Consider the following 144,179-nt stretch of genomic DNA (forward strand, 5'->3'; position numbering starts at 1 on the left):
TCTTAAGCCTTCATTCATGTCTATCGTTCCTGAACCAATTCCATGTCAACATCATTTTGTGTCAAATCTTAATACCTGTTTTGTGTCGTTGATGGGGGATACATCAAAGCCCTCCTGCAATGGGTCACTTTCTGTCGACATTAGCTTATTATCCATGAAGTTGACTTAGAAACCCATTTTGGAACCTTGGGGCTTGCATACATCAATGGCAAGTTTCCTCGCTCTCGGCGAGAGGTTTTCATCATTGCGCTTTGACCGGAAGATTTTGTGTGGGTGTTCGACTTCAACTAATTCATTCACACCATACAGGTTGTACTATGGTTCCTTGAGAGCCATTAACATCATCGGTGGTTTCTCTCACATTTGTTAACTGCTAAAATCATTGGTCGGTAATCACATGTTTTATGTCATGTTCGACCCCAACTCATTTATTCGCATGGTTAGACTCGTACCTCAAGCGATCGAGTGAACAAGATAGAAGACCCCACATCTAGTTCCATCCATCCGGGCTAATATTTCAGGATTACTACAAGATTACAAAGTATGATGGCTATGATCATTCAAATAGTTATCCAAGCATACGTCCACACTTTGTCATCAGTGGATAAGAATTTTTTATCATTGTACATGTAATATTGACTTATATGCTAAGTATGGATATGCCTCCATCAATAATCATATTATGATGATAATATGTCTTGTAACAGATGATGATCTCGACTAGTTCTTGATACAAACTTGCCACAAGGTAAAGCACTTCAGTCATTAGCTGTCGCTTCTGACTTTGTACTTTAGGGGGCAATCTGTTACAGTCCATTTTGTCACATCTGGTCAATAGGCCTGAAAACCGAATCAATCAATATCCATGAACACTTTGTCATCATCCCTTCACAAAGCCCTAAGCATGACCTCTCCAAAAAGTCGGAGTTTTTAAGACAAATTGCTCAAAAACATTGTTTTTAGCCCCAACGCACCTTGCTTCCTTAGTCACTTGCGTTCAGTGCATGTTGCATGTGTATCCACCTATGTTAGTCAACACATGTTGCCCCTTCTATAGGTGCGCTAATTCTAAAAACTCGAGAAAAATAAAAAATATTTATGAAGCTTCCTCTTTCATAATCTTCCAAAGTAGTTTTAACCATTTACCATGGATAGAGAGCTCGAATCCTATCTTGGAAACCTTATCTCTTATCCCTTGTCTTCATCTTCCCCTCTTAAGTGAATCTCAAACCTAGATTGGTAATTGGATAAGAATTCTTAAACTACCATACTCCTATAAATTTATTGCCTCCCATAAGGTCTGGATTGGCTTTTGGAGATTGATAACACTCTTATGTTGTTGTTTTAAGCCTAAAGGAGTCACCATATTCATGTATTAAGGTTGATGTTAAGGTGTGTTTTGTGACAAGGAAGGACAAGTCAACTTGGGGGGACATCCTTAAAGTTAGCTATTATTTATGGTTGTAAACTATCTCCTATATTTGTCAATACAAAAAGTATTTTTTTTTCCTATTATCAAAGTCAGCGATTATTTATGGTTGTAAATTATCTCCTATATTTTTCAATACAAAAGTATTTTGTTTTCCTATTATATCCTATATTTGTCAATACAAAAAGTATTTTGTTTTCCTATATTTATTGTGTTATGTTTGCACTCATGTATTTCAATGTCATGTTGATTAATTGAATAGAGACTTTAGATTATGCTACGTGGATGTTGTGAATCATTTGCTTGTTTTAGTAGTGAGTGTAGGTTCTAATTATAGCATTTGGAGTTACAATTGGAGCGTACAAGCGAGGAGGAAAGGAAAGGTTACTAAAGATTTCAGGGAGGCTTCTTTCCCATACTCTATGTTGGAAATAATACTGAGAGGGGGGGTGAATCAGTGTTATCAACTCAGATACTTTTCAATTTCATACTCAGAACCATATACGCGGCTTCAGTTCAGTATATCAGCGTATATACGCGACTGTGTTAAATGCAACTAGCGTACATGCAGTAATCTTATGAATCAGTTAGCTTATCTTCAGTAAATTCATCATAACATTATTAACCATAATAACAGTAATCAGGTGCAGTAAAACAGAACAGATCATCACACATAAGAAGCACACATGAACACAAGATATAAGGTGGAAACCCAATGTGGGTGAAAACCACTTGCTGCAATTCGTCTCTTTCTTCCTTTAATAAGAAACTTCTTCTACAATGTACTGGTGCAGTCCTTTACCAGCACGCAGGCTTCAACCTGCAGAGGGTTACAACCCTCTCTCATTTTCCAGCTACTTCTGGAAGGGAGCTACAACCCCCTCAGCTAGCTAATATACTAGTACGTAGGTGCTGACCTATAGAAGGCTACAACCTTCTTTTCTTCAGGGACCACGTTTCATTAATTTTCAGACTGGATCCATGAGTAGAAAACAATCACTGCTGCAATACAATCATCAACTTATACTTGCATCATAAATCTCTAAATCACCCAATACTAAATCACTGAAACCCTGTCATCAAAAACACAGAACACAAACCAGAGCCCAGAACTCTGCAACAACCACTAGAATCAACAACAACCTGAAACACCAAATCTCATAATGCATACGCTACTTGACTATATCAAAATCGCGTGTGTACGCGCTTTCACCAGAGACAACCCGCGTACAGATCTAAAGATAATTACTTATACCTTCGCTGTCAGATCCAACCTTAGCCAAGCGTCACACACAGATAACCAGCAATACTAGATCTTCCCACTTCGTAAGACATCCATTCCTTGCCTCTCATTCTTTGCCTAATGATCTTCTCCTCCTTTTATAGTCTTAGGCATTTCTCAATACCACGGTCCAAAACCATAATAAATCAATACCAAGAGCCCAATACTTGGGTTCAACACACTTGTCGAGATACCATGGTCCAAAACCATAGGTTCAAATACCGAGGACTAACTACAACGGACCAAGACATAAGTTTTCCCACCTGTACGCGCTTTTCCTTGCGTGAAAGTGACTGTATACGCATACGCGTCTTCGACACATCCAACCCGCGTGTATACGTTGATTTGTCACAATGAACCTGCGTATATCTCTTTCTTGACCTGCTGTACTAAGATCTGTCCTCTGATTAAGTTGTCATCACCTGTATCAACCTCTGAGTGAGTTGCCATCAAGGACAACACTTGTATCATAATGCCAACAATCTCCCCCTTTGGACTTGATGGCAACCACCACACCAAGTCACTCTCCCCCTTTGACATCAAGGGCAAAGGGCGGACCAAGATATTCTCTTCCTTGGTATACCTTTTGTTGTCCATACTCCCCCTGAGTACATGCTGAAGTTTCTGATTGAGCTCCCCTTTGTATATGCCCAGTTGTATCAATCCATTCATGCTCCCCCTGAGCAGATGCAAGTTCTAAGACCAGTAATTCATTCAAAACCATGACTATCATTCATCATATGATCTGCACCATAAGCATCAGCATCCAAACCTGCAATACCATTCCTTTGATCAAATAGCAAATTGTATCATTTAGCTTTATCAACAACTTCTAACCATAATGCCAACAATGCATTATTTGAAGTATATGCTCCCCCTGAGCCAGAGCCAACCATGACCGAACCATTTCCTGAGTCTGTTCTGCTGCCCTTTCTTCTAATATCAATATATGCGACTCTGCAGCCTGTAACTCGCGTATATACGCGACTTATATTCATTATATAAGCGTATGCAAGATGGAAAACTGAACTTCTTCACTTTCAGATTCCCCTATGTCTATTATGTCAGCTAACTGAGTTATGTCACACCTTTCTGTCTCTAATTTTGTCTTCTTCAATTCCTGGAACTATGATGATGTATGGTCCTCTTGTTTTGAATTTTGAAATTTGCTCCTGCATTCCCTTGCTTTATGTCCAAGTTTGTGGCATGTATAACATCTTACATATTTCATGTTCCTTCTATTGCAATCAATTTCTTTGTGTCCATATGCATTGCAGGCAAAGCAATATCCTCTGAAATACCTGGGATGCGATGATCCTTTGTGATGGTCTTGAACCATTCTACTTTTACATCTGGCTGCAACATGTCCAAGATTATGACATACATAACATTCAACATTATTCAGTGGAGGAAACAATCGTCTATCACTTCCATAGTTAGGAGTAAAGGATTTTCCTTGAGGAATTTCTTTCCTTGGTTGTTCCTTGTTGAGCATTTCAGATTTCTCATTAGAGTTTCTTGCCTCACCTTGTGAGCTAGATTCACCTTCAACGGATTCATAAAAACCAAGACCAGTTTTGATAATAGGGGATCTTTGACTACCAAGAATGTCATCCAAAATCTTAGTACTATCTTGAAATCGCAACAATTTATCCTTTTCTTCTAATTTACCTTTTAAGATATTTACCTCAACCTGATGTTGTTCTTCCTTTTCCAGATACTGATTCCTTAGGTCTTCTTCAGCTTTTCTTCCTTCTTCCACTTGTTGCTTTAATTTGATCACTTCATGTTCTTGATCTTCAAGAGCTTCTCTGTTCTGCTCTCGTGATTTTCCAAGATCTTCTTTTAGAGAGAGGATCTCTGATTCAAGTCTCTGAATTGTTATGCTCTGATCATTTACTATATCCTGTAATTTCTCCCTTACCCTGGTTACTGTCTCCAGTTGTTCGTTTAATTTGGTAACTTCCTCAGTTTCTGCATTCTTCTTTTCATATGCCATGAGACTTCTAATGTCTTCACTACCATTGAATGAGTCATTACTTTTAACATGGGTATAATAGCTTCTATTACCTTCTTCAGACATCTTTCCTTTGTTATGAGGGCATCTAGCAGCATAGTGACCAACTCTACCACATGAAAAACATTTGAAAGGTAGCTTACCTTTGAACCGTCCAGTTACCCGTTCAAGATTCTTGACAAAATTTACCTCATCTTCTTCCTCTGACATGTATCCTGACGCTTCGAATGCGGCTTTTGATGGTCCTTCTTTTAGCATTTCAAAAGCAGTTAAGATTCCGTGAAGCTGTGACATGGTGATTTTCTGCAGATTCTCCTTTTCTTCTATGGCAAACACTTTGGAATCAAATTTAACAGACAGAGATCTCAAAACCTTTTCAACTAAGACAACTTCCTTAAATTCTTCACCCAGATCCCTCATACAATTTACAATCTCATCCATACGCAGGAAGTAATTAGCTATGCTTTCATTACTATGCATCTTAAGATTTTCATACCGGATTCTGAGAGTTTGAAGCTTTGCTCTTTTTACCTGATCATCTCCGTCGTAGCTCAAAACGATTTTGTCCCATATTTCCTTAGCTGATTTGAAATGCATGACCTTCATAAATTCTGATTGTGTCAAACTTCCCAATAAGACAGTAACAGCTTTGGCATTGAGCTCATATTGCTTTCTCTCTGCTGCATCTGTAGGAGTTGCCGATGGGAATTTGTATCCTCCTTCTACGATTCCCCAAACTTCTGCTCCAAGTGATTGTAGATATGCAGTGGTTCTTATCTTCCAGTGGGTAAAATTGTTCCCGTCAAAGATTGGTGGCCTGATGTGTGCCTCTCTTTCTGGATTAATCATTGTGATGGATCTTTTCCTTCAAGCGATCAAGCTACCTCTGAAGGACCTGCTCTGATACCAATTGTTGGAAATAATACTGAGAGGGGGGGGGGGTGAATCAGTATTATCAACTCAGATACTTTTCAATTTCATACTCAGAATCATATACGCGGCTTCAGTTCAGTATATCAGCGTATATACGCGACTGTGCTAAATGCAACTAGCGTACATGCAGTGATCTTATGAATCAGTTAGCTTATCTTCAGTAAATTCATCAGAACATTATTAACCATAATAACAGTAATCAGGTGCAGTAAAACAGAACAGATCATCACACATAAGAAGCACACATGAACACAAGATATAAGGTGGAAACCCAATGTGGGTGAAAACCACCTGCTGCAATTTGTCTCTTTCTTCCTTTAATAAGAAACTTCTTTTACAATGTACTGGTGCAGTCCTTTACCAGCATGCAGGCTTCAACCTGCAAAGGGCTACAACCCTCTCTCGTTTTCCAGCTACTTCTGGAAGGGAGCTACAACCCCCTCAGCTAGCTAATATACTAGTACGTAGGTGCTGACCTACAGAAGGCTACAACCTTCTTTTCTTCAGGGACCATGTTTCATTAATTTTCAGACTGAATCCATGAGTAGAAAACAATCACTGCTGCAATACAATCATCAACTTATACTTGCATCATAAATCTCTAAATCACCCAATACTGAATCACTGAAACCCTGTCATCAAAAACACAGAACACAAACCAGAGCCCAGAACTCTGCAACAACCACTAGAATCAACAGCAACTTAAAACACCAAATCTCATAATGCATACGCTACTTGACTACATCAAAATCGCGTGTGTACGCGCTTTCACCAGAGACAACCCGCGTACAGATCTAAAGATAATTACTTATACCTTCGCTGTCAGATCCAACCTTAGCCAAGCGTCACACACAGATAACCAGCAATACTAGATCTTCCCACTTCGTCAGACATCCATTCCTTGCCTCTCATTCTTTGCCTAATAATCTTCTCCTCCTTTTATAGTCTTAGGCCTTGCTCAATACCACGGTCCAAAACCATAATAAATCAATACCAAGAGTCCAATACTTGGGTTCAACACACTTGTAGAGATACCATGGTCCAAAACCATAGGTTCAAATACCGAGGACTAACTACCACGGACCAAGACATAAGTTTTCCCACCTGTACGCGCTTTTCCTTACGTGAAAGTGCGTGTATACGCATACGCATATTTGACATGTCCAACCCGCGTGTATACGCTAATTTGTCACAATGAACCTGCGTATATATCTTTCTTGACCTGCTGTACTAAGATCTGTCCTCTGATTAAGTTGCCATCACCTGTATCAACCTCTGAGTGAGTTGCCATCAAGGACAACACTTGTATCATAATGCCAACAATCTCCCCCTTTGGACTTGATGGCAACCACCACACCAAGTCACTCTCCCCCTTTGACATCAAATGCAAAGGGCGGACCAAGATATTCTCTTCCTTGGTATACCTTTTGCTGTCCATACTCCCCCTGAGTACATGCTGAAGTTTCTGATTGAGCTCCCCTTTGTATATGCCAAGTTGTATCAATCCATCCATGCTCCCCCTGAGCAGATGCAAGTTCTAAGACCAGCAATTCATTCAAGACCATGACTATCATTCATCATATGATCTGCACCATAAGCATCAGCATCCAAACCTGCAATACCATTCCTTTGATCAAACAGCAAATTGTATCATTTAGCTTTATCAACAACTTCTAACCATAATGCCAACAATGCATTATTTGAAGTATATGCTCCCCCTGAGCCTAAGCCAACCATGACCGAACCATTTCCTGAGTCTGTTCTGCTGCCCTTTCTTCTGATCTCCATATACGCGACTCTGCAGCCTGTAACTCGCATATATACGCGACTTATCTTCATTATATCAGCGTATGCAAGATGGAATACTGAATTTCTTCACTTTCAGATTCCCCTGTGTCTGTTATGTCAGCGAACTGAGTTATGTCACACCTTTTTGTCTCTAATTCTGTCTTCTTCAATTCCTGGAACTGTGATGATGTATGGTCCTCTTGTTTTGAATTTTGAAATTTGCTCCTGCATTCCCTTGCTTTATGTCCAAGTTTGTGGCATGTATAACATCTTACATATTTCATGTTCCTTCTATTGCAATCAATTTCTTTGTGTCCATATGCATCGCAGGCAAAGCAATATCCTCTGAAATACCTGGGATGCGATGATCCTTTGTGATGGTCTTGAACCATTCTACTTTTACATCTGGCTGCAACATGTCCAAGATTATGACATACATAACATTCAACATTATTCAGTGGAGGAAATAATCGTCTATCACTTCCATAGTTAGGAGTAAAGGATTTTCCTTGAGGAATTTCTTTCCTTGGTTGTTCCTTGTTGAGCATTTCAGATTTCTCATTAGAGTTTCTTGCCTCACCTTGTGAGCTAGATTCACCTTCAACGGATTCATAAAAACCAAGACCAGTTTTGATAATAGGGGATCTTTGACTACCAAGAATGTCATCCAAAATCTTAGTACTATCTTGAAATCGCAACAATTTATCATTTTCTTCTAATTTACCTTTTAAATATTTACCTCAACCTGATGTTGTTCTTCCTTTTCCAGATACTGATTCCTTAGGTCTTCTTCAGCTTTTCTTCCTTCTTCCACTTGTTGCTTTAATTTGATCACTTCATGTTCTTGATCTTCAAGAGCTTCTCTGTTCTGCTCTCTTGATTTTCCAAGATCTTCTTTTAGAGAGAGGATCTCTGATTCAAGTCTCTGAGTTGTTATGCTCTGATCATTTACTATATCCTGTAATTTCTCCCTTACCCTGGTTACTGTCTCCAGTTGTTCGTTTAATTTGGTAACTTCCTCAGTTTCTGCATTCTTCTTTTCATATGCCATGAGACTTCTAATGTCTTCACTACCATTGAATGAGTCATTACTTTTAATATGGGTATAATCGCTTCTATTACCTTCTTCAGACATCTTTCCTTTGTTATGAGGGCATCTAGCAGCATAGTGACCAACTCTACCACATGAAAAACATTTGAAAGGTAGCTTACCTTTGAACCGTCCAGTTCCTCGTTCAAGATTCTTGACAAAATTTACCTCATCTTCTTCCTCTGACATGTATCCTGACGCTTCGAATGCGGCTTCTGATGGTCCCTCTTTTCGCATTTCAAAAGCAGTTAAGATTCCGTGAAGCTGTGACATGGTGATTTTCTGCAGATTCTCCTTTTCTTCTATGGCAGACACTTTGGAATCAAATTTAGCAGACAGAGATCTCAAAACCTTTTCAACTAAGACAACTTCCTTAAATTCTTCACCCAGATCCCTCATACAATTTACAATCTCATCCATACGCAGGAAGTAATTAGCTATGCTTTCATTACTATGCATCTTAAGATTTTCATACCGGATTCTGAGAGTTTGAAGCTTTGCTCTTTTTACCCGATCATCTCCTTCGTAGCTCAGAATGATTTTGTCCCATATTTCCTTAGCTGATTTGAAATGCATGACCTTCATAAATTTTGATTGTGTCAAACTTCCCAATAAGACAGTAACAGCTTTGGCATTGAGCTCATATTGCTTTCTCTCTACTGCATCTGTAGGAGTTGCTGATGGGAATTTGTATCCTCCTTCTACGATTCCCCAAACTTCTGCTCCAAGTGATTGTAGATATGCAGTGGTTCTTATCTTCCAGTGGGTAAAATTGTTCCCGTCAAAGATTGGTGGCCTGATGTGTGCCTCTCTTTCTGGATTAGTCATTGTGATGGATCTTTTCCTTCAAGCGATCAAGCTACCTCTGAAGGACCTGCTCTGATACCAATTGTTGGAAATAATACTGAGAGGGGGGGGTGAATCAGTATTATCAACTCAGATACTTTTCAATTTCATACTCAGAATCATATACGCGGCTTCAGTTCAGTATATCAGCGTATATACGCGACTGTGTTAAATGCAACTAGCGTACATGCAGTAATCTTATGAATCAGTTAGCTTATCTTCAGTAAATTCATCAGAACATTATTAACCATAATAACAGTAATCAGGTGCAGTAAAACAGAACAGATCATCACACATAAAAAGCACACATGAACACAAGATATAAGGTGGAAACCCAATGTGGGTGAAAACCACCTGCTGCAATTCGTCTCTTTCTTCCTTTAATAAGAAACTTCTTTTACAATGTACTGGTGCAGTCCTTTACCAGCGCGCAGGCTTCAACCTACAGAGGGCTACAACCCTCTCTCGTTTTCCAGCTACTTCTGGAAGGGAGCTACAACCCCCTCAGCTAGCTAATATACTAGTACATAGGTGCTGACCTACAGAAGGCTACAACCTTCTTTTCTTCAGGGACCACGTTTCATTAATTTTCAGACTGGATCCAATGAGTAGAAAACAATCACTGCTGCAATAGAATCATCAACTTATACTTGCATCATAAATCTCTAAATCACCCAATACTAAATCACTGAAACCCTGTCATCAAAAACACAGAACACAAACCAGAGCCCAGAACTCTGCAACAACCACTAGAATCAACAGCAACCTGAAACACCAAATCTCATAATGCATACGCTACTTGACTACATCAAAACCGCGTGTGTACGCGCTTTCACCAGAGACAACCCGCGTACAGATCTAAAGATAATTACTTATACCTTCGCTGTCAGATCCAACCTTAGCCAAGCGTCACACACAGATAACCAGCAATACTAGATCTTCCCACTTCGTCAGACATCCATTCCTTGCCTCTCATTCTTTGCCTAATGATCTTCTCCTCCTTTTATAGTCTTAGGCCTTGCTCAATACCACGGTCCAAAACCATAATAAATCAATACCAAGAGCCCAATACTTGGGTTCAACACACTTGTCGAGATACCATGGTCCAAAACCATAGGTTCAAATACCGAGGACTAACTACCACGGACCAAGACATAAGTTTTCCCACCTGTACGCGCTTTTCCTTGCGTGAAAGTGCGTGTATACGCATACGCGTCTTCGACACATCCAACCCACGTGTATACGCTGATTTGTCACAATGAACCTGCGTATATCTATTTCTTGACCTGCTGTACTAAGATCTGTCCTCTGATTAAGTTGCCATCACCTGTATCAACCTCTGAGTGAGTTTCCATCAAGGTCAACACTTGTATCATAATGCCAACACTCTAATTTCTCTAAATAAAACTTCATGCTTTTTGTTTTTTGTTGTCTAGATCATACCACTAGATCTAGGGAATTCACCTTTCTCCGCAATCGTGAAGATTCCACATAACAATATTTATCCTATCCTTGCATTGTTGTGTTGAATTTTAGACTTGTACATTCCAATGTGTAACCACATTGACAAAGTCATCTAAGTATTTTAGTTTTAATGCACTTTTACAGGGGAGTCAAATAGCATTTTAGCGCCAATGTATCAGAGCATTTTTAGCACCAATGCATCTATTGATGAGGAATCACCAATCATGTTAGCATCAATGTATCCATCAAAAGGAATCACAAAGTACTTTAGCTCTCGTATGCCTCCTCATAGACACATCTTGTTTATGTACTTTCATATCTTTTGATTCTTAAAGGTTGCCTCTGATAAAATTGTCCAAGTGTCTCAATTTGACCAAGTAAATATTATCTCCAATATCCCTCCTAATATGCACCTACATTTACCTGTCTCCAACATCCCTCCTAATATGCACCTACACAAAATGAGATTGAGTCACCACTTGATAGCTTTAAGGAGATTCTACATGGCTTTACAAGACACTTGCATTACAACATCACAACAAAACATTAATGGGTTTGCAATGCCTCTGTGGAACTTAAAAATACCATGTCACAACTTATTTATTTTCTATGAATCATCTCATATATCATGGAAAGAAAATGAGGTAATGAACATCAACATTTACACACACTTAATAGCAAAACATTAATGGGTTTGCAATGCCTCTATGGAACTTAAAAATACCATGTCACAACTTATTTATTTTCTATGAATCATCTCATATATCATGGAAAGAAAATGAGGTAATGAACATCAACATTTACACACACTTAATAGCATTTAATGTTTATTTAAAACAAATGTTGATGTTGCTTCCAATCATCTTTCTAATGTTATTTCATTGTGATCAATTTGGGAAAAAAAATCATTTTCTTCTATTATATTCTCAATTTATCAATTAATCTAAATATAGAAACTAAAAAAACATATTTTACACAATAAACACCACAAACATGAACACAAAAAAGGAACACAATAATAAACAGCACAAGCATGAACACTGAAAAAGTGGTGAACACAACATATTATTTTATAGAGAGAAAATATTCCACAAGCACTGCTAGCTTCTTAGAATTACAATACACTTACCATACATCTATTATATTGCTTTTATTGTTTATTGAAAACAAATGTTGATGTTGCTTCCAATCATCTTTCTAACGTTATTTCATTGTGATCAATTTGGGAAAAAATCATTTTCTTCTATTATATTCTCAATTTATCAGTTAACCTAAATATAGAAACTAAAAAAACATATTTTACACAATAAACACCACAAGCATGAACACAAAAGAAGTGGTGAACACAATAATAAACACCACAAGCATGAACACTGAAAAATCCGTGAACACATTATATTATTTTATAAAGAGAAAATATTCCACAAGCAATGCTAGCTTGTTAGAATTACAATACACTTGCCATACATCTATTATATTGCTTTTACTTCTCCATATAGTCTCATAGAGCACCCAAAAAAAACTTTCTAAAAAGGGAAAGGGTTTAAAAAAGGAACTTTCAAGTATGTGGAACATTTTAATAACCCCTCTTACATTGATTGCTCTCATGTTATAACATTGACCTTATTTACTATGTCATAACATGACCTTATTTACTAGTACATTGATTGCTCTCATGTTATAACATTGACCTTATTTACTATGTCATAACATGACCTTATTTACTAGAATGACCTCTGTACATAACACATAAACATCTAAATATTGTTATAAAATGACCTCTATATATAACAACACATAAATATATGTGAATATTGTTATAAAATGAACTCCATACATCACAACACATAAATATATGTGAATATTGTTATTCCCTTTGGGTACCCACATTACACCTAGAATATCATATCTCTGTGCTTCTCATTTTCAAATGGATATTAACATATATCATATATCTGTGGTTCTCATTCTCAAATGGATATTAACATATATCATATCTCTGTGGTTCTCATTCTCAAATGGATATTAACCTATCAAAACTTTACACCTAGATATCATATATCTCTGCGCTTCTCATTCTCAAATGGATATTAACATATGTCATATCTCTGTGCTTCTCATTCTCAAATGGATATTAACGTATCAAAACATTTGCAAACGATGGGTTTTGTTCTCCGTCCAAGATTCATTTTGACTACTAAAAGAACTACTGACTCTCACGCTAGCCATTATTAGAAAAAAAACGATATTGATGTAATGGGATCTCAGCGTTGCTAGTGATCTTAATGCCATCACTGGTAATACCGTTGCTGTTGTAAAGCGAGCTCATCCTATAACATCCCTGAATACAAGACACAACATTAACATGGCATATAAAAGGGTTCTTTAATGAAATTGTAACTAGAAACCAACTTCAAGAAACAACATTAACCGCTGAATACAAGACACAACATTAACATGGCATACAAAAGAAAATAAAAGGGTTCTTTAATGAAATTGTAACAAGAAACCGACTTCAAGAAACACCATTAACATGGCATATAAAAGGGTTCTTAATGGAATTTTAACCAGAAACCAACCTCTGTTATCGTTGCACATCAGAGCGTAAATGAAAATAATCACTGTGGTGGAAACGGTGACAAGTTTCACCATATGACAATTACGCTTCGTAAGCCATTCATCTCGTGATCATCAATATGAGGGGCAATGGATTAACCGCCTATATCAGTTGCGCAAAAAATGGCTTGCGAAATTCTTTATCTATGAGCCATATTATAGCGTACACTGCAAACTTCCTTAAAACCAAAGGGACGTAAAGGGACGTGTGAACAAAATTAAGAAATCCAATATAATGGGAAATAATCCGATTACATAATTGGATTAGAAAAGGTTGTTCTTTCGGTTATACCCAAGAATATAATAAAACAACATATATTTTAGATATCATTTTGGGATTCAACTGCGTTAAGTAAGTCATTCATGTATGACCATTTCCATGAGAGGTGGTCGTAACTGACTAATTTCTCATGATTTTTGAATAGTTTACTTAGCACTCATTGCATCGGCTGATGCTCACAGGGGTGAAGAAGTGGGATTGAAACTAGTGAAATGAATCACATAGCATCAATCATCACTTCCGGGGCTTGCACCCGGTAACCAGGACTTCCCAGGAGGTCACCCATCCCAGAACTCAGTTCTGGGATGGGTGACCTCCTGGGAAGTCCTGGTTACCGGGTGCAAGCCCCGGAAGTGATGATTGATGCTATGTGATTCATTTCACTAGTTTCAATCCCACTTCTTCACCCCTGTGAGCATCAGCCGATGCAATGAGTGCTAAGTAAACTATTCAAAAATCATGAGAAATTAGTCAGTTACGACCACCTCTCATGGAAATGGTCATACATGAATGACTTACTTAACACAGTTGAATCCCAAAATGATATCTAATATAATGCACTGTGTAAACCCCCATACTTAAAAACATATATTTTTATTATATTAATGATAATAAACCCTAAATCAATATTATACACAAACACATTCATTCAAAGAATTTCACTAAATATATATCAACATATTCATTCACTAAATATATATCAACATATTCATTCAAAGAATATTATTAAATACCATCTTTAGACCACAAACTCATCCCCGATAAGTATAATTCTTGATGTCAAAAAATATCCATAACCATTACCAGATACATGCATACTATCTGTGGAGACTAGATGGCATATAACATCATAAGCATGCTCTATTTCATCCTTCTATTCAAAGAATATTTACCAGATACATGCACATAATCTTTGGAGACTAAATGGTATATCAAATCCCATCATAAGCATGCTCTATTTCATCCTTCTAGTGTATCAAATAGCAATACAGTGGAAGTGCTTTCTATAAAATTGAAGAACCACTAAATGTGAGTACAACACAAACACCCCAATTGGCTCTCAGATCCAAATGATAAGCACTGGATCCAAAGGATATTGAGATGTGCCTATGAGAATTTGACCACTCTTTCATTAAACAGGAATCAAGTGTTCCCCAGATCCAAATCGTCTCGAGAGTCGAGACGTGTCTGTGACAATTTGACCACTCTTTCTTAAATAGCAAGCTCATCTTCTGTTCAGTACAACGCAAACACCACGCTTGGACAACTCTTTCATTAAACGACAGGCTCGTGTTCCCTGTATCCAAAGGATTTTGGGAGTCAAGACGCATCTGTGACCATTTGATCACTCTTTCAAAAAATAACAAGCTAGTGTTCTATTAAAAACCTCCAAACTCAAAAGGTTACACTTCACAATCAATGGGCAAATTTCTCATTTAAAATAATCTTATTATAAGTAAGAAAAATTGAGCCAGAATGAGGACAATATCACACCTATATATTGAAAATTTAAAACTTCAAAGGTAAGCCATTGCACTAACGCCAAACCGCTACTGCATTAATAGCTGATCAATTTCAACTGTGTTGTTTGAATATGTCACTCCCTTTTCTCAGGTAATTTTGCATCACGTCTTGAAAGCATGATGATAAGAACTCTTGCCTTGCATTTCTATTCACCAATTCTGTATAAATTATTCCAAGTTATCATGGCATGTTGATTTGCACTAAGATGCATTAATTCGAAATGAACCATCTGATTGTCATCCAACCCTCAATTTTCCACAAACCGGATTAGAACATAAACGAACAGAAACTAAAGACATTCATTGTAACGATCTGAAGTTGAAACCATTTTTGAAACCATCTGGCATAAATATGATACATTAAGGAGTTCAACGCGATCAGAATTCCCTTTTGGTGGATAACTAGCAGCAACTTGAAAGTTCTCAGAGATGAGTCTGCAATGCAATTTCAATATCGACATACTTTTTGTGTTTTGATGGCGTTTTGGTTAATTGCTTTCCATTTTTATTTGGAACTTCTGCGGCTAAAAAGCAAGAACTTGAGTGCTCGTTTTTATTCAACGCAATACAAAGGTTATAACTCAAAAGCACCCTCGTCTACCTCATTTATGCTTGCATTGCTTGGGCATCATTAAAAATAGATCGCCTCCAATGATAATTTAAGGCTGTTAGATGTCCAAATATTTTGTTGCATAAATCGGTTTGAAGTCTCTGCATTAGAAGCAGTTATATTTCGGACTTACAATATTAACTGACAAATACTCTTTCTACACAGACAAATTTTCGACTAAGATATTTTAGCTACACGATATGAATCTAACTAACTATTTGTGTTCCAAAACGCGACATTGCACAAGGACAAAGATATTACAATGTTTATGAAAGCTCTGTTGCTATAACCAATGATCGAAACTCGCTTAGATGTTTTACGTACTGAGAATATAAAATAAGGCCTATAATTAATAGAGTAGAGAACATATGGAAATGCAATTTTACAAAGCGGAAGACACAATCATGTGCTAGAAAGATATTTTAGAACACTAATTAACTGTAAAACATGTTTCCGCCATTTGATAAACTTGCATGGAAAGTTGTCCAATTTTGACTGTGTAAATAGGAGGCAACTATATGCACAAATTAACCATATTATTCAGTTTTAGCTGAACTGTCACAACTACAAAAACTCTACTGGAGTCACACGTGCCTCTCTGAAATATGAACATGGAAGCAAGCACCTGTTACTTCAATCTAAAATTGAATATACTTAAAGATTTCCTAACTCAAGGTGCATCTTCAGTACAACGCGTAGGCATTGCCCACCATGCATCAGATGGAATGCTTCATTTATTTGGTCTAGAGTCATATTATGTGTAATGTACTCGTCCACTTTAATTTCCTGTAATTTAAACACAAAATTCAATTATTCTGTCACGCCAGTACATTTGATATATTATAACAACAAAAACACCTATTCTACCATAAAAAATTGCTAAAGCAAACAAATATATAAAGAAAATATGGAAGCAGCTCGCAATCATCTCGATCTAACCTTTTTCATATACTTCTCTACAAGCCAAGGTACTTGAGAACGGCTCTTGAAACCACCAAAAGCTGTACCCTTCCACACACGTCCTGTAACAAGCTGAAATGGCCTAGTAGATATCTCTTGTCCAGAAGCTGCAACACCAACAATGACAGATGTCCCCCAACCCTGCAAAAACATTACTCTCATAAGAAAGTTGCAAATTGCGGGACATGAACCTCAGTTTGTCACGTATCCCAATGACCAAATATACCACAGCATAATCGGTACTTTCATCCTTTACTGACAAATGCATTGTTTCACTGTCCAAGCATTTATCTAAACCTTAAAATATACATAAAAAATTCACCTTATGACAGCACTCGAGGGCAGCTCGCATTAAACTGACATTTCCAACACACTCAAAGCTGTAATCAACACCCCCATCGGTCATATCAACGATCACCTTACAAAAAAAACAACATGCTTTAGAAGGCATTTAGCATTGCAAATCATAAGAGGCTGCGCAAACATGCCATCCCAAGGGACCACATCTAAAATACGTACAGACCTGTTGTATAGGCTTCTCAAAATCTTTGGGATTCACAAACTCAGTGACTCCAAAATTCTTTGCTGCGAAGAGGATTAAAAGTCTCAGATGTTCATGTACAACTTACGAAGAAACTTACACCATTGCAAAAGGCCTAAACAATTAATCGACAGATAGGTGATGCAAAGCCATTCTCACATTAATATTTTCAAGAGTCAAATAAGTTCCATCATTACCAATTGCAAATTTATTGGAATCAATGTCAATGCCAATTATACGTGAAGCACCAGCTGTTTTAGCACCCTCTGCAACCTGCAGCATTGAAAATCAATAACTAGAGGCAAAAATCAACCCTTTTACCCATATGCATTGATTAAAGATGCTAAGATCAACTCTTTTTGTCTTGTGGGTTACATCATACGTCTTACCGCAAGACCAACTGTACCAAGACCAAATATTGCAACAATCGATCCAGCTTCCACTTTTGCTGTGTTCCAGACAGCTCCCAGACCTGCATGATTTAAATTCAATAATTGGATTGAAAGTTAACAAGCGAATCAACAAAAAATATTTCCATAGCTGAGGACTTCATTGGCAGCTTTCCAATGTTAGTGCAAGATAAATAAATAGTTACATAATTTTAATCAAAAAGTCAACGCCTCCATAGTAACAATTGATAACATCTACTGCTCGGGCAGTAGACTGAATTACAATAAAAAGAAATGTGCTGTTAAACACAATTTTTGGAGGCTTTCAAGCCACAGGGTAACTAACAGTTTAGTTTTCAGGGTTGATGGGAGAAAACATTTTGGAAGTTCTGCCTCTTTTTTTCTTTGCTCGAAAGAGGCAGCGAATGCAAGCTTTGTTAGTGTCTGCAAGACAAGATGATGTATATTCTCATATCATCTCTGAAACATCGATTATAAAACGTTTTTCATGGAAAAGAGACATTTGATGACATCAAGGTTGACAATTGTGTGATGCCATTGTGACAATCTTGCTGACAGCTCTTCCAGTTTTCAGTTCAAGAAAAGGCATGACAACTGCAGCACATGGCAGAAAACTAAAGAATGGTTGTAGCACCTACCTAGGCACTATTCACCGTATCAAAACCAAACAAAACCCTTCAAACCCAAAAGAAACTCCAGATGCTCCCCCACATTCCAAGGATGGTATCCAAGGTAAACCAGCAGGTGCAGTTTTGGGATGGTATCCAAGGTAAACCAGCAGGTGCAGTTTTGGTGCCTAACCTCACAAGGACATCGAGGTAAGATCCACAATATCAATAATATCACATAGACAGCTAACCCAGGGACCTGACCCCAAGGCCACCTCCATTGAAAATCACAGCACTCAACTATTTGAGCTAAACCACTAAGCTAATTGCATATGTTTTCTAATTAGAGAGAGTTGCACAATCAATCCCGGCACTGCATTCATGTTTGCAGCAGATAACATAATTAGAACAATTGGCTTCACGTGAGCAGAGTCAAGAACAGGCCAACCAAGTTACAACTGAAAGCACGCATATAGGTCTCGAATGCCCTATTTATAACCACAACATCAGATCAGCATATCAGAAAGTACCCAGCCATCTAATTAAACTGACATCAACATTTCTGTATGGAACTGATAGGCAAATAAAACTCGGCAATGGAGAATACACAATGGCCATAATAAATTAACTTTAAACCAATGAGTATGATCAGCCATATAAGCATACGAAACAAATTTTCTATTCATACATTGGATAATAACAGCTGAGATATGAAAATTATAGCTGTAGATATAACCAACACTTCCAAAAAAGGTAATTACATTTCTTTCGTGACTGTACTCTTCTCAAGTACCCGAGAGGCCATTTACAACAAACTGACATGGCTGGAAATTTAATTACATAACAGAGGCAGAATTATGCCCCCTCCATTACAATATATGGCTATAGCCTATAACAGCATAAAATCCACATACCAATATATACCAGATAGCCAAGAATGTCTCATGTGCCCAAGCTAACTTCCAACATTTTAAATTCAGGAGTACAAGTTGTCAAGTACATAATTCACATATACAGCAGCAAAAACAGCAGCTTCAACACATTGTTAAAAAAGTTACAGTACTTATCTGCCTGGAAACTGTTAATCAACTGGCTGCAGAAAAACAATAATCCACCCAACCATATATTGGTGGCTTGAGAATACTGAAAAGGGGGAGGGGGCAGCGGTGAGGCGCCAATGGATCAACTTTTACACCTTTTTGCCCTTTCTTTACAATTCACTGAATCATGCATTCATTAACCAGCCGCTCATCAATCAATTATCAGATCCATATACATAGATACATGAGCAGCGTATAAACATGACAGCAAACCATCAACACATGAACATCATCAACCATCGACAATGAACAGAAATACACATAAACACAGGATATAAGGTGGAAACCCCTCCGGGAGAAAAGCCACCATCTGTTTCATCTGCTTCATCTTCTTTATTATTCAAATCTTCTTTTTACATCAAATCACTGGCCACCACCAGTGTGCAAGCCCCAACTTGGGGTACATGCAAGCAACAACTAGCCTCAGGCCACTACCTGACGGAAACCACCACTTCCTCAAATTTGCAAGCCACCACCAGATGGAAGCCAAGACTCCTTCAACTATGCAGACCTGTAAGCAATGCCACTACCCACTAGATGCCCCAATAGTGGTGGGGTAAGCCCCCCCTCCCAAAGGAAGCCACTACTTGCCAACTAAAGGCCCCAATCTTCAAACTCTTGTGGACCACCTATAATCCATTTTCAAACAAGGATCCATCTGAAACAACTTAAACACTGTAGGCCATGTTTCATCCTATTTTCACACTAGACCCACAAAGACTCTATGCTTGTCAACTAAACCCTAGCAGTCAATCTCCATTACATCCTCTGCTCATCAACCTCAAACAGCCTCATCAACATCACTCTGACTCACACACAACAATCAGCAGCATACTCTCACAATCACTTTTACAGGGTTTATAGACATACATCAAAATATGATCAACTCAGTAATACAGCAGTGACAATGCAAATAAAAGCCACTGCAAAAACACTGGTAGCAACCGTACACCAGCATACTCTTCTCATGACAGTCCCTGCAACCACAACTCTATTAGCTCACAAATCCTCAACAATATGCTCTGTCAAAACTCTGCTACAGGCATCTTTAACTCTGATATCCACGCACGGCAATTCTCTGTTAACGCTTAGCCATCAATCTTCTGTCATGCATTCCAACACGCATGCTCTGTTCCAGCCAACGATCTCCACACAACATCGCACTCTCCAGGTGTCCATTCACTGATCTATGCACACTCCATCAGAACTTGATCACACGCAGCACTTCAATTGACCTCCTCTATACAAATTGACATCACATCCTTACTCAGCAACGCCTGATCCACTTGCTCAACAACAAATTTGCTGAGACAATGCACACAGGTATCTCAGCCAATCTCCCGATTGATTTACACCATTATTCTTGCTCTGTCACAGCTAACACACTGGCTCTGCAAATTGCACAAGATCTTACACACATGATCACACACTCAATCTGTCACACCATTGCTCTCCTTTTACAATGTATCCAACCTTTTATCAAACTGTAGCTTTGTCTATTTAAAGAGATTACATTGTTTTACCAGATCAACAACTGCAGCGGAGTAAACAATACATTCCACGACCATGGAGACGAGATCAACCAATCACTTAGACTTTAAAGTGTTTACACTTATGACTTGGTGACCCATTCACACCTCCTCAATCGCATCATTTACCATGGGCAATTCCACCGGTTTAAGCCCGAGGTTTTACTTTTTGCACTCTACAGGCAGTGTCGCGGGTACAGAACAGGAAGCCTGCAGCAGGTGCCGCTGGCAGGACGTGACATGGCTATAGCAGTCGAGCAATGCCGATGGGTGCGAGTGCTAAGACCTGTTGATGTGAGCAACACCAGAAGATCATCTACAATTGCTTGGTGTCTTAGCATGTGGAAGACATTATTTGCCTCTTCTAGTGATTAATGTCTTCTTTCCTAAGTTTAACTTGGGAAATTTAAGTCAATTAGTTATTGTAGACTATTGGGTCAATTAATTATTGTGGACTATTGTGGGCCGATGGATCAACTTTTACACCTTTTTGTCCTTTCTTTACAATTAACTGAATCATGCGTTAACTAACCAGCCACTCAGCAATCAGTTATCAGATCTATATACATAATTACATGAGCAGCATATAAACATGAGAGGAAACCATCAACACATTAACATCATCAACCATGACCAATGAACAGCAATACTCCCACAATCACTTTTACAGGGCTTATAGAAATACATCAACATATGATCAACTCAGTAATACAGCAGTGACAATGCAAATAAAACACCATAGAAGCCCCTGCAAAAACACTGGTAGCAACCCTAAAGCAGCATACTCTTCTCGTGACAGTCCCTGCAACCACAACTCTGTTAGCTCACAAATCCTCGGCAATACGCCCTGTCAAAACTCTGCTACATGCATCTTTAAGTCTGATCTCCACACAGCAATTCTCTGCTAATGCTCAGCCATCAATCTTCTGTCATATGCATTCCAGCACACATGCTTTGTTCCGGCCAACAATCTCTGCACGGCATCACACTCTACAGATGTGCATTCACTGATTTATGCACAATCCTTCACAGCTTGATCACACGCAGCACTTCAATTGACCTCCTCTATACAAATTGCCATCACATCCTTACTCAGCAAGGCTTGATCCACTTGCTCTACAACAAATTTGCTGAGACAATGTGCACAGGTATCTTAGCCAAACTCCAGATCGATTTACACCATTATTCTTGCTCTTTCGCAACTAGCACACTGGGTCTGCAAATTGCACAACATCTCACGCACACGATCACACACTCGATCTGTCACACCATCCCTCTCCTTTTACAATGTATCCAACCTTCTATCAAACTGTAGCTTTGCCTATTTAAAGAAATTAAACTGTTTTACCAGATCAACAACCATAGGCGAGCAATCAATACATTCCATGACCATGGAGACCAAATCAACCAATCACTTGGCCTTTAACGTGTTTACACTTATTATTTGGTGACCCATTCACACCTCCTAGACCAAACCAGATAATGATGTTATAGACCAGGTCAACCCCTTCAATCGCACTGGTTTAAGCCCGAGGTTTTACTTTTCGCACTCTATAGGTAGCATCGTGCGCACAAAACAGGAAGCCTGCAGCAAGTGCCGTTGGCAGGACGTTACAAGGCTACAGCAGTCAAGCAGTGCCGGTGTGTGAGAGTTCTAAGACCTGTTGATGTGAGTAGCACAGAAAGGTCTTCTACAATTGCTTGGTGTTTCAGCATTTGGAAGACATTATTTGCCTCTTCTAGTGATTTATGCATTTCTTCCTAAGTACAATAATTAAAATCGGCTATTTATGTATTTTCCAAGGATAAATAATTTAATTATTTAAGTGACTTAGAAATAATCTCAACCATTGATCTTGGAGATGTTTCTAGAAGAAGATTCAAGATGTTTCTAAAGGGGGGATTGGGATTAGAGATTTGAACCCAATGAAGATTATAAATGGAGGCTAGTGATGGAGGTGAAGACACAACAAAGAGCACAATTGTGTGAGCAAGTCATCACAAGATAGAGCGATTTTCTGTGCACTGCGAGTGGCTCAATCACCAGTGCACAGAGAAGGAAGAAGTGCGAGTGGATTTGAGCGAATCTAGGAGGGTTGAGTTGGTGGAGATTGTTGGGCTGAGTTGTCAGAGGGAGATTGCATTTGTCTAGAAGAGGCTGAGTCACTAGAGTGTTGGGGTTTTCTAGTGCGCATTAGTGGCAGGGATCAGATCGAGTTGCTAGAGGGCACAGATCTGATTGTTGGAGGCTGATTTCTTTAGAGCAATTTCATCTGGAGGCAGATTTCCTTGAAGTCAATTTACCTGAGTCGAATTCATTCCAAGGGATTCGAGTTGTAGTTTCCAGATTGTATTTTTCCTTATATCTCTGTGGGTCGAAAAACCCAAATTTTCCAGATAATGAAATGACAGAATTATTTGTGGGTTAATTAATTTTGCAATGTGTAATTGATCTCTCTGGTTTATTTCTGTTGCGAGGCAATAAATAGGCGAGGCAAAAGAGCGAAGAGTTTTAATCGGATCGGGAAAAAATCGGTGAATTCAATAAATAAAGATATACACATTTATTGAGTTATTACACAAAAACAAAAATAAAAAATAACAAAAAAAAATAGAACAAAAAAAAAAACATTTTCCATTGATATTCAATAAAGCCATGTCCAAACAATGCATATTATCAATAGATGTCCAAAATATCATGAAGGAATAAGTATCTCATATATGTTACGAGTCCAAGCATGATTGAAAGTATTGATTCCTGACACCTAACCAGTGACTACATAGAACCAGAAGCACCCGCTTCTAAAAGTTTATAAAATACTGCATACTAATCAGTAAAAAAGCAGTAACTAAAATCTCTTGATTGCTGCTGAAATGATACGATAATGGTTTGCTACTGAAATCTCTGACAAAGCACACGTTAAAGCTAACGCTAGAGCACACTACACCTCTATTACGCAGAGTAAACTGAAACTGAAACCATGCCTCTATTACCTTCTCAACATATGAGTTGTCGAGCCTGAGCAGTGAGTTATAGGTCGGCGATTAATTTTTAACCTAACTAAACCACGCGACGAGCAATGCGGCAACCCTAAAATTTAAACCTATGCTCGTCGAGTCGAGGGTTGAAAGTCGCCTCAATTGCCTAAATCGCAATTAATTGGTGAGTTGCGAGTCAAAGTCGCATTAGCCTAAGTCAAACTCATTCAACGCGAGTTTGACTCGCCCAAAGTTGAATCGGATCGTTTGAGGGAAGAGAAAAGTTTGACTCATGATTAATCAGAGTTTAACTCGTGATTAATCGTGAGAAAATAAATCTGGTTGGTACTAGAAATTTAACATGGTATCAGAGATCTAGAAGACTCTGAAAGAGAGATCTCCAGGGTTTGCAGCGGAGAGTTTTCTTTTTGCAGTAGCAGAATTATTTCTAAACATTTTGCAGCTAGGTTTTGTGGTCGTGAAGACGGGTTGAATGGGGTATCAAATTTTAGCCCCTAGAAAGAGGGGATTACCTGGATTCTGAAAATGAATGATCTATGGCATTTAGCAAGAAGAGATGTGCAGGTTCCTTCAAATCTTGTACAAGCAGTAAAACATAGAAGCAAGGATATGAAAGCGAGCTGCATAATTCTGGATAGTGTGAGGACTCATATAATTCCTCATATATGAGGGAAAGATATTAGTAGACAGATGTGGATAGCTCTCACTAGTCTTTATCAAAGTACAAACGAGAACAGAAAAAATGGTGTTGTGAGAAAAGTTAAACAGTATTAAATTGGGCAGATTTGAGACCATGAATTCCTATCTCACAAGGGTCCAACAGGCTCGTGATGAGCTTGCAATTGTGTGGGAAACTATGCATGATTCAGAGCTCGTCAAAGTTGCACTAAAGGGGTGTGTGAAGCAGTGGTCCACTTTTGTGGATAGGATTCTTGCTCATCAACAACTTCCTAATTGAAGTCGGCTATGGGACGATTTCACCCAAAAGGAGATCTCAAAAAATTCATTAATCAGAGGACAACGAAAGGGAAGTGGAGAAGGACAAAGTTGCTCTTGTTGCACAAGTGAAAAAGGGCAAAGCGAAGGCCAAGCAAAACCAAAGTGGGCAAGCATCTCCACTAAGCAAGAAGAAAAAGGACAAGAGCAAAGTTAAATGCTTTACTTGTCATAATTTCAGGCATTTTTCCAATCATTGTCCTAACAAAAAGAAGGGCAAGGGTAAGACTACTACGACATCTACTGCACAAATAGAGGAGATGATGAATAAGTACAATAAAAACTTCACTCTAATATCTTGCCTTTATGGAACCATCACAAGAGGTGTCTAGTTTGTGGGCAATGGGGCATCTCGTCATATGACAAGATCACAGGACTCCTTCATTGGCATGACAAGGGAGCTTGTTACCACACAATCTAGTAGGGCCCTAAGAAAGGGAAAACCTAAGGGACAACTACTAGACCAAGTGACAACAATGGGACGATGACCCATTGTCACCTTAGTTAAAGTCCCCTGCGCTTTACAGACTTTTACCAATGGGAGGAGTCCTGGTAAGAGGGGAATCACTAGGAATGAATAGATTAATGATTAGGTGTGAAGTGATTAAACAAAGCCCATTCAAGGAGAGACACAACAATGGCTCAATGCTTCAAAGAGGCTAAAGCACACTCCAAGAAAGGCCTTGAGATAAGAGTTCATGACTTAGGGTTTTGAGATGTGTAATGATAATAGGTATTCCTAAGATCAAGACTCTAGGTGATAAGGTAGGATCCCTCAAGGAAACTTTTTGTGATGCGTTGACACTTCTAAGAGGCTTTTCACTCCCTTTAAGAGATCTAGGAAAGACTTCCGCTAGACCTAGGGTTTTATGAATAATCATCGGCAGAAATACTTCCAAAGCACTCTCAAGGTCAAGGCAAGGAGAAGAAAGGGCTTCTTGAGATTTATTCCACTGAATATTATGAACCCTCAAAGAAGTCTCGTTTTCAAGAAGAAACGAGCTAGGTTTTGCCTTCTAGGGCACACCTAGGGCTCAAGATTTTATGGATGAATAACTGTGAGAAGCCTACCAAACTTGGAGGTCCTCTAGACAAGACCTTAAGGAAGAATCTTGTCCTCACGAAATCCAAAAATTCACTCTAGAAGGAATTCGTTTGATGCCCTAGCCTAGCCGTCCAAGAGAAGAGGGGCCAAAATTTAGAAGACGTTCCATCGCCAAATTCCTTAGACTAGTGCCTAGGCTATAAAGTCCTAGATGATTTTAAAATGGCCAACATCGTCCTTAAGGAGGCTAAAGGTTGATGCCCTAGCTACCAACCTTCAACATTTACCCACTCAAAATTTATGGAGTTTTATGGATGAAAGACAAAACTTCAACCACTAGGAACATTCATCATTTGCCATACAATGAGTAACATATGCAATTGCAAGCCAAATAGCTTTCCAAAATGATATTCAACAAATTAGTGCACAAGAGCATTAGCCTAGTTACAACAATTCCATACATTAGACATTTTTCCAAGAAAATACTCAACAAGAGGCACTTTACAAAATCATGAGATAGCTCCATGGAAAATCGAAAATTTCAACTCTAAATGTCAAAATGCATCTAAGGAACCTCCAATAGCTCCAAAGAAAAAGTGTGATTTCTTTTACAAGAGAAGAATCCAAGTGATGATGATGAGCTCTCACAAAAGAATGAGTTTTATTTATATGAACCTCACTAAGTCGAATTAGCCTAATTAGCCCCCTTAAACATTAAAATAATGGGCAAGAAACTAGCCTTGGTCACAAGCCGTCGAAGTAGCTTTCACAAATTATAAATGAGCCATCTAAATACTAGACGAATTAATGACGTCATGCTGATGGTGAAGTCTTCTTTGTCCCAGAATGCGAGAGAGGGTTCTATAAATCTTGAACAAGGGGATGGCCCCTTGGTCTCCGTGCAAATCATCATGTGGGGCCCCAAATTGGGTTTGGGGCACAATAACTAGTCTCGTGGGTCCCCTGATGATAGAAAATCTCGTGTTGCTCCAATGATGAGGGCTCTCACAATGGTGCTTACCCTCCCATGTCTCAAGGGTGAGACAAACCCCCTCTGGGCCTTGGATCATTTGTCATAGTATGCTAAGCCAGTTGAGGCACACTGGTCCAAGTTCATCATCTCGTGAATAATGTGGGGTAATGAACACACTGCTAAAGGTGCCCATGGCATGAAATGATGCTCCAACAGATGATGGAGTCCCCCATGGTTCTCAACGCTTCCCTTGGGAGTGTTAATATGATCCTCTGGTGGGCTTGGGCCCCAATTAAGCTACCTAGCCCATGATGAAACCACTTGTCAATTAAATATAAGATAGAATGCGCTTCCTAACCATTAGATACAATAATTCATTAGTGCATCTAAGTGAAGCAAGCTTGTTAATCAAAGGCACATTGGGACTTCATAGTGGGCTTCCCTTCCAAATTTAGGGCTTTAAGCTCGTAATAGTGTTACCTCCCTAGGTAGGTGTAGTTAATAAACAACCCTATTAGGTGTTCGGAGCCCCTATGGGGAAAGACAGGTCCCAAATAGATCCTTTAATTGATAGAAGCAATGTTGCACGAAGTGGGGACAAAACAGGTATGTTTTTGGGAAGCGGGGACGTGGAAGCGTCATTTTCCAAAAATCTAGGAAGCAAAGCGTCTGCTATATATATATCTATATATATATATATATATATAGAGATATATATAGATATATAGATATATATTTTATATTTTTTTTGCATTTGTATTCAAAATAAACATCCCAAATACCAAATTAGTTGTAGAAGACATGAAATCATGCATATTTTTGCATAAATCAAGATAGATATGACATCCATGATTCCATTGTAGTTACTAGTATGTACATCAATGATTAATTATTCGAGCATCAACCATCTATATTCTAGCAATTACAAACATACATCAAATTTTTAAGCATATTATAAAACATAGAGCATATTATGATTTATCTAGCAAGTGAGCAACTATTAACATTTTTCATGTCCAAAATTCAAATAATAATGTTTACAAAATAGGTCACTTGGTCACCGCCAAGACAAAAAGGTTCAAATTCACAAGCCTATAAGTCTAATGATTAATCTACGACAAAAGTAGTAAATTGTGAATATATCTACTAAGCTCTCCTCCTTCCACCATGAAGAGAACGTGGCGGCGGGCCTCCATGTGGTGGCAATGAAGAAGATGGTGTCGGTGGAAGTTGTGGCACTGAAACTGATGAAGACGAACCCCCTGTTGTTGGTGTTGAACCATGGAACCTAGGAACCAAGGGACCAGATGGGCGTGTCATCTCAACTCGATCATCATCATCCTGGAATCGCTAATTGCATGCATGCTCCCAAATGGACCAGTGCTAAGCATATAGTTGCTCAATTATCTCCGTATGAAACACGTTTTGGAAAAAACCGAAACGTGGATCGGGCCGAAAGGTTCCGAAATGGTAGGAACCGCATTTTGTTTCGGAGGGCAGATCCCCCACGGATCTGTATGGGTCGCGGATAGGGCTTTTGATCCGTGGGGTGGGGGGGGGGAGACGTTTCCTTCAACACCGGATAGAAGTGATGTGAATAATGGTGAGATGGATAGGGGCATGGGGGTCTCAAAGCCAAATGCCAAGGGTTCAAGGATTGTAATGATGAGGGATGTCTCCATACTTGGGTGTATAGATGTATGAGGGAGCAATTGTGGATACATGAGTTACCCTGGCCTTTGTTTTTCCACCCTTCTTCATTAGCCTTTTTCCTTTTCTTGATTTTTCCTTTCTGTTACTGCTCGGTGCTCTAGTAGATAAGAGCATGTTGTATGTGATATAAGCAGTTATTAACACCTTAAGGTGGCGCAGTTCATCTCCCGCCAGGGGTTGGAACGTGCGTGGGTTCGTTAAAGATGTGGGAGCACTCATGGGCCCTAGGAACCAGGGTGATGGCCATAATGATAAGGGGTAGAGCTCATGCCTAGCTTTTTCCCACATGCTATTTTAATGTCCTAGCCATCATCTTTTGTATTTTATAAAATTATTTTCTTTTCTTTCTTGCTTGTGACCATGATATGTTTTAAAGGTTCTTTTAGCTGCATCAACCTCCGAGGGCACATCTCCAAACTTAACCCAAATATGTTGACAAGGGGAGGGGGTAACCTAGTGCCTTGTGGACCCAGTGGTCATGTGGACCCAGAGAAAAAAAATGATGAAATAGGGCTTGTAATGTGTGGAGGGGAGTGAAAAGTAAGGAATGGGAAAAAGGGATCACACTACCAAGATCGAGGTTTCCTAAGTAGTGCTCTTCCTAATAGCCATAGGCCAATAGGGGTGATCCCACGAGACTAGGATTGAGGATTAACCCCCCATTTAAAATGAGGGAACAAAACTACAGTCAAAACCCTTCCTTCTTCCAAGTCACCCAATAATCCATGCCCAATATGCCCAAGGAAAAGCAAGCATAGGCACCTAATTGCACGATGAAAAACATACCTTTAGGACCGAATTGCCCACCTTTAAACATATGCTCTCAACAGATGATCGAGGGGATATATGACTGATGCAGAGAGCAGAGATCAAATGGCACAATGAATCGACTACATCGATGGTTGTCAAGGGTTGCTAGCTGTCGGCTACAAAGATGTCTAGAAGAAAAATTATCCAATGAGGTCGCCCACTTTTGGTGGGTAACAGGGCCCAAAGATGTAAATGTGGAGCTTGGTGACAAGGCAAATTATGCAGTCAAGGGCACTGGGAGTATCGAGTTCCAAATGGACTCAACTGGCAGCATGGAGGTGAACGAAGTGTTATATGTACCGGGTTTGGAGAAGAATCTCCTTTCAGTTCTAGCCATGGAAGACAGAGGACTAGAGGCCAGCGTTACGGAAGGTGAAGTGGTTATTGGGCCGAATGGGACCAATTTCAGCAAGAGGCAGGTGATCGATAAGATGAAAAGAGATCTCTATATGTTTAGAAGACAGCTAGTGAAGGCTCTCATCCATAAGAGTGACATTCAAAGCAAGATTTGGAATAGGAGGATGGGACACCTACACTACAGAGCTCTTCCAATGGTGCAGATGGTCACTGGTTTTCTAGAGATCTTGGTGGAGGGGAATGGAATATGTAAAGGGTGTGCGCTTGGCAAGTAGACCAAAAATGTGTATCCTCATAGTGAGACCAGGTCTAAGGGTGTGCTAGACTTGGCACATTCTGATATATGTGGTGCTATGTCGATGACGTCAATCACAGGGTCCTTATATTTTGTGGCATTCATAGATGATTATTCCAAGAGGACTTCGATCTACTTCCTGAAGTCCAAGGATGAGATCCTCAAACAGTTTCAGGAGTTCATGGCTCTAGTGGAGAATCGAACAAGAAGGAAGATGAAGGTGTTGAGATCAAATAATGGGAGCGAGTACAACTCCAACAAGTTCCTGGACTTTTGTAGGCAAGTAATTATCCAGAAGGAGCTCATACTACCCTACAACCTTCAGCGTAATGGGTTGTAGAGGAAAAATAGGGCCATCATGGAGGCAACGAGAGCAATGATCAATGATCAGGAGTTGTCTATGTTTTTGTGGGCAAAGGCCTGCAATACAATTGTGTGTGTGCAGAATAGGAGTCCTCATAGAGTGTTGAAGGACATGACTCCTGAGGAACTGTTTACATGAGTGAAGTTAGATGTGAGTCACTTGTGCATATTTGGTAGTGTTGAAATATGTAACTAGGTTCGGACTTCATAATGACATATGTAATCATGATTTTATGTATTTGATGTAATGAGAAAAATAAATTTATTATTGTTGATCTTGAGGCATGGGTTTCATGCTCAAGGAAATTTATTTTTATATAGGTCAAGCTCCCATTGAGAGCTCCTAGGTCATTGTCATGTATGAAAGACCCATTTGGGGCATGTTACATATTGTAAAGAAAAATATTTGAGTCAATGTTAAAGTCATAAGACCCTCCAAGACCTCGTCACAAGTGCTTCAACTAATCAGCGTTCACAAAGGAGCAGTCAACCTATCAAGATGACATGTTCGTCTAGGATGATGACAAGTCGGCGTAATAACATGGAGAAAAGACAATATAAAGGAGGTCTCGGCCTCACTTAAGAAAGGATCATTAGGCATTATCAAGTTCGATCTAAACAAGAGGAAGTGATCTAAAAGGGCCAGCAAAGGAAATAGTAATTTCCAGAAAGAAGAATTTGATGTTGAAGGTTTGTTTTAGGGTCAAAACTCTCACACGTGCGAAGAAGTTTGGGTATCATTTGTTGCAAAAGAAGCCGAGTTAGCACAGTGATCTCAGAAGGCTGAAATCAAGTGAAACTCAAGCCACTTTGCAAGCCGAGTTGCAAAAGAAGTAGCCTTTATCCAAGCGAAGAAGAAATAAGGGAAAAATCATTGTCTTTCTCCCACAAGTGTTGCATCTAGGGTTTCTAAGGTGACCGAAAATTGAAGAGAAGTTGAAATCAGTTTGACCAATGTTAACTTATAAGGAAGAAGAATTGTTCAAGGAAGAATTGTGACTTGGTCTTGGAGAGGTTCTTGGTCAAGGGTCTAGATCTTGGAGTTTCAATTTAATATTTTATAAGAAGAAGAATTCGATGGGTTTTCCTCTCAATATTAGAGAGGCTTCGGCCTGGTTGATTGCTTATATCTTGTGTCCTTTGTCTCATTATTCTATGCGTTTTGATAGTTGTTTGATGAAGTGAACACAATATTAATCAAGCTAAAGAAGAACCTAATTAAGAAAAGTAAAAATTCTTCACAGGCAGTTATCATTTCAAGAGAAATCACTTACACTTGTTGCCCCTAGATTTTTCAACAAGTAGTTCAGTTTATGTCCATGTGCATACAAAGAAGAGGGCTAAGTTGGAGCCCTTATCTGAGAGGGGTGTGTTTGTTGGCTATAATGAAGTCTTGAAGATCTACCGAATCTACATTCCAGGACAAAGAAAGGTGATCTTGAGTGGGGATGTCAAATTTGAGGAGGATAGGACCCTCAAGAGATCTCATGAGGAAGAGAAAGTAGTGGTAGAGGAGGAGCAAGAGGCTCATAAAGCTAAGCAGGGACTAGCAACACAAGAAAGGACACGGCCAACAAATTCGAAAGATGAGTTAGATATTACTTCAAGTTCTACTAGAAGGAGGCCAAGATAGGCCGAACATACATTGAGGGATGTTGAGGTGCATGTGCAACCTCCTAGCAGCACTATCAAGTAGCGTTTGCAAATCTGAGCCATCCACTTTCGAGGAGGCTATAAGCAAGCAGGTCTAAAGGGATGCCAAGATAGAGAAAAATAACTCCATAATGAGCAATGATGTTTGGGATATAGTGTTGAGACTGGAGGGGAAGTTTGTGGTCACTTCTCGATGGATCCACAAGATCAAACATGCAACAAATGGTAGTATCAAGAAGTATAAAGCAAGTTTTGTGGAGAGAGTGCTATCCCAGAAGGAGTGAGTGGATTACAAGGAGACATTCGCACCCATCACCAGATATGCATCTATTAGAGCAATTATGTCCATTGCTTCATAATCACCAAATATGCATCTATTAGAGCAATTATGTTTATTGCTTCATAATCACCAGATATGCATCCATTAGAGCAATTATGTCCATTGCTTCAGAGATAGCGTGGAGGATACATCAAATGGATGTGAAGATTGCTTTCAAAAGAGCAATTGAGGAGGTGTATATTGAGCAGCCTCAGGGTTATAAGGTGCATGAGAGAGATTCCCATGTATTCAGGTTTAAGAAGGCCCTTAATGGGCTGAAGCAGGCTCCGCACGCATGGTATGTCAATATCAATGGATATCTTCTTGGTTTGGGCTTCACCATGAGTGAGGTGGGTCATAACTTGTACTTTGTACTCGTTTAGGGTAAACTGCTCATCTTGGTATTGTATGTGGACAATCTCTTTTTGACAAGATCAGCGAAGCTCATAGGGATCTTGCTTCAGAATTCGACATGAAAGACATTGGCTTGATGCATTACTTTTTGGGATTGGAGGTGCAACAGCAACCAGGAGAGATTTTCCTTGGACAAGGCAAGTATGCAATGGAGACGTTGAGGAGATTCACGATGGAGGATTACACACCTATGATCACTAAACTTAAAGAACCCGAGTGTTTCTGAAGGTGAACTAGTGGATCCCACACTATATAGATAGTTGATAGGTTCCTTGATATATCTAGTCAACAATACACCAAATATATGTTACGTTCTGAAAACATTCAACCAGTTCATGGTGGAGCTGAGACATATTCATTGGGTGGTAGCGAAGCATGTGCTAAGATACCTGTGTGAGACAGTAGACTTTGGCCTAAGATATGTAAAAGTTGCAGGAGTGGACCTGCAAGGGTACACAGATTCCGATTGGGTTGGGAGTTTGGTGGACAAAAAGTCCACATTTGGATGTTGTTTCGATTTGGGATCAGCAATGATTTCATAGTTCAGCAAGAAGCAATAGTCAGTGACACCCAATTCAGCAAAGACAGAGTACATGGCAATGAGTATGGCGATTTGTGAGGCAATTTGGATTCACTAGATGGTTGCAAGATTATTTGATCTGCAAATGGGGCCAACGGTGATACACTGTGATAATCAGAGTTGCATTAAAATTTCCACGAATCTTGTGTTTCATGATCGGTCCAAGCATATCGAGATAAAATATCACTTCATCAAAGACAGGGTCCAGAGGGGTGTTTTGAGATTACAGTGCATTTCTACATAGGAGCAGGAGGCAAATGTTCTCAAGAAGTCTCTAGTGGAGGGAAAGTTTGTGAAGTACTAAGACAAGTTGGGGGTGGTGGAGAATCCCTTCCTTGCTAGGAGGAAGTGTTGATGTGAGTAGCATCATAAAGTCTTCTACAATTGCTTGGTGTCTTAACATGTGGAAGACATTATTTGCCTCTTCTAGTGATTTATGTCTTCTTTCGTAAGTTTAACTTAGGAAAAGTACAATAATTAAAGTCAATTAATTATTGTGGACTACGCGATTATTTTCCAAGGATAAATTATTTAATTATCTAAGCGACAAAAATAATCTCAATTGTTAATCTTCAAGATATTTCTAGAAGGATGATTCAAGATGTTTCTAGAGGGGAGATTGCAGTTAGGGATTCAGACTCAATAAAGATTACAAATGGAGGCTAGTGATCGAGGTGAAGACACAACGAAGAGCACAAGTGTGTAAGCGAATCATCACGAGAGAGCGAATTTCTCTGCAATGCGAGTGGCTCAGTGACCAGTGTGCAAAGAAGGAAGAAGTGCAAGTGGGTTTGAGTGAATTAAGAAGCATTGAGTTAGAGAGATTGCAAGGTTGAGTTGTCGAAAGGAGATTGTGTTTGATTGGAAGAGATTGAGTTGTTGGAGAGTTGGGGTTTTCTAGTGCGCAGAACGAGTTGCTGGAGGGCGCAAATCTGATTGCTAGAGGCCGATTTCTTCAAAGCGATTTCATCTAAGAATCAGATTTCCTTGAGGTTGATTTCATTTACCTGGGCCAAATTCATTTTGAGGGAGCCAAGTTGTAGGTTCCATATTGTATTTTTCCTTGTATCTTTGTGGATCAAAAAACCAAGACTTTCCAAATAATGAAATGACGAAAAATTATTTGTGGGTTCATTATTTTGCCATGTGTGATTGATCTCTCTGGTTAATTTTCGTTGCATATTTTTAATTCTAGAAGTTAAGGATACCAGTGATTTTATTTTTCGATGATTCAGTTTTATTTGGGTAAATAAATAATAAATTGTGGATAAATTAAATTAATGTGAGAAAATAGGTCTAGCTAGTATTATAAATTTAATAAGACAGTGGCACACTCTGCTCACATGGAAAACTCAAACCTTTCTACCCATATTTGCTTCTATTGGTGCAAGCCACTTCCTCAGACACGTCTAGAACCTTTACATATCTTTGTCAATCATTAGATCATCAAGCAAGCACTCCTTCAGCGAGTTAACATCGATGCCAACACAACTAGCTCCATGGTTGACATCAATGCCAACACCATGCCGCCAACACCATTGTCTCCCTATTACACCAATTCTCTCTGCAACAAAGGCAACCCCCAAGCTAAGGCTATGAATACCCGAGAACCACACCTTTCTATTGTAGGCTCTAATTTCACTTTTCATGGCCCAATTCCCAAGCTAGCAATCACCTACAACAATTCCCAATCCACAACCCTCTTCCCCATCAGGATGCATAACCCAAACAATGGGATCCCCTTCTCTGCTTAGCAATCCCTCAGTGTATCCCACTTCTTTCTGAGGCTCCATCATAAGCTCGAAAGGAATCTTCTAATGGGATTTCAAGAAATTATTAGCTACAGCAATTTTTTCTCAATTACATCCAATATAATTCCATACAAGCCACAATTCCCTATAAATTCGTGGTTGTACTTTTCAAAGTTCAAAATCAGTGTACACGCAACAGTTTGTTTCGAGTAGTTTCCTAGGCAAAGGGCATTTTGCAAGGCGAATTCCCAATCTTTTGTGATTTCTAATCTCTCAAGTAATCGAAAAGCGGTCCTCTTTGAACTCCCTCTTCCCCCTCAAACCTCACAATAACCATTCTCTTGCATCAAGGTGAGTTTTCAATTGCATGGCAGTAAAAGACCACTAAGCCCCCCAAAGCTAATTAAACATAAATAGCTAATAATCAAGGACATAATCATGTTTTATATGACTTTGGATTAGCTCCATTACTAAGGTCCCTTAGCCAACTAAGTCCCCTTGTTCTTCCCCTCTTGTGGAATCATAGCCCCCCTTCCTTTTGTCCTCTTTTGTGGCAGGTGATGTACTTCCCCCCTTCATTTTGTCCTCTTTTGTGGTGAGTGGTGTACATTTATTAATATTATGTTTGGTTACAAATTACATCATTTAGCTTGTATTCATTGTGGAATCATTAGCCCCCCCCACCACCTTTTTGTGCTCTTTTGTGGCAGGTGATTAATATTTGATGTTCAGTTACAAATTACAACATTTGGCTTCTAGCCATTTATCATGTATATACACAACTGTACCAGGGATATTTTGCCCGTTATTTCGTGCAACCCCCACCCTCATATATGAGGGGGGATCAAAACTAGAGTACTGCACTACAATGGCCTATTTGGTTACAAATTTGAACATATATGTGATTCTCTGCTCCTGACATACAGCTTTCAAGAGATAAGATACCTATACCTATACCCCAAAATAATGTCCAGGGTTAAGCAAAGTATGCACTTGCAATATCCCAAAAAATTAATTTTCCATTACCTTCTATGGCACTTTTTCTCTTGTTTGATTTTTGCTCACGTATATGATACGATCCAAAGCTTCTAAGGCAGAATTCAATGTTGTATAGTACCCAAAACAACGTAGGGAGATAATTAAGGTAAAGGTATACACTTGCAGTCTCCCACAAAGTCAATTATCCTCTACCTTCTATGGCACTCTTTCTCTTGCTTGATTTTGGAATGACATACATTATATTATACAACTTAGCTTCTAAGGCAGAATTCTTTTTCTTCTAATTTTTAATCTTGCAAACCTTCTATCACAGGTACCATATTCGAATATGAATTTGAATTCAACATGAAACAGGAACAAAAAATTAAAGGGAAGATTCGTGTACCAAAAAGTTGTGTATGCATCCCACTAATACTGAAATAAATACAAATTTGTCATAATTAATTTTCCTGCACCTTCTATCTATGACACTTCCTCTTGCTTGGTGTTGGCGTTACATACATGATACTATACAACTTAGCTTTTAAGGCAGAATTCATTTTCTTCTAATTTTTAATCTTCTGCAAACCTTTTTGTCATAGTTCCTGTATACGAATGTGAATTTGAACTTGATATGAAACAGAGAAAATTGATGGGAAAATTCCAAGTACAAAAAAATACATATATAAATCCCACCAATACTGAAACAAAAACAAAATCTTCAAAAATTTTAACAATTAAAAACTGTAGAAGGGTTGATGACATATGCTAAATGCACTAAACTGTTATATGCATACAAGTAACCACTTAAGCGAGCAGAAGAGTTAATATCTTGAGTGAGTAAGCAGCGCGAGTGACAAGTTAGCAAAAAAATGGCATGATGTTCGGGCTTTATTTTAGATTTCAGGTGATTATATATTTATCTGAATTGCTGCCAAATTTTAGGACACCCAAAAAAAAAACAAATTGCAAATATCATATTGGGTTTGGTCAACATATTATTGACAAATCGAATCGAACATCTTCTTTTTAACATAATATGGCCATATTGAATTGGAGTTGAATTTTCCTACTGAAATATCCAATACATCCGTACTCGTAACTATGCATTTTATATATTCCTTAGATTGACAAGCTAGTTTTGAGATCCCTGATTTTACAGCTGTCTTGTTCCAGAACCTGTACAGTAACACAGTACACCATACATTGCCTTATTATGCATGCAGTTCAACAAGCTGCTGGGAGGTTCACCACTTCAGATGGTTTAATATGGCCGATTCATTTTTATAAGTCTTAACAAATGTGTGAATGAGTAGGCAGGCTCAACTTCCACAGCTGTGTTCAGAATCACTGGTATCAAGAACTGAGTTCACTTCACTTACAACTCTTCTGTTTCCTTCATTCCTATTCTTTTAAACGAAGGGATGTACAATTTGTTTTGTATTTTGCTGAATATTGGATGTCTATCCTTCTGTTGTGAATAACTTACTGAAATTTTTTAATTTAAATTTCATATTTTATTTTTTTTAGTAAACCAGTTCACCAGAAGGTTGTATTCCAGTTCTAGTTCACTCCCAATTTTGTTTTTTATTTTACTGAATATTGGATGTCTATCCTTCTGTTGTGAATAACTTACTGAACTTTTTTTATTTAAATTTTCATATTTTATTTTTTTTAGTAAACGAGTTCACCAGAAGGTTGTAGTCCAGTTCCAGTTCACTCCCAATCTGACCCTCGGCCAGTTTCAGTCCTGGTTTTTCAAACTTTAATCTGGATATTATAATATATGGCACTGGAAAGCACCAATTCCTAAAATCAGTATCTCAAGATGAGAATTATGCGCCTAGTCTGTGGAGATCTTGGATATTTGCAGACTGTTCTAATTATACATTTTCCTTCGCAAAGCATCACGTTTACAGGTCTTGATTATATCACTTTGCAAATTAACTTCCTATCAGCCACAGTTAACAAAAGTATGAAGCCTAGCTGCAAATACCATTATTATAACTGCTAAACTACAGCCCAACCTTAACTTCAATTCCCCCCTTGTACGGCACAATAAACACTCTCATCGAGTCTATAATTTGATGGTGAAAATTTGGCTCATGTATGCACAACTTGTTAAAAGAATGCAGCCAAATATTAAGAGGAATAGAAACTTACCCGTAGGAACACCACAGCCTAGTAGGCATATCTTGTCCAATGGAGCTTGTTCATTCACCTTGGCAACACTGACATCATGTACCACAGTGTATTGACTAAATGTCGAAGTTCCCATGAAATGATAGATTGCTTTCCCTTTTATCGAAAACCGGCTCTTCATGTCACTTAGCATAAGACCAACTCCAGTAGCAGATCGAACCTTGCCACAAAGATTTGTTTTTCCAGACTTACAGAACTTGCATTCTCTGCATTCCGCCTGGTAACAGGGTATTACATGATCCCCAGGTTGAACCTCAGTAACACCCTCACCAACACTTTCAACTATCCTGCAAAGTGGATGTGTCTTAGGCATTTAACTCTTGATAATAAGAATAAAGGAAAGAGAAGCCTTAATATAGATTTTAAAATATAAAACTTGCTTACCCAGCAGCTTCGTGTCCAAGAATGCATGGAAAAAGACCCTCTGGATCCTGTAATCAAAACAGAAAACTTTATGGAGATGCGTGTGTAAGTTCCAATTAACTTAAAAAATCAGTCCTTGATTTTGTTAAGACTTGTAGAACAAATTTAAATACTTATGTTTTAAAATTAACAATGAAGGCCCAAAATCACCTATGGTGAGCTAAAATCATAGCTAAAAGGCAAATTTGATTCTTGATGTTTTAAGATTAAGAATGAAATCCATTATTACCTATGGTGCACTAAATCATGGTTATAAGGTATGTGAACTATTCGAGCTATCAAGGACCAAAATGATACAAGAAGCTATGATTAGGACTCAATACAAAACCAGTGTTTTGGAAAGTGATCCAACTCAACTCGCCTGATTTGACTGTCAGCCACACCGACTTGGCCTATTGCTCAGTTCGGAAGGCTGGTTGGTTCCAAGCCAGCCCTACTCAGCCAAGTAGGCATTGGACACCACTATGACACACTCAAGATGCAAAATTCAAGTCTTTTTTATTAAAAAACAAAAAATCCTAATTCCAAAACCCTACCAATGCTATACCAACCCGGCCCTACTTAGCCAAGTAGGCATTGGACACTATCATGGCACAACTCAAGATGCAAAATTCAAGTTTTTTTATAAAAAACAAAAAACCTAACTCTTAAACCTACCAAAATGCTATAAATAGACCCCCTTGCCTCACACCTCTCATGGACCAAAAGCAGCCCAAAAAAAATTCAGGGGCTCCAGCCCTCAACACACTCAGGGCATATACTAACAAAGCATGGAAATAACCATGCAAAGAATATAACACATTCCCCTAACATAAAGGCCATATAGAGCCTCATTGATTATGTATTTTACAGTGTCATTTGATATATTCACCCTTACATGGTATAAACATGAATAGACTCGCATAATCACTGTTTTTAGATTTCTATGGTCAGAATTTTCACAATGTGCATTCAGATTTTCCAGTATTCATCATTGTTTGTCGACGTTCCGAAACCTATTGAGGGTCCAACATCAGGACTTGCATATTGTGTCTCTCACAATTTGGAATCATAGTTTATAATCTTTATAATATATTTTTTAATTAAATTTTAAATATTTTATGTATTTTTAGTAAACCACGACATTGATATCAGATCAGTGCAAGTCAATCCAAGCGCAAGTTTTAGAACATTGTACAAAAAATTGTGGGAAAATACAATAACAAATGCATTTATAAATTATTATGGAGAGTTAATATTTATACCAATTGTTTGATTCCAGACTTCTATACATGATCAACCTACAGGAAAATACAAGAACAGAAGCATTTATAAATTCTTATGCAGAGTTAAGACTTATAACAATTGTTTGATTCCAGATTTCTATACATGATCAACTTCTATTTACAAGCTTCAGTTCCTCAACCTCTGGAAAAATATTATTTTCAGAAGATTTAAACCCACAGAAATTTTGGATGCACAGTGGTTACTATATATCCAAGAATTTGAAAACTGCCATGTAGCTGTGCTCTAACCTGAATATGGTATGCCAAAAGACTCTTTGGAGTGAGCAATTGCTGACTTTTATGGTAACAAGAATGTTTGTGCATTTAGAAATAATTTATAAATCATAATTTGATATCCTTTGAAAGGGTTGTTTCTAGTGTTGTTTCTTGCCCACAAATATAATGCTAATGTAATAAATTAAATTTCCGCTGAGCTTTAACTTAACAAGAATGTTTGTGTGCGCATTTAAAATAATTTATGATTTGATATCCTCTGAAAGAGTTGTTCCTGGTGCTGTTGCTTGTACACAAAAAATATTCCAATTGCAATAAATTAAATTTTCTACAGGGTTGAGACTCCAACTCTATGCACCTGAAATCCAAACTTTACAAATGTGAGTCTAAACATTTAAGAGGTTCAAGAAGGTAACTTGCCTTTCCGCTCCAAGTATAAGCATCTGTGTGGCATAGAGCCACATACAATATCTTTATGCGGACCTCCCCAGCCTGAGGTGGTGCGACTTGGACATCTTCAATTACTAGGGGCTTATTTGGTTCCCAAGCAACAGCAGCTTCACAGTGCAACATAAAAAATGAACGATAGAAGGAAAACAAACAAAGCAATTACGGGAACAAATATCAAATATCAAATCATAACGACAAATCCAAAATGCATAAAAAACAGTGACAGGTGTGATGACAAGAATCAAATAAGATCTGACAATAAACAAAATGCCATTAAGATTTAGAAAAGAAACTGTGTAAAAATTAAGCAAATGATTCAAATGGATAACTAAAACAGATTTCAGGAAAAATAATAAACTGCCAGAAGCTTGAGGATTTAGATATCTGATTGTATTATATCAAGTTCCATGAAATTTTCATAGATAAATCCAGCTAAAAAATCCTTTAAAGATGGCCACAAATAAAATTCACATGCAGGTTTGAACCTTGAACAATAAGCTTCCTTCAGTGCTATTAGGGATTTCCAAAGGGATGTTGATAATAGTCGAATCAATCTTGGATGGACAGGAGGAAGATGGAGCTAGAGCAGGAATCATGCAGGTTTAGAGTTATGCAGAATATTACCCCAGAAGTTGAGCAGATGGATGACTCAGTAGGCCCAACTGGGGGTCACTCTATCCTTTCCAATTGGGTTGACCTGGTTTCGAAACATGATTTGAGTAGCATTTTAGGGAAGGAAAGGGGGGACACCTTGGATAACCTCATGGTGCAAGTCAGAAACTACAGTTTGCAATGGCAAGGACCAGTATGAAAGCAGATGGGACAGCACTGACAGAAGTATTGTATATTCTTTAAAATCTTGATAGAGAGAAGTGGGTGATATCTTGTCAATGTAGTTGTGCCTCTCACCCCCAACCCTTCCTTTTGAAAATGTTAGCATGTTTGGAAGGTTTTGGTTTAGCATTAGTGCATTTATTTAACCCTAAGTTCATTCCATGAAGTGGGAACCCATCAACTTAGGGTTAATAATTTCTCTTTGGTGTGATGATAAGATTTAACAAGTGTTTTGCCATGGTTTTCCGAAGGTTTAATTATGATGATGGTGGTGGAGTGCCCTAGGAGATTGGATGGCATATTACTTCTGGTTTGCACATTTGAATGTATGACTTTATTCTCCTTGAGGGTGCCTAGCATATGTGTCCTTCACATGGTTCCAGTGTGGTTTCTGATGTATTTAATATGATCGGAGCCCTTATAAAGTGAGTGTCCTAGGAGGAATTGGTGTTTTGCACACATGTACCACCTTCTCATGTCATGTTTAACATCCTCAATGGAGCGCTAGCCTTGTACACATATGCTAAGGATGATTTGGGGGAAGTTTCACATTGTTTTGACCAAATGGAGGCCTAGTATTGGAGTGCCCTAGCTAAATTGACTCATTTGACACTTGGAAAAGGGTTATTTTGGGGTAAACCATGATTCTCCTTTAAGCACCCTATTTCCTAGGAGGCTAGGCATGCATGCACTATAAAATTATTTTATGGCTTGAAAAAGTAGGCACACTTCTCTAGAGTGTGCATCCTTCTATTGGGTGTGATGATTTGGCATATGAAGGAATATTACATGATTTATTGATGACAAGTGTAACTACCCTTGCATGTAACTACCCTTGCACACTTCCCTAAGGCACCCTCCTATAGTGCTCATAGTTTTGGCAAAACAAGACATGGTTTTGGAAACCAGCTCATGGTTTTGGCTCATAGTTTGACTATGATTATTCGTGGCTCCAACAAACCTAGCATACTTCACTAGGGCACACTCTTCTTTGGGATTACTTTATTATTTGTTGAAGTTACAAAAACCTTAGCTCATATCTCTAGAGTTTAGGGTGCACTCCTTATGTTTGTTATTTTGCTTGGTCAAAGAGGTTAGCATGGCACAAATTCCTATCCACAATAGAACCAAAAAAATTCACTCAAGCAAGGATCCTCACTAGATAAAAGAAATGGAAGAAGAGACGTATCAATTGAAAAGAATGGAACATGGGAGCTAGTGCATTGTCCAAAGGATAAGAATGTCATAGGTACCAAGTGGGTGTATAAGAATAAAATGAATGAAGATGGCACTAATCTGAGTCTCACACTTTAGCTTATAATTTCTCAAAGGTCTCTTCCTTCACAGATGGCCTCACAGGTCATAAGTCGCAAGAAAGTCAGATTTGAGTGTTGGAAGGTCAAATCTGCATGAAGAAAGTCAAATCTGAGTATTAGAAGGTCAAATCTGCAAGAAGAAAGTCAGATTTGAGTGTTGGAAGATCAAATCTACAAGAAGGAAATCAAATTCGTGATCTGAAGAAGCACATCTAGCAAACCGAGAAGTTGTAGTCGTGGTTGTAGAAGGACAGGTTGCCAAGGAAAACAACAATCCAAGGACCTTGAACTAAAGGCACTAGCTCAAGGTATGCATTTGATGTTTTTTGGGCAGATTGTAGATTTGATGGAATAGATCTCAAGCTCTAAGTTTGGTATACCATGTATACTAGTTGTATCAGAGATCTAAGGGGCCATGATCCTAGTATGAGATCCCTAATGATTCTTTTATTAATGGACTAATAAAGGTAGATATTTGGGCCATATAAATCTATGTACTTAATTGATTTCATTGTTGTTACATTTTTGTTGTGCAATGTGTTGTTAATGTTTTGTATATTCAGAGTATCTATGCTCTAGTTTAGACATAGACCAAATCTAGGGTACAAGGAAAATTCAGCATGGTATCAGAGCTACTTTGAAGAGCACGTGGATCAAAGTGTGCATAGGGTAGCAAAGTGAGCTAGTGAAGGTTATGTAGGCTCAGAGGGAGTCTAGCTTCAAAGGGAGATTGCAAAGGAATTTCAGTCGCTCAGTGAAAGCTTGAATCTTCAAGTTAAAGAGAGAGGAGTTTTCAACCCATGCAAGGAAAATCACAAACCACGCGAGCGCCAAGAACACTCATGGTGGTTCAAGGAAAAGTCATGTTGCATGCGAGAACAGTGATGCACCGTGCAAGATAAAGCTTGGCCAAGTACAAAAGAAGATGTGGCATGTGTGAGGACAGTCATGGGTACACAAGGAAAGTCATGGAGCTGGAGATTTCTAAGTGTGAAGGAAATACCTTCCTCACTAAGAGGGAGTGTTGGAATTTGGATAACTAGAAAGGTATTTCCAAAAGAAGGAAACCCACCAAAAGTGAGTTGGTTGGGCAAGTTACCCAAGTGGTTGGGGCTTTGCCCCAAAGATGTGGGTTTGGACCCAAATCAATTAATTGTTTATTCTAATTTATGGTTAAAGGGTTGAGTGGGAAAAACCTTAAAGGACCAAGGATTCCCCAAATAACCTAAAGGAAAACTATAAATATGAGGCTAAACAAAAGGCCTATACACAAAAGTGGAGAAGAAAGGACCTAGCTACAAATCTGCCTTAAAGGAGTTGCAATAGTAAGGAGGCTGAGTTTCTCCATTTGGCCAACTAAAGGAGCTGCTACCAAAAGGGAGGAGGCTGAGTAGCAGGATCTAGCCACTGTACTTGAAGGTCAGATCTACAAGAAGAAAGTCAGATTTTAGTGTTGGAAGGTCAAATCTCCAAGAAGAAAATCAAATTTGAGTGTTGGAAGGTAATATTAGCAAGAAGAAAGTCAGATCTAAGTGCTAGAAGGTCAGATCTGCAAGAAGAAAGACGGATCTGTGATCTGAAGAAGCAGATCTAGCAGCTCGAGAAGTTGTAGCGTGGTTGCAGAAGGACTAGTTGCTAAGGCTAGCAATAATCCAAGGACCTTGAGTTGAAGGCACTAGCTCATGTATGCATTTGAAAAAAAAATTGGGCAGATTGAAGATCTGATGAAATAGATCTCAAGCCCTAAGTTTTGTATATACATATACTAGTTGTATCAAAGATCTAAAGGGCCATGATCCCTAGTACAAGAGCCCTAATGATTCTTTTATTAATGGACTAATAAAGGCCAAGATTTGGGCCATATAAGTATGTGTACTTAATTGATTTCATTGTTGTTAAATTCTCATTGTGCAAAGTGTTGTGTTGACCACTACATGTCATGACCCATAGCAGTACACCCCCCTTTCGCAAAAGGGAGAGCATCTGATCGATGTGTCTGTGTCGTCCAGCTATCATCATCAACCTGACTTCCAAGGTGTTATGTAAACCCAGTGTGCATGTGTATAATGTAAGTAATCTTCGCAGAGTCATATCATGTATGTAGCGACCTAGGTAACCTACCTTTCTAGTGACAATCTCCATTCTAAGAGGTTTTTCATCTCACCGATTCATTTTCGGATGATCAGCAGAGTTTTTCCCTCCAGTCTTACCCCAAAGCTGGAATGGATTTTGTCGCTAGGATCTTAAGCAAGTCTCAGTGTTCTAGATCGAGTCTATGTAAAAGCAATTTGGGAATAATCCTAACTATTTGGTTAGATTATTTTATTACAAATTGTTTGGTCTATTGGATTATACTTGTGTCGAAAAAATGGGTAGTCTATGAGGGTCTATTACAAATGGGTTTTCCCCCTTGCGATGTAAAAAATATGTAAATCATGATGTAAAATGTCTAGTGCATAGTCCCTCATAATTAGAAAGCCATGGCTAAACATTTGAGAGTTGGAAAAATAATTTATCCCCTCATAAGTTAATTAATTAAATTTTCTCGCCCAAAATTAATTAAAATCCTAAGCCATAAATTTAATTAATTCTAAGTCCTATGTAAATTTAAATTCTCCAAAGGCAAAAATTCGTTGGTACTAAAAAAAAATAAATTTTAAGAGATCCCAAGACTAAGGTAAATTAATTATTTTGATCAATTTTAAACCTTTGATCCCTGGGGATTAAGTCAAAGTCAATTTTTTGGAGAAATTAACTCAAAAATTCTATTTTTGAGTTAATTAAAATGCATTTAAATGAAAAATTCGATTTTTCTGAAAAATAAATTATTTCGACGGATGAGATTAAAGGAAATTTTGATCTTCATCAACGGTCGAGATTACTTTGATAAGGATCACTCGAACTAGCCGTTGGAAAATTTATCTTTAAATAGGAGGTCATTTGTCAGTCGATCTATCCGATCTCTGAGTCGTGTGCTAAGCAAGAAGCTCTTGTGTAATCTTTTTCTAGATAATAAAGAAAGACTTTGGGGTTAAATTTTGTTGGTGTTACTCTTCTTGGCAATGTTGTAAGCTAAGTCACCGGTTTCGGCGAATTTAATCCTAGGGATTCGAAATCCACTGAACCTCAAGCAAAATCGAATTTGTTCGAACGTGTTCGCGAAATAAAATGTCGAACACGAACCCGAACGCTGAACCCGAACTTGATTGTCGAAAAAAAATAATATATATATATAAACAAAAAAACAAAAATCGCCTTGAAATTCGTTTTAATTAGATTTTATTCGGTTTAAAATTTTGAATTTTATGCAGGCCCAGTTAAGTAACTTAGGGTTTCGTTGGGGGTTTCGTTGGCCATCATTTAAAAATTAAAAAATAAAAATAAAATAAAAAATCACCCAATTTATGTATGTCACGGGCAGCAATGTGCTTTTTGTGTTCATTCACAAATCACATACACAACAGTGAGCACAGCAAGTTGCAGCATACCGGCTGACGACAACACTGCCACTACAGACTACAGTCTACGCAACATCGTGCACGTTATGCCTACGTCGTCTCCAGACTCCAATCTCCTGCGGCGTCCCGTCTCCCAACTCCAGTCTCCACTGTCCAGTCACCGACGTCGACTCCACTATCCAGACTCTCGCCCAACCGGTCGATCATCGCTCTAGACTCACACTGCGTGCAACGTGACTGCATAGTCACTCTCTTGCTCGGTTGAAGGTTCTCAGCGTCACAGGCTCAGCAAGCCGCACTGTCCAGACTCCAAGTAAGTCAAAAATTAAAATGCACATTTTTTTATCAGTTAAAACTTAATAAGTTAATATACACAATTTAGTAGTTTTTTTTAATATAGTGTCTAGACTCTCAGGCTTCAGCCTGAGTGATCCAGACTGTTTAAATTTATTTTATAAATTATAGTTTCATTCTGCAAATTAAAAACAAACAAACAAATATTTCAGGCTTCAAGCCTTCATCTCAGTCTTCAACAATCAAAACCTTCAAATTTCAATGGCACCCCCAAAATCTTCAAGCCTTCACCTCAGTCTTCAACAATCAAAACCTTCAAATTTCAATGGCACCCCCAAAATCAACTATTGTAGCATGGAATTTTGTCAAAAAAGAGGGGAAAAATCTTTTGTCAGCTATGTGGACATCAATTCACTGGCTCTTTAACTAGAGCAGTGGATCACCTTCTCAGTATTAGCAATGGAAGTGGAGGTGGTGTTGAAGGCTGCACTAAGATCTCTGATGAACAAAAAACCGTAGTGGAGAAAGACTATTTCGCTTCAAAGATGGAAAAGGAGAAAAGGGAAAATAAGAGGCAGTGAATTGAGAGGGAGATTGCCATGTCTTCCTCCAACACCAATAATTCAATCTCAACCATTGGTGGATCAAGTTCTACTCAAGTAAAAACGGGTGGAACCAAAACATTAAATCAATTCTGGAAACCTGTGGAGAGACAAGAAGTTGATGATGCTGTTGCAGAATTCTTTTATGCATGTGCAATTCCCTTTAATGTGGCGAGTCGTCCATATTTTAAAAATGTAATTAGACAAGAAGTCGATGATGTTGTTGCAGAATTCTTTTATGCATGTGCAATTCCCTTTAATGTGGCGAGGAGTCCATATTTTAAAAATGTAATTAAAAAGGCCATTGATTTTGGGAAGGGCTATGTTCCTCCCAGATCTGAAGCTTTAAGGACCACTTTGCTAAAGAAAACAAGAGACAGAGTGACAAAAAAGTTGGTTCAGATTAAAGAGTCTTGGAAGCATACAGAATGCACGATTTTGAGTGATGGTTGGTCAAATTTGTGTCATCACCCATTAATCAATGTGCTTGTTTATAGTGCTTGTTTATAGTCATCAAGGGGTACTTTTCTTGAAGGCAGTTAATGCAATGGATCGAGTGAAGACATCAAAATTTATTTTTGGAATTTTGGATGAAGCAATTCAAGAGGTTGGGGAGAAAAATGTGGTCCATGTTATTACAGATAATGCATCAAATTGTGTTGGTGCAGGGAAGATGATTATGGAAAAGTATAATCACATTTCTTGGACCCCTTGTGCAACTCACTGCTTAAATTTAATGTTGCATGATTTAGCCAAATTTCCTTGGGTCAATGAGACAATCTGAAGAAACAAAACAATTGCAAACTTCATCATCAACCATCGTCTCACTTTGAGCATATATAGGAAGAATGCATCAAAAGAGTTGTTGAGGCCTTGTGATACAAGGTTTACCACTTTTTATATTACTCTTAAAAGAGTTGTTGAGGAAAAAGCAAGCCTAAGAGTTGTTTTCTGCAATATTGAGTGGGAGAGATCTCCCCTTTCAAAAGAAACTAAGGGGAAAAATGTTGAACAAATAGTGCTCAATAATGGCTTTTGGGAAAATGCAAACAAGGTTTTAAAAATATGTGGCCCAATTGTTAATGTGCTCCACATGGTTGATGGTGACAAACCTTGTATGGGTTTTGTTTATGAAAGCATTGATCGTTGCAAAGAGGCCATTGCAAGTGCTTTTAATAATGTGGAAGTTGATTACCAGGAGATATGGGATTTAATTGATCAAAGATGGAAGATGATGCATAGTCCATTACATGCAGCAGCATGCTATTTGGGTTATCAAGACAGAGATGAAAAAGTCATGAATGGACTTATCTAGGCTATTGAGAAGCTAAATCCAGATCCAGTAATTGCAGGTTTGGTCAGATGTCAGTTAAGGGCATACAAGTTAGAAGAAGGGTTATTTGGAACACAATCAGCAAAGTATGATAGGAGCATAAGTGATCCAGCAGTATGGTGGAAATTTTATGGTTCAAGGGCACCAGAATTGTAAAATTTTGCAATTCATATCTTAAGTCAGGGATCAAGTGCATCAGCATGTGAAAGGAATTGGAGTTCCTTTGACCACATTCATTCCAAGAAAATAAATAGATTGTTATCTGGAAGATTAGAAGATCTTGTTTATGTTCATAATAACTTGCAGTTGGCTTTGAAAATGTGGCTAAAGAGTCATCCAATTCCTCTACTCCATGGATCGATCCTATTCCAAATAGATCAAGGGATCAAGTTGATTTTTACATTGATCATGACATTGACAGGGAAATGAGTGATGAATCTGATGTTGAAGCATCTAGCGGATTCACAGCTCCTACTACTCTTGATGATATACAACTTTTTGATATAACAAGTGGGCCACAGGAACATCGAGAATAAAACTTGTGTTCCTATTTTAGACTTCTAGTTTACTTTTTGCATCAACAATTTTCTAAAACTGCCAAGCTACTTTAAATTTTCGAGTTTATATATTTTGAATACTTATTTATCAGATTTTTTTTCAATATATGAAATCTGATATGGCCCATAGTTTTGTTGAATTTGATATGGGTGCCAATGTCTATGATGAATTTCTCACCTTGTTTACTATGTATGGAAGTTGGTTCTTTATTGACACTCGCTTTCATGGTTTATAAAATTATGTGGAAATGATTTAAATGTTTGAGCAATAATCCTATGTGTTTGCAATGTACATTATGGACTTTTGACTTTAAATTGATTTATATATATATATATATATATATATATATATATATATATATATATATGTATATACATTTTTTTTCAAATTTCTATATGTCGAACTTTATCAGCAAAATTTTAGGTGCCGAACTTTATTCGAATTTCAAGGTCGCCGAACTCAAACACGAACACAAACGTGGTGACTTTTTTTTTCCACCGGAAAAATCGTAATCTTTCATTATATGGTGAAAAATTACATATAGTATATGCTGATCAGCATATGCGATTTGTGCTAGTATACAAACGTGGTGACTTAGTATGTAAGATGTTTTATTTCATGCATAATTTTTTCTAAAGCCATCAATGATAGCTTTTGAAGAGTGATTTGAAAACAGGTATCTTGCTCAGTTGCTATGGTTTGAATAATAATTTAAATTTTGAACATAATAACAGGTATCTCTATTTGTGTAAGTTCTATTATTACTTTCTCGCTCTATTTTTAATGGCTAGATCGAGTTTTGCGGCGAAATCTTCAGTTAGATCATCGAGCGTTAGGGGAAGTTTTCAATTGGACCAGCCAACTCCGATCTATGTTTTCTGAAGAGCCCAACTAAATAAACTCTGGAGATATAATAAGAATTTTTTTTGTGATGCATGAGGGTTTCGAGCTGGCACCTCCTTTTAAAATTTAACAAACAAAAATGTGCAGCATAATGATAGATCTAGCTTATTAGAGCCTTCAATTTGTAATTATTGTAATTATCTAACTGGGTTTTTGGGGTTTTTAATTTCATCATTATATATATCGTTTGGGTGTTTTCTTTTTGTCGTACAGTTGTAGATCTAAAGGATAATTTTTATTTGAAGCTAGATCTAGGCCCTGGAGGGTAAGATCTGGCCTCAATATCATATTGCAGGAGCATTATTCAAATTTTACTTCTTTTTTAACAGTTTGAGGATTTTAAAATTTTAGATCTGGGGATTTCATGAGTTTTTCCTGAAAGGAAATCTGAAGCAGAAGTATACTGGTTTAACATAAATTTCTAGAAATTGTTTAAGGGTTTCCTGGGCTACCATATTTTTCAATCTGTTGCCTTATTGAGACCTCTTCTCTACTGCGTTTTTACTTTCCTCTCACTGCAAATTTCAAAATTTTCGTTGCCTAAACCCTCTTGTCGCTGCAAATCCCTCCTCTATTCCATCGTTACCCTTCAAACCCGGTTTTCTTCGAACTCCTTTTTCCATTGCCTGCAGCTGCTCCTTGTCGACTGCCTTTGTCTGCGGCTTCTCTCATTAAATCCACAGCTTCTCCTTCCATTTCTCCTGCCTGCCATACACTCGCTCACTGCCTTTCAAATCTTCTTCACTTGCGTTCCTGCATCCCTCATTGTCTCCTTTCCCTCGATTCTCCATCTCCCTTTGTTGCTCGCCCTCCAACGGCTCCATATCTCCTTCCTCTAAAGCCATCGCTCCTCCCTTCCTGCAAACATGCATCCATCGCAGCTCCCTCGACCCGCATTTCTCCCCATCGTCGCTCGAACTCCTCTCCATCCTTTGTCGTCGTCGACCTGCAAAGCAAACATTTGATTTCCTCTTTTCTTTTTTTTTAACTTTATCCTTTGTCTTAAATTTAGTTTAGGGTTTCATTTCTAATAATTCGATTTTTTCTTTTAGGTTTGCTTTCATTTTTTTTTACTTTTTTTAAATATTAACTCAAAAAAAATTGATTTTAACTTTTTTTACTTTGATTTTCTTTTTTATTTTGAATTTCATTTTGTTTTACTTTTCCTTTTTTATTTTGAATTCTTTTTGTGACATTTGGATTTTGCTTGAGATATAATAAAAACTAAAAAAATAAAAATAAAAATAAAAAAAATCATTTTTATGTGACTTTGAAATCAAAAGAATTTGCACTTTCACATTTAAAAAATTTAATTTTTTTATGTGGCCTATGGCCCATTAAAATTTTGATTTATTAACCCTTTTGATTTTTTTACTTTTGTCACATTGAAAATTTAATTTCTTCATTTACTACATTAAATTTGCTTCATAAGCTTAGCACGTTAAAAATTGCCTAAGGAATAATTAAATTGTTAATCTAAAGTTCCTTCTTGGTGTCTTTTTTGTGTTAAAGGTAAAATTTAAAAGGAAAATTGTGTGGTATTGATATTTTCATTTCTCTATAGTCAAACACGCTTAATAATCTTTTAAATCGCCTCTAAAGATTGACTATAGAAGAACGATAATTTTTCTGAGTCATTAAAGAAAAATCATTTAAATTCTAGGATTTTGAATTGCTTAGCATTTGAATTTCATGGTTCTTCATGGTATTTGGATCTTTAGGAATTTAATTGCTATATTATTTTGTATGTTAAGATCGTTGTTTCTTTTGAAATTTTTTTCGCTCCCGAGACCTAGCCGCCCCTGCAGCTGGTTGCGGCCGCCGGCCAGTCTCGGCTCACAGGCCCTCCCCTGCGCGCTTGGCGTTCTGAGACGGGTTCCCTTAGTTTCTGCCTGCCAGACCTACGGCTGACCTCACAGCATACCCTTGCTGAGACCTTCATGGAGCCCAGCGGGGGCTCTGCCCCCCCCCCATACCCTTCCTCCGAAGATCGCGGCGTTCAAAGCCATGGTAGCTGCTAGCTCGAAACGCCCTCTCTCAGCTAGCCAGCAAAAATTTGTCAAGAAGCTTGATTCCATCCCAACAGTTGCCCTACCTGAAGAAGAAATTTGCAAAGCTGCCTTGAATCTAGCTGAGAAAGGGTTGATAGGCCAGTTCACGGGTCTCTGGCCTTCCCCCAAGATAGTGGAGAACTGGACCCAAAGAAATTGGGCTCCCTTGATCAAAGAATGGGTCAAAAGTTATTCCGTAGGCAAAGGATTCTATGTGTTCGTCTTCGAGAGCTCGGATGACAGAAGCCTAATCTTCAGAAATGGCCCTTATTTTATGGGACAGCAGGGGTTGTATCTAAATAAATGGTCTCCGGATTTCGACCCCTCTCAGGACGTGCCATCAGCTGTTCCAGTATGGGTGCGACTTCCCCATCTGCCCTTACACTGCTGGAACCAAAAAACTCTGCAAATCATAGGCAATGCGTTAGGAAAGTATATAGATCAAGCAGTAAGGAAAGATCAGTACTCATGCGCCCGAATCTGCGTAGAAGTGGACCTTGAGGAGGGTTTGCCCGAAGCAATAAAGCTCTCGGTGGCCGGGTGGACTCATGTGCAGGAACTGGATTACGAACAGCTTCCATTCAAGTGCAGATATTGTCATGAACATGGGCACTTTGCAAAGAACTGCAAGAAAAAGATCGAGGAACAGGCAGCAAAAACAAGTGAGGACCAGTGGACTGTAGTTCAAAAAACCGCTCGGCAAAAAAAAGGAAATGGTAAAGGCAGCTTGCCAGAAGCTCCAAGCGGTTCCAAGCCTAACCAAGATAAGGAAGCAACTCAGAAAGGAGTAGAAAATACTCAGGCTAACCCATCTACCTCGACTCAGGAAAATCCAGAGCATGTAGCAGATCGATCCCCCATCAAAGAGGGGGAGGAAATCCCACAGGTTGAGACTGCGCAACGAAGCCCCTCCAGCCCCTCATATGCTGATGTAACAAGGAAAAAACTAGAAGAAAGCTCAGGTTCTTCAGAAGACAAAACCTTTGAGCGACCTACTAAAAAAGCAGGAAGGAAATCTCGCAAAGAGATTAGGGAAGAGGAGGTTGAGCAACTCAAAGTCCAAGGAAGCCAGGCCACCATAGAAATGACCATGGGAAGAAACATTAGACCAAGGCCTTCCAAGGGAGGCCACACCCCTTTCCTTAAGTAAATGATGAAACTCGTCTCTTGGAATTGCAGAGGGCTGGGGAACGCATCCAAAGCCGAAGCAGTCATGGACCTCCTGAAAATAGAGCCTACAGATATCCTCATGCTCCAAGAGACGAAGATAGAAGGGGGCGCTCTTCTAGATATCAGCAAAACAAAATGGAAGAAAAGAGCAGGCAAAGCAGTTAGTTCAAGGGGATCCTCTGGAGGGCTGGCAACTCTCTGGACCGAAGACCTATTTCAGCTAAAAAAGTCCCATGAAACCCAGCACTGGATCTTTACGGAGCTGTTACACTGTACAAGTAAGTTGACCATCTCTTTGTTTAATCTATATGTTCCTGTTACATATTCTGAAAAACGAGATTGCTGGAAATCCCTTTCAGCTTATCTTGAACAGCATAATCCAGATAACATTATCATAGCAGGCGATCTCAATATCGTTCTGAAAACAAAGGAGAAAAGGGGAGGATCAAACAACAGAGATCCAATGCTGGCTTTCGTCGAAGAGCTCACACAGCAATGGGACTTACTTGATTTTGCCCCAGTGCGAGGCCTATATACTTGGTCCAACAACAGATCTGGGCCAGATCATATAGCTGCCCGATTGGATCGATTCTTGGTTCAAAGTTCGATTATGTTGAACAAAAGGATAATAAAAACCAAAATCTTGCCCAAGCTCTCCTCAGATCACAAACCGATTCAACTCCTCCTAGAAGATGAAGAAAATTTGGGGCCCCTCCCTTTTCGATTTAATCCTCTATGGATTGAGAGAGAAGGTTTCATAGACATTGTGAAAGAAGCGTGGGCCAAACCTATTTCTGGATCCTCAAGCTTTGTTTGGGAGCAAAAGCTCAAGGCTACAAAGTATGCGTTGAAGGACTGGATAAGGAAACCAGTCCACAACCCAACCAATACAAGAAAGGAGGCAGTCCACACGTTGGAGAACCTGCAAGATAACATGGAACGCAAAGAGATTACAACAGAGCTGCTGGAGCAAGAAACAAAGGCTCAATGCTCTACCTTTCAAGCCTTAAGAAAAGAAGAAGAATACTGGAGAATCAAATCCAGAAGTCTGTGGCTAAAAGCAGGGGATCAGAACACCTCCTACTTCCACAGACAGTATAGAGCACGGCTGTCCAGGAATCATATCTCAGAAATAAAAACAGCAGAAGACGAAGTCAGACAGGGATTCAACCAAGTTAAAGATGTTGCAGACAGCCATTTCAGGAAATTATATAGTGAGGAACCACAGGACTGCGAGGAGGAAATTACAGGTTTCCTACATAATATTCCCCAACTGATCAATCCTAAAGATAACGACGTTCTCATCAATGACTTCACTGAGGAAGAAATAATCAAAGTCATCTGGACCATGGAACCTGATAAAGCCCCTGGCCCAGACGGCTTTACTATACACTTCTATAAAGTATGCTGGAACATCATCAAAACTGATCTCCTAAAAATGATTAAAGGCTTCATGAGAAAAGCAAAGATTGGAGGAAGCACCAACTCCACTTATTTAGCCTTAATACCCAAAGAATCTAATCCAGAATCTTTTACAAGATTCAGGCCTATATCGTTATGCAATGCATCATATAAGATCTTGGCTAAACTTCTTGCAAATAGGATCAAGCCCCTATTAAAAAGATTGATCTCCAGCCCCCAGGGAGGATTTGTGGAAGGTAGGCACATTCTTGATAATGTCATTCAGGTACAGGAGACAATCCACTCCAGCAAACAGAGAAATGAGAAAGGTATGGTGATAAAGTTAGATATGGCAAATGCGTTTGACAGAGTAAATCGCCCCTTCCTCCTTAAAGTTCTCAGTGCCTTTGGCTTCTCTCCTCAGTTTGTCCAGCTTATACAAGCCTGTATTGAAAATCCCTGGATTGCCCCTCTAGTCAATGGACGCCCTTCCAATTTCTTTCAAGCATAGAGAGGCATCAGGAAGGGCTGCCCTCTCTCCCCCTTCCTGTACATTTTAATGGCTGATTCTTTTAGTAGGAAACTTTCTTCTGAAAGAGCTGCTGGCACTCTCCCCGGTCTCAAACCCTCCCCTAGCGTAGTTCCCTTGAACCATGCTCTTTTCGTAGATGATTCTCTTCTAATTGGAGGCGCATCTTCCATAATCGCCAAAGGTTTTGATACAGTTCTCAAGAGTTATTGCAGGGTCTCAGGAGCGCTGGTCAACAAAAACAAGAGTGAAATTTACACCTGGAATATAGATAATCAAGAGCTAACTGGAATTACAAATGCCTTGGGGTTCAGAGGCCACACCCAATGGGATCGATTCAAATATCTAGGGCTACCGATCACAAATGGTCCGAACAGAAGGTCACTCTGGACAGACATTATTTGCAAAATAAAATCAAAAATAGCATCATGGGGCAGCTTTTGGCTATCTAAAGGAGGCAAAGTCATTTTAATAAAAGCTCTATTATCAGCGTTGCCAGTCTATCAGGGAGCATTCTTACTAGCCCCCAGAAATGTCATGGAGCAGATCTCCAAGCTCTTAAGAGACTTCTTGTGGCAAGGTGGGAAAGGAAACAAAAGGAAGATGCACCTAGTCAATTGGGATTTGATTAAAAGGCCAATAACAGAAGGAGTCCTTCAGATCCGTGACCCATCTCTAGTTAACCTTGCGCTCAGAGGCAAACTCTTATGGAAACTGGTTAACGATCCCAAGCATCCGACCAGCGACATCCTGTTGTCTAAATACGCCCAGAACTCGTCACTCAACAACCTACAATCCGAGCCTCCTGTCAACAGTACGCATGTTTGGGCTCTCTGTTGCAAAAGCAGCTCCTTTTTCAAAAAATCGCTCTACAAAATACCAGGTAATGGCAAGAGAACTAATCTATGGAAGGATCGGATTATGGGAGGCGATCCACTGGAACAGAGTGATGAAATAAAAGATATCAGAGTATGGATGATTGACGCTGGCATTAATAGGCTGTGCGATATCTCAGTTTGGGACCACCGAGGAGAGTGGGCCGGGTGGAACCTCCACGACGCACCTGGCTGGCTATCCGCACAGAGAAACCATCTGATTGAGCTTCTGGAAGAGTCGAAGCCAGAGAATCGACACATAAAAGATCGCTGGGCATGGGGACAGGTAGGCGTATACACCACAGCAGCCGGATACAAGGCCCTTCAGGATTCAAGGAATAACAAACATAATCCAGCCTTCTGGAAGCGAGTTTGGGACAGTCTCGCCCTCCCAAAAGTTAATTTTTTCTTTTGGACATTGATGCACAACAAAATCTTAACAGGGGACAATTTGGAGAAGAGGAACATAGTTGGGCCTCACAAGTGTGCACTATGTAGAAACAACAAAGAAACAGCCCAACATTTATTTCTGGAATGCCATTTTGCTAAGGAAACGTGGAGCCTCATCTTACAGGGATTACAAATTCCGTCATTTCCCCAGCGTTCTATTGATGACCTTTTTGCTGAATGGAATAATCAATATCCGCAAAGAATTCCCATAAAATCCTTCTGGAACAAAGTTTGGACAGCCATACCAAAATTTGTTTGCTGGCAGATTTGGTTAGTTTTCAATGGGCATCAACTCTCCCCTTTCCAGGTTGCAGCTAAAGCCAAAGCCTTCCTTTTGGAAGCAGCACAACAGAAGTTTCATAAAGAGGATCCGCTTTTACTATCTAAAGAAAGGAGTTGGCTATGCTCCCTGGAGCCTGCTCTTCGAGAATCTCCTCCCACACCCCAATCGGCAAATGCGGAATGGCGCAGAAGAGACCAAGAGAAGTCTTCTCAACCTGGTGGAGATCCAAAAAGTTAACCACTATCTTCTTCGACGGGGCCTCCAAAGGAAACCCCGGAACTGCTGGTGCAGGAGGTATCATTTATTCCATAGATGGGATACTAAAAGATTGTTTTAGCTGGAGTTTGGGACAGAAATCCAATAACCAAGCTGAGATTTATGGACTCCTCAAAGCCTGCCAAATAGTGAGAGAACAGGGTATTAAAGAGCTGCAAGTTTTTGGAGATTCAGAGATACTAATTAAGAAATTGAATATGGAAGAGCCTTTTAGTAATGCCGCTTTAAACAAAATCCTGGGCAGATTAAAAAGAGTGCTGCAAGATTTCAGCAACTATAAGTTCTACCACATCCTCAGAAACTTGAATGGGGAAGCTGACCAAATGGCGAATAAAGGATGCTCTCTACCGAAAGGACAGCTGATAGTAAATGGTAACATCTGATAGTAAATGGTAACATCTTCCTCCAGACACCATAAAATTGATGTATTCCAAAATCTGAAGCAGAAGGCTGCTCACTTTGTAATCGGGGCTGCCATGGCAAAGTCCCCTCTTATTTTCTCCACATAAATAAAATTTATAACCGTTTCAGTTAAAAAAAAAAAAAGATCGTTGTTTCTTTTGAATAGCTTGATTGTGTTTCTTCAAGTAGGTTCGTGGTTAATTGAACATCTAAGGCACTGGTCTAAAAATCATTTCTATCTTGTGGTTGTGTCTTATTCATCTCAATTAATCAAAACTCGTCTCATTTTCATTAAGTTATTCAGCCTTAAGTCTCCTAGAGCCTGTGTTCCACAAGTTTCCTTCATTCATTTACCCCTACGGACTACCCCTCTTGACTCGTCTAGGAGAGAGTCTAAACGAAGTGAGTAAGGATTAGAGTGACAGCCCTTACTTTGAGCGTTGTCGTGGTGCCTGAACACTTTGTGCGACAACATTTTTTGGCGTCGTTGCCGGGGACATTTTATTCTCGGCGCTTCAACGACATTTTATCTTCATTCATCTTTCCTCTTCCATTTTCACCAACAATGCCAACATTTTTTGGCGCTTTCTGTCCTTGATCCTCACGACATTTTTCTAATCATCTTATTTTTTCCGCCATTCATTAGCCAGTCAAGCGGTATAACATTTCCTGGCACCATTTGATCTCTTCATCTTTTCATCGCCTTATCTTTCGTCATCTCATTAATCCTTTCATATTCTCTTTTAGCACCTGGACAGTTCGGTTGGTTTCCTGTTTGGGTGGCGACTCCACTTATTCATCCATTATCTCCCATACAAGAAACCTTCCCTAATATCCATATGCTTCTTCTTGACTAACCTTTCAATTTTTTCTTTTTGGATCTTAAAAGCTAGATTCATGCTCCAGTGGCGACTCCACTTTTTTCATTTCTTACAAGAATTTTTGCTAAAAGCTCACTTCTTGGGGATCTCTTCATTTTCTTAAGCAAGAGTCTCTCTCTAGCATCCATTTGGTCCCTCCTTATCCCTTTAAGCAAGTCATCATGGATGATTTGTTTGCCCTGTGTCATTTTACTAACATTCTTCATGATATGCCGGAAGAGGCCATTCATAAATTGCCTTTGTTCTCGAGTGGTGATTCAGCCACTACTAGAAAGCATCTCTCCAAGGTTACTCATATAATAATCAGATATTGTCTTTCTTCACAATATAAACATGAAAATGTCAAGATGCATCTATTTGCCTTTTCTTTAGCGGGTGATGCTTTGTGAATTGGTTTCATAATTGTCCCGAGGATTCTTTCACTTCTTTACAAGACATCATCGATGCTTTTAAAGATAGATATGGAGATCAAGGTGGCTCGCATTGTGCTCCTAGTACTATGCAAAAGGATGAAAGTGATCTTGTAAAGAATCCCAACTATCAACGAAAGATTTCAAGACAATTCTCCGTATCAAAATGTGCCATATTATAGGTATTGTGAATCTTCTCGTGATGAATCCACTTGTATCGTTGCAAGACGAATCCATGATAGTGGAAAAGCAGGAACAAGTTGTCAAATCAGTGTCAACAATGAAAGGGAAAATGATAAGCATCTTATAAAAGAACTAAAGCAGTTGGTTAAAGACATGCAATTCAATCAAACTCAACTGGTAAAAAATATGGAGCTTAATCAAGAAAAAATGATAGTTGATTACACCAAGGATATGAGAACTTTGTACACCCAGTTGGAAAAATGTGATGAGGAGATGGAAATCATGAAAATTAAACACTCCAATCACAAAGCCACCGTAGTAGAAAAGTGTGTTCAGAATATGGACGCTATGAGGACTGACATGCAGAGTCATCATGAGAAAGAAATGAGTATTATTCAAGTAAATCATAATACAATGATGAAGTACATGGAAGCTACATGGAAGCTGCTCAGATTTCTCTTTAGAACAGATTGTTAGCCATGGAGGAAAGCCATGCCAAGGAAATCAATGCTATGAAGGTTGAACACTCTAACTAGATTGATGCCATCAAAATCGAAAAGACCACACTTTAGGATAAGTTGCAAATGATGAAAAACGCACAAGTTCTGAGATTTCAAGTCAGACCAAAGCACAAAGAGTTTGTCACGACTCACAAATCTCCTGGTCCGCCAAAGCATTTCCCATCTCATCACAAGGAGGTTACCTTTCCCATTAAGGACAAGTCGACTTTGGTTAAGGATGACCGAGCTTATGTATCACCATTAACAAAGTATATTCAGAATAAGATTGGGCATACTTCAGATTTTTCAAATCTTTCGTCCAAACATCTTCAATATCAAGACAGGAAATCTATGGTGATCTCATTGTTGGCATCACAGCCTACCCAAAAAAGAGCAAAAAACAAAAAAGCAAAAGGAATCAATTTGATGGATCTGATGGCCGAGAGCAGCTCGATTTTCGGATAAGACAAAGTCCTACAATATGCAGGATCGGGCAAGGCACATCCGAAAAACAACCCACAGATTTGCCAGAAAGCAGGCAAATGCTCAGTATGCACTATATTGAACACATTTGATGCCATGGGGCATCCTTTGTATTGTATTTCTAACCCTACACTTTGTCATTTCAGCATTTCATTTATGTTTTAGGATTAGATTTACTTTTCATGTTAATAAAATTATTGATGAGCTTTTATTTCATGTGCTTAATGTTATATGATGATATTTGGATGGACGCTACTTATGTAATTGTGTGTGTTGCTTGGATGCAGATTCTGGATTCTCACATTCCTTCAATGCAACAACGTGTCCCCAAGTAGAGTCAGATGTTGACCACTACGTGTCAACGACCCATAGCTGTACACCCCCTTTTTTCACAAAAGGGATAGCGCCTGATCGATGTGTCTGTGTCATCCAGCTATCATCATCAACCTGACTTCCAAGATGTTATGTAAACACATTATGCATGTGTATAATGTAAATAATCTCAGCAAACCCGTGTCATGTATGTAATGACCTAGGTAAACCTGCCTTTCTAGTGACGATCTCCATTCTAGGAGGTTTTTCGTCTCACCGATTCATTTTCGGATGATCGGCAGAGTTTTTCCCTCCAATCTTACCCCAAAGCTGGAATGGAATTTGTCGCTAGGACCTTAGGCAAGTCCTGGTGTTCTAGATCGAGTCTATGTAAAAGTAATTTGGGAATAATCCTAACTATTTGGTTAGATTATTTTATTACAAATTGCTTGATCTATTGGATTATACTTGTGTTGCAGAAATGGGTAGTTTGTGAGAGTCTGTTACAAATGGGTTTCTTGAGGTTTGTTTCTTGAAATTTGGATTTTGCTTGAGATACAATAAAAACTAATAATAATAAAAAATCATTTTTATGTGACATTGAAATCAAAAGATTTTGTGCTTTCACATTTAAAAAATAATAATTTTTTATGTGGCCTATGGCCCATTAAAAGTTTGATTTATTAACCCTTTTGATTTTTTTACTTTTGTCACATTAAAAATTTAATTTCTTCATTTACCACATTGAATTTGCTTCATAAGCTTAGCACATTAAAAATTGCTTAAGGAATAGTTGAATTGTTAATCTAAAGTACCTTCTTGGTGTCTTTTTTGTGTTAAAGGTAAAATTTAAAAGGAAAATTGTGTGGTATTGATATTTTCATTTCTCTATAGTCAAACACGCTTAATAATCTTTTAAATCGCCTCTGAAGATTGATTATAAGAGAACGATAAATTTTCTGGGTCATTAAAGAAAAATCATTTAAATTCTAGGATTGTGAATTGCTTAGCATTTGAATTTCATGGTTCTTCATGGTATTTAGATCTTTCGGAATTTAATTGTTATACTATTTTGCATGTTAAGATCGTTGTTTCTTCTAAATAGCTTATTGTGTTTCTTCAAGTAGGCCTGTGGTTAATTGAACATCTAAGGCACTAGTCTAAAAATCATTTCTATCTTGTGGTTGTGTCTTATTCATCTCAGTTAATCAGAACTCGTCTCATTTTCATTAAGCTATTCGTCCTTAAGTCTCCTAGAGCCTGTGTTCCACAGGTTTCCTTCATTCATTTACCCCTAGGGACTACCCCCCTTGACTTGTCTAGGAGAGAGTCTAAAAGGAGCGAGTAAGGATTAGAGTGACAACCCTTACTCTGAGCGTTGTCGAGGTGCCTGGACACTTTGTGCGACAACATGTTAATGTTGTGTATCTTCAATGTGTCTATGCTCTAGTTTAGACATAGACCAAATATGAGCTACAAGAAAAATTCAACACACTTTCTCCTCCTCTAGCCCTCTCCCCCTTGCTACCTCCTCTAATGCCTCATCCTCTAACTAATTAGTGACTAATTCCATGACAAGCCTCTTGGTCTCAACCCTCCATGCAGCAATGATGTCAGTTCCATCAAATGAGAAGGCACCCATGTCAAGTGTTCTCTGAAGTTGCCTCAACCACAATCAAAAATTATAGTAGAAGCAAAACATGTTATTAAGGCACTAGGGATCCATCCTATATGAGGGTCATAAATTATAAAGTAATAATTATAATATAATTAGAAAGTAGTGGGGCATAAAATAATAAATTATAATTTAAATGAATTCAAATTTTAATTTAAAATTCTTGGTGTATATTTTTTCATAAACACTCTAGTTGCACTCACATCCAAAGGAGCTACATGTTTGGCTAAACACCCGAATGGCAAGCTTTTGGAGAATGGGTACTCTTGCACCATAGCTTGTCCACTAAGCATCTATAACAAATAAGAGAAACATATGAAAAAACATTGAAATTTGAAACTTGAAACATGAAAAATGAGATCAAGTATGAAGAGACAATGAAATTTGAAACAAAAGCTTATCTAGCATTTTGTTCTTCTTATCCTAGATAGCCATGTCAAAGCCACAAGTTCCACTTGCCATCTTATATATTTCCATTTCTTTAAAAATCTTTGCGCGTTCTTGTGGAGATGACACCATCCTCTGAACAAAAGTGAGGAATCCATCCATCGCCTCAACATTGAATCTAAAACCACGAGTGTAAAGAATGTGAGGTTGAGATAGATCCTTGCAACATGAATGTGGCAATGGAGTGTATTGTTCCATTGCTCGCCAATCACTCTCCATATCAACAATTGTTTCTCAAACTCATCATCTCCCTTATCCTCATAATAGGTATGGATGGCTTCTTTGGCCCTATGCATAGCCTCATACAAGTAGCCCATTGCAGGCTTGTCTCCTTCAAACAACCAAAAAACATTTACCAAGGGTCCAATAACGGCACACACCTCCTCCACTTCCACCCAAAAACTCTCATGATAAGAAACTAGCCTACATATGCCCCCTCTTCAATTTATGACTATAACATAAAACACACCACTCCTATAAAAGGAACATTCTCTTCTCATCCCACATAGAAGTCAAGAGAGACTGAAGAGATATGAAGCTAGTGGCAAACCGTGTAATGGCAGGATGCACCAAGTCCTTCTTATCGATGAACCTTGTCATCAAGCTAAGCACAAATACATGATTATATATGAATTTTATTATGCTCTTGAATGATTCAACAATATGCTTGATATAAGGAATTTTCTCTATATCATGTTACATCAAATCAAAACAATGTGCAGCTCAAAGTGTCCAAAATAAGGTAGGATGCCTCTCCATCAGTAACTTGCCACCAACGTCATAAATTGCAGCATTGTCTGCTATTACTTGGACAACATTTTGCGGACCTACCTCCTGAATGAACAAGTCCAACAACTCACATAATAATTGTGCATCTTTAATGTGTAGATGCATCAACAAATTTAATGAACATTGTCTCCTTGGGAAAATAACAAGTTAAGATGGGTTCTACCCTTCTGATTAGTCCAGCCATCTTACATCACAAATCATCCAGTGTGTTCTCATGATGCCTTAAACCCCTCCAATCTAATAATGCAATCAACGTTCACATTTTAAAGAACAGGCCCTCTCAACTCATCATAAGAAGAGCTTTTGTACCCTAGGCCACCAATAGCAATAGCATCAAAAATAGGTTGGTAGAATGGATTGTTCTTGGCAATGTTGAAAGGAAACCACCTACCCTCCAGCTTGTCAGCTTCTTCCTTCTCCTTTCTTTTAAGCACCACTTTAATCGAAGTTTGTATACCAATAGTGGTTTTAGGAACAAAAAAGATGAGGACGACGAGGGGCCAACCACTATGGAAGGTAATGTTGAAGAACCACTCCCCTTGCAACTTGAATTTTGATAGCTTCCCTATTCTCTTTGGCTACATCCTTATATTCCAATGCTTTGGTGGCCATATGAATGATTTCAAGACTTGCTTACGGGCAAAATTCTACATCATGCCCCGGATTTGTGCATGGTGGAGGTCCAACAAGGAGATTCCCCCTGCCATATGCTTCCCACACAACTTGCAATTCAAAGCTTGTCTGTTGAACCTCCCTTTAAGTTCACCATATTCCCACATAGGGTTCAAATTTCTCAACATTGTAGTCTTTAATTAATGATTAAACCTAGGGCACAAAAAAATTGAAAATAGAATAAATAAAATCAACATTTTCATAATCAAAATGAAAAAAACTTGTATAAAAAAATACAAAGCAAAATGATACATAAAAGGCATATTTCCTACAGTCCAATAGAAATTTAAGGAAAAAGAGAAATAAACATAGAAAACCTATCGAAATTATGTAAAAACCAATTAAAAATAAAATAAAAATAAGAGGTGAACATAACTACAAATACCTACCAACTGCGAGAAACTGGGAAACCCTCCCACTCCGCAATAAATTGATGATGGCAAACAAACCACATTCTCTCCCTAACAAGATGAAGGAAAACTAACGAGTAAAAGAAACACCGCGAAAAATCTAAAAATAACCAACAAAAAAATTAGTGGAAATTGGGGGTTGCACCTACAATCGTATATATGGTGGATGGAAATCAATCCCCACTCCAAAAAACATGGTGATGCTAAAAGAAAATTGTGTCTTCCTCCTCCTAGGCTCAAGCAAAACTAGTTGTATCTTCCTCCTCCTAGGCTCAAACACAACCAATCTCCTCTTTTGCTCTCCAAACCCTCCTTTCTGCTTGCAAGATGAGTTGTCTTTCTATTTGCAAAATGAATTACAAAAACAAATATTATATCTTAAAGCATCTTTCCCTTAAATCCCAAAAATAATCTCTTGAATCCATCCACCATTTGTTTACCATTAAACTACAAAGGCATTGTTTTGCCAAAGCTATTTATTCACAAGACCTTTGAGCTTCGTTCCTATAACTTTAGTAATATTGATTGCTAGGGACACCCCCCTTGAGTTTGAGAAGAAGAACCAAAAGTAAAATGATAGGTTGCTTGGGTTATAGTGGTGACCATCGTGGTAATTCCCCTTGTGTTGTACCTTGTGGATTACGGCCTCTATCATTAAGTGCAAGTTGGGGAGGTAACATTTTGGCATCATTACAAGGGATAAGGTCCATTTTCCTAGAAAATTTGAGACTATGTTTCATGACATGCAGCACGTGTTATTTTTTAATATCTCTTTCTCACATGGTGAGTCCAAGAAGGGACGAAGCCCTTGTTTCTTGCAGATTTTTGAAGGCTCTTTGTGTGTAGAGGTGAGCATATGCAACACCTTCATGGCACTTTACAGCTTCACCATGGCAACTCCACATTTTGGTATGGTATGATGTATCAATACATTTCCCAAATTTAGTCTCTTATATTTGAACATCTAGACTAAAAGGGATGGAACAAGAGAATGGTTTGCATGGAAAAAGCTATGACAGTGCGCATGAGCAATTTTTTAAAAAACTTTTGAGCCCGTGGATTTCTCATGCATTTCAAGACATCCATGTGAGCTTCAATATGAGATTTGAGTTTTGAAGAAATCCTGGATGGCTTCAAGCCATCTTGCATCCTTCATAGAGTTTGTTATAGATTTCAACCTTGTTCATGAAGAAGTCTTCATGGAATCGTTAACATATTCATTAAATGAGAAAGTGCATGGGAATGATATTGCAATTTCAACTCTAAAGAGATAAAGTCATTTACATATTTGATTAAGCAATTTCAGAAATATTGGATCTATGGTTATGAGGAAATTAAAGATGCACATGTTCTTGTTGATATTCAGCCACAAATAGAAGAAAAGCTTGTTAATTGGGTAACATAGATGAGAACACTTCAAGTGATCTTGTTAAAATAGAAAGGAGAAGCAATGCCTATGTTTCCTTGTGTGATTATATCAAAGCAAAATATGATAAGCCTTCTCCATCAAAGCTTGAAGATGAGTTACATGAGGATGACCATCCCTCTTATTCTTCCTCCCATGAGCCAAGTTTGCATAACATTTCAGATTTATAAGAACGTTTCGATGAAGATGATGAGACCATTCAAGCATCCATTTACCCTCCACATGAAGAAAAAGGTTTGGTAAGCTATAGCCTTTCTCTCTCAAGAATCTAAGTTTGATGATTTATTTATGGTTGATTTGGGAGGTATAATCTAGTAGACAAATCCTTGAATGATGATAAATTGGGAAATGTATTTACCTCTCCATTTGATGAAGAGAAGGGCAACTTAAGGCATGAAGTTATAGTCACTACACTTTTCAAGTTTTCCGATTTTTTATCATAGTAGGTATTATAGACAGTACTTTTCAGATTTTTAATCCTAGCAAGCATATGGATTGTTTGAAAAATTATGGAGACCCTATCTATGATACTTGTAATGATGTGTCCAATGAAGAAATTGCAGATTTTGAACTTTTCAGGCAACCTAACATAGTGGAATTGCATTCAGAAAAATTTGCATGATCTTTTCCAGCCATATGCTCCTATTCATAATGCAGATTTTGGGTGTCATGTAGAGCATATTTATGCAAATTTATTTACCGTGTACTCACTTCTAGAGAAGATTTGTTTCAGCATTTTTAGCCATGTCACATGAGGTTTAATGCAAATTTTTCTGAACATATATGGAGCAGATTTTTGGTGCTAAATTTCCCAAAAAAAAAACAGTCAATTCTTCCTTGTGTATTGGTGAAATTGTGCATGGTTTTTCAGTTAATTATCATGATAGGTTTGTGTGAAATTATATCATACATGAGGGTTTGAATTGCAGAAATTTCCAGCCAACTTTTTCTTCAAGTTCATTTTATCTTTTGCATGTAATTTAAGCTGGAAAATGTGTTTTTGATGTTGGAAATTGTATCGAGAAATAAACATTTCTGAGTTGAGTTGTATTGCATAAAATTTCAACCATCAAAAAGAGGGTTTCAAGCCCTGGATTTGCAACTAAAATTTTTTTCTAAGGCTGGAACGTTGTTTCATATTTTCCATATACATTTTATTTGAACGATAGCCATGTTCTTTTGAGCAAGTTTGTAGAGCCCCCTGAGCCGTTGTTACTTGAGAGTGCTGATGAAGTTATAGGGGATGATGAGGGATTGTTTTCTGATATTTTCAACCATAATGATGTTTACATTAGTCCCACCCAAGCTTGGATAAAGAAGTCTTATGATGGTCTATACCCTTCTTCGCATGATTTTGGTGTCCTTAGCCATCTTCATGAACACATTTCAGATTTTGCCCCCCATCTCATGGAGACTTTAAAATTTATCTACCTGGCCCAAGGATTGTGATTTCACTCAATGAGGTTATTGGTGATGTAGTTATAAATATCTTGAAGATGTTGATACTTTGGTTGTGTTGGTGATTGCTTTCCTTTCGTGCTAGTAGACTTGTTTATGGAGCCCCTATGATCATTGGATAGTTGATGGGACATGTTAATATGTGACTCTGTGGGAAGAAACACACTAGCACAATTCGACTAAGACAACATTGTATTGGCATTTTCATTTGAATGCCTTCATCACGGCAATGAGTGCTTGGCATACACCCCCCTCTTTTGGTGTCCTTAGCCGTCTTCATGAGCACATTTCAGAATTCACCCCCCATCTCATGGAGATTTCAAAATTTATCTACTTGGCCTAGGTTATGAGGTTATGTGATGTAGTTATGGATATCTTGATGATGTTGATACTTTGGTTGTGTTGCTGATTGATTTCCTTTCATTCTAGTAAAATCGGTTATGGAGCCCCTATGATCATTGGATAGTTGATGGTACATGTTAATATGTGACTCTATAGGAAGAACATGCTAGCACATTTGGACTAAGACAACATTGTATTGGCATTTTCATTTGAATGCCTTCATCACGGCATAGAGCGCTTGGCATACACCCCCCGTCTTTTGCATATGGTTTGTTACTTTGATGGGTGGGTATGAGCACGGCTAGAGACCCATTTCTCTAGCACCCTAGCTCTTATGGATGTTTTCAAACATAGATTGCTTATGAAATGGATCATGGCCCTATGTGGAGTGACCTCTTCCTTTAACTAACATATATAAGCACTTCATACATCCTTGATGAGGTTGTGCCCCTTTCATGATGAGTTCAATGGTAATGGTTGGCTTGGGTCCTATGAAACCGGATTCATCCAAAACAGGCCACGTGTCTGAATCCCACGAATCCGACACGATTCGATGGGAATTCGAATCCTAAAATGGAACACCACGTGTCCTAACAGGACACCATCGAATCCCGGTCGTGTCCCATTAGGACACTTCGTGTCCCAATTTTGGGATTCAAATCCCAAAAAAGTGAGGGTTTATGAGGTTTATGAGGGAGGGTTTATGAGGTTTGTGAGGGTTTATGAGGTTTATGAGGGTTTATGAGGTTTATGAGGGTTTATGAGTGAGGGTTTATGAGGTTTGTGAGGATTTATGAGGTTTGTGAGGGTTTATGAGTGAGGGTTTATGAGGTTTATGAGGTTTGTGAGGATTTATGAGGTTTGTGAGGGTTTATGAGTGAGGGTTTATGAGGTTTGTGAGGGTTTACGAGGGTTTATGAAGGTTTATGAGGTTTGGGAGGGTTTATGAGGGTTTATGAGGTTTGTGAGGGTTTATGCAAATATTTGAATTTTGTATGTACTATGCATGCTATAATGTTACTAACTTACTTTGTAAATAGTAAAACTAACATCTAGATGAAGATCTATGTTTGAAATCAATGAATTTGTATCATTAATGAAAATTTGTGTAAGAAATATCTAATTTTTAATATATATATATAACGAATCCTACGTGTCCTGTTCCAGGGGGTCAACATGTCCGAAAACGACACTCGAATCCACGTATCCTACGAATCCCGAATCCCCGTGTCAAGTGACTTAGCTTGGATCTAACACTTTGCATATTCTTGAGAGTATATTAGTGTAGCATTCCCTGCCTTGGTGATTTATGGCCCATATGTCGAGGCATAATCCTATTTTATTTGTTGATAAGGGTCTGCCCCCCTTCTTCATGGACTTAGTTGACCTTCCAATTTGTTCTTCATGTACTTGACACCTTGTTTCATGGATCCACTTGCATGGCACTTGACTTAAGGAGGGTGTCCACCATTTGAGGCCTCCTTGCACACTCTTCCATGCCTATTTGATGGGACATTTCACTTAGAGATCCCATGCTTGCTATATCTAGGGTTTTGACTTGAATCAAACCCTTGAGGAGGAGGAGGACATCCACCTTTCTTGTAGCCTTATAACATAAATAATTGTATTGTGGTTGAGGACATCCACCTTGGAGATGACACATGTCTCTTGAAGATGTTACTCATGGTTCCATGCCCTATTTTGAGAAGACATCCATCTTGAAAAAGGTTTATTGTACTCATATCAAAGGGCGTCCCACCTTGATGGGGCTTTCATCCACGCTTATTCATGATTGTAGGAAGACATCCATCTTTTGGAGAAGCCATTCATTGCTTGTTGATGGGATGTCTCAACCATGATGCCATGTGTGCCACTTTATGAGAGCTTTCCTTGATCATTGCACTTTTTTGCATGCCATTTATGAGGATATTTCACATTGGAGGAGATATAGGAGGTTTCAAACCCTAGATCAAGGGTTTCATAGCATATTTTGAGAATGTCCTAGCGTCATGAGCATTTATCTTTTGCTCTAGTATCCAAAATTCCACCAACGCAATAACATCAAATGCCAGGCTATGAGATTTCCAAATTGTAGTCATAACATAAATTCCAAGAAAAATTGATCAAGTTACATTGTTCTCAAAACTCCCACAAGAGACCATTTCGAGTATCGCATGCCATTTGGAGGTTGTTGTTTGCAATTTAAGGATCTATTGATTGATAACTTCTCTTGGAGGATTATATGGAAAACATTGGAGTATGCCACGTTTTATGCCCTCTTTGATGGAGCCATCGTATCTTTTATAGAGATTCTTGTTGGAGATTGCACACGTGGCTTGACCACCACTTCTTAACGTATTGTTGACTATGTTATGTGATGGATATTACTTCTTTATTCCTCCATTGCCTAGATCTGGGGTTTACATTAGATATTTTTATTTTTTGTAGATGACAATGAAGCTTAATAGATATATCTTTCTTGGAGCATATGTGATGTGTAAGAGTTTCTTTCCTATGAAGGTGTAGGTATTGTTCTAATGTTTCCTATTGTTGCATATTATTGTAGAGTTGCTAGTAATTGCTATTGATTGTCCATCGGTGAAGGATACAATTATCATACTAGAAGGGTTTTGTGTAAAGAATTTCTCCCCACTTTGAACTTTTAGTTGTTTGTATATGGATTATTCTCTTGCATCTTCCATCTACATGAGTAGCTGCTAGGTTAATACTCCATGGTAAGATGCATGTCATTGCCAAAAAGAAAAAAATTTGTGGCACTTTAAAGCTCTCGTAGTATTCCCTTACGATCATTTTCAACAATGTTAAGTTCTTCTTGTCACATCCATATTATAGCCCTTATAATCTTAACCCTTTGTTGAGCTTGTCATCTTGGAATAACCTCCTAACTCCATTTGCCTTTGTTCAATTGGGAATACTCTTTTGAATCACTCAATCGTTCTTTTACCGTTCTACAAAAACATTGGTTTGATATAGATCTTTCTTTACAAAACCATTGAGCTTAATTGCTAACGCTTTAGTAATCCTATTTGCTATGTATACCCCCTTGAGTTGGAGGGGAGCCAACCAAAAGTGAGAGGATACGTTGTTTAGGTGACAATAGAGACTGTCCTGGTAGTTCACCCTCTGATTGCACCTTGTGAACTAGGGATTTTATCATTAAGTGCAAGTTGGGGAGGTAACAGTTCTCATAACAATTGGAACATGATATTTTTTTATATGTGCTTGTGCTCGGCACTCTTAAACGTTGGACTGTCATTGCCTCTATTTTTAACCTGGAAGGTGATGGATTATATTGTAGGAAGGACCTACATCCATTTCGTTAACGCCTTTATTTTTAATGGAAAACATGACTATTTAACTTGTGTTTGTGGTGGCTACCCTAGTAGCTTTTGTTTTAAATGACCTGTATGCAACCAGCATATATATGCATTTCCAACGATTAGCTCAATCAGTCAAACCATCCACCCAAGGCAGGGCTAGCAACAAGTCACCGGTTCAAATCTGACAAAGCCCCTCAAGGTTACCAGCTACTATCATAGATTCAAATTCTGAATGTATAAAAGATTCAAAGATTCATTATTAAAATGGATATATAATGCGGTAATTATTAAAATGTATATACGTCAATTCTTATATAATGCAGTAATCTTATATAATGCAGTAATTTATAGTGAACTTCTTTTAAGATTAAGGACTTGAATAACTTTCTTAGATTGAGTTTATAAACGTGGCACGAGTGATAACTTCCACCTAGGCAGGAGGGTGTACGAAGCTTCTCCCAATGTAAATATCGGTGGTTCATCCCATGATAAAAGAGGAGAATTTCCCAAAATATGCATTGAGATCCTAAGCCGGTCACGTTAAATTTAACTGTATTAAATGCCTGCATATAAGAACATTTTGATTTTTCACAGTAGCTAGCTTTATTAATTTGAAGAAAACTAGCATAGGCTACAGAGAGGGTTGTAATAAAAGCAAATTTCAGCTCCACAAACCAAATGACGTGAAATGCATACATATTACAAACTGTCAACAGCGGCCGGCTCTGATTTTATGAGAATATTAGAACGTCAGTTAGCAGAAATAAATTTCGACGAAAATGCATGGAAGCTTTGGACAAGCGGCTACTTCTATTTTCAGAGAACAGTAACCGATTCCTAAAATATACTTGACTTCAACAAAATGCAGCAGAATAAATAAATTTCTCATAAATATAGAAACGCCCGGCACTACATTTGACGAAACCAAGCTCGATCCACAGAGATATTATGGAAAACAATTCCAGCGTAAAAGATAACAGAATATAGGATTATCGCAGAGATATGGGGATCCAGTCCAATAGTGGTAACTTTAAACTAAAATGCGCTGCAAACTTAGACACTAGGGTTTGTGCTTACCTTTGCATGTGATGACCTGACCCTGTGTCGACATCGCCGAGGGTTATATACACAGAAACAGAGATCAAATGAATGGATACAGCTGACCCGCGTATATCCCGTAAGCAAAATGTTAGAACGAAGAGGGCATTTAAAGAATGATCGGTGGGTAGATAATGGCCACGTGTACAATTTAATTAAGGGAATTATCTCTACGTGTAAAAGGCACGCTTCGAATTCCACTTCTTAAAGTGGTCTTTGTTAGGTCGGGGTAAATTTGAGAGTTTGGTTTTAGGGTTTGACCATATGGTAGAGAGGTAACTGTAAGTGCTGTCATTTGTAAATTTTTAATCAGTATAGATCTATTTTAAATAGGATTTAATATAAATTGAGAGGTTTAATTTGATCAGGTGTAAAAAAAAATTATGAGTTAATATTATTTAAATATTTTGCATAGTTATTTAATTTTTTTTATTTTTAGATTTTTTAAAAAAATTATTTTGGTCGATATGAGTAAAATTTCAACTTTGATGATGAACGGACATTCTTACACACCATGAATTGTAGAAGCTCAAAAAGATTTTCTATGTGGTTTGCATTAGTGTTTTAGGGTTGTAAGATGTTCTCTAGATTTTGTCACATCTTTGAGTATTTATAGAATGCGGTAACTCTCAATTAGTTTTCATTTTGGATTTTTCCTAAAATATAATAGAGACTAAACCCACAAAAACCAATTGTAGAAGCTCAAAGAGATTTTCTATGTCATTTGCATTAGTGTTTTAGGGTTGTAAGATGTTCTCTACATTTTGTCACATCTTTGAGTATTTATAGAATGCGGTAACTCTCAATTAGTTTTCATTTTGGATTTCCTAAAATTTAATAGAGACTAAACCCACAAAAACCAATTGATCTTCATCGGATTTGAATCTACATTTCACTTAAATCATTTTAACAATTACCAATTCATTTTGATTTAAAAATAAATAAATATTTGAAAATAAAAATGAAAATAAAAATATCAACATTTCATTATTCATATATTTATTTGAATAATGATTCTATAAAGGATGACCATTACTTCAATGATGCCTTATGGTGAGAGGTCTTGAAGATGACATCCTACTTTGAGAGTGACTTCATGATTGGTAGACTTCATAATGGGTAGAAGGTCTTTATAATGACTTCTACTTTAATGATTATTCCACTATATGTGAGAAACATAGACATTTTGAAAATAAAAGAAGTAAATCTTCATTATTAGAGGTTAAAAATTTTTAAAGTGTAATAAGTGTGTTAGGTGAAGTCTAAGAGAGGGTGGGTTTGGGATAGAGGCAGAGGCTAAGCTCTTGCCATGACTAGGGTTTCCCCAGTTGTCACTGCATCATTCTTATTTGAGAAGCCATATACTACATATCCTTACTACCTCGTCTCTACGATGATCTAGTTTTTTTGTAGTTCCATCACTGTTAATGTGAAGTCTTCTTAAATTGGGGGTCTTCTATTGTCCCTTTGCACTTTCTTCATTGTGAAGGGTGTCTTTCCCTATGTGTGACTCATCCCCCTTGAAGGTCGTTTTTTGTTATACAAGGGGCCTCTTTGCTTACAAGCAATATGTCTCTTTTGAACGTTGGTTTCATAATGGGTGTTCCTCCCTCCTCTAATGTAGATTGCCTCTCTAGATCTACTTTTGAAGGCAAGCTCGTCTCTAAAAATTGCAGGTATGCCAAAAAGGCAGACGTCGTACCCCAAGTGAATTTATCGTCCACTCTAGCAAATAAAAGCATTAATGTTTTGAAGGAGAAAGGATTAATAAGCAAGTCTATTGGGCTTTGGCCCAATCCAAACTTTGTTTCTAAATAGACTACTAAGAGTTGGGGGGTTTTAGATCATATCGCCATGTTTTATTGTGGCAAAGGTTTTATATTTTTATTTTTTATAACAAAGAAGCTAGGGACTATATCTTTAGATCTAGCCCTTACTTCATGGGTTCCAAGAGATTATTCCTAATTCACTTGACCCTTGACTTCAATATGGACATGGAAATTTTTTATGTCTATGTTTGGGTTAGACTTCCTCTCCTCCCCATTTTCTTATGGGTGATGATACTTTCAATGCAATTGGAAATCAATTAGGCCAATATATAACTCGTGCATAACCTAAAGGTGATATTCCCTCTTGTGCTAAGAACTTGTGTGGAAATTGATTTTGATAAATGATTGTCCAAAGAAATTATGCTCAAAATTGAGGGTTGAAGTCACCTTCAATCTCTTGATTATGAGCAAGCTCCCTTCAAATGTAACATTTGTTATGAGTATTAGTGCTTTGCAAAAAGTTGTGTTACATCAAAGATCCTTCATCTTCTAAGTTGGTCCCAACTTCTCATAACATCGATGAGCATGATTTCAAACAAGTCTTTAGAAAGAAAAATAATGAGGGTCAAGGGGGTCTCAGTCTACTAATAGGCCTCCACTTTCCTCCAAGCCTGAATCTTGTCAACCTCCTCTTTCAAATAACATAATTGGAGCTCTACATTCACTTCAAGATATAGATGAAGTTCAATATCCCAATTATGAAGTAGAAGAGGTTTAGGATCTCAATTGTGACAGATCATCATTTGTTCCAGTGCAATTAGAGAACATAGGTCCTCCAAAAGTAGATGTGATTCTTGTAAAGGTTACTTCGAAATCTTCACAAGTTAAGGCTCAAGTTATAAAAAAGAAGATTCATTTGTGAAAATGGATAAAGAGGAGGAAGGTGATAATGCCCCCTCCTTTCCTTCCTCTACAAGAGTGTTAAAGGAAAAATTGCACTCCTTCTTGTTGAATTTTCTACAAGGAATGCATAGTAGAAATTGATTTTTTGATTTGATAATTACTTCATAATGGTCTTCAACCAAATTATCTTATATCACTTATATCATTGAGCAATTATGCATGAAAAATACCAACAATAGTGTAGCAAAAACAGTAAGATCATAAAGAGACAACCAAGCACAATAGAGACAACAAACCTTTCCCTAGGAAAGCCAAACTTGGGAGAAAACCCAATAACTTTTCTTCCAGGAGAAATGTGTTCTTCGACAATATTTACAATTCCAAGAATATTCTAGAAATTTGTGCCAAAATCCAAGTATAAACACTTATCAATCTCTGTAAAAATTCCAAGTTAGTTAACACTAGTTAAGCCTTCAAAATAGTCAATTTTGGTCAACATTTTGTCCTGGTCAACCTATCCCCTTGTTAGGTCCCTATACTACTAGTGTAACCCCTTATTGTTATTAGTACAGCCCCCTTATTATATTGTTGTGCCCATGTAGTCCCATATTGTTATTATTGTGCCCCATAGAAGCCCACTATTGTTATTATTGTGCCCTTACATTATTATTGTTATGTCGGCTCTGATTATATTATGACCCCTTAGACTCCTATATATAGAAAGGAGGTCTTGTCATTTGTATCATCCAAGAATTGTTCATTTGTGTAATGTAAAGGAGGTTGCCCCCTCGAAGAGGCTGAATTCTAAGGCATTTATCTTTCTTTTCTATCTTTTTGTGAGCTGGTTTCATAACATTTGGTATCAAAGCTGCGGATTCTAGGGTTTTGTTGCTCCAAACAGGTCATCGTGGAATTTTCGCTATAACTTTTTTGCTACGAAGTTTCGGAAGCTAAAAAAAAACCATTTGAGACGAAATCAGTCTAATTCTCGCATCCAAATTTGAGATCTTGTCTCACTATATTTTCGGAGATATGATCTGAGGAAGTTAGGGTTTTTGTAAGCTCCATAATTTCATCTCAAACAGGTCATCGTGGAATTTTCGCTATAATATTTGTTCTACGAAGGTTCAGACTCTGAAATTAATACCCATTTGAATCGAAATCGTGGTGAAGCTTGGGTTCGAATTTCAGATCTTTTCTCTCTATATTTTCGAAGATATAATCTGAGACATTTAGGGTTTTTGCGAGCTCCCGAATTACATCCTAAACAGGTGACCTTGGGAAAATCGTCATAACTTTCTCTCTGAGCATCAAATTGAAATTTCGTAAGTAGTTGCAAAAAGAGGACAGACTGTAGTTTTCTGTGTATCAGTTTCAGGTCCTAAGGTTGAAACAGTGACATGTGGCACTTCGTACAAGTTCGCTCTACTGAACCAGTCTATAATTAGGTCATCGCGGGAGATTGGGAATAAATCTTTCTTCAGGAATCCAATTGCGATCAAACTTGCGGAGTTAGAAAAAGGACTCAGAGGGCTATTACAGGCCAAAATTTCATAACTTAAAGATCCAAAATTACAGAGTTACAGTCATTTCAAGATCGAGCTCCTAAAATCAACAAAAAGAGAGATGAGGAAGTTTGATGGCAAGGATTCGGTAAATTTGATACTACAAATGGAGAAATATTTTGATCTACATGGTGTACCACTATTACAAAAGGTATGTATTGCATCTAATTATTTAGAACTAGATCAATTTTTATGGTATAAAGGGATTTGTTCTCGTAAACCACTTGTTACGTGGTCAATTTGCATGGAGGAAATGATAGCACATTATGAGAATACAAAGAGAAACACCTTCTTTGGTGAATTGATAAATCTTAAACAAAAGTGTTCAATGGCAAAGCACATTGAGGACTTTCAAAAATTGAATATAAGGGAAAATGATATTCCAGAGAAGCAGAGGATTAATGTCTCCATAAGGACTTTCAAGGATAACATTCAACATGAGGTTCGCCTTTGGGAACCTGATTCACTGGAGAAGGCATTCAGGTTGGCAAGAAAAGTGGAAAGAAAAATTATGGCAACAAGGAATTCTACCCCTCACAACTATAAAGATGGAAGTGTTGTTTCTCCTAGCCTTCCACAACCTACAAGGGTGACACCACAACAATTGGAAGAAAAAAGAGCAAAATGACTTTGTTACAATTGTGATAACAAATACATTAAAGGTCATAAGTGTGCTGAGAAGAAATTATTTTACATTGATTGTGAAGAGGAGGAAGAAAAGGTTCAAGAAAAATCAAAACAAGAGGATATACACCAGGAACCAACCCCAGAGAAAGAAGAAATGAATCTGACCATATCTTGTAAAGCATTAGCAAGAATTACCACTCCTCAAACTCTCAAGATAGAAGGACATATCAAGAAGAAAAGGGTTCAAGAAGTGAAAGATCACATCGAGAAAGAAGAAATCAATCTGACCATATCTTGTAATGTATTGGCCAGAATTACCACTCCTCAAACTATCAATATAGAAGGACATATCAAGAAGAAAAATGTTCAAGAAGTGAAAGATCACATCGAGCATCAAGAAATGAATCTGACCATATCTTGTAATGCATTGGAAGAAATTACCACTCCTCAAACTCTCAAGATAGAAGGACATATCAAGAAGAAAAAGATCCAAGAAGTGAAATATCACATCGAGCATCAACAACAAGTTCTCCAACTTTTAAAGGATAACGCCACTTTGGTGCAGAATCGAATGAAACAACAGGCAAATCAACATCGCAGTGAAAGAAGTTTTGATGTAGGCGATTGGGTATTTTTACGACTACATCTCAAGCAAGCTATTTATGAGAAGGAAATGTTGGCAATACTTCATGCACTTAAGAAATGACAACCTTACCTAATGGGGAGACACTTCAAGGTAAAAATGGATCATGATAGTCTTAAATACTTTTTAGAACAAAGATTATCTTTAGAAGAACAAAAAAAATGGGTCACAAATATGTTGGGTTATGACTTTGAAATCATCTACAAAAAAGGGAAGAAAAATGTTGTTGCATATGCACTCTCAAGAAAGGATGAGGATGTAGAAGCATTGTTTTGTGCTATTTCTATTATCCAACCAGATTGGATAAACAAAGCAAGGGATGAATGGAAGAATGATGAAGAAGTGTGGCTACTCATTCAAAAGTTGCAGAAGATCCCAATTCAAACAATATTGCTAGAACTTGACGAGGAAGGAAAAATCATATTAGAACTTGGAGCAGTCACAGAAACAAGAACCTGACAGCTACGAAATCAATCAATTTCAGAGTATCTCATCAAGTGGAAGAACTTACCCGCTGAAGATTCCACATGGGAGGACAAGAATTTTATATAGAAGCATCAAGAACTACTCAAGCGTTGAGGACAACACTTTTTGAAGGAGAGGGGCATGTTAGGTCCCTATACTACTAGTGTAACCCCTTATTGTTATTAGTACAACCCCCTTATTATATTGTTATGCCCGTGTAGTCCCCATATTGTTATTATTGTGCCCCATAGAAGCCCACTATTGTTATTGTTGTGCCCTTACATTATTATTGTTATGTCGGCTCTGATTATATTATGACCCCTTAGACTCCTATATATAGAAAGGAGGTCTTGTCATTTGTATCATCCAAGAATTGTTCATTTGTGTAATGTAAATGAGGTTTCCCCCTCAAAGAGGCTGAATTCTGAGGCGTTTGTCTTTCTTTTCTATCTTTTTGTGAGTTGGTTTCATAACACCCCTGCAGTCAAATTTGGACATGTGGTTGACCGTTGTGGTCAACTTGGACCTACAATTGACTTCCTGCGGTCAAAAATTCTCTCTCTATGGTTAAACTCAACCTTCTTCTACGGTCAAACTTGGTCTTTTCCTACAATTAAACTTGGATAGATTCTCAGTCAAACAGAGCAAGTCAAAACTCAATCAAATGGCAGCTTATATGACTTGGTCAAACTTCATATCTTCTTCTTAATTTTGCATGTGTGAAATAAAAGAGAAAATGTGCTAATCAAAATTGGTAAAAAAATGGAAGTCAACTTGTTTATTTATAATTGTTAAATGGGTGACTTTGACCAAGGGTCACAACATTTCATGGTGGGACTGACTTTACCATTTGGGGCCTACATGAACCCCAAAAATACAAATTTTAATTTTTCATTTTCATATTTTTCCTTAGATGACTTGGGGGGCCTTTTGGCATGCAGGAATACCTCCAAATGCTACACAAAAATCAACACTCCCTCTTACCGAAGGAGGTATTCTCCTTGGTTGCAACAAATTTCTCCTTTAGTTGAAATTCTTCTCCGTAAGAAATTTTTATGAGCTATCCATGTTGATGCATGTTTATAAATAACTCCATCCTATAGTGGGAAATGTAACTCCTCATATGTACATGAGTGTCTAGGGTTTTTGGCCAAAGTCCTTTATGGATCCATAAGCAAATGTATCAATCTCCTATGGCCAAAGTCCTTTATGACCTAGGCAAGTCCTTTTGGCCTCTCATGAGAGTTTTTTCCTTTGGACCATTCACCTTTCTTGCCAAAGTCCTTTATGACCTAGTCAAGTCCTTCTGGCTTCTCCGGAGAGAATTTGCCTTTGGACCATTCACTTTTCTAGTCAATGTCCTTGTGACCTACCCAAGTCCTTCTAGCTTAAAAGGTGAATTACATCTATCTCCTCTGGTCAAAATCCTTTATGACCTAGTCAAGTCTGTTTGGCTTCTTAGATGAATATTTGTCCAATCCTATAATTTCCCTAGGTCATTGACCTCTGATCAAAGTCCTTTATGAACCAGCCAAGTCCTTATGGATTCTTAGGCGAGTGTATCCTATAATTTCCCCTATAATTGCCTTGGGTCATTCACCTTTATGGTCAAAGTGCTTTATGACCTAGCCAATCCCTTCTAGCTTCAAAGGTGAATGTATCCATCTCCCTTGGTCAAAGTCCTTTATGACCTACCCAAATTCCTTTATGGTTTCAAGAGATGGTCTGCCCAGCCCTACAAATACCTCATCTTTTCCTTACAATGAGAGAGACATTCGGCATCATACTAAGCTTGTCTTTGAAGTATATCCACAATCTACTCATATGTGGACATGTACTGGAGCTCTATTTCTCTTCTTTATATAATGTCTCAGATGAAGTGACCTAGCCATCTCCTTTTGGCTTTTGAAGTCGCACTACTTCATGACTTGTGATACTAGTTGTGATATACTTTGCCTCTACCTAAATATGTATGTTCATGCAACCTCATTTCATCTCCGAAGGCATATCTCAAACCATGTTCAACCATATAACAAAAGTAGCACATGCTTTGTTGCCATCCACTGTGCATGCCCCAACTCAAGCATAAATTAGTTCAGGGTCCTCACTTTAAGTGAACATCTAGCCTGGTGTTCACCAGGTACATCACAAATCCAATCGATTTCTTGTACATTGTGGGATTCATCAAATCTAAATCTCCAATCTCAAAAATTAGTGTATCTGCCAAAATCCTTCATTTCAATCTCCAATGCCAACTCCCTTTGATTTTGTAAAGGATGACCATTACTTCAATGATGCCTTATGGTGAGAGGTCTTGAAGATGACCTCCTACTTTGATATCGCAGCCTGGATGGATGAAACTAGATCTGGGGTCTTCAAAACTCATTCAATCTTTGCCCGAAGTACAAGTCGGTCCATGTGAAAAGATGTTCTGATGTCGAACATGGAAAGACGTCGCCTGATTACCAGCCAATGATGTAAATTGTTAACAGGCGCGAGAGGAATCACCGATGATGATGATGACCCTCAAGGTACTACAGTACAATTCACGTGGTGTGAATACATGAGTCGATGTCGAACACCACGCGAAATCTTTCGGTCGAAGGCCATTAATGTAAACCTGTCGCCAGAAGTGAGAAACTTGCCATTGGGGCATGCAAGCTTCAAAGAATTGAAAGGGTTGTTCCTAGGTTGACTTCTTGGCTAATGAGCTGATGTCGATAAGAAGCGACCCGTCGTAGGAGGGCATTAATGAATCCCACATCTATGACACGGAACGGAGCAAATGATTTTGTGGAGGTGAAAACGATCTGATGATACAAGGTTCAGGGTGGCGGTCATGAAAGAATGAAGCGTGAAGGTATTGCAGCGGATGAGACACAAGCTGGGTAGGTGAATTCTCTAAGCGACTTCTCTTGAACATATCGGCGACACTGAAATGGATTGGTAGCATTAACCCCAAAAGTGGATGGTACGGTGGACCAATGGTGATATGACCGGTGAACGGAATAACCCAACCCGACTCAATCATGGTGATGGAGTGAAAGTGTCATGTTCAAGAGTGACCTGCTACCAATAAAGTTTCTTCAAGTTTTCTTCCCAATTTTCCCCAGTCATTTCTGACCAGTACCTCTTTATTTTTGTCAAGCTTGAGGAGGATAACATATGCTTGTTCTATAATTTGCCCTTCGGGCAAACCCGTCGCTATGTTTTAACGAGCCTAGCGACAGTGAGACTCGCTCTTGTCTGAATGGACAAGTTTGTCGCTATTGTTTTAACGAGTTTAACGACAAGGATAACTTGGTTCTTTTCAATTTTAGAGAGTCTAAAAAGAGACAGAAAGAAAACTCCAATATTCCTTTTTCGTAATATAATCCCTTAAGTCCGAAAAAGTATAAAACAATGCGAAAGGGATGACTTTTCGATAGTTTTAACGAGCCAAACAAGACAAACGCTCGATCTTTTTGTGTAATAATCCCTTAGGTCCAAAAAGATTAAAATCTAGAGGAGGGATGGCACTTCCAATCACTTTAACGAGCTGGAGAGGCCAATTGCTCGGCAATCTTTTCATATTTTACGAGTTAGATGAAAAGAGCTTAAAGGAGACTCGTTTTTTGAGGAACGAGTGATGTTTTTGGATAGCAGCTGGTTCCAGGTAATGTTTGGAACTTTTCAATCACGGCAGTGTAAAGAAGGTGGCTAATAGGATCACTCGTCGCAGTTGTTCCTCAAAAGGGGTAAACAATCAAATGGAGGCGTATGATCGGCTAAAAAAGAGTGGAGGTGATGGTAAGAACACGACCAAGGCTCAAAAGCTGATAATAATGCGATCGCAATGGTTATTTACCGAAGGTGGGTTCATTTTTTAATGAGCTTAAACTCTGGTGGAACATATGCTCATTGCTAGGTTTATTTTTTAACGAGCTTGAACTTCGCGTAAAACTGCTCGTGATGATGGTCATTGATATTCGACTCACCATTAACACTATGTTCTTTTGATGGTCATACTACCTGTTCAATTGCTCCATCAAACTGATTAGAAATGAGAATACATGCTTGAAAAATGAGTTAAAAAACTAATACCCTACTTAAATTACGTGAAAAGTAACTTAAAAGTAGTTTTTACCTCTCATTTTACCATTTCATTTGGAGTTGTGATCGTTGGAGCTCTGGAGGTGTTTTCCCCTTTGATTTTCATCAGCTGATTCCGAGAGATTCTGTGGATGATTTTCGGCGCCGTCTGGACCAGGTAGGAGCTAAACCTGAGCTCTTCAATTGCATTCTTTCCTTTTTGAATTCTGAGCATGTTTTCTTGCTTTTCTGAGCCTCTGGGGTTTGAACATTTCGTTCTGCCCCCATTGCACCTAGTATACATCGAAAGGTGCAATGCATCCTAGGCTGGCCAATGGCCAGTCAGTATGCATCCCACACAGTACACAGCTAGGGTGCGATGGGCGCAAGGAGGAAAACTTTTGCACTGATTTTTCATGGAAATTTTGCCTGTTTTTTGCCAAATCAGGATCCTAATTCTTCTCTTGTTTGTTTTTCAGAGATTCATCGGAGCAAAAATGGTTGTTACATGGCGTGAACGTGAGCATGAAGAAGAGGACATGGTTGCCTTACATGATCCGGGTACGGTAACTGCATTGCGGAACTGTGGCTTGCTCAAGTTCTTCTGCATATCTAGCATGAGGCAACAAATCAACTTGTTGCAATATTTCCTCGATGCATGGGATCCTACCAACCAAGTGTTCCAGATAAGAGGCAAATCCATCCCCATGATTGTTGAGGACATCTACTTTTTGACCGGTTTATCGAGGCGTGGTGCCCCTCTCACTATCAGGTTTTACCCATGGGGGCGAATCCGTGAGGGATTATATTCGCCGATACTGTAGGGAAGGATCTTAGCCGAGCAGGGATGGCAAGATCAGTATCCGAGATGTCACCGACCGGTCCTTGAGGACTATTTTATTCACCTTTACTAGATTGGCTGGTAGCGCGGCCCTTCACTTGGCCAACAGGCCCTATATGCAGTACGCCTTGGAATGTCTCGAACCCAAGGTATTCAACTGGTGTGATGCAATACTTCCAGTGATCAAAGAACAGCTTACCAAGGTGAAAAACGGAAGATCCAAGAACTTTGGCTATGGTTCTATTCTGACCACTTTTGCCTTGGAGAAGATCCCATTGATGCAGCCGCAGTACATCTCACTTGGCCTACCACCACCGACTGAGCCATGGATGCAGAGATGGGTTCACCTTATGGCCAGACATGCTGGTCAATCGCAGGTTTCATTCTCTGATGCTTTCTTTGAGTGGTTCAACCGTCAACAGATGGTTTATGCTGAGTATCCATATGCTGGGATGGATTTCCGGGGTGACCCAGATTTGGTGTTGCCGGCCGGCGAGCAGTGGGGTGTCATAGGTAAAAATCTCTGACCATATCTCTGTTTATTGCTTTTATAATGTTCTTGTGCTTTTCAAATGTTTATCAAGACTAATCAAAACTCATGTGCTCATGCAGATATCGGGCCAGTGCGACCAACAGTGCGCCCGAGAGCAGCAGCTGTCGTTCCAGCAGGAGAGGCTGTAGGGAGGGCCATCCTTCGCGATCTGGATGTAGCCGAGACCCTTGCAGTGTTGCAGGATCAAATCGAGGGTCTCACCCTCGGTATTCCGGACGTGAGGACCGATGAGCTACCTCTGAGATTACAGTGCCATACCACTAGCGTGCCGAGCCAATGGACTAGGCTCTTGCGCATGATTGCACAGGCGGTGACTAGTTATCACCAGCACCATTAGATTAGGGTGCCCCCTTGCATTTTGAGTTTTTGGGTCATATGACCGATTTTGTCCTGGACACAGAACACTATGTACAAACTATAAACAATTATATATATTTTTGATTTTCGAAGCTTTATTTTGGTTAAGTTATATGATCCTGATGCAGATATTAATGAAATTCTTTTCTTTTACAAATGTCGCAAATGTCTATCTAACACATAATTTGCTAATGGATCAGTTAATGTGTTTAAGTTTCTGGAAATATGTTGATATTCAATAGAATCAAACTGCCTTTCCAAAATCTTGACCCTTAGGAACATATGATAGATAGCTGGATTCTGAACGGAATAGATGCTGGTAAGCTGTAGAATGACGAGTTGTGAGTCTAGCCTGACGACAAGTCGGCGTATGCCATGCGCGATGGCATTAGAGAGGAGCTCTATCAACGCGCTGTATTCAGCGATGTTGTTCGTTGATCGACCAATACACACCCCTCTGAAACTCACTAACTCGCCGCTTGGATCAAAGATGGCCCAAGCTACAGAAGATAGGTTCCGCATACTACGACTTGCTCCATCGGCGTACCCAACAAATGATTCCAATAGGTTCAACATCTGCAACAAAAATGTGAAAGTGGATTACCTAACCAAAACGATCACTCTTAACGAAAACAAAAATGTAACAAAAGCATATGAAGAGGTTACCATGCTGAGTCAAGCATAGTAACGCTTAAGGTACAACCCGTTTCGGGGTTGCGACAGTGGAATCTCGTCGTAATCTACCAGCTTGTAGGCTCCTTTTGCTAATACACGCTTAACAATATAGGGACCCATCCACAAAGACTGGAACTTACCTGCTCCCAATTTATCGGATTCCTGATCGTAAAGCAAGACCAGGTCACCTTCTGAGAAAACGCGGGGTTTGACATTCTTGTCAAATTGTGCTTTGACTCGTTTCTTATGTGCTTCGTTAGCCAAGGCGGCGTCACAACGGGTTTCATCCAGTTGGATTAACTCTAAGAAATGAGCCTCTTCCTCTGAAGTTCCGGGGAGGAGGTCAACTGCGAGCTTGAGAGACAAAATTTCACACTGAACTGGTAAGATTGCTTCCAGGCCATACACCAGCTGAAAGGGCGTAAACCCGGTCGCATTTCTCACCGATGTCTGGTATGCCCAGAAGGCTGAGTACAGGATTAGGTGCCAACTCCGTTTATGGACTCCAATCATCCTTTGCAGCATGCGTTTCAGGACTTTGTTGATCGCCTCAACTTGCCCTTTAGCTTGCGGATAATACGGAGTAGAGCTGTCATGGGACAATCCTAATTTGGCAGCCAATTCAACCATCATGTGATTGCAGAAATGTGATCCATGATCTGTGACTATAGCTTGTGGAATGCCAAATCTGGAGACTACATGATTAAAAAAGAAAAGAGCAGCCGTCTCGCCGCTGTTGTTTAGTGTAGGCATCGCCTTGGCCCATTTCGTAAAATAGTCAACTGCGACTATGATATACCCATGCCCCTCGGCCGAGTTGGGGTTACATGTCATGAAATCTATGCCCCCATGAATCGGGTAAATGAAACCAGCATGGAGAAGTTTTTCAACTTCTGCCTTGATGGCAGCGACTTTCTTTGGGTGCACTTGTTGAAGCCGTTGTCTTACTGGTTTGACATCTGGATACATCTTAATTTCGTGTTCAACTATGCTCGAGTCAATGCTTGGCATTTCTTCATATGACCATGCAAAGACATCTCTGAACTCACGAAAGAGAGCGTAATATACTTCCAGTTCTGAAGAAGAACAAGATTTGCCGACATGAATATTCTCTACAACATTTGGTTTGGTCGAGATATTTATGGCGATAGTTTCTTCAATATTGGACAGATTTCGCTCGAAATCCACCGTATTTACAGTGTTTGATAGAAAATTAAAAACTGATGGATGATTAAGGTCATTGGAGTAATCTTCATTGTAATCCGGAAGATGGGAACGATGGTGGTAATCTTCCCATGGTGCCCCCTCTATGATCATTGATTGAACAATTCCTTCGTCTGTAGAATGTACATGCGACCAAGGATCTGAATAGGTACCATACTCCTTAGACCTATCTACCCAAACGCTTGATGAGCGTTCATCTGGGTTTGCCTCCCATGCCGAGAACATTGATTGCTACAATATTTCTATTGGGCTTGGAGGCAATACCTGGTGATGATCCATGCTAACATCGTGTTCGGACATCTTCTGAATGGAAGATACCATATTGCAGGTTCTCACCGTGGCCACTTCCGCCAGGTTATTTGGAGGCGGTAGGGCAAAAATACCCATCAATGTAGGGTCTTTTAGCAGGCCTACTCCGATATTTTGAAGCAACTGAGAGCTTTCGTGGATCATCGGGATGCTTCCTGTAACTTGTGAACTGTTGGGGAGAAAGGTTTGTTGGTCAATGATTGTAATTCCTCCTTGAAAAGGAAATGCAATCTTTCTGAAGTATGTTGACACAATAGCGGCCATAGCATAAATCCAAGGCCTTCCCAGTAGGATGTTATAATCGAGATTTCCATCGATAACTTCAACATCAATTTCTATTGTTTTGCCCCCCCAGTTCAACTTGTAAGTTACTCAAAATCCCGTATGGAGTGTATGTTCGTCCATCGAATGCTTTTAACGTCGTTGACGATCGTGACAAGGGTGGTGATCCTAAAGTTTTCCAGCAACTCATTGACATAATACATGTAGATGCCCCCTCATCAATAATTGTTCGATGAACAGTTTTGTTGAGGGCTTTCACTTAAATGAGGAAAGCGAGTTGAGCTGGTAAGTGAGGTTCATATCCTTTATGATTAAAGGCCACAAGATTGGAATCCGTTGGGTCAATCCCACCTATTGTTGATAATAGAGCCTGCTTTTGGGAGGGGCAATTTTGCAGTACTTCAAGTGTCGACATAGCGGACGGTGATTGGGCCAGGTCCTCTACTATATTATAATTCTGTGCTGCTCTGGCATGAGGATTAAATGTCAATTTGTGTACTACTCCCTTTGGCGGCTTTATCGTTAGCTCAGGAATGATGGGTGGCACAACTTCGATAGAAATTGTTGTCGAACTACTAGATTGATCAATAGCCTTGTTTTTCGACAGCTGTGGATTCCCGTAATCTTTATTCCTTGTAGATATCAAAGCATCGTTTTGTTGTTTTGAAATGGAAAACATAAGCACTTGGGATGGGGGAGCATTATCGCTAGCAACCAGATTGGTTCCTAGGTTCGGAAATGGGTCAGTCAATACTGCTGAAGTTCTTGAATTCTTAAAGATTTTCTTAACTTCAACTTTATATGGACAATCTCTCATCCAATGGTCCTCATCGCATATGAGGCATGGCTGACTAGGTTTCTTTTGCCCATAAGGGTTTGCAGAAGATTTTTCAGGAGACGAATCGTCCTGTTTCTTCTTTTTGCTCTTCCCTTTCTTCTTGCCCCCTGGTTGCTTCGGTTCTTTGCCTTTGTCGGTCGACACGGCATTAACCTCCGAGGCTAGAATTTCTTCATTTGCATTTTGACCAGAAACCTTACGGGCTTTCTTAGATGTAGCCTTTGTGGATTTCGTGCTGGTCGTACCTATCACGCCATCGCTGGCATGAGAGTCTTTGTTTGATTTAGGAGGAGGAGGAATGGAAAATTCTGGTCTGGGAGCATCAGGGATTTTGTCATAGAGCGTGCCAAACTGAGTATAGATCAAGTCTAGATATTGCGCACGAGCAATGACTTGCTCTTCAGTGACGACTCCTCCCTTTGCCACATCTTCTATAATAGAAGGTAACAATGACTTAATAAACCATTCAGCTAGTAGTTGATCAGGAACATATGTTTTTACCATTCTATGACGACGTCGCCACTCATGAATATGATCAGATATGTGAGTGGCCGTGGTCTGCTTGAAATTGTAAGAAGCTGTGTTCCTATTTCGTACCTTATTGGTAACTGAAAATGGGTTAAAAAGGTGGTGGCAAGGGTGCCGAAGTTATCAAATGAAGCTCTAGGCAATTCGATGTACCATTTTGCTGCCGGACTAGTTAACGTTCGCTGAAAAAGGCGAAGCCTAATCGAATCATCATTTAGAGTGTTGGAGGAACACCATAGATGAAAGGTCATCACATGATTCGATGGATCTTCACCCGAATTTCCATTGAATTTAGGAATATCTGACGGAAGTTTATGAGGAATCGCCGGCCACCAAGGGGCATAAGTAATTGGATCGTTTGTTAGCTGATTTAGATATGGTAACTCTAAAGTCGCCACGAAGGGCAACTGTTGATTCAGGTTTGGCGAAGCATACCTAGGATAAGATGGGATCGCCTGAGGAGTGGGTCTTTGCATACCAGCATAATTTATTTGATGCTGATAACTTTGATAAGGTTGTTGGGCATAATCAATTTGGGATGATTGATGATAACCGTTTTGAATATACGACTGCCCATTACCTGCAAAGTTTTGTTGCTCAGGGCCTTGGTAAGCTTGTTGGAATTGCGGTTGTTGATGTTGCACCAGCCATGGTTGTGAAGCCATTTGTTGTTGCCCAATACTGGATGTTTGACCAAGATGAGGGGTAATAGTACCTGTTTGAGCCTGAGTCGCTCCAGTTAAGGAGCCATCAATCGGCGATTGCGGTTGTGTCGCAGAGACAAGAGGTTGTTGTATTACGACCTGAGAAACTTAAGGATGGCATACAACAGGCAACGCTTGTACTTGCGACACCATCACAATAGCTGGTGTAGTGGGGATATTCGACACAGGTAGACTTGGTTGCATTGAGTATACAACTCTTGGTTGTTGAGGCAGTATTGGCACCCAACCACTGGATGTGATTCCAATTTGACCTGAATTCGGTTGTGAACTCTCATATGGTTGTTGTCCCGGAGGGAACAATGAAAGGGCATAGTGCCCCCCATACGGCGGCAATCCAGTGCTCAAAGGAATGATTGGCCTTTGGAGACCGGATTGCCCAAATTGATACTGTTGTGAAGGATCAATTTGCTGAGACTCAACATAAGAAATTCCAGATACTATTCCGGACGAACAAACGAGAACAGACCATACTGTCGAAACAGTCCCTGAGTGGACTCCCTCTAGCGGTTGAGAGCTAGTTGGGACAGATGGTATACCAGCGAACATTGTCGGAGTGACGGCAGGAGGTTCTGCTACCGCTATATTGGATGACATAGTCCTCGATGTCGATGGTTGTCCAGACATATCGAGTCTATCCAAAAGACTTCCTAGCGATTCTACAGGAACTTGCGATGAAGGGGTACTAACTTCTGAAATAGAAGGATATAGGTGGATCCCAGTTCCAAAATGAGATGGAGTATTGGATGGAAGATCCTCCGTAATCTCTTCTATAGCAATCAATCTAGGTGGAAGAGGTAGACCGTCAGGTCCGTAAAATACTTATGGTACTAAAGAAGGTATAGATTCTGTAGCGACAGATGCTGGAGGGGTAACACCTTCCGAATCAACCCTAGATGGAGCTGTTTCAGGAATAGAAGTGTTTGTTGTTACACTAGGATCAGTTCTAATGTCCTCTTGTAACTGCGGTACTTCTTTTGTAGAGGCAGGGATACCAGAAATGGTTGGAGTAACTGGAGTCTCAGAGGATGTTGAAACACAAGTTTCAAATAAACCAGGAGACTTTGACCCAGTTAAACGAGTTCGCTTGGCCCGGAATGGTTTCGTTTCCGGAGTCAAAGACGGTTGACTCGTCAGTCTCCACGAACAACGGGGTTTTGATTGACTTTCTTCCACGATTGCGGATTATTTGATGAACTCAAAATAAAAGGGGAAAATGTTATTCCGAATTAAATGAATTTTAGATGCTTTGACACAACTTGCTTTTTCAATTTTTAAGAGTCGAGAAAAAGCTAAAGATGACTCTAGTTGCCTTCGATTTTTAATGAGCCTGAAGTGACAAGTGCTCAGATGGACCTTTTCCTTTAAGGAGTCTAAAAAGGAACGAAAGAGACTACTCTGGAAATCTAGACAGAGGGATTACCAAACCAATCACAAAACTACAAAATAATTTTTACGGTATGGCAGTCAATCTTCCTGAATGTTGTGTTTAGTGCATTGCGATCGATAGGGTGGCAGACACGACTTCCTAAGGATAAAGGATATAGCCTATTATGGTCTCCCAATATATACTCGACGGTACATGGGAGCACAAGTCCGTACTGGCACTTGTCGTCTCAAAGAGGAGGAATCACCCAACCTACGATGAAAGCGACAGTTACCAGGCTTTACGACACCGGAATATGTCTCTAGCCTAGACTTCTAGATGTTGTGCGTTAGGTTCCAAAGCATTTTTATGTTCATTGAATTTATTTTACAGTTGATCTTTCTTAAGAAGTTTGCCTTTAAGGTTCACCACGTGATGTAGATATACAACTCCTAAATATGCAATCTAAGATGATAAACAATCATTTATTCTTCTTTCTACAATGAAAATCCTAGCTACTAAGGAAAGAGAAGCGAAATCCTTTCAACATAGAGCAGAGAGCACACACTAGATGCATTGTCCTAAATCAAAATCAACAAGCAGTCTAAATGCAAATTCACATGCATGTATTTGTTTTCCGCTTTCTTAATGTGTGAATGACAAAAAGAATGGTAAATACATATCTGAATTATCTCTTCTTTTAAAGCGATAGTACTAAGGATTTTCTTTTCAAAAAAAACGAAAGGAGGAGAAAACGACACTTTGCGGTTTTGAATTGAAAACTGCTTTTAACACTTGAAATACTATTAATTCAGATCAAATACAAGAGTAACAGTGTAATAAACTATCAAAAAGAGGAGGATTCTTTTCTTTGACTAAAAACGACACTTGCGACACTTTCAAATCAAAAGACAACAGTTCGATTAAGCTACTATTTTGTAAAGGAGAACTGTAAATGGCGAAAAATACATAAAAACATTCACAATTATTTGTACAATAGAGGCTGAATAATGCAAAGGAAGGGGGTTTCAACAGTGGTATATTGATCACAGACAACAAAACTCCTGAATAAAGCTGAAGACAGTGAAGAAAAAACCAAAATCTGGAGGCAGAAACAGTCTTATCTAATCATCGCACCTGTAACACAGGGAAACAGGGATGCATCCCACCTACTGCACACGACAGGTGCGATGCATCCAGTCTGCCAAAAGGAGACAATGCGATGGTCCAGGGACGAGACTTTAACTTGGTTTTTGGTCACAGTTTGCAGTTTAGTTCAGGGATTTAGGCCGAGCTAATGATAGTCAGTAAATACAAAGTATAGGGGTTGATCTAATGAGGTTACTTGAGCTACCTCTAGGGCACTTAGGATGTTTGCAAGTCAGTTGTTCAGTTCATAAACAAACCCGGAGATTGACTGAAGCAACGTTGATCTACTTTGCACTTGCATAGCAAATGCAGTTCAAAGGCTAGCTAGCTTAACTTCAAGCTCCGTCTATAGTTTATGAAGCAAACAAATAGAGACAAGCAATCAAACTATTCGCTCTCCAGCGGAGTCGCCATTTTGTTATCGGGAAAACTAGTGTCCATTCAGAGCTGCTAGTCCCACTAAGATGGGTAGCTATCTTAGAAACAAACAAACTATAGTCACTTGTGTTTTCCTTTACGAGAGATAGATGAGAAAGAAGCAGAGAGTACCAACCTCAGTCTTTCTCTTGGCTCCTTGCTTGTTTCCTTTCCCCTTTGATAGAATCTCGCCACTCCTTCTTTACTTGTCCCGCTTCAAAGAGCACCTGTAGAGTCAAAGCAGCATAATACCATCAAAGCATAGAGATCTATCACCATAAACAATATAGGATCAGATATATATTGACCATACAAATGCATATATCAACACAAGATTCAGAGATATACAAGAATATGGAGGAAAACTCAAATAGCTTTATTGATAGAAGAAGTAGAAGAGAGGATTACAACCACTTGGTCTGACCTAGCGCCATCCTCCCAGCATGAAAGCCCTCTTCACCTCATACAAAGCAAAATCACCCAACAATGTCTTCAAAGAGAAACCAACAACACTTCCTTGCAAATTACAAAATTCCAACCTTTGGATCTCTGGGATGAGGGATCCATATATAGATGTTTGCAGGGGGGTGAGTCAGCTTCTGGGATTTTGTTTAGTGTCATCTCTCTGATAGTTCTTGGTTCCACTTGGATATTTCATGATCTCTTACTCATCCTTGGGTGAATTCAGGGAGGCAAGTGTCAAATGAGCAGCTTCTAGAAGATTCTCAGGGTCTCCACCTAGCAAAATTCTTGTGCCATTTGTCTGCTCTCACTCATCGCACCCTACAAAAGGGCTTTCCAGTATGCATCGCACTTTTTGCATGTGGCAGGTGAGATGCATCACACCCTTAGCACTGGGCAGTCTGTATGGTCCTGCTTTGACCATTTCTGAGTAGTTTTTCATGGAGAACTTCTGGGAGATGATGTAATCAGCTGACCTTGCTCCTTTAGGGTATGAAACAACACTTTTAGGGACTTAGAAGCCCTTGGTTTATGGACATATATGATTGGGGTTGCAGTGCCCAAATATGTCTATAACATGGGTGTTCCTCCCTCCTCTAATGTAGTTTGCCTCTCTAGGTCTACTTTTTAAGGCAAGCTCATCTCTAAAAATTGAAGGTATGCCAAAAAGGCGAATGTCGTACCCCGAGTGAATTTAGGGTCCACTCTAGCAAATAAAAGCATTAATGTTTTGAAGGAGAAAGGATTAATAAGCAAGTCCATTGGACTTTGGCCCAATCCAAACTTTGTTTCTAAATAGACTACTAAGAATTGGGGGGATTTAGATCATATCGCCATGTTTTATTGTGGCAAAGGTTTTATATTTTTATTTTTTATAGCAAAGAACCTAGGGACTATATCTTTAGATCTAGCCCTTACTTCATGGGTTCCAAGAGATTATTCCTAATTCACTTGACCCTTGACTTCAATATGGACATGGAAATTTTTTATGTCTATGTTTGGGTTAGACTTCCTCTCCTCCCCATTTTCTTATGGGTGATGATACTTTCAATGCAATTGGAAATCAATTAGGCCAATATATAACTTGTGCATAACCTAAAGGTGATATTCCCTCTTGTGCTAAGAATTTGTGTGGAAATCGATTTTGATAGATGATTGTCCAAAGAAATTATGCTCAAAATTGAGGGTTGAAGTCACCTTCAATCTCTTGATTATGAGCAAGCTCCCTTCAAATGTAACATTTTTTATGAGTATCAGCACTTTGCAAAAAGTTGTGTTACATCAAAGATCATTCATCTTCTAAGTTGGCCCCAAATTCTCATAACATCGATGAGCATGATTTCAAACAAGTCTTTAGAAAGAAAAAGAATGAGGGTCAAGGGGGTCTCAGTCTACTAATAGGCCTCAGCCTTCCTCCAAGCCTGAATCTTGTCAACCTCCTCTTTCAAATAACAAAATTGGACCTCTACATTCACTTCAAGATATATATGAAGTTCAATATCCCAATTATGACATAGAAGAGGTTTAAGATCTCAATTGTGACAGATCATCATCTATTCCAATGCAATTAGAGAACATAGATCCTCCAAAAGTAGATGTGATTCTTGTAAAGGTTACTTGGAAATCTTCACAAGTTAAGGATCAGGTTATAAAAAAGAAGATTCATCTATGAAAATGAATAAAGAGGATGAAGGTGACAATGCCCCCTCCTTTTTTTCCTCTACAAGAGTGTTAAAGAAAAAATTGCACTCCTTGTTGTTGAATTTTCTACAAGGAATGCATAATAGAAACTGTTTTTTTGATTTGATAATTACTTCATAATGGTCTTCAACCAGATTATATTATATCACTTATATCATTGAGCAATTATACATGAAAAATATCAACAATAATGTAGCAAAAACAATAAGGTCATAAAGAGACAGCCAAGCACAATAGAGACAACAAAACTTTCCCCAGGAAACCCAAACTTGGGAGAAAACCCAATAACTTTTCTTCTAGGAGAAATGTGTTCTTTGAAAATATTTATAATTCCAAGAACATTCTAGAAATTTGTGCCAAAATCCAAGTCTAAACACTTGTCAACCTTGGTAGAAATTCCAACTTAGTTAACACTAGTCAAGCATTCAAAGTAGTCAATATTGGTCAACATTGTGTCTTGGTCAACCTGTCCCCTGCAGTCAAATTTGGACATGTGGTTGACCCCTATGGTCAACTTGGGCCTGCGATTGACTTCTTGTGGTCAAAGAGTCTCTCTTTATGGTTAAACTCAACCTTCTTCTACGGTCAAACTTGGACTTTTCCTACAATTAAACTTGGACAGATTCTCAGTCAAGTAGAGGAAGTCAAAACTCAATCAAATGGAAGCTTATATGACTTGGTCAAACTTCATATCTTCTTCTTGACTTCTCATGTGTGAAATAGAAGAGAAAATGTGTTAATCAAAATTGGTAAAAAAATGGAAGTCAACTTGTTTATTTATAATTGTTAAATGGGTGGCTTTGACCAAGGGTCACAACCTTTCATGGTGGGGCCGACTTTACCATTTGGGGCCTACATGAACCCCAAAAATACAAATTTTAATTTTTCATTTTCATAATTTTCCTTGGATGACTTGGGGGGCCTTTTGTCATGCAAGAATACCTCCAAATGCTACACAAAAATCAACACTTCCTCTTATCGAAGGAGGTATTCTCCTTGGCTGCAACAAATTTCTCCTTTAGTTGAAATTCTTCTCCGTAGGAAATTTTTATGAGCTATCCATGTTGATGCACGTTTATGAATAACTCCATCCTATAGTGGGAAATGTAACTCCTCATATGTGCATGAGTGTCTAGGGTTTTTGGCCAAAGTCCTTTATGACCTAGCCAAGTCCTTTTGGCCTCTCAGGAGAGAATTTGCCTTTGGACCATTCACCTTTCTTGTCAAAGTCCTTTATGACCCAGTCAAGTCCTTCTGGCTTCTCAGGAGAGAATTTTCCTTTGGACCAATCACTTTTCTAGTCAATGTCCTTGTGACCTACCCAAGTCCTTCTAGCTTAAAAGGTGAATTACATCTATCTCCTATAGTCAAAGTCATTTATGACCTAGTCAAGTCTGTTTGGCTTCTTATGTGAATATTTGTCCAATCCTATAATTTCCCTAGGTCATTCACCTCTAGTAAAAGTCCTTTATGAACCAGCCAAGTCCTTATGGCTTCTTAGGCGAGTGTATCCTATAATTTCCTTGGGCCATTCACCTTTATAGTCAAAATGCTTTATGACCTAGCCAATCCCTTCTAGCTTCAAAGGTGAATGTATCCATCTCCCTTGGTCAAATTCCTTTATGGCCTACCAAAATTCCTTTATGGTTTCAAGAGATGGTCTGCCCAGCCCTGCAAATACCTCATCTTCTCCTTCCAATGAGAGAGACATTCAACATCATACTAAGTTCGTCTTTGAAGTATATCCACAATCTGCTCATATGTGGACATGCACTGGAGCTCTATTGCTCTTCTTTACATAATGTCTCAGATGAAGTGACTTAACCATCTCCTTATGGCTTTTGAAGTTGCACTTCTTCATGACTTGTGATACTAGTTGCGATATACTTTGCCTCTACCTAAATCTGTATAATCATGCAACCTCATTTCATCTCCTGAGACATATCTCAAACCATGTTCAACCATATAACAGAAGTAGCCAATGCTTTGTTGCCATCCACTGTGCATGCCCTAGCTCAAGCATAAATCAGTTTAGGGTCCTCACTTTAAAGTGAATATCTAGCCTGGTGTTCACCAGGTACATCACAAATCCAACCAATTGCTTGTGCATTGTGGGATTCATCAAATCTGAATCTACAATCCCAGAAAATAGTGTATCTGCCAAAATCCTTCATTTCAATCTCCAAGGCCAACTCCCTTTGACGCTAAAGCGGGTCTTCTTATGGTAGTCTTTATTGCTCCCTCAGTCATGGAAGAAAATCCTCCTACCACGGTTGTTCCCTTTGTCACACAAGCAAGTCCTTATGTTGTAGCTACTCCATTTGTCATTTAAGTAAGTCCTTCTGTTATAGTTGCTCACTTTATCATGTTAGCGAGTCCTTATGTTATGGTCTCCTCAGGGAAGGCACAATGCTTCTAGAGACCTTTTGTCTCTAAGCATCTAGTTTGACAATCTCAATCCCATAACATCATCTTGGAAGGTTTCTCCTTCCACTTTGCGTCTCTATCGGCTACATCGAAAATGGAAGCTCTTCTTATCATCAGACACGATCCTATATGTCTTAACAATCTATATAATCTTCCCTCTCAAACAATCTTGTTAAGTCTAAGTTCGAGTTCAAGAATCTAACCATTTGGTGACTAGAGCATAAATTTTCTCATAGTCCACTCCCTCTTACTGGGAGAACCATCTTATCACAACCCTACCTTGTACTTCCTAATGTTGTCACCTATGTAATGGCAGTCTTCACAATGGATAATTTTTTCCCATAAACCTCATTCAAAAGGTCATGGAAAACAAGAAAAATTTGCAATGGAGGTAAGAAGGAAATATCAAGGTCATACAAAATGAAAAGCCGAGAGGTTGACTAGATAAAAATAATAATAATCAAGGGAAAAAAAAGGTACTTACCTGTTAATTTTAGAAGTACCAATTCAGAATTGAAGGGAATTATCAATTTCTTGACAAATCTAAAGGAAAAAATCCCTTGACTTCTAAGGTGGTTGCTCATCATCATCATTATCAATGTTGGTTGTTGATGCATGTTGTTTTTCCTTCCTTTTTCTTTTAGGACAATGGGTGCATAATGTCCAACAATTTGACAAGTGAATCACTTCACCTTTGACATGTCCTTCTTCTTCTAACCTTGAAAAGAAATGGGTCTTCTACCTGAATTGTTCTTGTTAAATTTTTCAAATTCCTTTTTTTCAAATTTTACAAAGATTCCTTCTCCCCTTTCCTTTTCTAGTAAGAACTATAAGGGCTTGTGTTTCTTCATTTTGTGATTTATTTCGAGACAATAATTTTGTTTCCTCTTGAACACAATTAGTCCATAGATCGCCAAATGTGGGTAGTTATGATCGTGCACAAATTCTTTGAATCTTCAATAGTGTCTCCAATGGCTGCAAGCTCATCTTTGATCTATGAGATTTTCATAAGATACGAGACGTCATAATATGATCTAGTCATTGTGATATTGCGAAGAATATTTTTCAAGGCTAACTTCCTGTTGGTATTGCTACATGCATAAAATTTCATTAGAGCATCATATACTACATTGGCAGTCTTTAATCCAACGACATGAGGAATCGAGTGATATTTTATGGATTCTACCAAGATTCTCTTGGCCTTATCTTCATTCATATTATATTTGTCTTTCTCTTTAACTCCCTTTGACTCTAAAATGACTTCCTCCACATGATCCTAAAGTTCATTCTATTCCAAAATAAGGAGTATTATGGTATTTACAATTCCAAGAATATTCTAGAAATATGTGCCAAAATCCAATTCACCAGTGAAACCTAATCAAATTTCCAGCTTAGTCAATGCTAGTCAAGCCTTCAAAATAGTCAACATTTTATCCTGGTCAACCTATCCCCTGTTGTCAAATTTGGACCTATGGTTGACCCCTATGGTTAATTCTAACCTACGTTTAACTTCCTGTAGTAAAAAAAATCTCTCTCTATGGTCAAAATCGACCTTCTTTTGTGGTCAAAATTAGACTTTTCATGCAGTAAAACAGAGTCAGTCAAAACTTAGTCAAATTACAGCTTTTATGACTTGGTCAAGTGAACCAGAGATCAAAAATAGGCTCAAAAATGAAAGTGCTCAAAATCTACCAAAACCAGCATCAAGTCGTAGTGTTTTTCGTTCTGATTCCAACGACGCTTGAATCTCCTCAATCCAATGTTGTATGAGGAAGTTATGATGTTTTGAAGTTTTTGACCAACAACTAAAAAAGTCGACAACAGGGTTGACTGGGTTGCTGACTATGCAGTCTGTATACTGACATCATCAACTGAAAGTGAAAGGTATGGTGTGAGATAGGTCAATCCCATTCTGACACGTGGCATCATCGTGCATGGTGTATTTGGAGTGTTTTGATTGGTTCGCGTAGGTCTGAGGTGGCCCAATCAAAGACTGCCACATGGCCCAATGAGAGGGTGCCCCGAGAATGGCCAAATTATTTATATATAGGCTTGAAGACCTCGGCAAGGTTCGAACCATTGCCCTACCGCAATACAATCCAATGCTCTACCACCAAGCCACACGTTGTTTCTTAACAACTATAGGCTACCACATATATTTAAGTTTGAAGTGTTCGACATTTGGGAGGAGAGGTCGATCGGTGGCCTTGGCCCATGGTCACGTCCGACGCACATTCCCACGACGAAAGCGAAGTGGGGGTTGTGCACTAGCCCCAACCTCTAGTTACGTGCACACCATATAACCGACGATGAGATCTATGGCGAAGGGGCAAAGCACTTGACCCTAGCTCGAGTTTCCTCGACACACATATCACTAACAGAGGAGGGATAGGCGAAGGGCGTGGGTGGATAAGCCCCAACCTCTGGTCTCATCAATGCCATGCGACCACAGGCGAAGGCCTAACCGGCGGGGCCAGGCAGTTTCCCCCCGACCCCTAGCCATATGGCCACATGTGACCTTATCCCGACAGGAAAGGAGCCAAAGCTGGCAGGGGGCAGAAAAGTTGGCCCCAACCCTCGACCTTATGCGCTCCATGTGGCCATGATTTTGCGCATAGGGGTTATTGGAGAAATTAAAGAGGCAACAAATTGCACCTTTTTTCAACGGGAACCACACCATCCCGAGTGAAATTGTCGCTCGACAGACTATGTAAAGGGAAAATTTGTAGGACAGTTAGCAAGTTTTGCCAATTTGCAAGACAAATAATAGAGCTTGGCTTAGAGAAGCATATCTTGCTCAATTTTTAACCTTTTTGAGCTCGAGAAGAGCCTAGATGGGGGTTTTTGAGTGTCTTGGATTCAATGACAGCCTCAGTTTGATGACTTAAGCACTTTATGATGGACTTTTTGCAGAATCAAGTCTTTTATTGCTAGAGGCAGAGTCAGTTTTGAAGCAGTTTGGAGGCATATTTAAGCATGGAGAGAACCTAGTTAGAGGTTTTCTAGCCTTCCAGTTTCATTTGCAGTAGTTGTTACTTATGTAGAGCAACTCTTTTAAGTCTTTTCTCAATGTATTAAGGAGAGAAACCATTTTAAACTCTTCCTTGTGGAGGAGTTGCATGCTTATGCTTTTGATTTCTGATGGAGTACAAGGACATTGTGTGAGATTCCTTTTTATGTTGACATTTTCATGACTTGTTGTAGGGAGCCATTTTTTTGAGTGAGAATTCCTTGTAGGAGAATGTTTCTTTGTAGGAAAAACAAGTCACTCTACTGTCAACAAGTTGTATGTACTCATTTGTTGCTGAAATCAATATATCAGTCTAGCTGTTGGAGCAGGCCCTAAGATGTAGCCAAGGAGGGGTAAACTCCGTGATCAAATGTTGGTTTCTACTCTTCATGTTTATAATTTTGAGATGCATGTGAATTTGTTTCTCTTTTAAAATCATGTGAACAAAAAAAACTTAACTAGCATTTTGAAGAGGTTATGAAACTTGTTTACCTATAAAGACCCATTTTTTAAACTTGAAAAGTGTCATAAGACGGTCATTTTTTGATAGGAGGAGTGTTCCTTCCAATTTACAGATCAGGTAGTATCAGAGCAGGTTCTAACCAAGTTGCAAGTATAGGCAAGAAATTGAAGTGTGAAAGACTCCAAGAGTTGGAGGAGATTAATTTGTCTCTTCGAATGGAGAATGTTGAGTCGAGGAGATTGCTTGAAACTGAGGAGGAGGAGAAAAGGAAAATGTGCCTACAGTTGCAGCATGTAGTGGAGGAACAAACTGGTGAGAGTTCCATCCTGGAAGCAGCAAAGAATCCCTCCAAGATGAAGCCAATTTGTGGACATGGTCCATACATAGGATATGGACCCTATGTTGAGAATAATGCTTGTGAGTTTTGTCAGCATATGAAAAATTCTCCTTATGTGCCAATTGGTAAAAGTGGCTACCTTGAGTCATCGTCCACTTCTTCATCAACATCTAAAACATAAAAGATGGATGACAAGTCAAAGGAGGTAATTAGAATTTCTATTTCTACTCCTTCAACTAATGTTGATAACACATCTTTTGCAGCCTTTGAAAAACATACGAAAGGTATTGGTACGAAGCTTTTAAATTGGATGGGTTATAAGGGAAGAGGTGTCATAGTCAATGGTCAAGGTATCACTAATCCTATCAAGGTGAAAGAATGACCATGATATAAAGGATTGGGTTATGGTCATGGATAAATTGGAGAGTGCTCTAAAATTGTTGAGGCAAAGAAATCATCAAGTGATGATATGTCACACCATGATGGTAGTGATGATGGAAAATTGTCTCGAAAGAGAGATGGTTGTTCCAAGGGACATGCAAATTCTAGTCCCCGTCGTTAAAGTCACATCCCAAAGGACAGGTATAAGTGTCATGGGAATTTCAAAAGTGTTGATGATTTTGATTATTTATGGGAAAAGTTTCCTTGCACATTTTGTGATGTAGTTGACCATTATGTGGCTAATTGTGAGCAACGTAAAGCGATAGTTAAGAAAATAGACCAAATCCTTGGGACAATGCATGAGGAACATATCCTTTTTATGAAGACTTCCTTGTCGATGGGCAAGCGAAAGTATTTTTGTACCCATTGTGGCATGAATGGGCGCCAAATTGAAAAGTGTTAGAAACTTTATCTGGAACTTCATCCTAAGAAGGACAAAGAGGTTATGCGATCCTTTGTAAGGAAAGCGACATGTGGTAACATGGAAATTGATGAAGTTCCTAAAGCATCCTTTAAAGCAGAGCGGGTGCAGAAAGATAACCCATAAGCTTGGGATAGGCAAAGAATGGGTAGACTATTTTGTACAATTTTCTTGCTTTGTAAAATTTTAAATACTTGTTGTATATTCCCGTTTCGTATTTTGTAAAGTGAAGTCATGTATAATCACTTATCTACAACAAGTGTGTTTTCTTTGACATGTCATGTTGTTTTTTTCTTGATGATGAGTCCATTTGTTTGAGGAATTTTGGGATGAGCATTTGTATTTCATCTAGTATGTCTACAGTTGTGTCAAGCACTCACTTATACAAGTGTTTCAATATGAAGCTTGTTTGTCAATTTAATCTTTGGTAAAGATTGTGCAAAAGATGACCATGGTTATGTGGACAAAGTCAAGCATGTCATTAAACAAATTCAACTAGTACATCAAAATGTACAAGTGCAACTTGAGGATAGTAAAGAAAAGTGTAAAACAATGCATGGCGAGCATTGAGTTGCTTCTGATTTCTAGGTGGAAGATCAAGTTTGTCTTTAGCAAAGAGAGACTTCAAGGTGAAGTTTGTTTGAGCCAAAGAAATATGGGTTTGGAGAGAATGTTTAGATTCTATCCATCGAAGTTTTTGTTCCTGCATGTTTACAAGAATTGTGGCTCAAGTCTTGACACAAAGATAAGGACTTCACGCAGAGGCAAGGTGGAGTATCTTGATTGGAGCTCTAAGGCACCAAGTCAAACATAATAGAAAGGATTGAGATAGGGAAAGTTAATGAGCTTTTTCCTCACTTATTCGTTGATACAGGATAAACTTTTGGAGGTCCAAAAGTTCCTAGTGGGGAGGTATGATCCGAAGATCAAAAATAGGCTCAAAAATGAAAGTGCTCGGAATCTCCCAAAACAAGTGTCAAGTTGTAGTGTTCATCGTCCTAATTTTAACGATGCTTGAATCGCCTCAATATGATGTCGCATGAAGAAGTTATGACGTTCTGAAGTTTTTGACCAACAACTAAAAAAGTCAACAACAGGGTTGACTAGGCTACTGACTATACATTCAGTACAGCTGATGTCATCAATTGACTGTGCAGGGTATGGTGTCATATGGGCCAATCCTATGTTGACATGTGGCATCGTCATACAGGGTGCATTTGACGTGTTTTGATTGGTTTGTGCAAGTATGAGGTGGCCCAATGAGAGGGCACCATGTGTCGCTTCGAGATTGACCAATTTTTTTTATATATAGTCCCGAAGGGCTCGATGGGGTTCGACCCCTCGACCTGCCGCAATACAATCCAACACTCTACGATTAAGCCACGTGTTGTTTCTTAACAACTGTAGGTTGCCACATATATTTAAGTTTGAAGTGTTCAGTGTTTGGGAGAAGGGGTCGAGCGATGACCCTGGCCCTTGGTCACGTTCGATGCACATGCCCATGACGAAAGTGAAGTGGGGGCGAGGACTAGCCCCAACACCTCATTATGTGCTCACGATATAACCGACAATGAGAGCTATGGCGGAGGGGCGGGGCACTTGGCCCTAGCCCTAGGTTGCTTGGCACACATATGATAGGCGAAGGAGGGCTAGGCAGAGGGCACGGGTGGATAAGCCCTAACACCTGGTCTCATCAATGCCACATGACCACAAGCAGAGGCCTAGCCGGCAGGGGTGGGCAGTTGGCCCCGACCCCGACCATATGATCTTATCCTGACAGGGAAGGAGCCAAAGCCAGCGGGGGCAGACAGTTGGCCCCAACCCCCCGCCTTATGCGCTCCATGTGGCCCTGATTTTATGCATAGGGGTTATTAGCAAAATTAAAGAGGCAACAAATTGCACCTTTTTTCGGTAGGAATCACGCGAGTCTCGGGAAAAATTATCGCTCAGCGAACTGTGTAAAGGGCGAATTTGCAGGACAGTTAGCAGGTTTTGCCAATTTGTAGGACAGACAATAGAGTTTGGCTTGGAGAAGCATATCTTGCTCAATTTTTAACCTTTTTGAGCTCAAGCCTAGATGGGGTTTTTTGAGTATCCTGGACTCAATTCCAACCTTAGTTTGCTGATTTGAGCACTTTATGATGGACTTTTTTTGTAGAATCAAGTCTTTTAGTGCTAGAGGCAGAGTCAGTTTTGAAGCAGTTTGAAGGCATATTTGAGCATGGAGAGAGTCTAGTTAGAGGTTTTCCAGCCTTCCAATTTCATCTGCAGCAGTTGTTACTTATGTAGAGCAACTCTTTTAAGTCTTTTCTCAATGTATTAATGAGAGAAGCCCTTTTAAAGTCTTCATTGTGGAGGAGTGGCATGTTTATGCTTTTGATTTTTGATGGAGTAGAAGGACATATTGTGTGAGAGTCCTTTTTATGTTGACATTTTCATGATTTGTTGTAGGGAGTCATTTTTTTGAGTGAGAATGCTTTGTAGGAGAAACAAGTCACTCTACTGTCAATAAGTTGTACGTACTCATTTGCTGCTGAAATCAATATATCAGTCTAGCTGTTGAAGTAGGTCTGAAGATGTAGCCCATGAGGGGTGAACTCCGTCATCAAATGTTGGTTTCTACTCTTCATGTTTAACATTTTGAGATGCATGTGAATTTGTTTCTCTATTAAAATCACATGAAAAGAAAAACTTTACTCACATTTTGAAGAGATTATGAAACTTGTTTACCTTTAAAGACCCATTTTGTTAACTTGCAAAGTGTTAGAACACAATCAGTTTTTGATAGGAGGAGTGTTCCTTCCAATTTACTAATCATCAAACTTCAAATCTTCTTCTTGACTTCGCACATGTGAAAGAGAAGAGAGAATGTTCTAATGTGAATGGGTCAAAAAAAGGATGTTAACTTTTTTATTTATAATTGTTAAATGGGTGACTTTGTCCAAGGGTCACACCCTTTCATGGTGGGGTCGACTCAACCATTTGGGGCCTACATGAAGCCCAAAAATACAAATTTTAATTTTTAATTTTTATAATTTTCCTTGGCCAACTTGGGAAGCCTTTTGTCATGCGAAAATACCTCTTAATGTTACACAAAAATCAACACTTCTCTCTATTAACAAGGTCGCATAGCTAACATTCCCTGTGGCCTAGTTTAATTACGTCGTAAGGCATTACTCTATGAAATGAACTCTCCTATGTGCTACGGTGTATTGTTTTGCGCCATTGATTTCATATGTTAGACGACTGAGAAAATTCCCATCGTCTGATGATCAAAGGCAGTTGTAAGTTCGTTACCCTAACTACCCACAGCAACATGTATCCTGATTCCCCTTTCTCGGTAACGGCTTTTCCTCCTTTTCCTACAGTGGCTTATTTCTTGGTGATGTTGTCGTTTATGTAGTGCTGCAATTCGAGGGGCGACCCTGGGGTGCGTTATTAGTTTGGCATTTTACAAATGAATATTTATCGAAGACGGTAAACTGTGGTGGACGGCTCACTGGGTTTCTCAGCTACCTGAATCGCTCGTTTTGAACTGCCTATTTTCGTTGGTTCGATTCTCGCCTGATCGGAGCTCAAATCTTCCATTCCAGTTCCATTCCAAGCATTTCTGAGGTCGCATTACAGTTCACCCGGGTCGCGTAGCATGTTCCATTCTCACCAAATCAATGCTCTCAAATCATATCTCCCATGTCGAATCCCGCGTCGCGTGTTCTATTCTCACCAACTCGGAGCTCTCATATCAGATTGTAGTTATCTTGCTTTCAAATTGGAATCCTGTCCTTGTCAAAGATATTATTTAAGTTTTTTAGTAACCAATCTCGTAAAATGGCAATCAAACATAAGACTTCAAGAACATGAACTTCAATAGGTAAGACTCGCGCGATTATTTGCAATAGGGAAGAATCACGCTTTCTTGATTTTCTGCAACGGGAAGAATCACGCTTTCTTGATTTTCTACAACAGGTAAGACTGGCACTTTCTTGATTTTTCTGCAACATTAGACTCACACTTTCTTGATTTCCATATTTGATTCCCTTCTCTAATGCTTTTATTTTTTCTCTGAATTGAATGTGTTTATTTACAGACTGTCCTCACCAAGGCAGATTAAGAACAGCGGGCCGAGGATTTGGGAACGGTCATGAAATAAATATGGTAGACTATCCAATGTTTTGTATTTCTCTCCATCTTTCATTTTTGCAAGGTGCATGCCGTTTGGCATTTTTTATCCAAATATGCCTCGGGCGACTAGGGTGGATAAAGTGGATAATATGTGGAGATTCGAGCAATAGTTCAAGTTGTCGTGCATAGTTTTTCTGTGTACTTGTATACGTCCACTGAAACAAAGTTGATGAAATATAATGCTGCAAAAAACTATTGGGCTATTCAAAGCCTTCTTCCAACAAAATTCACAACACCGTGTACTGCAGAGTTGCGCAGCCATATTTTTGTGAGTAAACCCTATACCCATTCTTGTAGTCAATTTTGTTATCTATTGAATCCTTCCACCAATGAGTTGATTGAATTCGAAGTACCCGAAAATTTGTTGGTGCAACTATACCTGCTGCAACAATGGAGATTTGAATAGCACGTCGTGTTGAAAAGGTTTCAGGCTCTTGTTTTGGATAGTTGTATTTGTCTTATTATTCAATTCATATTTGAAAAATGTCTTTCCCTATTTGATTATATTTGAAAAAAATGCATTTTAGAAGTTTTGAAAAATAATTATAATGAAGAAAATTTAAATTAATTTTAATAAAATATTATTTAATAACTTTATAAATAAATAATAAACTGCTTTATTTGCAGCTAAGTATATTTGCAAACAATGTCTCTGGACCAAAAATGGCGATTGAAGATTTTAAGATCCATGACTTTGTTCCTTTTGTTGGACATAGATTAAGTGTACATGATAATTTGTTTTAGATTACTGATGGAGGGCATTGGGAAAGTCAGGAAAATGTGGGCTGGTCTTAGGCAGAGACATGATTTGTCCAACAAACGAGACATGAATTTTCTGTTACCTTCCCTTACGGGAGTAATTGAATTAAGGATTGCATTACATTTTTTTGTCAGCCTTCCTTCCGACAGTATTTAAATTAAGGATTGCATTGCATTTTAAGTGTAAAGGCACTTGCTGGCTTTGTCAAATATTTTTTTTAATGAATTTAATGTTTTAATTTTAATTTAAAATATTTGTTTATTTTAAATGTTGAATATATTATTAATTCTAAAAAGATATCAACCTATATAACAAATATATTATTAATTTTAAAAATATCAATATACACAACAAATAAATGGAGACAAACAATTATTTTAAGGCTATTTATAAATGACAACCAGATAAAAACTCCAAGAATTGGACATTATAAATTACTTTTGTAATTATTTAATAATCTTTTTATAACTAGTATTATAACTTTTTATAAGCTTTATAATAATCTAATTACTCAGACAAAAAATAATATAAAATTACCATAAATAATGAGTTTTATAATCATAATAAATAATGAGTTTTATAATTACAATAAATAATGAGGTTTTTTTTAAAATATTTTTTTAATTGTAATTATAGTATTAAAATAAAAGTACTTATAATATTGGTAAAATTTTACTGTGAAAATGGAGTCCTCGTATCGTTTTGAACTTTATTTTCCATAAAATTACCATAAATAATGAGTTTTATAATCACAATAACTAATGAGTTTTATAATTACAATAAATACTGCATTTTATTGTAAGAATATTTTTTTAATTGTAATTATAATTTTATAAATTTATTCCATAAATATTTTGCTCATTGTTTGATATTTTGGAAATTGAAAATCACTTACTATATATAGTAATTGTTGTACCTTTTTATGAATTTCATTATAAATGCCACTCAATCAAGAGATAGTTATACCCAATATGGAAACGAATATTCCTATCCACAACTATAAAAATACAGAATGATACAAATGTTTTTTATATCAATTGCAAGAAATCTTGAATCCCAAATAAAGTTGGCATATTTAAATAGAGTGTGGATAAATTCCAACCATTCAAGTAGGAAAATACTTCAAACACAAGTCTTACCAATGCAAATACATATGCATGTTTAACCACCAAAAGACCAAAGGGTCTTCTGGTCAATAATTGCTAGGGATAAAGATCTTTTCTATCTCTACAGTGCATTCTTTGAAAAGCAAGAGCCTGATATAGTGGATACTCCTGTCATGTCAATGATGCAATTTTTTAGACCCTTCTCTTTATGTAAGATCCAAAATTCTACTTAGTGGATACTCAGATCTTTTCTATCTCTACAGTGAATTCTTTGAAAAGAGAGAGCCTGATATAGTGGATACTCCTGTCATCTCTACAGTGCATTCTTTGAAAAGAGAGAGCCTGATATAGTGGATACTCCTGTCATGTCAATGATGCAATTTTCTAGATCCTTCTGTAAGATCCAAAATTCTATTTAGTGGAAACTCTTGTAATGTCAATGATGCAATTTTTTAGACCTTCCTCTTTATGTAAGATCCAAAATTCTACTTACACCCTTTGGCAACATTTGGTGACACTAACAATTTAATGCTACTCTTTCCTATGTTACTGCCTTACGACGTTTCCTTTGCAACATCTGGTGCAATTGCTAGTTATTGGTCTTTGAAATGTATGAATTAGCTCCCACATTTGAACAAGGGCTACAAAGTAGCTACTCTAGCTTGGTTTAAGTATAGTTAAATTAGAGTAGAAAACAATAAAGACATACAACTTTATATTAATAAAAATTACAATTAAAATAACAAGATAATTCAAGATTACATTATCTATAACTACACAAAAATAATAAGAACTCTATTTATTAAACGAAAATATTATGATATTTGATAAATAAAATAAGAAGATATTAAATGAGTAATTGGCTTATTGTATGGTATTTAATATTTATCTTCATGTTAAATTATAATTTTATTTTTTTGAGATTGAATAGAAAATTATTTTATATTTTTAAAATAATATAGTATTGTAAGATAATATTATGTAAGTAAGATTAGTAGTACTTACTCAAAAATAAAAAAATAAAAACATAATGGTGATATGAAAAATAATTAATTAACATAAAATAAAAATAAAAATAATATTTTTACATCTAATTTGAAAAAATTAATAGTTATTAATTATAAATTTTTAATTATCATATCTTCATTGTTATGTATATGTAAGTTTTTTCTCAACACTTTCTTATTCACTTTTTCCATAAATGAATAGATGGTAATTTTTTTTTTTAAACAAAATCTTTTTCTGATTGCTTAAAGTAAATACATACTTATATTATATTTTAAAGGTCTACAACACAACTTGATGAGAAACAAATTGGCCACCATAGGTAATGACCTGAATGTTATTATGTTTCCATCCACCTATACTCGCTCCCATCCATCTATACTTACTTGTAAGTATATTAAGCATATTTAGGATGGTACAATAATATTACCATGAATAATATAATATGACATTCCATATTTTCCACCGTCCCGTCAATGTCTATATAGTTAAATTAAATAGCTACTTAATTGCTATTAGTTTAATTACCTGTACACATATATTTACTCTATATATTACTTAGTGCAGTTTCTTGGAGATTATACAGAGTGCTAGCTATGCTAGAACATCGTAACCGAAAAGAAGGAAATTGTTTTAAAGCTAAGGATTGAGGAGATGTGACAAATCACGTTGAATTAACAATACAAATGTTCAAACCTCTGTACCCAATAGGCGGCGAAAGTATAATTACAAAATAAGACCTCAAGCTAATTAACCAATCAAAAGTTAAATAATAATAATAATAAAATGTTAACATTATAACACGACGTTTAATTTTTGGTCAGTGCTCAAAGTAATTAAATGTCAATGCATTTTCGAATGCATAACAAGACGCGGGAAAGGTTGCAAAGAAAGGAATTCTGGTTCTCATTACACTCTAGACTCTCTAGGTTTTCTGTGGTGGTTTAGGGGGTCAAACCTCGATTATGCTTTGTTTTTGTATCATTTGTTCAAACAATTTGTAAGAATGCACTCTTGTACTTAGGAAGCAGTAAGATAAAGTTTTCAAAGGTTCAGAGTTTGATCTCTCCCTTTTTTCATTTTGATGGGGAAAGGATTGTTTTTTGCTTTGTTGTACATTGATTGACGTTTAGACATTTTTGCACTACTATTACAATGTTGTTGTACCAATTGCGCATATATATACATGTATGTATACATATATGTATATGTATATGTATGTACATATGTATAGGTATATGTATGTACATATGTATATGTATATATATACAGATATGTATATGCATATCCATATCCATATATATATATATATATATATATGGATATATATGTATATATGTATACATATATATGTATATATGTATATACATATATGCATATATACACACACACACACATATATATATATATATATATATATATATATATATATATATATATATATATATATATATATATATATATATATATATATATATATATATACATGTATATATATGTATATACAGACACACACACACACACACACACACACACATATATATAACCAGAACGAGAATTTATGGAGAATTGGTAATTTTGAAGCATCGGTTGTCACTATTACACTAGATACAACTATTTTTTAAATACCACAAACAACCAATTACAACAAGTCTTCTGATATTGAACCCATGCAACTAGTGAAACGAATTGTTCACCAAACCACTTGAGCTAATTTTCTTTGACAAATTTTCAATATAAAATATATTTCATATTCCTTTAAAAGGACTAAAACTTTTTAAAATGCCCCCCACAAACGCACACACGCATAGTACCATGGTGAATTGATAACTCATTGGAGTAATATGGGCAAGGCCCAAGATCAAACCTAGCGGTTGTCACTATAACACCAAGAGTATATCCAACAACCTGTAACCAAAATATACTAGAAATTTATGACCTAGCAAGAGTTGAGACTCCACGAAGGTGGGGGTGCCTACTACTTGAACTTTATCACAACAAGTCAAAGATGTCTCCATATGAGATTTGAGACTGAATGGAGGGAATAACGTCCCATAGTGCCAACCATTCAGTCATCCCACAAAGAGGTGAAGCTTATTATAATTTATAAGTTTTTCATAATAAAAAATATTTATATACTATTGATCTAGTCTTCCATTAGTAATCATAAAATTGTAATGAAAACACCATTTTTATGTTAACAAGAAGATGATCTAATAAACAAACAAACAAAAAATTAAATATAAAAGATAAAATTACATTTTAATATAAATTAAAAAAAATTATTAAATATTTATGAAAATATATTTAATATATATATATATATATATATATATATATTTTATATAAAATTATTCAAAAAAAAATTATGATTAATTAGCGATAACCATAAATTTTTTAAAAATAAGTTAGATTATATTAAAATATTTTCTTTCATATAGTCAAATATATTTAATACATTTTGTATACAATTATTCAAACAAAATTTTCACGATTAATCACCATATACTGTAGTATCGTAAAAAATATATTTAACAAGAACAACTGCGAAGCAACAAGTCCCTGCCAAGCAAGGGTATTTAAGACTTTTGAACAAAATTTTCCGATTTTACCTTTTAATCTCTTTTTTTGGCTGAAGCAAGAGACGTGCCTTCTATATTATTAATTCAAAAGAAAAATTACATAATGTACAATTAACCAACCATTTACATGGACTCAGGAAAAAGGTTATCCTGCCAAAGACATAACCCCCCACCCTACACAAGAAGACTCCAAACCCATGAGATGCCCATTCTGATAGGCAAAAAGAGCCCCCAACCACTAGGAAAGCACCGAAATTTCCACTCCCCTTAGTGCGGAAAAACAACTACAGGCACCCCCGTCCTCGCATTTCGCGCAAACAACGGAAGAGGGAAAAACCGTGCCGACAGAACGAGTGGAGATAACCGACCTGGCCCCACAAAACAACACGGTCAATCCTAACCGTAGATCCGAGCGGCCGGATCCAATGGCCGGGAGGCAAATCGCACTACCTAAGACGACCGAACGATAGTGTGTGATGGAGGGCGGTATTCAAAACCACCCCCTGCCATGTGTTGGAAGCCAAATGGAATCGCTTCCAAAACTACAAAACCGTTAACCGCTCAAGAGTCGTGCGATCGCCGGAAAACTGATTTGGGCGAGGTTTTCCTTCCCGAAAGTGGAATGAGGGAAAATTCCGACTGCGGTAAAAACCAACCCCCTGTCCTGCGCTTTCTTACTTCGGAACTTGAACCCGAGACTATGCCTTTCTGAGATTTGACCCACCTTGTTGCCATCCGAAAAACTGAGGACTCTGGTCAACATACTCCGGGGAGAAAAGAGGTCGAACTTTGCTTGCCCTCCTTCAAAGAGCCTACTGAAAGACTGTGGTTGCTCTTGTAGGGAAAATTCCTTTTGAGCCAAACACCCCGGCACGATATCGAAAAACTTCTCTGTCCTCTACTACTTGTTCATCGCAGAGAGCTTTTAATCGGCTCTGAGGCATCTCCTGCCACTTCATCGCAATCCCGCATTCTGAATTGTTCACACCTTGGTTGGCCAGGATATCCGCTAGCTTATTGGCATTTCGTTGAACATGGTTGAAACTAATAGTTTGAAGTCCCTGGAGGTGTCCTTGAATTCTTTGGTAAACCTGGATTAATCTCCAGTGATTTGAGACTTTCTCCGACCTAGTACCACAACTGATTCTTTTCACAGAGTTTATGGTTATCTCTTAGTCCGCTTCTATAATGACATTTGAGCCATGGTTCTGAATGAGTAGTTCTAGGCATTGCTCCAGAGCCATTAATTCAGCCATATTGTTGGTGGCTCTTCTTAAATGGCAGTGGAAGATAAAGATAATGCCTCCTTTTTCATCTCTTAACACCCCTCCAAAACCAGTTGTTCCCGGGTTGCCTTTTGAGGCACCATCAATGTTGTATTTCAGATAGCCTTTCGGTGGAGGATGCCAGAAATCCTTCTCTGTATGCATTGCTATTTCCTTCCTATTTAGGCCTTGGGGAATAATCCCTTGCATTCCCAGTTTCCTGAGAGTTCTCACCTCAGTCTCTGAGGGGGGATTCTTGGGGTGATTGCGAACTGTGGTGCTAACTGTCTCCTTAAGCTGTTTCAAGATCAGATCAAATAGTCGATGAGGGATAGTCTTTTCATCCTTGAAAATTCTTTCATTCCTTTCTTTCCAAACATTCCAGATAATAAAGCTTGGCATTAAGGCCCAGGCTAAATTAAGGAACTCATTCTCCATAAAGTTTCTTCTCCACTTATTTAGGGTATTTATGATACTTCCTCTTCCCTGTCTGTTTGTTGAAAAATGGTAGCGAAAGAATCCCACAGCCAGGTGGTGTAAGTGCAGCTGTTGAGAATGTGCTCCATAATCTTCTCTTGCGCTTCACATAGCTGGCATCTAGAAGGCCCCATAACACCCCTCTTCCTAATGTTGTCCCAAGTCAAGATTTTCTTATGATGAATCAACCACATGAAAAGCTTGATCTTCATCCACCCTTGGTGCCTCCAAAGGTGCTGCCAGGTCTTATCCAGAACACTGGAATCTAACTCAAGGAGAATACCTTTTGCTTCCTTAAGATTGAAGTTGCCTTCTTTGTTGTTGCCCCATCTCAACTAATCCTGCCCCACTGTTACCAAGATCATCCTTTGTTTTAACAAGCTCCTAAGTGCCTCTGCTTTTATTTTTATGGGGCTGTCATCTCTACAATCAATGTTTCTCTAGCATCTCCACTTTCCCGAGTTATGAGACAGATCCCAGAAATCCTTCACTTTGTTTAACCCTTAGGAATCTGTTTCCTGCTTGAGGCTTAAAAAGTACTCTTTAAACAGCGTTGGTTCTTGTTGCCATTTGTCCTCCCAAAAGAGTGCTAGATCTCCTGCTCTGATTTCCCAGAAACTATTTTTTTGTACTAGGCCTCTGTTTTCTCAGGCTTTGTTCCAGATGTATGAGCCCTTAATGTTACCAGACATTCTTATGAGATCACTAGTGTGCCAAGCACTGGCATATTTTTCTTTCTAGATCCTTGCCCAATGGGCTTTTGGCTCTTGAACCCATTGCCACCAAAGCTTGGCTCCTAGAACTTTACTAAGAATCTCCTGATCATCTAAGCCTAGACCCCCGTGGCTTTTGGGTTTACAGATTTTATCCCAAGAAACTAGGGCCCATTCCTTCCTTGTTTCCTCCTTACCCCAAAGGAAGTCTCTTTGAATATTCCTGAATTTCTCTAAGACACCTTTGGGAGCTAGGAGGACTGATAACATGAAAACAGGGATTGATTGCAGAACAACCTTTGTCAGCACCAACTTGCCAGCCAAGTTCAAAGCTCTGATGGTCCATTTTTTGACTTTGTCCTGCATCTTATTGAGCACCGGTTCTGAGATACTCTTGTGCATTGGTCTGGCTGTGAGAGGAACTCCCAAATACTTTGAGGGGAGGGAATCCCTTTGGAAGCTAAGAATTCTGGAGATATTTCTCTGAATAGCAATGTTAGTGTTTAAGAAGAAGATTTTTTATTTAGAGAGATTGACTTCCATACCTGTAGCCATGGCAAATTCATTCAGGATTTGATTGTAGGCTGAAGCTTCTTTGACTGTGGGGATTCCCTGCAGCATGGTATCATCTACAAATTGTTGGTGAGTCAGTGCCTGACCATTCTCAGTTAATTGTAGGTCCTTGATCTTGCCCATGGCCTTGGCATGCTTAATGGACCGACCAAGTCCTTCCATCATGAGGATGAAGAGAAAGGGAGAGAGCGGGTCTCCCTGCCTGAGGCCTCTAGAAGGAATGAAGATCTCTGAGGGAGAGCCATTCACCAAAATTGAAAAGCTAGAAGAAGTCACCAGAGCCATAACCCATCTGACCCAGTTGTGATCAAACCCAAAAGCAGTGAGAACCTTCTTGATGTAAATCCAATTCACCTTATCATACGCTTTGGTAATATCCAATTGCATGATCATTCCAGCCTGCCTTTTGCTGGTTAGCGTGTGAACCACCTCATGGGCTTGAATAATATTATTTAAAATTTGTCTGCCCTCCACATAACCTGATTGTTCCTCTGACACTATAGAAGGAAGAAGAGGTTTGAGTCTGTTAGCCACTACCTTGGATATTATCTTGTATACCACATTACATAAAGCTATGGGTTTGTACTTATCTGCAGTTTGAGCTGAGTCCTGTTTGGGGATCAGGGAAATGAAGGAGGTGTTGAGGGCTTTTAGAATAGTTTTGTTTCTCTTGGAATCCTCCACCACATTCAAAATATCCTGTTTGACTATATTCCAACAAGCTTTAAAAAAATCCACATTGAAACCATCCGGGCTTGGTGCTTTTCCATTCTGCATATCTTTGAGAACCTCGCTGACCTCCTCTTCAGTAATTGGTCTATTTAGGTTAAAATTTTCCTCTCTAGACACCAGCTTCGGGATATGACTTGTAATTTCCCTGATGCATTGTTCTCTGTCTGAATTGTTTTCCCAAGTGATGCCTCGAAAATGCTGCACAAACACAGTTTCAATATTCTTATGAGAGATCTGAAGCACCCCATCCTCATCCTTTATCATAGAGATTCTGTTGTGTGCTCTATTAGCCATAGTGGATCTATGGAAAAATCTTGTATTACGCTCTCCTTCTTTGAGTCATTGAACTCTAGACTTTTGCCTCCAAAATATTTCCTCTTGTTTGCATAAATTCTCCCATTCTTGATGGTGTTTATCAGCTTGATCACTTTTGACTTTGTCGAAGCCATCTTTGATCAGTGCCTGATTGAGTTCCTGAATTTTGATTTCCACTGATTTTTTGTACACAAAAATGTTACCAAAATCCTTCTTGTTCCATTCTTTGAGCCTGAACTTGATGTGCTTTAGTCTTTTATGGAGGAGGAACATTTTTGATCCCTGGAACTGCATGTCTTCTAACCACCATTTTTTAATGTTACTGATGAAATCCGGGTGGGAGAGCCAGATATTCTCAAATCTGAAGGGTCTATTCTTGGGAGAATCAATACCCTTGATTTCTAATTGAATCGGCCAGTGATTTGAGCCTCCAAAGGGCAGAACTCTTGCTGTTATTTCTTTATCTATAAGCATAAGCTCCTCTGATATCATAAATCTATCTAACTTGGAGGCTACCTGTGCCTCACCTCCTCTTTTGTTGTTCCAAGTAAAAAGGCCATTGTTCATTTCTGAGTCAACTAGTTTCATATTATCTATGAATAATTGGAACGCTAAGGAGTCTTTGCTTAGCGCTCTGGTACCTCCTTTTTTATCTGAAAGAGATTTGATCATGTTAAAATCCCCTCCCATGACCCAAGGAATTCCAGCATGTCTGTTCCTGATATCCACAAGGGAGTCTAGCAATTTGAGTTTATCATCTATTCTTTGAGGGCCGTAAACATTTGTGACCAGGAAGGTGTCCGAAACCCCCACTGGTTGAATAACCACTGATAAATAATTTCTTGATGCCTCTGCATCTATTATGCTGATTTTTTGGGGGCTCCAAAGAGTGAAAATGCCCCTCGCTGTGTTCTTTGCTTTAACTTCTAGAAACTCAAATCTATTGAGCCATTTGCTATGGATTTGTTTTAATTTCTGAATGGAGCATTTCGTTTCCTGGATGAAGATTATATCCGACATTTCTTGTTTCATTTTATAACTAAGCATCCTTTGTTTTCTTTTACTACATAGACCTCTGATATTCCAAGATGTGAACTTCATTATTAAAGATTTGTAAAGGAGTAGCTGGTTAGGTCTTTCATCTTACCCGAATATATCATTAGCTTTCTACACTCCATCAAGAGCTCATTCTGCTTTTTCCTGCCCCTCTTCTTTCCTAGATTTCTGGTAGCTAATCCTGGAGTTGATTTCATTGTTTTCACACCTCTGTACTCCTGCTTGTCAATGGTTTTTCCTTTATCAAACCCCCTTTCCTGAGTTTTCCATAAAAACAACTATTGTATTCTGTTGCATTCTTCTTGAGGCAATGAATCTATCCCTCCCGTGGTTCCCTGCATCAAGAACCCTTCCAGATCTAGGTGTTCCTTATCAAGAATTTCCTGAAGTTCATGGTCCTCCAGATCTATTTCACTCTGGGTCATTTCCTGGTCCATCTCCAGTTCTGTTTCACTCGTCATAGTCTCTTTCTGATTACCAATATCTTATGTTTGGTTGTTGTCTTCTTCTTTCTCCTTCTCATTAGGACCTTTCTCCATAGATTGGTCTTCTTTTGTAATTTCTTCATTCTCTTCCAGTGCTTGAAGCTTATTCTGACTGACCTTTTGCCCCTCATTATGTTGTTGTTTTGGTCCTTTTTTACCTCCTTTTCCTCTACTTGCCACTTTCTAGAAGCTATCTGTGTCCTTCATTGTATTAGGTTTACTCTTGTTGTCTACTTTACTAAGAGGGCAGTCTCTGAACAAGTGTCCATGTTCGTGGCATCTACGACATTTAAATGGGATATGCTCATAGTCCACTGTTTGCACCCATTCCTCATCAAAAACTTCCAAGATAACTTCATCCAGAAGAGCTCCTGATAGATTCATTTCCACACAAATCCTTGCAAAGGAAGTATATTTTCCCCTTCTTGTGGCTTCCGAAGCTTTGACAAAACGACCTAGTTTGTTGCCTATGGCAACTAGCGATTCAGTTTGCCAGTAATCAAGAGGTAGAGAATAGAGCCTTACCCAGACTGGTACCAAAGTTAAAGTCTCCCGCTCTGGAACAAAGTTCATCATCCAAGGCCGCATGTAGAGGCCAACTTCTGCATAAAAGTAGGGTCCTCCTTCGAATATTCTCTTTGTCTTCGATATTTGTGAGCACCACGGTGAAGAATCCCTTTGACCCAAGATGTAGGTCGATGCTTCCTTTGGGTTTCTGTAAAGCCTTTTCAGTGGGCCATAATCCCATGAATTTACAGATAATAGCGTAAGTCCCCATGTGTTCCCTGTGCGCCCGCAGAGCAGGATCATTTAACACTACTCTAGGAGTGATCTCCGTTTTGGGTCTGCAAGGTCCCTTTTGTTTTTTTTCTCTTGTTCCCTGGCTTTTGTCTTCTTCCTCCTTGTCCTTTGTGTTATTGTTTTCCTTGTTCTTGGCCCCATCTGTCTCCTTTTCATTATTCCTTTTTCCTTCCTCCACAGATCGTCTGACATTACCCAGTGGTGTCTTCCCTCTGCTCGCAACGACGTCCTTATAGGAGGGAGTGGAGCTCCCTCCTCTACGACCCTCCATTAGGATCAACCTCTGCAACTCTCAGAAACCCTAGCTGCGTGACCTCCCGAAGTTTTTTCAAAAAAAGAAGAAGAAAATTTCAGTCGTGAAGCTTCTTGTCATCAACCACTCATGTTTTTTCTATTTTGCCTTTTAATCTCATTGATATCTAGCAAACTGAATTTGTTTGAAAAAAAACCTAGCAAATTGAAAATATAAACCGCGTTTAGAAATGTAAATGCTTTTTGTGATCATATAAAAGTTCTCAGCTAAACCAAAAAAAAAAAAAACACTCTCACAAAAAAAAAACGAAGAAAGAAATATAATAACTCATAAAAAGGACAGTTTCTCCCTCACATGCAATATAATCGCTTTTAAAATTAAAAGATAAGAAAATCCAACCAAATTGACTTTACCTCGAAAGATGTAGCCCCTTAGTTAATTACTTCGAAGGCATTAATCTTAATTGATGTTTGCGATGTTTCATGTATCCATTTCGTCTTTCATTCCCTAAAAGCAGCATATGGCAGATATTTTCCATGATATTCTGCATCGCTCTGGTTCCTTGCATTGAGCTCTCATAACCTGTGCACTGATGGGTAATCCTTTAGTGAACAAATGGGTCTAGTCTCCTGAAGCACTTTCGTATTCATAAATGGCCACATACCTCATAAGCACTTCGACCTTCTCTGGTCTACGCACATTCTTTTCCATTCTTTGCACCCTAAGTTCATAAGATTTCAGACTGGGGGGTTCAGAAGATTTCATACCAGGGTTTCCATTTTTGTGTATATATTATTTTCCAGTATGGTGTGAGAGATTTGGACATTAAGTATACCCAGTGAAGCATATTCTCATTAGAGGTAGAAAACTAAATTCGTTATAATTTTCCATAAGTCATGTTTGTATATGTTTATTTGGTTCAATGGTTTAATCAGTGTATTGGCGCAAATAAATGGTTTTCATTGAATTGGGTTTTTAGCTAATGCTATTAGATGAAGGGGGTTTCTCTTGTTCTTTCTCCTTTTAAATGGGTTTATTAGCTAATGCTATTAGACCAAGTGGTTTCTCTTGTTCTTTCTCCTATTTTTTTTTCTTTCAATGTTGTAATTGGTGAAGCAGGTCTCTGATGAGTTTTAAACTAACTGTAAGGGGAGCATGGCCTTTTGGTTTTCTTAATTAGTTATAGAAATGAAAAAATGTATAATGTTTATATTTCATTTTAACAAGTGGCCCAAAGAGGCCGAAGACTGCAAAGAATCTATTTCCGAAGGAAAAACAACCCTCCACTATCATGTGGCTAAGTTTCCATGACCAGGGAGATTTTCTGATTTCTGTCAAATTTGACGAGGACCTGCATCTAACATTGTTGCTTGTTCACGCCTCTGGTGCACTTGAACCTTCGTGTGTGGCTGAACATGGACACTATTTCTTATTCACAACCAACCTTTGCAGGCTTCATTATTAGCTTTGGTGTATGATCAGTAAGAGTCTCCGCATTTTCTGGTGTTCTTCCAGAGCGCAAAGTCTCCTTAAGGTAAGGAACTTCGACTCTAAACCATCACAAGCCTCTCTCCAAACTATCATTTTGTATACTCTTAGATACAGTAAGTCTTTAGAAAGCATCGTGCTATTTACCCATTCGTTAGTACCTATTCGTGCAGGTATTAACTAACTTGAAGAGGTGCTTCAACACCCAACCTCTTCAGCACCCAAGAGTAGCTTAACAAAACTAGCAAATCCAGTGGTGGATCCAGGACGAGCACCAAAGGAAGCTCATTCTTCTGGTGCATGACAAAAGGGAGAGTAAGGGTAGGCTATGAGAGTAAGGGTATTGTTGGGCTTGTCTACACCGACGAAAGGGAGAGTAAGGGTAGGCTCTGAGAGTAAGGGTATTGTTGGGCCTGTCTGAAAGTTTACAAACTTCAAAACAATGCATTGTCTCCAAGTTTACAAACTTCAAAACACTGCATTGTCTGCAAGTTTACAAACTTCAAAACATTGCATTCTTAGATCATTTTTGTCCTTCTAACTTTCGAACACTGCATCACCAAACCCCATTAATATGCAATTTTTTCTCCACTCACAGTCATGGTTGTTAGATTTGGCATGAAGATGGCGAGCAATATGAGCATAACATTGTTACCCGTGCAAAGAAGGCTATGCGCCTCCAAGTTTGGGGCCCCACGCTCATTAAAAATGGCGAAAAATGCAGTTTTCTTGGGACACAGCAAGCACGTTGTGCTCATTCTTCAAGCGGGAGCTCTATCGCCATTGAAAATAGCTTGTTGGCACACGTGAAGGAACAATACCTCGAAGCCTACAAGATGTGCCCACCTCCAGTAAGTTAGCATGCACTTTTTTAGATTCAGGGTTTATGGGAGGTTGATAGAACTATTTGACAACATTCCTGCACTCTTTCTTGTTCGTTTGTGTTTGAGGGTTTAGGGGGTTCTAGTAATCTTGTTGCACATTTTTTTTTTCTTTGTATCTAATGGAAGTTGTAGAGCCTTTTCTGCAAGTTTTTTGCACGCTTGTTTCGCTACTTGAAAGCTTTGTTTTTATGCATACTAATTTTATTACACAAAAGTTACATTTATACTTATCCTTTTATTCTCTTGGTATAATATAAGGAGCATTTTTACAAAAAAAATCATGATCCGGTGTGTTATTCATTGGGGTTATGTTCTTTCATGATTTTATGAAAATGACAATATGGCTCAAGCAATTGATTTGAATCATTATGCTTTAAAATTGTTGTTTATTTACACATTAGTGCACATTAGAGACATAATTTAGAGTGAGAAGGGATGAAGGAATGGAATATCTTAGCTTGTCATGGAAGAAGGAGATTTTGCGACCTTGTCAAGGATGCACATGGTGAATCCCGCCATTGATATTCTTAGGATATTCTCAGGATTTCAGGTTCAAGTTCTTCTTAAGGTTTAGGTTCTTCTTATTCATGAAGAATTGATTGAAAATGATTTGTTGTTGTTGTGTCCCTCTTTTGTTGTAATTCAGGACAAACAACTGCGCCCTGTCACCAAGAAGCAGTGGTAAGCGCCGACAAGTGTAGGAACAACGGTGATCCATGTGTATGTATGTTTAGACATGTTGACAAGTGTATGAATAATGGGTAACTTTGCCCAGATCACCAAGAATAAATCCAGATCACCAAGTGGCAAAGCAAAGGGGTGGCGCTATCGGTGGCGTTGTGTGACAACAAAGGAAAGGACATGTTAATAGAGAGATGTCAGCACACTAGTATTTACTAGCATGCCAACAACAAAAGTAACAACAAAAGTTTTTAAGTACAAAATTCAAAATGTAATGTGAGAGCAGTAACATGGAGTAATCTTAGCATTATTTCAATCCGCAAAAATTTGAATGAAATAATGTTTTTTAACCAAAGAAATTTTGGATATTTGATACAATGTGTGACTCTCCCTCTCGAAAAGAGGCCAAATAAGATGTCAAAGTCTCTCATTGGTCAACAAAGGCCAACAAAATGCGTTGTCACTATTTAATAAGGTAGAGAAAAAATATTTGACTTAAAACTTTGGTTTTCAGATTTTAATTTTTGTTTTAATGTTTGTGGCAGCACGCATAACAAAATATATTGATTACTATAATCCCTGTTACTTTATAACAAAAACTAAAAACACCAAAAAATATCTTAAATTTAAAACTAATATTTTCACTCTTTTGCTGGCCAAGAATAATATATGGAGGTTATAAACCATGTTTAAAGGATTTTGTTGAGATTTTACCATGAATTAGTAATAAAGTGAAAAGCAATTTTGTCTTTTAAATTTTTAGTTTGCGATGGATTTTGTTTTATTCGTTGAAAACATTTTAGTGAGACTCTAAAATTACAGTTTGTTGGGAATTTGTTATAATAAAATAAATGCATTTTTTAGTTTGCGGTGGATTTTGTTTTAATCGTTGAAAACGTTTTAGTGAGACTATAAAATTACAGTTTGTTGGGATTTTGTTATAATAAAATAAATGCATTTGGTAAAGTGAACCTCCTTTTTTGGTTTTTTAATTTTTTAATTTTTTTTTTTTAATATGGTTTTGTGTGAATTTTAATATATGTTAAAAGGATTAATTATTTACCGGAGTGTTTTTTGGTTTTGTTTTGTTTTTTTTTTCTTCTAAATTTGATAATTATTATTATTTTTATTTGATTTTGGATTAATGGAATTGGAATACATCATTTTATTTTAATTTTAAATTATTAGTATAAACAATTTTTTTTTACTATTATAGGATAATATTTTAATCACTTCTAAGTTAATTTATTTAAAAATGGTTTTGTGTGAATTTTAATATATGTTAAAGAATGAATTACTTAGTGGAGTGTTTTTTTTAATAAATTTGATAATTATTATTTTTTTATTTGATTTTGGATTAATGGAGTTGGAATAGATAATCTTACCTTAAGTTATTATTGTAAATAATTTTTCTTTATTATTAAAGAACAATATTTTGAGTCACTTCTAAGTTAATTTATTTGAAAATGATTTTGTTAAGGATGACATTGATTGAGACAACAAATTTTTGTGACAATTTTCATTAACTTATTCATTCAATATACAAAGATATGAATCATTCTATCACCGCTGTTTTTTTATATAGATATTGTTTTATGATGTTTAATATATGTTAAAGGATGAATTATGTGGAGTGAGAGTTTTTTTAGAATTTGATAATTATTATTTTTTATTTGATTTTGGATTAATTAATGGTTGTTTTTTTATATAGATATTGTTTTATGATTTTTAATATATGTTAAAGGATGAATTATTCAGTGTAGGTTTTTTTTAGAATTTGATAATTAATATTTTTTATTTGTTTTTGGATTAATTTATGGAGTTGGAATGGATAATTTTACCTTAAGTTGTTATTGTAAACCATTTTTCTTTATTATTAGAGAACAATATTCTGAGACACTTCTAAATTAATTCATTTGAAAATGATTTTGTTGAGGATGACATTGCTTTAGATACACTAGATTTTTGTGGGCAACTTTCATTAACTTATTCAATATGCAAATACAAGGATCATTCTATAATGGCTTTTTTATATAGATATTGTTTTATGTGACTTTTAATATATGTTAAAAGATGAATTATTTAGTGGAGTGAGTTATTTTGGAATTTGATAATTATATATATATATATATATATTGGATTAATTAATGGTGTTTACCCCATTCATATTATGACAAACTATCTAGCTTTCGTCATCTACACAAAAAGTTCTACACATGTTATAACCCACCCACTATCTAGCTTTCGTCATCTACACAAAAAGTTCTACACATGTTATAACCCACCCACTAGGGGCACTAAATGTTAGATTAAAATCTAAATCTATAAATGGGGTATTATAAATTTTAATTTCCTCCAAAACATTTAGTTGATGCGAAAAAAATTGAACTTCTCATTCCATTGAGACAAATCATTACATTGTTATTGTTTTATTTAGCACAAGGTGGGCGGATAATCTTTAATGGTAATCGATACAACTCCATCTTGTTTTCGTGGCTTGGGCAATTATCTCAAGAGGCTCATAGCCAACATTGTGCATAAAACCATAGGCAATCACAGCCACCACAACTTGTTGGTGAAATATCTCAACAAGGTGAAGCTCGATAACTTTTATTGCCTACCAACAAGATATAACATTGCCAATTTGTGTATTCAATCCTTTGTGTGCAGTGGTATAAATATAAAACCACCATTTAACAATAAAACTAGAAAGACCTTCATGACTAAGGAAGACAAATTTAATATTAACTCATGAATAGCTTGCAACAAATATACACACATGCAAAGGTGTGACATTCAATCTAGAATACACCTAGCTTAATGGGGATGAGGTGTTGGCATTTGAATTTGATACAAGCAATCATGATTGTAGTCCAAGGGCTAATGATTCTAATGACAATCACGTAGGCATTAACATTAATAACATAATTTCCATAAATTGGACATCTTTATACCACATCAAATTGAAGGGCATACGCCACATCGAGTGTTGAATTTAGTGTGACGGTTATATGAATAAATTGGATGTGTGTGTGTCCCAAATGAATTTTCTTCATTAACCTCCAAGCTCCTCATCCCCTCCACTATCAATATATTTATGGAGACTTATTTTAGTTTTTCCACCTCCATGGATGACGAAGTTCAAGTGCATGAGATCATGAGATTTCAAAATAAAAACCTTGTCCTTTCCAAACTAACCATTAATTATTACACTCCCCAGTTGCCTGCCCTTATCATTAGTCACAACTATAGGTGTTAGTATGTTCCTTAGGTATTGTATGCCTTGAGCAAATGCAACAACCAATATATTCAACAAGTTAGAGAGCATTTTGTGGTATACATAAGAGTTTTGATAAAGAGACTCAAGGCAATCTAACAACAACTTCAACTTATAAGTTGACCTTAACAAAGGTGGCTTTGAAATTTTTTATAAAGGGATTATCCCAAAAGAAAAAATTGTGGTTCCAGTAAAATGCATGGCCAATGAATCCAAATGAGGTAAGATGAGTTTATATCAAATATCAACATTATCAAGCGCTTGAAACTTGGTACTACTATTAGCGTGGTGCCATGAAAAGCAATAATTGATTATGTTTTACAAATGCATGTCGAACAACACCCTCGATAAACATATTTTCAATAAAGATAATGTAGGCACATTTCTAAATTAGGAGCAAAGATACAACATAGTCTCAAATGTCACCACAACTCTATTCTACCACCATGAGGAATATAGACATCAAACCACAACTCTATTCTACCACTACGAGGAATGTAAGCAACAAGTCATCCACTAAAATGTGAAATCCAATGACATCATGCTAACAAAAAAAATCTTTGTGACTTTAACCTCGAATGTTTCATTGAACATCACTAGAGATCTTTCACCACTACTTATGTTACCCGAACCTTGGGTTACATTGTAACTTAGTGCTTTTCACACCATTCGTGTCACTATGAAAACAAATGCCTTTAGTTTTGACATATGAACATCATATGTGTCACTACAAAAACAAATGCCTTTAGTTTTGACGTATGTGACTAGCCTTTACTATATGATAATGAATGCAAGACTACTATATGGAACAAGAGCCACGTGGTGGCATGTCACTCTTTTTAGCATAAATGAATATTGTACATGTAGTGCTTAGTTTGTTTAGTTGGAATGATATGTTTACTTAATTAACCCAAAAAACAAAAAACATCTCATAATACCATAAACAAAAAATAATAATAAAGTTGCAAAATATTAATCACAGTAAGAAAAACATTCCATAATAAGAAGAGTAAAATTATAAATAGTTAAATAAAAATACAATAAAATTAAATAAAAAAATTATTGAAAAAACAAAATTTCCAAAACCTTTTGATTTTGTCATAGTAAAAAGGGTAACTCCAATAATTATTTTAATGCAGAAATAGAATTTCCAAAACCTTTTGATTTTTTCATAGCAAAAAGGGTAACTCCAATATTTTATTATTATTATTGGTGGTGGTGGTTTATAAATACAATAATTTTTACTAAGTTTTTGGAAAAATTTGTTGTGGAATGGTGTTATCAAATCTTTATGTGAGGGGTCGAGTAGTGAGTGAGCTGGTGATTTGAACTTGTAGCAGGCTGCTCAATTCCCTACTTTGAGTTATTCTACCTTTACACAAATTTCTTGTCAAATCTCAGCTAGATGTTCTAATATAGCATCAAGAAGGGAACATGCAAATTACCGTCAATATACTATAAGAAGTTGCATAACACTGCATCCAGATTAAACATATGAAACAATACATGATTTATGAGGATGTCGCAATCATCACATGCGCGTTTGTGATCTCGTCAAAGTCGCAAAAATCTCTGTACTTCAAAATGAATAACTTCCCTAAATAATTCAATTTAGTTTCAGTACTGTAAAAAAATTGCACTATGGAAATTTTTTCTTTGTAAAATTTACCTATTTGTTCCATGAAACATAAATGAAACTATGGTTCTGAGTGATAAAATAGAAAGACAACTAACAATTTCCGAAAGCTCTTGGGGTCAGGTCTTGCAGTGGGCCGAGGGGCGTCAGCCTATATTTTTCCAGTAGAAGTAGCGCTACCCGTTGACCGAAAGTGTCCGTGAACCACGCACAAAAAAAAAGAAAGAAAAAGAAGAGAACTAACAAACTAAAACTAAAATGGTAGTGCGAGTTGCCAACGACCCTTAAAATCGGGGCAATATTTCACTAATTGAGACGGGTTCAACAACTCATGCACATAAACTTTTTCCACGTTGCTTACCACTTCGTTTCATGCGTAGTGATAACAAGGATCAGTGCCTATACTTGTCTCGCAGATCTGAACCTGAAAGTTTTGTATGAAATAAGGAACCAACCCCACCAATCCTTGTGCCACATAACCAAATGTCGACATTTTACTGGCGAGCAGAATGTTGTTGAGGCTGAGAACCCACATGTCTACCAGAGCTTCCTCCTAATGCGAAGCATCATGATTCTCTTCTTTAGTCACCTGTTGCCATCGATTATTAGGGGTCTATGCTTCCATTACATTCTTTTATCACCAGAGAAGGCAACAGTAGAAAATATGAAAATTTCTTGAACTATTCGATAATGTAGGAAAAGGGAAGTCTCCTTCTTAAACATAAATAAACAATATTGGCCCATAACCTTTCCTTTTGCATTAAGAAACCTAAATTAACCAAAAATTTCCTCATTACAATTATGCTAACAGAACTAGCCAAAAACCCTAAGAGTCTTCATGATTTTCAAGGAGGCCCAAGCCATGAGGTCTAGAGAAAGAACATGGAAGAAAATTATGCAGGTGTTAAGATGTATGACGGAACGCAATTTTGGAAACCCTTAAACCAAAGAGACTTGTAGAACAATGGGAGTGGTCACACTCACACTTTCGACAGGTTGCACCTCATAAACTCTCATCCATCGATTTTTCCGCCAAAATCGAGATGCTGAGATCACGAGACACGTAATCCTTGTGAGATCTGGTACCTGCAAATCGCTCATACACATAATAATAGACGAGAATGAATTGTGTTGCATCATCACTCGAGCTTTGGCCCGAGCATGCAGCGACCAGATGATGCCAACGAAAAATTTGTAAAAAAACCAAAATCAACTTTATAGAAAACTAAAATTTTCTTCTATACAAACAAACTAATATCTTCTACCCATCCCATATATCACTTACATTGACATAATAATAAAATGAAAAACAAGTGATATATTATAATACACAGTTCAGATGACCAAATATGAGTAGTTACCTTTATCCCATGCCTTTAGCCTAAATATAACTAAAAAAAATTTACCTTAAAAAGGTGGTAATTAGGTTTGGCCTATTTTAAAATTATTCAAAATTTCATATTTATGAAATTTGAATGAATCATGAAACGATAAATGGTATTAAAAAAAAATAGTTGAAAAGATTAAAGATGTGCATTTATTAAACTAATTCAATATATTATAATAAAAGATTAATAACATAAGCAACGTGGAACTCCACTCCAATGTTTTGGTTTAATGTCCATGCAAATATCTATTTATTTTTAGCCTATGATAAGGATGTTGGCTTTTTTTTTTTTAACATGGCAAAATTATTGAAATTTAGTTGTATGGAGAATATTTATCACCATGTGCAATTTTAGCTAATTTATCATGATTATTCAAGAAAAATCACAAACTTAAAATGATATATCAGTTATTTATAAGGGGGCAAATTGTCACTCTTGCCAAATGCTTGTGAGTTGAAAGACATTAATGTAATGTCCTCTACTAATAATAAAAATAATAAATAATATAATATAATGTTAAAATATAAGAAAATAAACAATAAAAAATAAAGAAAAGATAATAATAATAAATAAATAATAAATAATGAAGAAAATATTATAATAATAAATAAATAAAATAATTAATAACAATATTAGAGTTCTAAATAAATATAAATAAAAATAAACTATAAAAATAGTAAAAATAAGTAAAATTAACAAAAATTAAAATGGAATAAAATAGAGTTAAATTAAGAGAATTATAAAAGTAGTAAAAGAAATAAAATTATCAAAAGGTAAAAAGGAATAAAATAAGAAAGAATTATATTAAGAGAATTACTAAATTAAATTAAACTTAAAATAAAGAAATAAAAGTTGCATGTTGACACATGGAGTGTGTGCATCCGGTCCCCTTTCCATTGTTTGGTCTATTTAATAGATGAAGAGGAAGATGAGACTCATCATTCCTTCCCCCATTCTTTGAGGAGAAAAGTGTGGTGAGACAAAGGATTCCCTGGTAGTAGTACGTTGAAATAGGACTCGGGGGTGACCAACGGTAGAAAGATTATGTGCAGCTGAGCCTACGGTTAGGTGGAGAGTCATCTCCAAAAATTTGTTGCGGTCAGTGAGATTCAAATAGTGTTCAACTCCGAAATTACAAGTAAGGAATATCATTCGTACAGGTAAGTTATCTTTGCTGCTATTTCTCAAAAAATTCTATGCTAATTAGTTGAATAGAAGTGTGTTGATTGTAAATCACATAATGGATCTAATTAATTGCATGTTTTAATTTCGAAGTTGTTACAATTAACATGTGCCTTTACATTCAAGAAAATGACTTTTAAACAAGCATAAGCAATTTTAGATATTACTCCAAGTTCAAAACACAATTTTAGCATACATAATATTCATAAGAAAATCAATATCTCTTGTGACCATTGTTGAAACTACCTCTAAAAAAGATTGTGCTACTTAATAACATCTAATCTATATATAAAATTAAATACTACCCCAATTATAATTTAATCTTTTACTTAAAAAAATGCTCATAAATAAAACATTTTTAATCTTTAATTTTATTCGCTTAGACTAATAATTCTAAAAATTAAAAGCATCTTCCTCATTTTAAAATTTAATTATTAAAAGCATCTTCCTAATTTTAAAATTTAATTAATATGTTTTTTTTGTTAACTTATGAAATGGGTTATCATGGATTTTCTAATCTCAGTGCTAAAGTAAAGAATATAATTCAACATAAAAGGAAACATAAAATGTTGGCTTAGCCACATTAGTGTTGAGAAGTTAATGGGGTTGTTCTTGATAAATATAAATTGCAATACTATTAAAACGAGATATTAACACCTAACGTGATGCGTGGTATTCGTATTACCAGTTCTCTCCTCTTGCCATGACAAGGTGGTTTTTTAATGTCAATAGCTTTACGTTCCAAGTAATGCAACTAAAGATTTCCAAGAAACCATTGTTGTAGCTCGCGCAATGTTCCTTGATACATTGAACATCCCAAAAATGTGTATGGATGCATCTTGTAGGCTCTCACATGGTTAGTAATTTAATTGTTTATCCATATATGCCTATTATACGAAAACATTTACACATATGTTTAAACACTTAAACAAGGAGGGTTGCGCGACAACTAGTCCCTGTCTGCCTTAAGTGGGAGGAACAGGGGAACTCAAGTTGACAGGGTTAATTTCCAAATCACGAGTTCTAGAGAGTTCTGGACTGTGTCTGCACGCAATTTGTTCTGGAGAGTTTTGGACTGTGTCTGCACGCAATCTGTTTGCTAGTAGAGAGTTGAGTTGGCAGTGTTTTTTACCATTACCCATGGGTAGCTCATATCAAGATGAACAAGCAATAGAGTCATTAATTAGGGCCATACAGTGAAGCCAGGCCATTACCCGATTTGCTGGGGTTATCCTGGATTACTTGCAAATGATGTGGAGCATAGGGTTTCATACTGTGTATGTAGATGCCAACACTCAGTTCTATCAAACAACAGGCAAAGACTCAGAGCCAAGGCTTTCTAAATTGGACCCCTCCCTACCAAACTAAAATATGGAAAATTAGATTTTTACAACATTTTACAAGTATTCATAGCAGTACTTGTGTGAAGTGATATTGGGAGTGCAGTAAAATGATTTTGGGAGTTTAACAAAATATGGGATAAATTCTTAGTGGAAATTGTGATGCTCCATAGAAGTGTAATGGTTTTTGAAGCAAGTTCAAATTGAAAGTATCAGTAGTAGGAGAGAACCATGGCAGAAATTGTCCCACAGGACAAGGTCTTAACAGTGGAAAACCTTAGATTGAGATGACAAGAATGTACTAAATAACTGATCAAATTAGTTTTAACATGCATCATCTACCTAGAGTAAGCTAGTGAGCTAAATTAACTGATCCATTAGTTATGCATGAAAGCAAGTTACTTCTCAGAACACCAATTAGAGTGTTGTTACATTCGCAAGCATCAATTACAATTTTAAAGCAGTTAAAAAACTGGTAACTCAATTTTCCAATGCTTTTGCTTGGTCATTGAAACATGTTGGCTTGTCCTGCTACAGGATTCCTTGTTCTGGAGAACGTTTCCATGTGACAGATCTAATCTCATACAACTTTAATGATTCTGTTTTTGTATCTATTGTGTTGTAGCGCATCACATGTATCATTCCAATCTTATGCTTACAGTAATACGAGCTTAGTTCTAATCCCTATCATAACCAACTTGTATATAATGATTATGCTTATACAATATACATGACCAATAAGAAATGGGATAATAAGAACCATCAACTAATCAGAGCTTCTGAGTAAGTACAAGCTTCAACATGAACGTTAAAAGCGGAAGCTTTTTTAAGTTCTCGAACTACATAGTAAAACTAACTTTTGAAGAGTTTAGAGAGATGGACCCAAGCAAGAACAAACCCTGAAATAGAAAAGGGGAACCCTAAGGCTATGCATCCAATGTCTCGAAGCTGCTTCTATTCAAGGGTTCATGTGCTAATCTTATGGGAATAACTAACATGAAGCTAAGATACATAGAGGCTTAGTTTAACCTATACAATGAAGACTATACACATTAAACTTTCTCACATTACTAGTACGGTTTCAATTTCATAGGTTGAGTCACTATATCGAGTTACGTATTATCTATAACTACTAAGTAATGTGTAAGTGTTCTTAGATCTTAAAGGGTGTGCTTCTGTCTGTAGCTCTGTTGATTGATCCCTATAGCTTTGGCCACTCATTGGAAGTGATAGGAGGAATAGAGTAAAAAAATTATCCTATGAGTTACGTATTATCTATAACTACTAAGTAATGTGTAAGTGTTCTTAGATCTTAAAGGGTGTGCTTTTGTCTCTAGCTCTATTGATTGATCCCTATAGCTTTGGCCACTCACTGGAAGTGATAGGTGGAACAAAGTAAAAAAAATGATCCTATGGATTATAAATTAACAAGTGCAGATTGTGCAGTAAACTAGACACACTGCTTATCCCATATTCATGAGTGAGTGGTTTCTAAGTCATGACATGCGCCTTATGTTTTTGCAATGCAAGAGTCGGAACTCTTATCTATACAATTTCGAAAATCTAGAATCTGTTATCACAAAATCACACACTGAAGGCTGCCTATCAGTAAGATAATGTGTAACTATTTCAAACCTAGCTTTGGACTAAGGCTTAGCCTCCTTAGTCTGAGAGGGCTCTCTCACAGATTATGAATGTTGATCACTAACAAGGAAAGATGGCTAACTCTTTAACAAACACATGAAAATAAGCTGGCTGGACAGATATCAGATTGATTCCCATTGGGCTTATGGAGTCTCACACATCTCAGCAAACCAAAATACTATTTTTCATGGAAGTCAGGGCTCTTTACATCTATGCTCAAACATAACTAACATAAAACACAGTCTGCCATAACATACAGGAAGTCAGAGCATGTGGGCATGAGTTCTGAGTGATTATGCAATAACAGAACTGTAAAAGAACACTAAAATAACAAGCCACCATACATTTGAACAATGAGATCTATTGAGAATCCTGAGGCAAAAACAACAGTCATTTGTATTCCTGAAACATGCTTTACATAAACCAAAATAGACTTGTTCTCTATCAAAATATCCAACCCCTATTACTTCACTCTCTTAGCTATTTATAAAATTCTTCTACCTGACTCCGATTCCTCTGAGGGGAACTCGAAGTCCTTTTCTAATGACACCTATTCACTTTTAAACTAACTAATAATTACAGCTGACCAGTAATTGACAGCGCTGGAATTCTAAAGCAAATAAGATTCTAATTCTACATCATGCTGGACATAGCATTTATTACAATCAAGACTCGTTCTCTGCCAAGTGGATTACTATAGCTGTAGCTTTAATGGCCTTAATTACAATGAACTTCGTTCTTTGACATCTGCGTTCCTTCTGGCGGTGGCTGTGATAGCATGAGAAGAGTATCACTAACTGTAGTGTTTAAGAGTCCTAAACCAACCATAACTCTAACTCTATCTTCTTCATAAATTGATTCCTCCTTGCAGCTTTGACACCTGGCTTTCTCTTCGTTCAGCTGAGATGGCATGAGATGGGCAATTAATGTCCCATGTTGGCTTTGAACACCGAAGGCTTTGATCTGTTCTGTGTTGGCTGAGAATAACCCTAAATTCTCGGTTCTGGTCCCCCATCACCGAGTATGCAGCAGTAGTTACCTTAAGCCTTTAATAACCCAAGAATATAGGATATTACCATGTTACTGATATGTTTACTGACATGCTGGAAGCTTCTTTGATGAACAGGTGTGCCAACCGAAACTTTTCATATGCAGCTCCCTCCAAACCCTAATCACCGAGATTAAAGTGACTTTATGACCAAAAATTCCAAACTTAGGTTAAAATCTTTCACCTTTTGTTAAAGGTACACATGGCGTATGTTGAATGGCTGTAGCAGCTTCCTTTGATCCCTTTCATGTCACTGAGGTGTTTCCTTTGCAAATTTTTGATTCTGCCATCAAACTGTTATATGCGTTTCAAAACAACACCTACAGCAGTTTCGCAGTTTCGTAGCGCGCTACGAAACTGCTGTTCTGGCTGAAAAATATGTCTTGGGACAGAGCTGATAATTTCTCACAGAAAATGTATTTGGAAAAACTGAAGGAGGTTTTTGTGAATCAATCCGTGCTTAACAAAAACCTCTTTTGGTTTTTTGAAAAACTACTCCAGCTGCCCAGAATCGATCCTTGAAGAAGATGTGTAAAACAGGAAATTAAAAACTGCACCTACAACAGTTTTGTAATGCAACTTTTAGTCACTCGTTTCTCCCAGCTCATAATCAATTTGAAGAAACTGAAAGAGGTTTTTCTAGTTCAGTATGTTAGGAATAAAAACCTCTTTCAATTTTCGAAAATATTCTTTCAGCTGCTCTAAATACCTCCTGGAAGTTGACTACTTAAAACAGAGAAATATGCCTGCCTTGAAACTATGCATAAACCAAAGCATCTGCCAATGTCAACCTGCCTTCAGCATCCGTGTTATTTACCTCAATTGTCTTCCCGTTTGAAGCTGTAACTATGTCACCAGGCCGCATACTAGTGCCACTAATCATGTTTTCACCTGCAGCAACAATGAAATGGACCTCCCCGGGAGGCTTAATTCGACCAATAGCCTTTGCTGCACCAAGAATTGCTGCAGAACCTCCCATGTCAAACTTCATGAGTTCAATAAGACATCTTGGTCCTGTCTTGATGTTGTAACCTCCACTATCAAATGTCAATCCTTCAACTTTGATGGGGCTGTACATTCTCTCGCATAATGACATGTTCACTTTTGTTTCTATCTTTGCATAAGATTGCATCTCTTTGACTATGATTTGAATCACCACGCGCTCTTTTAATGTTTTGCTGCTGTGGTGCACCTCCTTGAATTGTATGATCTGTAGTATCTTTTCCATCCTTTTTAATATCAATTGCAGTCTTTTGGCCATGATTTGGATCATTTGACCGACATTCCCAACTCTGCTCAACTAGTTCACCTTCTTCTAATTCAATTTGATTGGTGAATCTTTCCTCCATCAGTCAAACCAAATAAAGAATTTATCATCACACACTAACTGAACATATAGATGAATGGGTTCCAAGACCTTTTTCATGTAGCTTTCAATTGACAATTTACTTATGAATGGCTTAATCCGGATCATGTCTAATGGTTTGGCAAGGTAGCCATAAATTGTCCGCTTTCAATCATCTTCTATTATACACCTGTGTGCTTTCCTTCTTATGATTGGCACCTTATTCAAAAGCCACCTTTCTATTAACATCAGCTGTCATTGACAGTGGAGCTGATTGAGGACTTTTATCCTGGTTAGCAAACTTTAAACTCTCACTAGAAGGCAAGCAAACCTGTAGCCATAACTCAGATGAATTACAAACTTCACCATCAATTTGCAGAAACAGGCTTTTCTAAGCATATATCATATTCTCACAAAACCCATAGGTGACAAAGGTGATATGGGTGAGATATTGGCTATGGTTTTGAACAATTCCCCAATTTCGTAGCGCAGTTAGTTATAAATTGGCAAAATGCGCTGCGAAATGGCTGGATGCTGACGCGCTGCGAAATGGCTAAATAATAATTGCGCTGCAAAATTAACCAATAAGACTGCGCTGCGAAAATACGGAAAGGACCAGTGACATGTACAAGATAAGACATGGCTTATGCAATCATGATGGAGGATGACCAACGGTATTTGAGAATGATTCACATCAAAACCCTTTAGAAACATGACCCCTAAGTAAGAACATAGGACAAAAACCATTTGACACCCATTTTTGACAGTGAACTTAGGACAAAAATTATATACATGTGACTGTAGTTCTAGGTGATAACAGAATCAATGAGCAAACTCTCCATGCATCCGCTCAACTCTATCCTCCATTCTATATCATCCATTCAAATGAAACAAATCATATCAATTAGACCATGAACAAACTAGCTTGAAAATCGATCATGTGAAAATAAAATGAGAGAACACAACTAGAATCTGAAAACTTTGAACTATTGTTTATTGGGAGTGCAAAATCTTGTGCTTAATTGCACTATGAACAAAAAGTATGATAAGAATTCAATACCAAATCATATCAAGTGCAAAATCTTGTGCTTAATTGCACTATGAACAAAAAGTATGATAAGAACTCAATACCAAATCATATCAATTAGACCATGTTAGATAAGGACCAATTCTAAATGTAGATTAAGGAAGAAAGTGAAATAGGATCAATTCTGGAACCAACTACCTCGAAAATTGACCAAACAAAAAATAGAATGATGGTATAGGATTTGAAATTGAAGAATTTGAGATATTGTTTATTTGGAGTGCAAAGTTCTATGCTTAATTGCACTATGAAGAGAAAGGAAGCAAGGAGTTCCCTTTTGTACAAGAGATGTTGCTCCGTCTTTGGTTGTAGACTTTGTACAAAAATCTCAGTTCTATTTCAGCCTGGTCTCTGAAGTGGCAATAACCACACTGTATTTTCCATAACTATCAAGTGTCAAAACCAATGCAATTGTTATAGTTACAATTTATTACGTAGTTATTACCTGGCCTTCTTCAAATAGTTGCATGTATGTCTTTAATTGGAAGAACAAATATGAAGAATAGGCTACCAGCATGATAATGCTACTGACGTGCATAATTAAGAGAAGGGCGACATAGATAGAAGCAATAGATAAAAATGCAATATTCTTTCACAAGCAAGCAGGGGCTGGGAAAGCCCAAAATACCATATAGAGAGATTGCAATGAAAGAGCTGATACTGTGTCTGGTCTCCATGAAGCAACTAAATTACATCCTAAAGAATAAGCAATAGTGAGCATAAAGTGTATTGTTTAACTTATAAAGAATAGCGCACCGAATGATTAGTTAACCTTAATGCTATAAAGACTTTTCATATGTCAGGTTTGTCAAAGATGGACAAAGCTCCAATAACAAATTGTTTTTGAGAATGCACTCGTATTGAACATTTGTTTCTGTTTGAATAATGCACTATAATTGGACACAACATCGATATGTTGTTGACTGTTTACATGTGGAACAATGGAGTTCATCCCTGGAAACTGTTCCAAATGTATCTGTTGGAAAAGAGCAACTGTTACAAATTGTCACAAAAGGATCTGCATGATTGTTTTCTATTGTCAACATTCCTTCGACCTGGTTCATGTTTCAATATAGTTGGAGTGTTAGATATTGCAATAGAAAATGCTATGAGGACATTAAATTATTCACAAGAATTTATATTTGGTGAAATGTGAAATAACCTTTGTTGTTGAGACAATTAGCTTGTTCACATCTACAAGTACTCTGTTTGAGTTGACAATTGTTATAAAAGTGGATTTGCACATGCGCAATGATCTGTGTTCTTTTTCTCTAACAAGATTTCGAAACAATACCATTGGTGTTTCTTGTCTTGAAATTTGTTGTTCTATGGAAAGGAAAAATGAAAGAAATGTAGTAAATAGATAAACCTGAATTGAAAAATGCATTAGTGTTAAAAGTCATTGCTTTAAATTTTGTTTGAGTAAATGTGCAAAAGTATGTATGATTAAGTTTGTACATACTGTGGCTTTGTCTTCTTCAAATTGGCCATCCTTGATGTCCAGTGCATATTGAAGCCCTATTTGTTTTGCAGATGTTACAAGAGCAGCCACTGTGCCTATTGCGAACAGAGTTCTCATGGTTGTGAGCTGCCTAATTATTGTTGTTGGTACAAACTTGAACTCCTTGTAGATGGCTTGTATTGTTTCAACAATGCTTCTATCATGTAAAATTAATATGCAATTGCAATCCCCATGGTCATAAATTCTTTTTGCAGAGATCTTAAAATATTTGATACAAATCCCTTGGCCAATAACAAGTTTGGGTTCAACAGGGGTGATGAGATTGTGTGGCACATTTAGTGTAATTGTCATATCTCCTTTGCTATCAACTAGATCGGCACGTAACAACTCCACTCCGTGTACTCGATCAAGTGTTGTTTTATATGTTACAAGCATGTCACTGTGAAAGTTTGTTGCCACTTTGAGGCTTTTAAGCTCTTGTATTGTGATTGCATTGCATTCTTGATGCTTAGCCTTTATTTCAGACTCTTATTGTTGTTAATGTCTGCAGAACAACATTAAATGAATCTGAATTATCATATTGTATGTGTTAGAAAACTTGCAAGAATAGACATAAAGGATGTTTACTCACCTCTTTTTTTTTTTTTTTTTTTTTTTTTTTTTCAGGTTCGAAGGAGCTAGAGGTGTCCACAACAACAATGTCATCATGTTGTCTTTTCATATTGTTTATCTGTACAGAACACGATTACAAGATATTAGGTTTACAAGCAAAATAGGTTGTATTCAATAGTAAATATGTCCATAATGCCATTCAATGTGTTGTTACATACCTGGATTACTTTGAGGAAACAATAAATGCAAAAAAGCTGGAAAACATAAACTTTGTTCCAATGAGATGTTTAGCAAATTGTATAGAAACCAGTATGTCCATGTCACATTGATTTTACTTTGAGGAAATAATAGATGCAAAAAAGGTGGAAAATGTAGACTTTGTTCTAATGGCATGTATAGCAATTTGTACAAAAAATTGTGATTAGAGCTGTAGTAAAGCATAAAATATGCTATGGTCAGACCAGAATGCCCATGTCACATTGATTTCATATTGTTTGATAGGCAAGTTTGTCCAAATATGATCTATTATTGTTTTTTGTCGCAAAGATAATTTACTTGTTATTTCTTGTAAGTTTTCCATTTCCATATATTGTACAAAGGTTCTACTACGAGTTGTTTGTAGTTGGATGTCAATGTTGAAGTCACCAATGACTAAGAAAACACAATTGGTATGTGTAGTTTGTGATTTTTCTTCTCTAATCATTTGTATTATTGTAGATACTTGTTCAAATGGTGTTGCATAAATGTTCATTAAACAAATTGGTTGTTGAAAGTACATGTCAATTAGCGTAAGTTCAATTTTGTTCTTGCAAAATGTCTTTGTTGCTTTGATCATTATTTTTTTGTCTATACAAGTAAGGATGCCATGTGTAGAATGTGAAATTGCAAAGTTGAATGACAAGAATTATTTGTTTGTTGGCAAAATGTGAAAATGAGTTTCTTGAAAACAGAGAATCATATTATCCATTAAGTCTTTGTGATGGATCACATCACTAAGATGTGCATGTAGACTATGTGTGTTTAGAGTTGCAATTGATAAAACATTCTTGTTATCAGATATTTTCTTTGCAATTTCTAGTTCCCATGTGGCAATTGTTTCTAGTTGTGCCATTTCATATAATATCTTTTTTTTCACATGAAAGTTTTCCTGGGCCAATTTGCTGATCAAGTATAATGAATCCATAGTCTTAACACGTGATAGTGCAATATAGACTAGACCATGTTTTGTGACACTAGTTGGGTCGAATGCAAGCTAATCCAATGTCAGTCCTTGTGTTCGGTGTATTGTTCGTGCACAAGCTAATTGGATTGGAAATTGTTTTCAAATTGTGAGTTGTAATTTGTTATGAGACATTACTAGTGGTTTTGCAATTCGGAAGATTGGTGTCCAACTTGGCAAGATATTTATTTCTTATAGCTCTTTGAATTTGTTTCTTTGTTGTTTCCCAATCTCCGTGTCTAAAAATTCTATCCAGACAATGTCAGGTCTATTGTTATTAGATGAATAGAATCTGAAAATGCCTTCAACACTGTTAATTAATCCATCATTAGTATTGTAGTTTCCTGCATATAGTTCAACTAACATGTTTTGTTTGACTGTAATTATTGATGGCAGTGAAATTGCTTTATCAAAGGCAAAATAGCTCAAGCCAACCATCTCGTAGTTGTCAATTGTAGTGAGAATTATTTGTTAGCCATCTTGGAAAGATATTTATTTCATATAGCTCTTTGAATTTGTTTCTTTGTTGTTTCCCAATCTCCGTGTCTGAAAATTCTAGCCAAACAATGTCAGATTTATTGTTATTAGATGAATAGAATCTGAAAATGCCTTCAACACCATTAACTAATCCATCATTAGTATTGTAGTTTCTTGCATATAGTTCAACTAACATGTTTTGTTTGAGTGTAATTATTGATGGCAGTGAAATTGCTTTATCAAAGGCAAAATAGCTCGAGCCATTCATCTCGTAGTTGTTAATTGTAGTGAGCATTATTTGTTGGTCATCTACTAGTGAAAGCATTTTTGCATTATGAGTATGGACATCCTTGTTTCGATAGAAAATGTGTGGGGAAATTGGGCTTAAAGGTTCGGGCCTATGGAAATTGTCGTTTATGTAAGTAATTTCTTCATATGTTTGCATGTTTAAACTCATCCTATTCAGCACATCGATGAACAATGGGTCCTTTTGACACACTGTTGTGTGTAATTGATAACATTTTATTTTCTCTAGCCAAAAGTTGCTTGGAATTATGTTTTTGTTGATTTTTGGGCTTTCAAAGATAAGAGAGTCTCTTACAGGGTTTGCCTGGTAGAGATCACCAGAGAATATCATGTCAACATTACCAAAATATGAAGTTGGCATGTGTAGGATTTGTCGGAGTCGCTTATCAATTTGGTATAGTGTTGTTGCACCAACAAGCGATGCCTTGTTTATGAGAACTACTTGCAATTGTTTGATCTGTTTTTGTATGATTAGTTTTGCTGTGCTAATAACAATTACAGACTTATAAACATGTGCTTGCATATTGCTTCTTGTGTTGAGGTTTCCCTAGTTGTTTGTGCATACAATTAGATAAATTTCCTTAAGTTTAAAGTGACATTCATGAACAAAATAGCTTCAAAAACAAATAATGAACAACATACATTCAAAGTACAACAAACCATCAAAGAGACACTTTAACACAATGTTTTGATGAAGGATTTCACCCCTCATGGGCTACATCTCCTTGGTCTAGCTTCCATGGCTTGGGCCTCTATATTAGCTCAATGTGGAAAAATGTTGTTTTACAAAGCTCTATGGCTCCTAATACCTACACCAATGTGTTCATAATGTTCAAATTAACCAAGAACACCTCTTTCTGAGCTCAATTTGGTCGAAAATTGGCTTCTCTATGGCTCTGTCAGTCTTTTCATACAAAAACTCCGCTAAATCTGGAATATCTCCAGTTAGCCTTGCTAAATTTGGAGGCAGGCCTGAATTTGGGGGCATCGCCAAACTTACAGCCAGTTTAACTCATAGTTAATTAATGCTTAAAACACGTTTAATTAATTTTAAAATAGGATTAGTGCTAACATAAACCGTAAATTCTGGCAACTTTGGTTGACTGGTCACATGAGGAGTTAATGTCACGGTAACCATTGGAGCCAAAACCATCGGAGCGCTAACCGTTAGAGTTTGCAGTGAACGTTCACACGGTAACCATTGCAGTGTTGGTTAGGTTGGAACCACTAGTTAATATAAATGTTGTGGTTTCATATATGTTGCGTTCACATGGGGGGAGGGCTGGCCCTCCCCTAACCGCCTAAACTCAAACCACATAACTTTAAATACAAACGGAGTTGTAACGTGGTAAGAACCACCTAATAGAGTAGTTGGTAAGAAGCGCGGATAGTGTGTCGGAGGTCGTGGGTTCGACCCCGACCTCCACCATAATATTTTGTTCCAACATATATATATATATATATATATATATATATATATATATATATATATATATATATATATATATATATATATATATATATATATATATATATATATATATATATCCAACCTGACCTTTGGGAGGTGCCATGTGGTGGCCTTCGTGCTTGCCACGTGGCATTCTTCCATTGGTTCAAAATAAACCAATAAGAACGTGCCAACACACCCATGTACAATCCAACATTGCCACTTGTCCATCCTTGATTCGTCGTTGACTTGTGTTGACTATGCCTAGTCACCTACCACGTCAGTAGTACAGACTGCTGACTGTGCAGTGACTGGGCAATTTTTTTGCAAATTTCCCCTACTTAGCAAAGTGATCAAAACATAATAACTTCCTCATACGAACTCAGTTTTCGATGAAATGAGTTGTGTTAGGATTGTTTTTCCGAGATGGACACGGTTGTTGAGGTTTCGAGCCATTATGAGAACTTTGATTTTTGAGCTAAATACTGAGCACCTGAGCATTCCTCCCCACTATAAGCCTTTTGGACCCCAAAAGATACTATCAATTGTTCAACAAGTGAGGGTACAACTCCCTCACCTTCTCGGTCTGCAACCATTTGGCTTGATAAGGCTTTTGTCCCTTGAGCTCCACTCTAAGCTATTCGACATCCCCACTCTTCGAAGTTTTGGTTCTTTTGTCAAGTATGAGATCCTGTTGAAGTTAATCAAGATATTCTGGCGAGAAATGATCTATCGATGGCAACGGAACATGCTCTCCTTGAACATCGATCAAAGGAGGCTCAAACAATCTGAAATTCTCAACATTAACAACAAGGTATATTTGCATATAAGGAGGCAAATCAAGCTTAAATGCATTGTTACCAATATTTTCCAAAATTTTAAAAGGACCATAACAGATTGGTTTAAGTTTTTTACCTTCCCCTTGAAGTCTCTCTTTGCTAATATATAACCAATCTTCATCGCCAACTTGAAATTTTTTATCAACCCTGTGTTTGTCATGCCCTGCCTTGTAGCTGCTTTGAATCTTCTCAAGTGGTTCCTGCATTGTATGATGTATCAACTGAATTTTCTCTATGAACTTCCTTGCCTTATCGATGTCACTATGACCATAGATGACGACATCTTTCTCAAAGATGAATTCCAATGGAAATCTTGGCAAGTACCCATAACATGCCTCAAATGGCGATGTGTTTGTGGAAGAATGCTTTGCCTTGTTGTATGCATGTTGTATGTAATGAAACTATTCATCCCACAACTTGGGATGTTTGCTGCAATATCCTATAAGAAGATGAATAACTATTCGATTGACCACCTCGGTTTGTCCATCTATTTGTGGATGAAAGGTTGTACTCTTCTTCAACTTTATGTCCATCATGTCCCACAAATTTGACCAAAAATTCCCAACAAATCGAGAATCTCGATCACTTACAATAGAAGTAGGGAGACCAAAATGAACCCAAATGTTTTGGAAGAAAAGATGAGTTGTTTGTTTAGCTGTAGTTTGCTTTTTAGATGGTTTTAGTATGCACATTTTGTTGAACCTGTCTACAACTACATATAAGTTATCATGACCTTTCCTTGACAATGGAAGACCTCCTACAAAATCCATTGAGATACTCTCTCATGGACGTGAAGGTACCATAAGTGGAGTGTATAAACCAAGTTTCCTATTGCCAGGCTTTCTTGTAGCACATAAAGAACATCCTCTTATGAAACGAGAAAAATTATCCAACATGCGTGGCCAATAACAATACCTTTGAAGATTCGCTATTGTCTTGCCTACACCAAAGTGTCCAACAATCAATGAAGTGTGTGCCTCCCTTATGATATTGTTTCTTTCTCCCTATGGAATACACAACTTGCCCAAGTGATACAACAAACTGTTATGTACATGATAATCTGACTCTTCAATTTGATTTCCTTGACTCAAGCTTGCATATACTTCTTGAAAGTCACTATCATTTGCATATTGTTCTATGTAAATTTCATGCAAAACATAATTATGCTTGAGTATAATAGATAAATTTACAATAGGCCTTGAAAGCATATCAACTACCTTATTGTAGATTCCCTTTTTATACCTGATATCCAAATGAAATTGTTGTAGAAAACCCATCTATCTGAAATGTCATGACTATTGCAACTTTGACTGTGACTGTAAGTACTACAATGGTTGATGGTCTCCTTCCCCATCAAATAATGTTTCCATTTCTTAACACTTTGTACCAATGCATAAAGTTCTTTGTCATATGTGGGATAGTTAGTTACAACTCCATTAAATATATTTCAAAATGGAATGAAATGGGCTTACCATGCTGCAATAGAACTACTCCCATGGCATAATCGCTTGCATCCATTTGAATCTCGAATGGCTGTCTAAGATTTGGAAGTGCCAATACCGGTGCTGAAGTTATCTTTTGCTTCAAAGCATCAAATGCTTTCTGCTGTACATCTCCCCAATGGAATACTTTCTTGACACTTGTCAATGCATGTAATGGAGCTGCAATGGAAGAAAAATTAGCAATAAACTTTCTCCAATATTGTGTTTCCCCTAAAAAGCTTCTTACCTCTGTAACTGTATTGGGCTTGGGCCAATTCAGAATGACCTCAACCTTAGAGGGGTCTATCTTCAGCTCACCTCCTCCAACAATGTGTCCCAAATACACCAAAGAAGTCTTGCCAAATTCACACTTCGACATCTTTAAAAACAACTGTTCTTTTCTCAAGACATCAAGTACTTTGTTTACATGCATGACATGTTCATCTCTTGACTTGTTGAATATGAGGATATCATCTAAGTAGACAATGACAAAATCATCTAGAAATGGTCTCAATACATCATTCATTACCCTCATGAAAGTAGCTGGAGCATTTGTAGGGCCGAAAGGAATAACAAGCCACTCAAACTATCCTTGTTTAGTTTTAAATGCAGTTTTCCAAATGTATTCTTCAGCTATCCTAACTTGATGATAACCACTTTGTAAATCTAACTTAGTGAAATACTTTGCATACCTCAACTGATTAAGCAAATCATCAATTCTTGGGAGTGGATAATGATTCTTTACCATGATTTTGTTCAGTGCACGGAAATCCACACACATGCACCAAGTTCCATCCTTCTTTGGCACCAAGACAATGGGCGAACCACATGGCGAAGTAGATGGGCGTATGATACCTTTGTTCAGCAATTCTTGAATTTGCTTTTTGATTTCCAAGCTTTCCATAATAGACATGCGATACATGCCAATGTTCGGAAGTCGAACATCTTATTGCAATTGAATCTCATGCTAAATTCCCCTCTTGGGAGGTAACCCCTTTGGTTCCTGAAACATCTTTCCATGCTTGCTTACCATTTCAAACAAATCAAATTTCAATTTATCATCACAACCTTCAAAAGATTCATAATCAATATCATTCTTTTTCTTGATCATGAGAAGCACAAAATTTTTACTTGCATTTACTAGTCTCTTCATCTACCCTGCATTAACCAAAGAAATGTTCAGCTTTTTGCGATGGGCTCTCACTATGTACTCTACCCCATTCTTGAGCAATATGTATTTTTTGTCATGACGATAAAATACTGCTTTTATATCATACAAATAAGGACAACCCAAAATGATTCCTGAGATGTCAAGTGGAACTACATCTAACCCAACTTCATCAATGAACTTTTCAATAATGGCGAACTTGAATAAACACTTCCTTGTAACCTGTAAGTTTGCATTGTTAACTATCCATCCTAATGGATATGGCTTATGATGAGGTATAGTTTCAAGGTTTAGTTTTTAAACCAAATCTTCTGAAATCAAGTTTGATTGTGACCCACTATCAAATAATGCATCAATCTTTGAATGATTTGAAATCACTCTAACATGAAACAACTCTATTCTTGACTCTTCATTTGGAGTGTTGTTTTGACTATGTGATGAACCAGTGCTTGCAATAGTTTCTTTTCCTTTTGTAACCATGGCTGAAATCTTGGTCTCATCACCAGAATCTGAACCAAGGTCATGTTGTGTGGTAGCGGTCGTATTTTGTTTTCCTTTATTGTTTTGTTTCTTAGGCCTTAATTCGGGATGTAATTTCTAGAAGTGGGCTTCATCATGCCCCTCTTTGGAACAATGTTTGCATGTGATTTTCTCCCCTTCTTTCTTCACACTTGCATTCTTGTTTCCATTCTATTTTCCACCCTTCTCTTTCTCCATACCCTTGAATGGCTTCCCCTTACTACCCTCTTCATGAATGTTCTTTCCTCTAGATTCAAGGTGTGTGTCTTACACACATACCTCAACTAAGTTGTTTGGATTGAGCATAAGAATAATATGTTTCAGATAGGAATGTAAACCCCCAATATATTTCAACAGTGTATCTTGGGATTTCAAATTCACTCCTAATAACAAAGCCCTTTTCCTAAACTCCTATGTATAATATTGGACCATTTGGCCTTTAAGATGCCTAAAATTATGCCAACTCATGATGGCTTTTTGCATATAGGCTAAAGGATAAAACTGTCTTTTAATTGCAGAAACAAATTCAACCCAAGTAATGGATAACTTACCATGGATTCTCATTTCCTCTTGGGGCTTTTCTTCCCACCAAACTAGTGCAACTCCTTCTAGCCTCAATGAAGCCAACTAGATCTTTATCTTGTCTTCTTGAAGGTTCTGAATTCTACAGTATACCTTTAACTGTCGAATCCAATTGTCCAACTTTTCTGCATTCACCTCTCCATTTTACATGGGAAGTTCAAATTTTATGTCCAATTTCAGTAATGGA

The 144,179-nt window shown here is 37.7% G+C and overlaps 1 protein-coding gene across 1 annotated transcript; it reads right to left on the bottom strand.

Moving 5' to 3' along the window:
* Positions 1 to 16,312: 16,312 nt before the first annotated feature.
* LOC149236080 (alcohol dehydrogenase class-3) lies at positions 16,313 to 72,146 on the bottom strand. Its single transcript, XM_089372309.1, has 10 exons — positions 71,989 to 72,146; positions 40,818 to 40,954; positions 38,860 to 38,906; positions 38,437 to 38,762; positions 17,769 to 17,851; positions 17,577 to 17,652; positions 17,362 to 17,423; positions 17,161 to 17,256; positions 16,818 to 16,979; positions 16,313 to 16,664 (listed from the first exon to the last, which is right to left on the bottom strand). Exons 1-10 carry the CDS (start codon positions 72,020 to 72,022, stop codon positions 16,533 to 16,535), a joined length of 1,155 nt encoding a protein of 384 aa, XP_089228435.1. The 5' UTR covers positions 72,023 to 72,146; the 3' UTR covers positions 16,313 to 16,532.
* Between the last annotated feature and the right edge of the window lie 72,033 nt (positions 72,147 to 144,179).

This window comes from Pinus tabuliformis, chromosome 8, assembly GCF_031772625.1.
Source record: "Pinus tabuliformis cultivar Carrire ecotype Pingquan chromosome 8, CPIR1, whole genome shotgun sequence".
Lineage (NCBI taxonomy): Eukaryota > Viridiplantae > Streptophyta > Pinopsida > Pinales > Pinaceae > Pinus > Pinus tabuliformis.

Bases quoted from the DNA above. Each gene is read 5' to 3' on its own strand.
- LOC149236080 (XM_089372309.1), bottom strand. From the start codon at position 72,022: ATGTCGACACAGGGTCAGGTCATCACATGCAAAG. The intron at 38,907-40,817 runs GCAAGTTACCTT...TTTTGATTACAG, and splicing joins CTTATACTTGGAGCGGAAAG to GATCCAGAGGGTCTTTTTCC. The intron at 17,852-38,436 runs GTAAGTTTCTAT...TAAATCATGCAG, and splicing joins AGGCTGTGGTGTTCCTACGG to GTCTGGGAGCTGTCTGGAAC.